General features: G+C 42.1%; 3 protein-coding genes and 1 pseudogene across 4 annotated transcripts; 2 read left to right on the top strand and 2 right to left on the bottom strand.

Annotated features, from left to right (window-relative positions):
* The first annotated feature begins 10,117 nt into the window (after positions 1–10,117).
* On the top strand, positions 10,118–16,206 carry LOC111962432 (zinc finger protein 710). Of its 2 annotated transcripts, none has more exons than XM_070443061.1 (5): positions 10,118–10,173; positions 12,141–13,622; positions 14,507–14,698; positions 14,787–14,961; positions 15,387–16,206. In XM_070443061.1, the coding sequence occupies exons 1-5, from the start codon at positions 10,132–10,134 to the stop codon at positions 15,551–15,553; spliced, it is 2,058 nt and encodes a 685-aa protein (XP_070299162.1). In that variant the 5' UTR covers positions 10,118–10,131; the 3' UTR covers positions 15,554–16,206. The 2 variants fall into 2 exon arrangements, with proteins under 2 accessions (XP_070299162.1, XP_023841285.2); XM_023985517.2 differs by having other exon boundaries at positions 12,141–13,652.
* A 900-nt stretch (positions 16,207–17,106) lies between these two features.
* Positions 17,107–26,945, bottom strand: LOC111962433 (isocitrate dehydrogenase [NADP], mitochondrial). The gene is made up of 11 exons (XM_023985518.2): positions 26,738–26,945; positions 22,343–22,434; positions 20,993–21,158; positions 20,629–20,789; positions 20,404–20,547; positions 19,910–20,046; positions 18,659–18,810; positions 18,433–18,545; positions 18,021–18,118; positions 17,663–17,755; positions 17,107–17,471 (listed from the first exon to the last, which is right to left on the bottom strand). The coding sequence occupies exons 1-11, from the start codon at positions 26,850–26,852 to the stop codon at positions 17,387–17,389; spliced, it is 1,356 nt and encodes a 451-aa protein (XP_023841286.2). The 5' UTR covers positions 26,853–26,945; the 3' UTR covers positions 17,107–17,386.
* A 5,654-nt stretch (positions 26,946–32,599) lies between these two features.
* On the top strand, positions 32,600–45,469 carry LOC111962431 (retinol dehydrogenase 11-like; annotated as a pseudogene).
* A 622-nt stretch (positions 45,470–46,091) lies between these two features.
* On the bottom strand, positions 46,092–48,999 carry ankrd34c (ankyrin repeat domain 34C). The gene has a single exon (XM_023985515.2). The coding sequence runs from the start codon at positions 48,939–48,941 to the stop codon at positions 47,376–47,378; it is 1,566 nt and encodes a 521-aa protein (XP_023841283.1). The 5' UTR covers positions 48,942–48,999; the 3' UTR covers positions 46,092–47,375.
* Positions 49,000–127,924: the final 78,925 nt, after the last annotated feature.

Below are 127,924 nucleotides of genomic sequence, written 5' to 3'. Positions count from 1 at the left end.
CTATAATTTCCACCTTTTGTCTATTCCATTTGCACAACAGCATGTGAAATTTATTGTCAATCAGTGTTGCTTCCTAAGTGGACAGTTTGATTTCATATAAGTGTGATTGACTTGGAGTTACATTGTGTTGTTTAAGTGTTCCCTTTATTTTTTTGAGCAGTGTATATGACAAAACACACCACACATCACGACAAGAGACAACACTACATAAAGAGAGACCTAAGACAACAACATAGCAAGGCAGCAACACATGACAACACAGGTAGGTGTGTCCAAACTTTTGACTGGTACTGTTATATAGTGACCAACTAAGAGAAAATGCATGTGGTGAACAAACAAAGGGTTTTGAAAGTAAGTCGAAGTGCAGGGAGGCACTTTCTGAAAGATGGGGGTAGTGTGGTTGTTGAAAGGTATTCCCTTTTCTGTCCAGTGATGTACAATTGTGGGTACCCTTTTTTACTCATGAGTGCCCCTAGAGCAAAATTATGCAAAGTGCACTTTTAAAAAGCCTCTTTATCTCAATTAACATAATAATTCATAATAAACTAGACCCTGTGATGTCCTGGGTTGAACCCTAGTCCAGACATGTGTATTCCTGAGTATAGTATATCGTCTATCCCACTCAGACCAAAGGTAGACAGGATATTTCAGGATCTGTTTGGAGAGTATAATAGGCATTTTGTAATATTAACAATAGATGTCAACCAGCATCGCTAAGGTCTCAAAACAACTGAAGGAAGAGATTACTAGCAGCTGCTTTTGATTTGATTTGTTATATTTTTTTTAGACCATTGACTGTGCCCTCCAGTTTGATCTGTGGGGCTTTAGAGTATCTAAATACCTAAGTCAGGAACTGTAGCCCTCATGTTGTCTTTCCCTTTTTCAGTCTCAGTCGCATTTTCAGTCTCATGAAGCCTACTGTATGCCTGTAATGAAGGATAAGACATTTCAGATAGCATGTATCAGGAGGCTGCATCACACTAGGGTTCAGTACTGAACTAGCCTGTTTGGCTTGTGGACAACACTCATTTTATGTTACAGCTTTGGTCTTTGTGAGTTTAAAAAAGAGTATTGTTGACAACACGACCAACATCAAGAGGTGTCTGTGTAGTAGACCCACAACTCCAGACTATGATCTCTCTATCTCTGATTCAGTCCTAAGTATGATATTTTTGGGAACGAATTGGTGATATTACAGGAGGAGTGGATGTGGATGGACGCTTTGTTTAAATCACAAGTGTAGCTCAGCCCTCTCGTCAACACAATCCTTCATATTGGCCAACACTGTTATTATTGTTCATCATGTGCAACTTTGCCAGAGTAGAGCTGGAAGGTCAGTCTTTTCAATTACAGATTGTGTTGCTGATATCCGGTATCAGATTTTTGATCATGACATCATTTGGGTCTGTGGGTAGAGTTAACCTCATGAAGGCCACACACAGACAGAAAAAATGAATAGTGTTACTATCACTGTCAGATGGAAAGAGGATGGATCGATGTGGTCACTCACATGATTATCCATCAGACATAGCCTAATGTTCCCCTTTCAATGGGTGATTGGAATTTCAGGCACCATCTTTTCTAGATAAGTCATTTTGTGAATGTACTCTTTGGATTTGATTTTGTCAGTCACAGATGGTTGTAATTCTTAAAAATAATAATCTTATCATGGGAAAAGCACATCCTTCTTTCCCAACAGTTGTTTTTCAATATATTATTATATTCATAACTCTGTTATCGTGTTAGGAGACCTTTTACATATGAACATAGTTTTGATTATTCAAGGCAAGCTACATCATTTTTTTCACAGAGAAATTGAGAGAATGTATAGGCCTATTAGGCTGATGGTGTTACAGTAAAATGTAGAAATACAGTATATTAGTTGAGTTTCCTTGTATTTTTTATATATATATATAAAGTGTGACTGCTGAAGTTATTTAGCCTAAACTAAGATGGTGATGTTCAAGTTTTCTAGAATAGAACAAGGCAATGAAGTCCCATCTTTACTAGCAACCTGCTGCCCATAAACCTGTATTGCTCTCTGTTCAATATGATCTGCGGCATATCAGAAACATTGATGTTGCACCTTACTTGTGTTTTTAGAATGGGCTAATACAATATGTTCTATCCAATGTATCCAATGTGTATGCCATTGGTGACTAGTGGTCTTATACCATAGTGCTAAAAACACTCTATTGGCAGATGTAATGTTGAAAGCATTTCTATTGTGAATAAGCAGACTATTTTAACATTGTATATAATCTGTAAGAAAGCCTTTAATGTGTTCCTCCCTTGTTTTTCTCCTTCAAAATGCATTTCCACTGAAACGTCTTTCTATTCGAACATTCAATACTTTTTCTTTTTCGCTATGCTTTTCTCTCTCTTTTTCTGTCTCCCCTCCTTCTCTCTGTCCTTCTTTTCTTTCTTTCTCTTTGGCTTCCTTTCATTCCTATTTTCTTTCATTGTTTTTCTTTTTTCCCTCGCCTTGGGACCCCATTTTTTTCTCTTCCTCTATTCAGGTTTTCTTTATTCTCTTTTCTGAATAGTTGTGGTACTTTGAGGGGAAGGAGAGGGAGAGGGGAGGGAGGTTAGTTTCAGTCAAAGCTGCAGCACAAAACTTCCTCCCACACCACATGCAGTGTCTCTTGGAATGAGTTTGTCACTGACTAGCAGGCAGCACACTCCCCCTCTTATGTATACCACCATGACTGACAGACCTCCAGTATGGTGCCATGGCACTTATCCCTACACAGTTTCAACTATTTTTATATACGAAATGTATTGGTGAGTGTTCTCTCCAGCATCGACATAGCATGTTGCAAAGAGCCATAGTGTTCCATTCCCTGGCCCTGGCTGAATGGTGTGTTGGGTTCAGTGTCACCTGGTGACCTTGATGGGGTGGTGTGTTAAACTGACACGGCTATGTGTGAATGTGTTTATCTCGCAACAGAGCAATGGACAGGGAGGGAGGCATTTGTGCTACACAAGAACATCTTCATCACTGCAGAGAGATGACAGGCTACGTAGAGGAGGGGCTGCCATGTAGAGTAGCATGACTTACTCTCAGGCCTCAGTCTCAATGGGGATATACTCAGATAAGCACATTGGGCTGCACTACTACATAAATGTGTTGCTTAAACAGTTTCGGTTTAGTAACATAATTTAAAGGAGGTCAGGTGGATCGAGCAACCTCAGTCAATGATTAATACTCAGAATAAATCATTTCAAAACAACCAGTTAATCACAGGATATCTGGATAGAAATCATTGTTTTTTTATGATAAAATAGTAGCCTAAGCACCTGTGGTCACTATCTTAGTCACGCATTCTTTCTTGGACAATAATTGAAAGCATAAAAAAACCCTAATGGCAATGGAAAGTGGGTTGGATAAATTGGAAATGATTACAAATGCAGAATTGACAGGGAAACCGATAAAACTTTCTCTCCATAAGTAAGAACCAAAAGCATGGATGATGGAATGGCAGGCTTGAAGGGGAGAAAAAGGTGAAAGACAGATGAAAGTGAAAAGAGATAAAAGTCGGAGAGAGGAGGGTGTGGGATAAAGCAGGAGGAAGGGAYGCAGAGATGAAAGCAAAATGAGAAAGATAAGAACAGAGTGAGAGAGACAGAGAGGGAAACGGAGGAAGAGATAGATAGTGTACAGAGCAGAGGGGTAACCATGGAAACAGGAGGAAGGTACAAAAGAAGAGATAGACAAAGGGTTTTGAATTAAAAGAATGAAACTTGGATGAAGGAAAAGTAATTCGGACTGAAATTTGTTTCCAGGAGGTGAAGGAATAATACAAAACAGTAAGTAAACAATAGAGGGACAACAACAGCTCTGTCCTGCTGTCTGTTTATGAGTCCATGTGAATAAGGTGGGCTCTGCCCAAAACTAGGCACTCCAGAGACCTCTAGTGTTAATAGGTTTCACTGGCTCATTGTGGGCCTCACCTTGAGTAAATCTGGAGACATGGGAGTAGTGTAGGACACTGGCCTCATGCTACCTCTCTGAATGGTGTGCAAAGTGTCAGGGCCTGTCCACACATAATGACTGGACGGAACTTGATGAGCCTTTACCTCGGTTGAGCGATACCTTTACATGTGCTGCATGGCGTAAAGCATCTTGAGGCTCAAAGTCCTTGGGATGAGATATCTGGGTAGATCTATCACAAACCTCATCTTAAAATGAAGCGGTAGGCTATATTTGATAGGAAAATATATGACTCTTTCCTCCATGGTGCCACTTTGTGTTTAGTGACTGATTCAATTAATTTGAGGTCCATGATATATGCTGTACTGTGTTCTTCTACTCTGTCATAGATACATACAGAGAATATCTATATATTCATATTTGTATATCTATATAGTTACAGGCAAACAGAGGCTTTTTATTCTGTGGTTTTTGAGTCTCTTGTGGCTCTCTTTCTTTCTCCCTTCCCCCTCTCTGTTTTTCTCTTCTCTCTGTCTTTCTCTCTCGTCCTCTGTCTCTGCTTCTCTCTCACTCACTCCCCCTCCCTCCCCCCTCTCTCTCTTGATCTCTCTCTCCTCACTCACTCTCCACTCCTGCTCTCTCTCTCTCGCTCTCCCATGCCCCCCTCTTTTCTCTCACTCTCTTATGCTCTCTCTCTTTCACTCTCCTTTTTCTCTCTTTCCTTCCATAGCTCTCTGTCTCACTCCCTCGCCCCCCTCTCTGTTCCTTTTATATCCTCCTTGCTGAATGCTCTTCTCCTCTCCTCCCTCAACTCTGTCTTTTCTCTTTTATATTCAGTCTTTTTTTCCAGCTCTCCCACACTCCTTTCTCCAATGTTGTCTCCTAGCAGAGCTATTTCATTCCTAATATTCTGTCTTTCCATTTAGTAGCCCTGTGCAGAATGAGGGGAGTAATCTTTTATTTAGGATTTTGTCTGCCCATCTCTGCATCCTGTCTCTGTGTCTGTGAAACTGATTTGTTAGAAGAATCTAACAGTAGCAACGGTTATCAAAATTAAGGTTTTAAAAACAATTCTAATAAATGCAACAGTTGGGCAATGGATGAAGATACTCCAAACTTTTAGAATTAAAAAATTCCATCAGGTATTGACACATGAAACATTTTACTGGCACGGACAAATATGAATGGAGTTCAGGGATGTTGGTGGGAAATCACGTATTCAATTTATTGTCAAATAAAAAAAATGATGCACTCATCTATGCATTTTCTAATTGTATCAGGTATTTTTTATATTTTGTGTTCAAATAAAGGAAATTATATGTGCCTAATTTGCATAAAGACACTGGTGTATTTGCATATATGAACATAAAGGGGTGGAACAGGGCTACAACCACCACAACGTCCTGTCTACCCTACCTGCACTCACCTGAGTTGTCTAGACTCCTCATTAATTACCTTCTCTTTCTTGTGATGTAAGTGTCGAGATGATATGTTAAATCCCAGACAAAGCTTTAGCGTTCAAGTGTCGAGATGATATGTTAAATCCCAGACAAAGCTTTAGCGTTCTTATAGATGCAACGGAAAGACAATGTATTCCATTGAGCCCATTTCAGCCATTACTGTGGTGTGTTTGACAGGTCATTACAAACATTTCGCAGTCGTAAAGTTAACTGGAAAAAACGACCAGCACAAGCAGGAGTATGAAAGAGTCGCAGGAGTAAAATGAAAGCAATCAACCCAGAGAGACTTAAGTGACAAGTGGATTTTGCATCCCTCAAACACAGGAAATAGATGACTGAAAAAGACAGATCCTCAGGTGGGTGGCACATGCTAGTTGCTAGTTACTAAAAGTGAAGAAAAAAAATACTTCAGAAATCTGTATTGTTCAATCAGTAATGCTGCAGATGTGTGTTTGTTTGCTTCAGTAAGTGTTGTCTGTGTAAGTCATTTACAGGCCAACTTAGCAGAGAGCTGGACAGATGCAGGCAGGATGGGGCAGCTTTTATACCCATTGCAATATTCCATCTGCGACACTTACATTCAAATTGTGCAATTGTCTGTGCTTATGAAAAAGCCTGCTGTTTTTTGGGGAGAAGCTTAATTACACTGGCTAATCATGCTTGAGGCACACCATTATATCAGTGTGCCATGCAGAGGTGAGGTGAGGCTGGTGTGGCTTTGACTCTGGGCCTGGCTGCTTCCTGATACATGTCTGAGATGGGAGGTCAGATAGGCTACTAGACCACAAACAACATGAACCCACAGGACTGATCACAAGCCCAGGTTCAAAACCAGAGAGGGAAGTGATTTCTTTGTAAGTTTTTTTTCACGTCGTTGTTTCCCAGGGCGTAGAGAATGTGAGGGGGTTAACTGGAAAGACACTGGTCAGAGACACTTTCTCTACCCCACTTGAAATGTGAATATACACCAAGTGTACAAAACATGCTGCTCGTTCCATGACAGACTGACCAGGTGAATCCAGGGGAAAGTTATGATCCCTTATTGATGTCACTTAAATCCACTTCAATCAGTGTAGATGAAGGGCAGGAGACAGGTTAAATAAGGAGTTTAAGCCTTGAGACAATTGAGACATGGATTGTGTATGTGTGCCACTCAGAGGGTGAATGGGCAAGACAAAATATTTAAGTGCCTTTGAACGGGTTATGGTACTAGATGCCAGGCGCACCGGTTTGAGTCTGTTAAGAACTACAACTCTGCTGTGTTTTTCACACTCAAAAGTTTCCCATGTGTATCAAGAATGGTCCACCTCCCAAAGGACATCCAGCCAACTTAACACAACTGTGGGAAGCATTGGAGTCAACATGGACCAGTATCTTTGTGGATGCTTTCGACACCTTGTAGAGTCCATGCCCCGACGAATTGAGGCTGTTATGAGGGCAAAGGGGGGTGCAACTCAATATTAGGACGCTCCTAATGTTTTGTACACTCAGTGTATATCTTGAAGTCTTTAGTTGTTTTTTGCAAATGGTTACTAGTAGGTCTAATGGAGGTGCAGACTCAATGTCCAAAGCTTAGCGTTACCCTGAGTTACCATAAGATCTGATGCCATTCTCCCCACTCTGTCACTATGATGAATGAAGATGTCTCTGAAGCACTGGCTATGTGAGCTCAATGCACAAGGGAGTCAGGGGAACATATGGAGAAGGAGGGTGGGGGTGTGTGTGTGTTTGTTTGTGTGTTTTAACAAAGACACACAGTAAGATATTTTGTATGTACAATCAATACGTGTCCCACGGTATAATTCCATGTCACTATTAGTAGAAGTCCCTCTTCACAGGGTAAGGCTAACCTCTGGCAGCTGAGTCTCTCTCTCTCTCTCTCTCTCTCTCTCTCTCTCTCTCTCTCTCTCTCTCTCTCTCTCTCTCTCTCTTGAGCGAAACTGTTTCAAATCTGACTCACTGAGATATGTTACGTTGGATATTATGGGGTTCTCTCTTCCAGATCATAGCATGTAAAGAACCAGTCTGTGAGATGTAAGAGAAACTTATTACAGTACACACGACAACCATTTCATAAGTGTGTGTTGTTTAGAGCTCAGGGCGGGAGGGAACTGAAAGTGTGTGTTGGTGTCAGTGTGTTGCCTGTTCCACTTCCAGGCATACTCACACACACAGTGGAAACACTATTAGTGATACACTAGTGAGAGCTGGGCATGGCTTCACTTCCTCTGTTTTCTCAGTAGGAATCCATGTGGCAACTGTGGAACACCTACAGAGCGGTGACATGAGGGCTCTCATTATTCATTGTTGTTTCTCTCTCTCTCTCTATCATATTAGTGCTGGTTCCAGCACAGCCCAGATGTATAGCAGATGGGCAACTGGACAGGTTCTGTGTTGTTGAAGATGTGGGCCTGGAACGGAGCCAGTGTGTTCCTTCCCAAACTTTTGTTGTCTAGTCTTTTTCATTTTCCCCATAGGCTAGTTCTGTGTTGTTTAATGTACGTGGCCCTTGTTGTTTCTCATGTGGTTTCTTTGTCTTTCAGCTCTTATTCTTTGTTTCTTCCTTGCTCCTTCTATTTTCTTTCCCTATTCTCTCGACTTCCTGCTATCTCTCCCCTCACGCACACCCTCACATCATCTCTCTCTCCTCGCTCTCACTCCCTATCTTCTTCTCCCTCCTCTCTCTATCTCTCTCTCATTCTCACAGCATTCCCAACTGCTGATGATTGATCAAGGTTTTCAAAGGTTTCCTTTCCTGTTATTTAGGGGAGAATATTATGCTCTATACAATTAGGATTGGCACGTGTTCATATAGTGTGTGTGTGTGTGTGTGTGTGTGTGTGTGTGTGTGTGTGTGTGTGTGTGTGTGTGTGTGGTGTGTGTGTGTGTGTGTGTGTGTGTGTGGTGTGTGTGTGGTGTGTGTGTGTGTGGTGGTGTGTGTGTGTGTGTACAGTCAGTGCTTATCACAGCATAACTTCCATGTCACTACTAGTAGAAGTCCTCCTCACGGATAAAGTTGACCCTGGTAGCTGAGTCTCTCTCTCACTGAGGATGTTATCAAATCAGTCTATCACTGATCTATCCATAGTGTGGTTGTGGACAGTAGTACTCTGTCAGGGATATTGATCTGTTGTTTGACTTAAAGAGAAGCCATGGTCATATAAAGCGTACTGGCTCATTATAAGATCATCCGAGTTGGACCATGACTACCTAGTACACACCTAAGCACACACTGATCCTAAGCTCAGCCGCAGGTACTTTGCGCACTGTTTTCTGAAACAGCCTGAAATATTTCTGGAAGTTCAATAGTTAATGTTTCTTGCTTGTTTTCCTTTTCCTCTCTCTCTCTCTTTTCTCTCTCTCTCTTCTCTCTCTCCTCTCTCTCTCGCTCCCTCTCTCTCTCTCCCTATCTTTTCTCTTTCTCTTTCATTCCCTCGCTCTCACCCCTCGTCTCTCTTATTCTGCACCCCCCCTCTCTCTTTTGCTGAAGGACTCTTCTTTTTTATTTTCACACTCCCATCCTTTTTTCTTATTTTTTCTCTTCTTCTTTCCTCTAGCCCTCCTCCCCTTCTCTTTCTTTCACTGCATTTTCTTTCAGCCTCCTCTCTTCTATCTCTCCCATCCCCACCCTCTCGAACTCCCCCTCCTCTTCTATTTTTTCTCTTTTCATTCTTTCTTTCTCTTTCTTTTACCACATCTTTTTCTTATGCTTTGCTCTCCCTCCCCAGTCTCTCCTATCCTTCTTCCTCCTTTTTTGCTGCATTCTGTTCTTCTCCCCCTCCCCTTCTCTTCTTTCTCTTCTTTTTTCTTCTGTTCTCTAACCCCCTTCCTCTCCTCTTGCCTCATCCTCTCCCTCTTTCTTCCTTATCTCTCTCCCCATGTCTGTCTCACTCCCTCCTCTCTTTCTGCCTGCTTTTCTCGTCTTTCTCCTCTTTCATTTGTCATCATTTTTCTACTGAGATGTCAGACAGTGGTACACTTAACTGGTCTCACTTTTAATACATTTAATTTAAGAAATAAAGCAAACAACTACATATTCTTAGAAAGTAAATATTTTTTGCATATCTTCAGTCCACTATTTTTGTGACAATTAGCCCTGACAGCACACTACACCCATACTCTGTGTGTGTGTGTTGTGTGTGTGTGTGTGTGTGGTGTTGTGTGTGGCGCGACACACGAGGAGCAACTGATTAGATGTTTATAATTGTTTGTGTGTTGGAGTATGCTTGCAAAAGGAATGCAAGTATGAGTGTGATAAGAGAGCTAGGGTTTCTGTGTGCCTTAAAGACAAATGTGTGTTGAAGGGTCATGCTGAATTGTGTGTGGTGAGAAAGAGAGAGGAAATGTGTGTGCTGTATGTATGTGTGTTTGTCTTTGTGAGTGAGTGAGTGAGGGGGGAGGAGAGAGAGGGAGAGAATGAAAAAGGAGAGGGGAGAGAGAGAGAAGTGAGATGTAGGAAGGAAGGGGTAGGGAGGGAGAGAAAGAAAGAAAGAAATGGGTGATTGTGGTGTGTGTGTGTGTGTGTGTGTGTGTGTGTGTGGTGTGGTGTGTGTTGTGTGGTGTGTGTGTGTGTGTGTGTGTGTGTGTGTGTGTGAGAAGGGGGCAGGGGAGGCGGGGCCGGCACAGTCAGTTCCTGATAACAGCAACAGTAGGAGGAGGATGAGTCGTGGGACGCCAACTCTCCCACAGATATAAATAGGAGCTGGATTTTTTTACTCCACTCAGTTCTCCTGAAGGATGAGATCCCTGAAACACCTGAAACATCAACCAGAACATGTGGTGAGTTGTTAGCCTATCCTCTGAGACGTGATTACAATACTAGTTCAGATAGTGGGGTTGTTTTAAAGGTGGTTACACTGTGTCTCTCAAGTCAAAGGAGATGACTTTTCTACATAGAGTAACTGCAGCAAGAACATATTTTACAGATAAGACTAGACTACTAACTATTCTCTGTCTCTCCACAATTTGCTAGGCTATTGTTAATATTGGTTTCATTGTTTGACATTTTGTCTTAAACTTACTACAACTTAAATGTTTAACTATGGATTCTTGCAATTACTATCTTGCTTTCTGTTTCTCTGTATTTTGTTTTCATTTTCCTGCCTTTCATTTTGTCGTGTTTTTTCTCCTTCCTTCCCTCTCTATCCCTCCCTCCTTTTCTCTTTCTCTCAACTCACTCTGTCTCTATCTGTCTCTTCACTCCCAACCCCTCCCTCTCCTTTTCCTTTCTCTCCCTCTTCCCTTCTCTCTCACATGCTCACTCAATCTCTCCCTTCCCTCCTCCTCTTCCTCCTCCCTTCTCTTTCTTTATCTTCAGCCCCTCCATCTCATTTTCTCTCCCCTCCTCCCGCATCCTCCGCCAATCTCCTCTCTCTTCCTCCTCTCCTTCTTTCTCTAATCACAGGCCACACACACAAACACACACAGATAGAGAGAGAGAGAGATACACACCTACTCACTCTGTTCTCTATCAAACACACAGTTTGTCCTTGTTGACTACTTTAAAGCAGTAATTATAAATGACGTGGTTATCAGGGCATCCAGGTCTACACAACTCTTTCCTTCCTTCCTTCCTCTCTTCTCTCTCTCTCTCTCTCTTCTCTCTCTCATCTTCTCTCTCTCCTTCTCTCTCTCCTCTCTCTCTCTCTCTCTCTTCTCTCTCTCTCTCGTCTCTCCGTCTCTCTCTCTTTCCCCATCTCTCCATCCTCTGTCTTTTCTTCAGTATGTATTATGAAAGGTAGCAGCTCACGATGTGTGGTAGTGTATGACCTAGACTAAGGTGTAGGCCTATAAAGAGACAGGTCATTAATTTTCCCATCACTACACCAGGTTTGTAGGAAACAACTGAACGTATCGGGGTACTACTGACGTGTCATGTATCATGGAGCTGAGGCTTGGTCATGCCAGCATTCAGCTTTCTTCTAGTTCCACTCTGTTTTACCTTTTGAAACATCTAGAGGGCAAACACAATCATTTGTAGTTTATCATGCTGCATATCAGTTTAAACCACAACATTACTCTTATGTATAAGTCTTGAATACAGAAAGATTTGAGAGTTCACCTCTCAATCCTATTTCTGTCATGGTTATAACTGAGTCTGTCATGTGTGCAAGGCAGACAGCTAGGCTTGCTCCTCATGAATGGGACTGATAGATAGCCCCAACCTTCAGCCCAGTGATGATGAACCCAGCATGTTCAGCCTGGCCAGGGCCACTCTGGACTCTACAGGAAGCTCTGTGGACAGGCCACGGAAGTCCACTTCCTGGTTGGACCTGCATCCCATTTCTGTTCCTTATTATTTTAAAGGATGTCAAGGAAGGAAGCGGGGCTCAGGCACAGATCGGCCTTATCTCCTCCATCTAATGTTCTCTACTGGATTCAGAGCAAAGAAGCCCGGCGTTGTCAGAATGCGGCTGACTGTCTCTAGCAGGCTAACACTGTCTGGAAAACATTCTTGTAACAGTGGAGTTGTAGGGAAGGAGGGTTGCATAACAAACAAATGTCAGACCACTTCAGAGATCTTAAGGGCTATCCTTAATCATTATTCCCACCACACACACCTACCATTGATTTCTTAGGAATCCATATCACTTAGAGAGATCTGTTGGTCAGTCCTTGTAGTTAAGCAATATGTGTAAGCAACGTGTCTTATGTTATAAAGCAATCTCACTGCTGAATACATGTCCTTGTGTGATGTGGGCTGCTGCTGTGTGCTGACCTGATCAGTGCTGTGTGTGTGTTCTCAGGAGGAGGAGAGTGGCCGTCTGGTGCGGTGCTACCCCAAGGTGATGGAAGGCCAGGTGGATGCAGGAACACAGACAGATCCCGTGGTGGTGCTGTCTCTAGCCCAGGCTGCTGTCCTGGGCCTCATCTCCCAGAATGAGATCTTTGGAGCCACCATTGCCCCCAATGGCTTCTACATGGGTGAGCCCAGGGAGTATGGCAGGACCCCTCCTCCTCCAGAGGGCATGGAGTATGAGTACGCTGACCAGCTGATTGGGGCCAACGGAGACTACCTGGCTGAGCCTGTAGGGGGGTCAGAGCCCCACAGGAATGAGAGGAGGCGCCCCGGGCCCAGAGGGAGAACCAGGGGGCCCAGGAATGAAGCGGGAGCGCCAGGGGAGCCTCACAAAGTCCCCAGCGTACAGACTCAGGTCAAAGGGGAGAGGGGAGAGTCTGAAACCCTTCCGTCCTGCATCCACATGGCGAAGAGCCCTAGCAGCCCAGGCAAGATGGAGGAGCCAGCCACTCACAGAGGGCCTCTGAAGGAGGAGCAGAGCTGTGGTAACTGTGCTGTGTGTGTGAGAGAGACGTCCAGTCAGACCAAGAAAGACACTCGGCCAGAGGAGAGGAGAGGGAGAGGAGGAGAGGGGCAAGAAGAGGAGTTAGCTGAGGACGGAGTGTTGAACCTCAAGACAGGAGGAGACAGGGGAGACAGTCCCAATCCCATCATGAACCACTACTTTGAGTCCAGCGAGGTGGCCTATGAGTCTGCTGACGTGGCCGTGGGGGACTATGACGAGAGCAGCCAGGGCATGCTGTGGGCTGCAGACGCTGAGGGGATAGCCAGGCGCATGCAGATCGACCGGCTGGACATCAACGTCCAGATAGATGAGTCCTACTGCGTGGATGTGGGAGAGGGCCTGAAGAGATGGAAGTGCCGCATGTGTGAGAAGTCGTACACCTCCAAGTACAACCTGGTCACCCACATCCTGGGCCACAACGGCATCAAGCCCCATGAGTGCCTGCACTGTGGCAAGCTGTTCAAGCAGCCCAGCCACCTCCAGACCCACCTGCTCACCCACCAGGGCACCCGGCCACACAAGTGCACCGTGTGTAAGAAGGCCTTCACCCAGACCAGCCACCTGAAGAGGCACATGCTGCAGCACTCCGACATCAAGCCTTACAGCTGCCGCTTCTGTGGCCGAGGCTTCGCCTACCCCAGCGAGCTCCGGTCCCACGAGAACAAGCACGAGAACGGCCACTGCCACTTGTGTTCCCAGTGTGGTATGGAGTTCCCCACCCACGCCCACCTGAAGCGCCACCAGACCAGCCACCAGGGCCCCACCACTTACCAGTGCACCGAGTGCAACAAGTCCTTTGCCTACCGCAGCCAGCTGCAGAACCACCTCATGAAGCACCAGAACGTAAGGCCCTACGTCTGCCCAGAGTGTGGCATGGAGTTTGTCCAGATCCATCACCTCAAGCAGCATGCCCTCACTCATAAGGTACTAATACCGCAAGCCCTCACCGACCAGGTACTGAAACTCCACTGACTTTTGATGGTCCATATATTACATGATGCTCTAGGTCATCAAGTAGTCTGCTTCTAATGAGTCACAAACCCCTTGATTAATGTGATAAACACTAAGATAAGGGCTGTAGTGTGTTGCTCAATATTCCCATAAATTCAGACTTTAAGAGGCAGAGACAGATGGGGTTAGGTGAACTCAGAGGTATATCAAAATATCTAAAGGCTGTTATTCCTATTGCCCCAACCAGTTGCAGTGTAAACATAGCCTTCAAAGTGCTTGGTTCATTGTATTTGGCCTGACCTCTTCCTGTATGTGCTTTGTGCTGTGAGGTGTGTCATACCAACTCATACCTTTTTTATGCCTGATCCTACAGTCTATGCTCTGATCTCAACCATGATTCATCCTAGACCCTCGCTCTTAGTAATTATAGTGTCACATTAACAAAGTATTTACTCAAATATTGGCTTACAAATACTGTTACGAATAATTACACTTATTTTTAGTGTTCATCAAAATCTAGGCGTATCCAAACATTCATGTTAACGTTTTAACACGCTTTTCAATACTAAACATGCACCTTTCCATATTGTGAGAGCATCACAGGCTCAGAGCCAACACTTGGTGGAGCTAATGTGTATGCATCAAGTTGCGCCATTAAGCAAGGATTTCACGTCTACCGTACAGCAATTACACATCCTGCGCTGACCTATGATTTCTCTGTGTTTGTGTGTGTATGCTTCTCTATAATAACAACCAATATTTGTTAATTTCAATGTCTCTGTGAAACCATAGCTTGCTGTTTATCAACAAGAAAATTATCTAATTCATTAAATTGCCAACCCTCGTTATTTTCCCAGGGTATGAAGGAATTCAAATGTGAGGTGTGTGCCCGGGAGTTCACCCTCTCTGCTAACCTCAAGAGACACATGCTGATCCATGCCAGCATCAGGCCCTTCCAGTGTCACGTCTGCTTCAAGACCTTCATCCAGAAACAGACCCTCAAAACACACATGATCGTCCACCTGCCTGTCAAGCCTTTCAAGTGCAAGGTAAGAAGAGTAGGTCTCAATAGACAGCATGGGTTGAGTTCCACTGTTTCCAGAGTGTTGAGAGTATTGTTATTCTATTGTGTTCCAGGTGTGTGGCAAATCTTTCAACAGAATGTACAACCTCCTGGGCCACATGCACCTCCACGCTGGCAGCAAGCCCTTCAAGTGTCCTTACTGCTCCAGCAAGTTCAACCTGAAGGGCAATCTGAGCCGACACATGAAGGTCAAACACGGCATCCTGGATGCTTCACCAGATGGACAAGGTGACTAACATCAGTACCATCCATCAGTTTGTACCTTATGTCAGTTATGATTTGGTCATGGATTAATGCAATACCATGTAAAAAATAAAATAATGTTAACATAATGTTAATTTCTCAGATACACTTCAGATTTCAATGGGCGTCATGTTGCGTTGTTGTCAGTCAGTCTGCCCTTAATGCACTTTGACTCAGCATGTACTGTAATCTACTGGCCAAGTGTTTTGGTGCTTTTCTGCCGCTCTTCTCCCTCTGTGTTTTGTAAATATAGAAGTTCTTGGATTAGACATTCCTGTCTCTATCAGTGGAGAGTGATAGGGAGGCAGGGGAAGGGGAGGACTGTATTGTCCTCTGAGGCTGGGAGTTGCTGTGTGTGTGTGAGAGGACAAGATGGGCTCATGAGTGTGTCTGTGCATTTCCTTCCTCAGAAGCCCCGCCTGACATAGAGAACCAGGAGGACTACGATGAAGAGAACCTTGAATTCAGCGAACGAGAGAACCTGGCCAGTATCAACACACCAGACATCGCTAAACTGTCTGAATTGGAGTATTATAGCAGCTACACCAAGGGTGCAGGGCGCTACAACACAGCATGAATGATGACAAAAGACCCCATATTGAGTTAAAGTGTAAACTAATAAAGGGAGGTAGTGCCGCTAGCAGTTTGAAGTGGTGGAATCTGCCCATTCATATGCACTGGAATCTCGGTTTTCTTGCTGATATTCATTGGGAGTGAGAGACAGGTCATTTTGGATTGTACATTTCTCATCGGCACCTTGTTTTGTATTGAAACGTGACTTCACCTCTAGGTGCCACAACATTGTGATTGATGTGTTCATGTGAAAAAGGTCATATCTGAAAATAAATAATCTAACCTCCTGGGAGAGTCCTACTCAACATACATCCCAGAGGTCTGGGGATGTCTGTAAGCACACTTTTTAGGGAAACAAATGTGATAGTGAAATGCACTTACACAAGACAATCCCTAGCAAGTGTGTGGATAAGTCAGAATACAGCTGAGTATTATTGCTTTTACTAACATGTATAGAAATGAATACAGGCCAGTCAATGTCCTCTGTTCATGTCCCTTACCAAAGCTGATACCATTCAAGCAGTTCATGTGAACCAACCATTTATTTTTTTTTTTTACTTCCCAGGTTAACATTTTATACTGTGAGTAGTTTCAACTAGTTCTAGGATTTTAATTTCATTGTTATTTGCAATGTGCAGAAATAAATAATTCGCCCAGTGTCAGACTCCACTGATATTGCTCATGCCATCAATTTATAGCCCCATGTGACCAGCTTGATTTGAACTTCTTGCATTGTCACTTTTGTCCCCAGTCAAATAATTCTATTGATGCAGACCACATCTTAGTGTGCTAAAAGCTAAATAAATGATATTGCTCTTCCGATGTAGCCACCATTTACCAAAGAATCTGACCAATTCTGGGCCATATTGCCAAACACAATAGCAGTCTAGTGACACCCTTTCTCTGCATAGTAGAGCTTGATTTCATGTTGCCCAATAGACTTTGGGCTTTATCCTCCCCAAAGTATGTTTAAAAAGATTACCATGAAGACACAAGTGCAGTTTCATTTTTCATGATACATCACAATTTATGCCCCATGCAAGCCTTTATGGGACAGATCTCAAAAGCAAATGCAGCCCCTGAATACGCATGGTGGTTTTGGTTCAGGGCGGAGTCTCAACAGGAACGGTCCTAAAACTTTGGACAGCAATTAAGTGCCCTGGAGTGTGCTATCCATCATGCTGCACACTGGTCTAAAGTGATGAACGACAACTCCCAACATCACAGGGCCACAGACCCAGCTGACAATTTGGGAAATTCACTATATTTCTTTCCCTGCTTAATTTTACAGACATCACCTGCAAACTAGGTATCAATACACAATGTTGATGTGCGTTTAATAAACAAAATGCAAATTTGAGAGAACTATTTAGAGGGGGGAAAAAATATCTGGAACTTGAATGGCTTTCTGTGTTACACATTGGTGTGGAAATATCCTGTTGCTAGAACTATGTAAAATGTGTACCAGACAATACTGTAAAATAATAAATTTATTTACCTTTAAAATCAGTGTGCTCCTTTTATCATAGAATATTAAAATGAGGCAGAACACAAGCATAGGATCAAACGAGATGTATTAGCAAATATTCTTGACATGGCCATGTTTCTTTGAAGGCATAATACAGTATCGGAATACAGTACTTCATTACAAAAATAGAACCCTGGAAATAGGGACAGGAGTGCTAGATGGAACAGATCAAAAGTACGATCACAATCTGACACACTACATATTACTTCTTTCTTCAGACAATATGCATGTGGCTATCTGACCCAAGTTAAAAATGAGGTACAAAAACAGGACAATGTCACTTTCAGGCTAGCTGCACTCTTCAGTCCTTCACTTGCCCAGAGCTTTGTCCAGGTTATTCTTGATGGCGTCCAGGAAGTCCTCAGTGTTGACGTAGTGCTCATTCAGCTTGCATCTGCAATGAAAGGACACAAGTTACTCAGTCAAGGCCCTGTCCCTAAGAGTCATGCACACTTCAATAACAGGTAAAAATCCAATGATTCTCTCCCCCCATGATTATAATACAAAAACAAGACAATGATCCAAGCATTAATAAACATGTTAGGCAGATCAATAATTTAGTAAATGCAATAGTAATGAGCTCACTTGGAAAGGCCGTGAATGCAGCCGGCAAGGTCCTTAGTCATAACGCCACTCTCAACGGTCTCCACACACACCCGCTCCAGAGTCAGAGCGAACCTGCAGGTCAAACAGACAAGACTTCAGTAATAGTCACAACAGCTGACCTGTGAATCTAAAACACTGCCATTTGTCTGGCAAACACTAATGGAATAGGACAGTGGGACTTTTACAGCACAGCTGCTTGTTGTATGATAATTAATTCACTTCATGGTACAGTATATGAAGACTTAAGTTAAAGCCAAATGTGATCAGTAAATGATCATATCTAGTGACAATCTGTTTAAAAAAATCATTTAAAAGACTAGCTCAATTAATTTCTTACTTGATCAGGTCAGGGTTGCCATCAAGTTTACCCCGGTGCTCAAGGCCTCTGGTCCAAGCAAAGATGCTGGCAATGGGGTTGGTGCTTGTTGGGTTTCCCTAAAGGTGGACAAAGGTCACAGTTTAACTATGGAAATACTGATACTTTACGGATCATGTAAAAGCAGGTACAAAATAGGACTACAACAATCCCATGGTGATGGATAATTTCTTTCAGCCTATGAAGTCATTTTGGCAGCATAGTTCCCACCACAAGACGGCACTGTTCATACACAAATCAACCAGGCAGACATTAAAACAGAGAGACACTAATTTGACTCCTCCCATACCACTGTTGCATGCGCCATGATTTATGCTTCTCTAAATATAGACCTAGGGTTGTAATGGAGGCAGTTAGTACTAGAGTGACTAACCTTTTGGTGCTCGCGGTAGTGCCTGGTCACTGTGCCATGGGCTGCCTCTGCCTCAATGGTCTTGCCATCGGGACACACCAGCACTGACGTCATCAGACCCAGAGAGCCGAAACCTGTGAAGAACCCATACAGTATGTCAGTCACCCATAGTCAAACCTGTTACAAGGACTATTTTCATCCAAACTCATTTCATTTGAAGTGAGGTGTAAATTTCCTAATTCCTCACCCTGAGCCAAGATGTCAGACTGTACATCTCCATCGTAGTTCTTGCAGGCCCACACGAAGGCACCATCGGACTTCAGCACCTGGGCAACCATGTCATCAATGAGCCTGTGCTCGTACCAGATCTTCAGCTTGTCAAACTCTGGCTTGTAATTCCTATGGACACAAACAATATGGTAGTGAGTGCAGCAGGGGTGTGAAAGTTTAAACGACATTGGGATCGATAACATTTAGAACAATCCCTAACCGAAAACCCTTTTTTAATTATTTTTACAAAATTATAGTCACAGTGCAGTTCACAAAACTACCACTAACAGACCCCAATAGTTTTTTTTATTACAAATACCTTATGCAACAATGCTGTAACGTTAGGAGATATGTATCTTTCAAATTATTTGACACGGATATAAAGTGACAGGAGCGAAGTCCTGTATGGCAATATTTTGAGACGTTAAGAGGTGATGAAATGCAAACTTTGTGATGCGGAATTGAGCTACAGTTGCAGTACAGGTGCAATGCTGAAAGGGACAACCCAACCAGTTTCTGGTAGCAGTGCGATAAGAGACAGTGAGAAAATCACAGCGCTGATTACAGAAATGATTGCAGTTGATATGCAGCCATTGTCCATGGTAGAGGATGTCGCCTTCAATACTCTAACAGCATATCTAAAATAAAAGACTACAAATGCCATGTCTAAAAACCGTGATGGCCCTGATGAAGAAATTGTACAATGATTGCTCTGCAAGTACAAGTAGGGTTTTCACTAGTTACCACTGCCACAGTCAAACTCTCCACTGTAAAAATTAATTCAATTTTTTTTAATTCTCTTTTTGGCCTTAATTTAAAGGTCAGGCATAAGGTTAGCAGTGTAGTTGAAGTTAGGATTAAAATAACGTTAAGAAGAGAAATTGTAGAAATAGGTCGGCTTTATGACTTTGGTACCTAGTGACGACCGGTATGTAGGTAGCCAGGACTGTGGTAGAGTGAAGTGCATTGCCCCCCCCAGCGGTCATACACAGAACCATATCTGAATTGTGAATTTGCTTCATTTTATGATTTAACAAGGTTTAAAATGATTTTTAAAAAGTGCAGTTTAAACGTTAAGAGAAATGGTACATTTCTCACAACCCTAGAGTGCAGTGCATTACACCATATAAACTATACAAGGAACCCCATGAACCAGGAAGAAACAACCAATATTTTACTCCCTAACAGGTTAAGGTTAAAGAGGTCATAAAAAGCAACAAATACTAACGCCTGGTAGATTTCCTCAAAGATGTCCTTGAATCTACCATCGTAGGCTTTGAGAATGGTGTTCTTGGTACTCAGGTAGAGGGGCCACTTCTTGCCAATGGCGTACTGAAAGCAGCTGTGCGCAAAGCCTGAAATAGACTGTGGTGGAATAGAAAGAGAACATGGGTCACCCCAAGTGTAGGTCATAAGCAGCAGTACAGAGGTTACATCCTTCTGGCTATTAACCCCCCGATTAGTTCGCACTTCACACTTCCATTTCCACTAGACAAGTTGAAAGTCTGCCACATGACCTCTGATATTGTCAAATCAAACACTCCTGCTCATGATGGTAAACAAACATGGTAAGGCAGGTTTACAGGAGGTGAACTCACTCAATGAACTACCACTTGAATCTCGTAGGGGAAAAAAAATAGGACAAAATAATGTCAGGTTTTTTGGGGGATCTAGTTGACAAAATAAAGTAATCTTAAGAAGTGAATGACGTGCTGAACTCGCCTCATCTGTGTTGTACATGCCCATTCCACAGCCACCTCCAGGAAACTTGTAGACCTCCCACTCCTGGCCTTTGCTCCCATCAGTAGGGGAGAAGACCATCTTGAACGTGCCTGGCTGGCTGATAACAAAGTCTGTAGCTCTGTACTGTAAAAACAATGGATAGGTTACAATCACATATACTGAAAACAAAAATAATACAATTTCTTTCATTTAGAAGGAACTTACCTGGTCACCAAAGGCATGTCTGCCAATGGTGATGGGCTGTGTCCAACCTGGAACGAGCCTGGGAATGTTCTTGCAGATGATTGGCTCACGGAAGACTGTGCCACCCAGGATGTTCCTGATGGTTCCGTTGGGGCTCTTCCACATCTTCTTCAGTTTGAACTCTGATGGAAAACAACAGTTCTCACATAACAGCAATATGGAAACATTTAAACCATCAACCGTAAGTTCCCATTAGTGACAAATAAATAAATATGTAAAGCAGTGTGTGAAGTTGAGTGACCCTTGGGGGGAGGGGGGGGGCATTTGGAGAAGGGATGAAACCTTAACAGTAAAACTATAAAATACTTAAATGCTATTCAAATACCTTCTACTCTTTGTTCATCGGGAGTGATGGTGGCACATTTAACAGCAACATGGTACTTCTGAGTGGCGATGGCAGAGTCGATGGTGACCTGGTCGTCAGTCTGATCACGGTATGGCAGACCCAGGTCGTAGTACTTCAGCTCCACATCCACGTTGGAGAGGATAAGCTGGAGTAGAACACATTGACAGGGGATTCAGAACTCAAACTGTCCAGCTGCAGGCTGTCACAGACAAAGATAGTTGACCTTACGTATAAACAGAAAGGAAGAGGCAAAGCGAGAGGATTTACGGCGCCCATAATCTGTCCAGGTGAGAGTCCGAGATTTGTGAAAAAGTGTTGAATTACATGAGGCGTATTTGATAAAATAGAAGTTTGGTAATGTTTAGGCTGTTAAAAATGTACGGATCCAAGTGGCATTCCGGGAACTGAGAAGAACAACTTAGTTGTGCCAGTCACACATATCTGGCCTCATTGCTAGAATGGTCCCATCGGACTTGGAGGAAATGTATTTCCATTGTTGGAGTAGTCACTCGACCATCTTGTCAATATAATAGATCTTTGGTATAATCTATTCAGAGGACAAGAGGATTCCAGACATTGTCTCAACAGTGAGCTATGACTGATGGTATGGATGTGCTTTAATCAATGTCCACAACACAGTCCAAGCACATAAGGGTCAAAATAACAGTAAGATAGTCAATTCAATATTGACATGAAATCTTTAAAAAATACAATGAATGCCATTTAGATACCACTCATTGTTTTTTATTTAACTAGGCAAGTCAGTTAAGAACAAATTCTTATTTACAATGACTGCCTACCAAAAGGCCTCCTGCAGGGGCTTGGATAAATATAAATACAAAATATAGGACGAAAACACACATCACGACAAGAGACACTACATAAAGAGAGACCTAAGACAACAGCATAGCATGGAAGCAACATGAAAACACAGCATGGTAGCAACACAACATGACAACATGGTAGATATAATAATTGTATCCTCATTCATGTGGTGTGATCCCATATCGTTTTACGTGGAACAATACGCATTAAACATGTTTAGTCAGAAAACGGGTCATGTTTTTCTTCCATTAATATTTATGTGCAGACTAATCCAATACACCATCTGCTATCTCCAGGAGGCGAGCAGCCAATGCAAGAGAGAAACCTTATAAAAACCCTCCCCCACAGCATACAGGCAATCTCCCAACACTCAGACACATAAACACTCTCAATCTGTGGGTCAGTCAGTTGTGTAAAAATAGACTAGTCAGAGAGCAATCCTCCCCTGGGTCTGAGACACCAGTGTCATCCCTCTACCCTCCTCCAATGGTCCCAGTTCAGCACCTTCTCTTTGATGAACTCCCAGATGATCCTGGTCATCTCATCTCCGTCCATCTCCACCACAGGCTGGGACACCTTGATACGTTTGTCCCCATCTGTCCAAAATAGAAGAGTGCATTAATGGCAACTGGCAGCCTGTGTCCCAATCTTGACCTACACCTAGTAGTGAAGAGCACCTATGTTGGCCTAGTTTAAATACAAAAGCTGCACAGCAACCAAAGTCTGTCATTATAGCTCATTACCATACACACACATTTATTATTATTATATATTTTTTTTATGATTACTTCATCTGTTTGACTGCAACATGCCCACCCAAAAACCAATGACAACCAATACTACAATATGCACTGGAATATTTTCTTTGAAAGTCTGAATATTCTAAAAGTCTCAGAAAAGATTTCATGAGCAGGCTCATGCTGCTTGGGAGGGTTCTAGAAACAGCTGATTCTCAATTAGGAGAGTTGTGAGATCAAAGTCACCTCATCCTACAAGACACTGCACTGTCATTTGCACTTCATGGTTTCATATCTCCATGAACAATTAGATATTCAGCTCTCTTAATGCCCATAACTAAAGAATGTTGACAGCTAGACATTTCTATTTTCCTTCATCTGTAGCTGCAATGCATCTTGCCCTCTGATTCACCCAGACAAGTAGTCCAATTATCTATTAGAAAACATGGCTCTGCTCCCACACAACTCTGCCTTTTAAAAGGCCCTGGCAGAAGGCAGGCCCTCACCCACTCTTCCAGATAGACCATGCAGTGGAGAGGGAGTGGAAAGGGGGAGGTGCAGGGAATCAAGTGACTTTCTGATGTTCCTGCCAAGTCTACGTTTCTACTGCTCCCCAGGACATCCAAGAAGTGTAGAGAAACAAAATGGCGGTATTCAGTAGAATGATCAAATAAGACCGCCACATGGACCTATGCTGTACGACAACCTTTATATTAAGTATACACAACATGTGACCTTTAGTGCGACTATGCACCTCTCAAAACAGCCTACTCCAGAAACTCTGTTGGACATTCACAAACCCTCTAAACAAGGTGTAAAATAAGGCCCATAACTTTGCCCGCCAGCAAAGAGATATTTTGTTTTATGTGTAATGTAAGTGCCTTAATGTGTTTGGACCCCAGGAAGAGTAGCTGCTGCCTTGGCAACAACTAATGACGATCCCTAATAAATACGGTAAGATATATATGGACTGCTTCGCTTACTCATCTCTGCCGCAAGTCTTCATTTAGGTCTACATTCCTTGGCCATGACCCAATAAAGATGTTCGGCAGTAGTCGCATACAGTAAAAGGGAGATTGAGTTATCTAGTTTACTGCATGCAATCAAAGGAAGACTCATTCAGTCATAAAGGACTTAATCCTTTGAGAGCCAATAGTTGACTTTGGTAGACATGCCATCACAACTGGCAACAATTAGGCCATCCTTCACTTTTGAATACTGTAGAGAACAGTTAGCAGAAATCAGATGTGTTTTGAGCAAAAATGTTGCCAGGTGTAAAAAGCTTACTGACACTGGGGTGAACTCTGAATGAAAGATTCATCACCCCCCTCCAAACATTTGTAAAGAAAAAAAGAAAAAAAAGAAAAGCTAAATCTGCAATACTCTTGTAACGTAAGATGTGCAAGGACAAGTTGAGAACGTGATCCGCAATGACAACTTGATGAAATTGTTTACCCAGAATGTGTACTTGAGCAGGAGCGATGACTACTATACTGAACAAAAATATAAAAAAGACAATGTAAAGTGTTGGTCATGTTTCATGAGCTGAATAAAAGATCCAATATTTTCCATAGGCAAAAAAGCTTCTCATTTTGCGCACAAATTTGTTTACATCCCTGTTAGTGACCATTTCTCCTTCGCCAAGATAATCCATCCACATGACAGGTGTGGCATATCAAGAAGCGGATTAAACAGCTTGATCATTACACGGGTCCTGGGTCAATAAAAGGCCACTAAAATGTGCAGTTGTCACATCTCAAGTTGAGGGAGTGTGCAATTGGAATGCTGATTGCAGGAATGGCCACCAGAGCTGTTTAAAGACGTTCATGTTAATTTCTCTACCATAAGCCACCTCCGTTTTAGAGAATTTGACAGTACGTCCACCAGCCTCACAACCGTAGACAACGTGTAACCACGCCAGCCTAGGACCTCCACATCCGGCTTCTAAGCTTTCACAAAACATGTTTATACATTAGTCATTAACATATGCAAAATATCAGTAGGAGGCCAACAGGGACACATGAGCAAACAGTCACTTGCAACTGGAGGGCTTATCTGAAAGATAGCTTGTCTTGTGTGATACAGGCCTTTTATATTCATATGACATGCACCTATTTGAGTAGTCAAGGACAATGCAAACCAAAATATCTTCATGCGCTTAACTCTTGAAGGTCAGATCATGGCTATGCTTATTCTGCTAACAAAATCTCAGTCAAGTGTGTTTAAGGTTATTTTTAAAAACATACATAAGGTCTAGGCTACATTTCAGGTCATCCATTTAAAACTGAACTTGGCTACTCTTCAAGAAGCATGAGATGAGCAAATTAAAGTAGTAATTTGTTTCTGCATACGCATTGAACGAAGTGTTTGTGTATGGTACAGATGACCAAAACATTTGTGGGTTATAACGTGGATTTATAGAACTCCATTTTCTGTATATCACTTTACCTTAAGTATGTTATACCAAATAAAATGACAAAAGTAGACCACTGAATTTTGACATATACTTGAAGGGTAGGGCAGTGGGAAGGCAAGTGTGTCATTGACAGAACAAATTGCTATATTTTGGAAATAGCACATGGTACCATACCCATTCATGCCTGTATTTAGAAATTCTTCCACTCAGCAAAATTCAAAGCTCCAGTTACAAGCAATAAAATGCTCCTGGCAGACAAAGTCCATCTTGTGACTGTAATAATAAAAATGGAACAATTTGACAATACCTTTATGAACATGTCAATTTAATCAAAGCAATACAAACTCAGATTAATGATATTTTTTTGGTTAAGAAAAGGTCAAATGTCACACCAAAACCATCCACCATGGATGGAAACTTTCAAACAATGATCATTGTAATACTTTAACAGAAGTGTTGCCTGTGATTGCTTTAAAAATCAGCCTAATCTTTTTACGTCTGTCCTTACAACCACAACAAGGGTATGACTGGATGGATAGTGGGTTGTTTTAACATGACCAAGGCCTTTAATCTATCTAGAGCCCCTTCATTGGAGTCAATCCTCACAAAACCCCATTCTAGACAAACACATCAGTGGCAGCAAGCTAGGTCACTTCTTCCAACACATAAATATCAGGATTAGGATTCAGAGACAACTTAGTGTAAAGCCTACATGTGTGCAGATAGAGGGGGAAACAAGCTACCCTTCAACTGACCTGCTACTTTATACAGTGCTTCAAAGTCAAAGAATAGAAGCGGCAGGACATTACAGCTAGCTACTAACAAAATAATACCATCTTAAATACCATCCATATTTTGGATTTTCTAATTTGAAAGTTAATCTGGAAGGTTATAGGGCATCTGTAAAATTATTAGGGAGGTCAAGATGATTTTTTAATCAGTGCCCGTCAAACAGCTTTCTTGATAGACTCCACAGTTGCGACATGGTTCAGTTATGCTGCTGGTTGGACGTAAAACTTCTGGCAGCCATTTCTCTGTTGCAGAGCCTTGTCCCACAATAGGCTGACCTTGGTAAAGGTTTCTTAGCAACAAAAAAAAAAAAGTGGCTAGAGCCAAACAATGGAGGTGTAAACATTGACAGTTATTAAAAATAATTGTATTAATGTATATTCTGTATTTCATACTGACACTATACATTTTTCCCACACCTAAAATAAATAAATACATTCACAAACGTTGCTCGCATGGTAAATGGTAATGGTCAGATTTGATATTTCAATATTTAGAATACATTAATCTAATATCGAGAACTTCATTTAGCCTAATTCGTTGTGATGCACTCTACTTTAGGCCAAAGGTGAAATGCATTTTTAAAATTTGTTTTTATAGACAACAAAGTGACAGACAAATATCCCTCGTCCCTCTTCCCCTCGCTACCGGTTTCTAGGTCAGGCAGATGACTCGCCTTGTAAACAAGTCAATTTTATGCACTGACAGCTAACGTTAGCCATTCACCGAGCAAATGTTGTACTATGTGCATTCGTGGAATAAATTGGCTAATTGAAGAATTTTTCATTTTAGTAGTAACAGTTACTTACCCATCAACCAAAATAAACAAACATCTAAAACTGCCCAAATGGGGCGCAAGAGACAGCTGCTACCTTAGCTAGCTAAAGTAACGGCGAGAAAGCTACACTGGATAGACTAACGTTACTTTGCCGGGCCACTATTTGGCTCAAAACTCACAATTCCTCTGTTGCAAACTCTGGGAGGTTGCAGCTGGCGCGAGCACAGCGGGGTTTTTGGAGAGAGTGGTCGCCGACCTAGAGAGAGAGCGGAGGACCTTCAAGTATCCAGCCATTATTTGCCCAAATTACTTGCAGATAATAACCGAGAAACTCCGAGCAAAGAAGGGCCGAAATGAACACCCGCTCACTGCAATATAGTCAGCACCTCCCCACCCACGCTTGACGCTACGTCACACAGTCAAAGACAATAGAGCAGGGAGGGACTTCTAACTAACCGTCCCAATCCGCATTGGGTATTTATGATTTTCATTCTGGGAGACTGGGTTGTCTGTGCAGCCATCCGTTCCTGTCTAGACTCTAGACAAGAGCCAGTTAACTTTCAGTTTTATTCATGACCGCGGGAAGTAGGGGTGCACCCCCTGAAAAATCTGACCAGATTATACTTTAAAAAAAAATACAATTAAAAAAATATATATATATTTTTTTTTATCACAAATTGTGCACTGGGCCTTTACCAGTCCTGTTTTAGCCTTCGATATAAGAAAGTACACTTAAAGCATTCCAATCCCGATTAAAATGCTATAGCTCCATTCCGTATTATCTGGCTCTAGGACCATGCAAAGCATTGCTCGGAGAGCAGATGCCAGCCTTTTCTGTCTCTTTTAGAAAGCAGATGGCAGACTGCCATTTGCTTTACCAGTCAGTCAGCTTTTAAGGCAGTGCGCTGATTGCTTTGAATTTGAATTCGTAAACAATGTGCCCTCAAATTTTTGGGGGGCACTGAACACATTTTAGGTCTTGTGAAAGGAAACTTGTACACTGAGGCTGTACTCTTACAGTTTTTGACAGTAGCCAATAGGGGTTTGTGGCTATTAGAGCCTAATGCAGGCCTACCAACAAAACCATCTCATGACATTTTCACATGTAAATAGCTTTTGATTTATATGATATAACCTACAGTAGCCTATATGTGTTCAATGCAGGCCTACATTGCATTAGAGTTTTTAAATTGTTTTTACATTATGAAAGGCTGACATTAGTTCATTATTTTTTACTTGGTCTGTAACACCATGGGCCAAATAGCTGACTGTAAAGTGCATTGTATTATGTTGTATGATGCAAGAAACCCCTTTATAAAATAAAATGTATTATTATTACCATACAGAGAATTAGACAATGTTGGCTACCCCTCTGACTGTTGGCTAATTTGCATATTCAAGCCTGTTTCAAAATACAACACTGCCCCTTTAATGAAGACATAAGCTTTTTACCTGACTCCTTTCAAAGACAGCTTGAAAGTAGCCTACATGTTTTGCGCTCTTGTAGGAAGCAGTAATTCCCCATTGCTGACCTATACTTATCTATAACTGGGCTAATAATGTTCTAACTAGCAAAGGATATCAACAAATGTTCCCACTTTTGGCTCTGATCTGAAAAGCGCATTCATTCACTCTGGGGTGATTGAAAGACCCCTCCTGGGCTACCTACCAATATAAATCTACACTGTTGCGCTCTGGCTCTGTCTACAACACAATTACAGATTCAATAATGCAAAACTAGATTTGTTTTGGTTTGTTGCATTGAAAAGGGGCTGATACACTGTAATGTTGATTCGATCACAGAAAAAACGTTGATCTATATAGTGAAAACTAATGGGGTGAACTCAGTGAAGTTCAGTCTCTTGCGTCTCTGTGTGGCCTGGTGTGGCAGTGCTGGAGGAGCTGTGCAGCTTATGTCTTGAACACACCAATAGGGTTATTATGCAAAATGGTACACAACATCATCTGGTTAAGTGTGCAACAAAAGTTCAACATTCACCTTCTGCTACCATTTCTGTCAAGCCGTCTACACATACCCTACAGTTTGATGCATACATTCGCTCCCGTGTGGTGCAGCAGTCTAAGGCACTACATCTCAGTGCTAGAGGTGTCACTACAGACCCTGGTTCAATCCTGGGCTGTATCACAACTGGCCGTGATCGGGAGTCCCATAGGACGGCGCACAATTGGCTCAGCGTTGTCCGGGTTAGGGGAGAGTTTGGCCGGGGTAGGCCATTGTAAATAAGAATTTGTTCTTAACTGACTTGCCTAATTAAATAAAGGTTTAAAAAAAAAATACGAATAAATTCCAATGTACGCACCACACAGAACGCACTGCAACTGCCTCAACAATGCAATGGTGCAAGGCAAACACAGCGTTCCATTGGAAAATAATGTACTTCTGGTGTACCAAATAAAAACACTGTTGGTGTGATCGAGGCGTTAGAGAGAACATTGCTTGTTAACGTTGTTGTAGTCTGATAGCCAAGGGTTAATTTAATTGGGAGGTGTGGATCCCTCCTTTTCGGTGACCATTCAAAACCAAAAGCTATTTTATCGATATTAAAATATAGGTTGTGATAGCTGTAAGCCTAATTGTTACTTTAATTTATTCGCCCAGTAGGCTAGTGCAAGTTTGGTTTCATGTAGGCCTATTGGTATGAAAAGAAACAACTAAACAACTTGCTATTTAGAGCATTTCCCCAAAAGACATGTCTTGTTTTTGGCTTCAAAGATAAAAAGCAATTGTAGACTATAACAAATGTGCATTGTCATGCAGTGACATAATGATAATTAAGATAATGCAAATAATTAATGATTACCTAGTTGGGCTAATTCTTGCTTTAGGCCTACATCATCATCCTCTGCCTGCATCCCTACCTGTAGCCTACCTGCCTCTTCCCTCTCTTACTCTATCAGTCTTGCTTGTCCATCTTCCTGAATTTGAATGAGATATTCTAACAGATAAATATTAATGGAAAAACGTCATTAAATATTACTAAGTTATTTAGCTATAGTGTGGATGTAGGGCTGTTCTTTTGTATATAATGAGCAAACAGATGCTGCATAGGCAACACAATGATTTCAGATAGAGACAAACTGTTTTTCGGGGCCGCCTCCTCATCGGCTACTATTTTGCAATATTAATATTCTCTGAGTAGTCTTGCTGATACAAAATGTTTTACACAAGGATGGTTTCATATAGCCTATAGCAGGGGGTCTGCAGCCTTTTTCATATAAGTGACAATTTACAATTGATCCTGCAATTTCAAAAAATCTGCGTGCCAGTTATGACTTTCATATAAGCATTGTAGGCTACTCAACTGTCCCCAGAAAATGTCTAACTGCCTACAAACTGAACAGCCTAATTCTAGCTGGCTACTAGACAGAGACGCGGTCCATTCAGCAACACCACACAGAGCTCAACTATGCCTACCTGTACCAGGCGGGCAACGGTGCTATATCATGGGTGCGGACTTAATGTGTAGATTTTTTTCCTTTTTTTTCATTCCTTGGTCGAGTTTGTTTGTCTTTATGCATCCTTGTCGATTGTGGCCTTAAGCGATTCCATTGAAGTATTCCTTTTATTTCAATGCACATGTAGGATTTATCTGGCATAGTTTGCATTCGCATTCGCATTCGCAGTCAGCTATTTTATGCTCCGGCTACTTTCACATTGATGTCGGTATTTGAAGTCAGACTTGATAGTGTGCATTATGCATCTATTTCATGTTGCACTGCATGCACTGTTCCACAAGTAGCCTAAATAAGTCAATGTAGCCTATGTATGAGGTTGAGCAGTACATTGTACACACCATTCTACAGACCTATAAACCTAATATTGAGGTGATAATGTCTGGGGGACAGCGAAAAAAACTCAGCATGCCCACCCCCAAACTACTTCCCGCAGCTACGATGATATACACAGAATGAGACGCAGCCATGATTCATTTGAATATAATGTTTTAGGTAGGCATAATTGACTCTCAGCAGTTAGAGTAAAGATATTCTATGCTGGTTGTCCAAACTCACAGTGTAGTTAATATATTCTATGGTTTGATAGGCCCAGATGGGTTGTGTATGGACTGGGACATGGAGCCAACACAATCCTCTCACATTCCGTCTCCTCTGTGAAGGGCTCTAATTTTAGCTGTGGAGGGTTACCATACTGGGAGAAAGAATGGGAAGTGCTAAGTCATGTGAGAGTCAAAGCTTGGAGGTGAGCCAGTCCCTCAGTTCAGACCAGGCAGGTCACCTCCCAAGTTCATAAAGTCAGAGGGAATGCATTAAAGGACAAAGACACTCTGAGAGAACATTTTAATCAAATTATGTGTTTGAACATGTTTTACACACATGCCACAAATTAACTACTTATTTTCCTCCACAATTTTTTTTTTGTTGATTTGTCCATTTATATGACATTAGTAATTCTTTGGAACTCAGAACACAAATATATGTGGTTGGTTATCCTCTAGATCCCTTGACAAGATGTTTTCATCTAATTTATTTTCACTCCTACAGTGATCTAGATGAAAGGTCAATCAGAAGAGAGACAGTGCTATGACATATGACTCGAGTGGGAACCTACTCTTTTGACCATTTGAATGGATTTGTTCTTCCAGGCAGTCTGGAATGCAGTTCAACCTATTAGTAACATATCAAATACTACCCAACAAACTGAAAAGGCCCTAAGGTACAAATGTTATGTACATATCTTTAGGGCACCTTCCATTCTGGATGTCACACACAGTAGTCTATCGTCTTGTGACAGATTGCCAGTCCACACAAGATTATGTTCTGGTTTCAGAGAACACAATGTCCAGTTTACTCACATCTCTTTAGTGCACCTTACCCTAGTGATCTAAGTCTGGCATAACATACTGTATCTATCATGACACAAGGCGAGACCCAGATGCAGATGGTTGGAGTCTTACAATATTTATTAATCCAATAGGGTAAGGCAAGAGAATGGTCGTGGACATGCAAAAGGGTCAAAACCAGTTCAGAGTACAAAAGGTACCGAGGGGCAGGCAGAATCAATGTCAGGGCAGGTAGGATAGTAGTCCAGAGTCAGACAGGTCAAAACCAGGAAGACCAGCAAAAAGAGGATAGCCAAAAAAAAAAAAAAAAAAAGGCATATGGTGAAACCACACTGGTTGACTTGACTAACATACAAGGCGAACTAGCACAAAGAGACAGGAAACACAGGGATAAATACACTGGGGAAAATAAGCGACACCTGGAGGGGGAGGAGACAATCACAGGAACAGGTGAAACAGATCAGGGTGTGACAGTATCACTTAGAAACCAGTGAGAGAGAACAAATCTGGACATTTAGGAACAGTTTCTCCATATCAAAGAGGTATAAGTCCCCCAGTATAAGTCACACAATAGGCATTATATAATTAATTGCATTTATTTTTTTATTGTATTTATTTTACCAGGTAAGTTGACTGAGAACACGTTCTCATTTACAGCAACGACCTGGGGAATAGTTACAGAGGAGAGGGGGGGATGAATCAACCAATTGTAAGCTGGGGATGATTAGGTGGCCGTGATGGTACAGTATGAAGACCAGATTGGGAATTTAGCCAGGACACCGGGGTTAACACCCCGACTCCTACGATAAGTGCCATGGGATCTTTAGTGACCACAGAGAGTCAGGACACCCGTTTAACGTCCCATCCGAAAGATAGCACCCTACACAGGGCAATGTCCCCAATCACTGGCATTGGCATTGCTTAAATGTGGCCCAAGAAAGATGTTATCTTCTCAGTGGTGTTTTGTATACAGTCTATGGTTTGATTGACTTCCTGCACTGGTTATCAGCCTATGAACAATAATTTGACACTGCTTGTTCTATCAGCTTCACCTGCTGGAATAATGTTAATGATTTTGTATATTGTAAGTGGGCGTAGAGTGACCTCTGCTGGAGGAATATTGTAGATGAAACAATTGGCAACCCAGCATATGATTGGTCCAATGGATGTACCAATAGGATTCCCCCGTTCTGTAACACGTTGCTTCTTTGACCTTCCAGTACTTCCTGATTGCACATTACGTCACATTGATAAACAGTTTTATTTCGACAAAGTTGATATGTATGAGATTATGATATATTTGAGTTGAATTAACTAGAGGTTCTCCTGGTTCTTTTCGCGGAATAGCAATATTGAATGAGAGGTTACTTCTACAGTCAGTAGCAGTTAAAGAACTGATAACATGCAGAACTACGGTAAAGCAATAAATACTTATTTTCTACAATATCCGACGGGGATCGCTCTTATCACAGTCACAGGTAAAAAAAAATACATTATTGTTTTAATTATCACAGGTCCTTTATGAAATGTAACAACAACGTAGGTAACGTAGCAAAGTCATTCCACCTAATTTTAACATTCTGTCAAAAAGCACATGTTCAACTTAATAAAAAACGATTTTACCTTTTTCAAGAGGTTTATATTTATATAGATATATAGATATATAAAATGACTATAGTAAGAGCCTATTAAATGCCAAATAAAGTAGCAAGGTTGACCATAACAATATTGACGATTTCATCTTTAAATAAGCCATAAATCAGCTTGTGACAGGGGGAATGGAAGCTTGGGAAAATGGCCAAAAATAGTAAAAACAGTTAACCTGCTTTTACACTATGATTGACTATTAGTTTTCTTTTGGGGATAAAAATATATATAAATTAATAGTTTCACCATTTTAAAACAATGAATATAACATACTTTGAAAATGCAATATTGGTCCACAATTTATACTGTCAAATCTACCATTCCAGTGTTTTAATTGCTATATTGTATTTACTTCGCCACCATGGCCTATTTATTGCCTTTACCTCCCGTATCTCACCTCATTTGCTCACATTGTATATAGACTTATTTTCTACTGTATTATTGACTGTATGTTTGTTTTACTCCATGTGTAACTCTGTGTTGTTATATGTGTCGAACTGCTTTGCTTTATCTTGGCCAGGTCGCAGTTGTAAATGAGAACTCTCAACTTGCCTACCTGGTTAAATTAAAAGAATTATAAAAAATACTTAAAAATGTAAAGGGATGCAAAAGGCACTCTTTTCATGGAACTGTAAGGACTGACGCTGGAGAAGAGAAGCAGGTACAGGGAGTCAACATTTAATTGGAACGGACATGAAAACAGGACAGGAACAGCGTCAGACAATTAATGCAGACGTAAGACAATTAATGCAGAACTGGGGAACGGAGCTGGGGAACAGACACATATAGGGGAGGTAATAAACAGGTGATCAAATCAAATTTATTTATATAGCCCTTCTTAGATCAGCTGATATCTCAAAGTGCTGTACAGAAACCCAGATTGAGTCCAGGTGACTCCAATGAATCGCTGATGCGCATGACGAGGGAACGCAGGTTTGCGTAATCATGGTGGCAGTAGTGCATAATGCAGGGCAGTCTGGCACCCTCTTGCCCTATTCTGATGTCATCACATCAGATTCCATCGAAATATGAATGTCAGATTCTGTCTGGCCCTATTCTAATGTCATCAAATCAGATTTCTGTCTCACCTTATTCTGATGTCATCCCATCAGATTCCATCTGGCCCTATTGTGATGACATCAAATCAGAATCTGTCTGGCCTTGTGATGTCATCACATCAGAGGTTTTAACATAGAGGTCCTATGAAACTGAGTTTAAAATTCTACCCCTAGAAATGATGTCTAGCGTTATTGTGTTGTGATGTCATCACATCATATTCCCTCTGGCCCTGTGATGTCAACGTTTCGTCTGACTAGATACTGGATGTATTTTGTTCACCTGGTGTGCTAAGAGGGCGGATGTTGCATCTTTAGAATGGGACTTCTGAAACCTAACATCAAGATCGCCAATTGTGTCAGATTGAGCTTTTAAAGCTTAATTTGATATGAAAAATTAATTTAAAATCTTGGATAAATGTTTTATATGCTATTGTATTACCACAATATTGTGACAGGAGTGGGGCTCTTTGCTCTGCGTAAATGGCTGGCTGGAGGGGTGTGTACGAGCACAGCCCGGCTAGACGGGAAGACTGTCCTTATCACCGGAGCCAACACTGGGATTGGGAAAGAGACTGCAGTTGACATGGCTAGCAGGGGTGAGCAACAAGTATTCAACTTCTTCTCTGTTCATTGTAGTTGGGCAGTTGATTTTTATGAGCTCACAGTGTAATGTCTGTTCTGTGTTTGGCCACAGGGGCGAGGGTTATTCTGGCCTGCAGGGACATGACAAGAGCCAATCAAGCTGCAGAGGGCATCAGGAAGAGGAGTGGCAATGGGAATGTGATTGTCAAAAAGTTGGACTTGGCATCCCTACAGTCGGTGCGACAGCTAGCCAAAGAGATCCTGGAAAGTGAAGAGAGACTGGACATCCTTATTAATAATGCAGGTAGAGGGACACTTTTCAGCTAGCACATAACGTTATGAGCACCATATGTTTATTATAGCTTGGTGAGAGCGTGGTTGTCCTATAGTTATTTTGCATACAACCTTCCCACAACTTTCTGGGAATGGTGCAGAATAGTTGCTTAAACCTCTACAGGATCGGTGGGTCCCCTGCGGGACGGTCGAGCTAACGATTATTTCTGTGGAAGGATTTAATCATTTGCAATTATGTCTACTTATGATAAGGTAAAAGGTTTATGTTTCTCTCAGCATATGATATGGTAAATATATCCAATGCAAAAAACATCTACATTTAAATGGTATTAATATTCATTTGGATATATTTCCATTAATTCCCATATATTCCCGTTAATTCCCATATATTCCTGTTAATTCCCACGGAAAGTCTCCACCTCTGAATATTCCCCAAAATGTGCAACCCTAGTCCCCAGCAAAGCACCATCACACCTCCTCCTCCATGCTTCACGGTGGGAACCACACATGCGGATATGATCCGTTCACCTACTCTGTGTCTCACAAAGTCACCCCGGTTGGATCCAAAAATCTCAAATTTGTACTCATCAGACCAAAGGACAGATTTCCACCGGTCTAATGTCCATTGCTTGTGTTTCTTGGCCCAAGCAAGCATCTTATCTTATTGGTGTCTTTTAGTAGTGGTTTCTTGCAGCAATTCAACCATGAGGCCTGATTTACGCAGTCTCCTCTGAACAGTTGATGTTGAGATGTGTGCGATACTTAAACTCTGTGAAGCATTTATTTGAGCTGCAATCTGAGGTGCAGTTAACTCTAATGAACTTATCCTCTGCAGAGGTAACTCTTGGTCTTCCTTTCCTATGGCGGTCCTCATGAGAGCCAGTTTCTTCATAGCGCTCGATGGATATGCGACTGCACTTGAAGAAACTTTCCCAAAGTTCTTGACATTTTCCAGATTGACTGACCTTCATGTCTTCAAGTAATGATGGACTGTCATTTCTCTTTGCTTATTTGAGTTGTTCTTGTCATAATATGGACTTGGTCTTTTAACAAATAGGGCTATCTTCTGTATACGCCCCCTACCTTGTCACAACACAACTGATTGGCTCAAACGCATTTAGAAGGAAAAATAATTCACAAATTTACTTTTAACAATGCACACCTGTTAATTGAAATGCATTCCAGGCGACTACATAATGAAGCTGGTTGAGAGAATGCCAAGAGTGTGCAAAGCTGTCATCAAGGCAAAGGGTGGCTACTTTGAAGAAACTCAAATCTCAAATATATTATGATTTGTTTAACACTCTTCTGGTTACTACATGATTCCAAATATTTTATTTAATAGTTTTGATGTCTTCACTATTATTCTACAATGTAGAAAATAGTAAAAATAAAGAAAAACGCTTGAATGATTACGTGTGTCCAAACTTTTGCATGGTACTGTATATGCAACAAATTTTCAACCAACAGGTTTCTGTGCCAAATCGCCACACAACAATAAACAAAACATACCGACATGGTTTGCGTTTTCAACACCACAGTAAATAGACTGTCAATCCCGACAGAAAACACATCCCTCCCTACCTTGTAGGCTTACCCAGTATAAAATGCGCTTGTTGCAGATTAAAGTCTGCATAAATACATAGCACACATAAAAATACCTTCTGAGGTTAAATTCCCATGTGCCGAATAAAAAATGTAAGTTAAATGGGTTTCCATTGCATTTTCAACTATGGACATACATGGTTTTGTCACAAAAAATGTTGCATAGGTACAGGTATAGCGAATGTGCCCGCTATGGTATTGGCACGTGAGCTCTAGCAAACAGATACAGTGCAGGTATAGCTTACTACATGATGAGATTATTATGGACAGTAGTGTGCGATTATTATTTGTCAAATGGCAAGCATCGATCATCATGTCACCAGAATAAGACCCTCGATATTTATTGGAAGGAGCATCGACCTCATCACTGTGTACTTTTACACCACCCTGTGAAGTTCATCATAATTAATTTAATCTGTAGCCTAATAAACTGCATGCTTTCCCAGAATGTGGAGAAATGTTTTATCAAACATGTAGACTACTTTACTCCTATATAAAGGTTGGATGGAAACCTGGTTAATGTCAAGGATGCTAGAATTATATTTTGGATGATGCCCATGCCTACAGGAGAATTTTTGAAGTAGCCTAATCAGATTAAAACATTGTGCCACATATAAAAAGTAATACATTACACGCGTTAGCTTCTAGGTGCGTGAGGAATAGCCACTCGGATTAGAGAGGAGGCAGAGCATGTGTTAAGCTTTCCTGAATAACTGGGCCTGCCGGTAGCGTATGTGTTCACATTATTATAGGATGACTTGGGAGCATGATGATTAAAAACAGACAGCGTGTTCAGTATCAAAAGTAGAAATACAGCCAGACTGGCCTGCTACTGTGGCTTTCTATTAACTGTTGAGAGTAGATCCACAACTGATCCAAATCAAATGAAACATTCAAATCACAGGGCTTTTGCGCCGTTATTTTATTTACAAAGGACATTTTCACTGCAGCCTAGAGTAGTCTAGAATGTTGTACTCACTTGAAAATAATAATGCAATTATTCGGCTAGGCTAGTCTAGGTAGGATAATTGTATTGTCCATTAACAAGATCATGAGAGGAGATTTTTTAAATCTGTGTGTGTCATGTCTTCACTGTTCAGTCATGCGCAATGATGCAACTGTCCTCTTCACTGCCTATCAGCTATTCCTATTTGTTTTGGTTGATTCATATAAAACGTTGATGCAGCTTTGAATGTTTTTATATGTGGTATGATTGCTAGTTAGCCTATTGCAGATCTGGACAAACAATCCCCTTACCACTGTTGTCACTATGAATGGTGGATCGAGGGCAGGATAGAAGGTTAGACTGGTAGACTATACTGACCTGTGGTATAGTAAAGTTAGCACACAGAAAAGCGTAGAGCATACGGGAAATACCAAAACATCTTGAAATCTGGCTAGGATGGAAGAAATTATATAGTAAAACCTGCAACTAGCAGATGTAAACCAGGGGAAAAATCGCACTGCACTCCCCTGTGCCCAATAAAAAAACACACAACCCTCCCAAAGCAACAAATACAAGTTTAACAACCCTTCCCTATTTTGGACCCCCCCCCCCCCACAGTAAATTACGATCTGTCCCTTAACAAGCGTAGTAAAGTTGCACTATTCAGCTGTGCTCATTGGCAATAGGGTAATAGGTGACTGACATTCTGCACGTGGCTTATTTATAGTAAAGGAGGAGGAGTGACATGATGCTGTGCTGTTGATGAGAAGATTGTAAACATTAGATACAAATTCCCTCTGTGCCCATAGAAGAGGAAGCAATGTGAATTATATTGTGCTTACTAAATTAAGTTAAGTGCGCTATCCATTCAGACCAGCCTTACTGATTGAACCTATGTTATCAACTACATTTCAGGGAGTAGACTAACTTTTCTTCTCTATGTCTGTTGATTAGGTATCATGAGCTGTCCAAAATGGCAGACTGAAGATGGCTTTGAGATGCAGTTTGGTACCAACCACTTAGGCCACTTTTTATTGACAAATTGCCTTTTGGATCTCCTTAAGAAATCAGTCCCAAGCCGTATTGTCAACGTCTCCAGTTTAGCTCATGAAGAAGGTATAACGTTGTCTTTGTCATTTACCATATAAAACAATGATTCAGTGTTTATAGGATTTATGATTGATTGCACAAACAAAATCCATGATTTAGCCTGTAATTGTTGTGTCACATTTTGTTGTGTTACAGCCTGAATTCAAAATGGATTAAATAGATTTCTCTCACACATTTACACACAATACCCCATAATGACAAATTGAAAACATGTTTTAAGTTTAGCAAATGTATTGAAAAGGAAATACAGAAATATGTCATTTACAAAAGTATTCACACACCTGAGTCAATACCTTGTAGAAGCACCTTTGGCAGCGATTACAGCTGTGAGTCTTTCTGGGTACGTCTGTAAGACCTTTTCACTCCAGGATTGTGAAACATTTGCCCATTATTCTTTTCAAAATTCTTCAAGCTCTGTCAAATTGGTTGTTGATAATTTCTAGACAATCATTTTCAGGTCTTACCATAGATTTTCAAGCAGATTTAAGTAAACACTGTAACTTGGCCACTCAGAAACATTCACTGTCTTCTTGGTAAGCAACTCCAGTGTAGATTTGGCCTTGTGTGTTAGGTTATTGTCCTGCTGTAAGGTGAATTCATCTCCCAGTGTCTAGTGGAAAGCAGAACTGAATCAGGTTTTCCTCTAGCATTTTGCCTGTGCTTAGTTCCATTCCGTTACATTTTTATCCTGGAAACCTCCCCAGTCCTTGATGATGTCCATAACATGATGCAGCCACCACTATGCTTGAAAATATAGAGAGTGGTACTCAGTAATGGGTTGTATTGGATTTGCCCCAAACATAACACTTTGTATTCAGGACTAAAAGTTAATTACTTTAGTGCCTTGTTGCAAACAGTATGCATGTTTTGGAATATTTTTATTCTGTAAAGGTTTTCTTCTTTTCACTCTGTCAATTAGGTTAGTGTTGTGGAGTAACTACAATGTTGTTGATCCATCCTCAGTTTTCTCCTGTAACTGTTTTAAAGTCACCATTGGCCTCATGGTCACATCCCTGAGCGGTTTCCTTCCTCTCCAGCAACTGTGTTATGAAGGATACCTGCATCTTTGTAGTGACTGGGTGTATTGATACACCATCCAAAGTGTAATTAACTTCACCATGCTCGAACGGATATTCAATGTCTACTTTTTTCATTTTTACCCATCTAACAATAGGTGCCCGTCTTTGGGAAGCATCGGAAAACCTCCTTGGTCTTTGTGGTATAATCTGTTTTTGAAATTCACTGCTCAACTGAGGGACCTTACAGATAATTGTATGTGTGGGTTATAGAGATGAGGTAGTCATTCAAAAATCATGTTTAAAACTATTATTGCACACAGTCCATGCAACTTATTATGTGACATGTTCAGCAATTTTTTACTCCTGAACTTATTTAGGCTTGCGATAACAAAGGGGTTGAATACTTATTGACTCATTTCAGCTTTTGATTTTTAATTAATTTTTAATAATTAAAAAAAACATATTTCCATTTTGACATTATGGGGTATTGTGTGTAAACCAGTGACAACAAATCTAAATTTAAACCATTTTAAATTCAGGCTGTAACACAACAACATTTGGAAAAAGTCAAGTGGTATGAATACTTTCTGAAGGCACTGTAGCTTTCATTGCTTAGTGTTAGACATGTTTTGACATTATATCTATATGTGACTTACTATGTTCCACTTTTAATAATAATACTTTTTTTCAACAGGCAAGATCTATTTTGATGACATAAACTTAGATAAAGATTACAGTCCATGGAAAAGCTACCGGCAAAGTAAGCTAGCTAATGTGCTCTTTACTAGGGAGCTGGCAACACGACTACAAGGTAATTCAACTCCGCTGCACAACATCTTTTCATTTTACAGCATGCATTTGGACGTATGTTAGTAACATTGTTTGGCATAACAAAGGCACGAAGTACATGGTGTGTTGCATCTCTCTTCAATAGAGTCTCTGCAGACTCACTGCATTGAATTAGGCTGATAGAAGACATTACCTGTGTTTGTGTGTGTTTCTCTGTGACTGTAGGAACTGGAGTAACTACATATAGCCTCCATCCTGGAGTCATCTGGACTGAGCTTGGTCGGCACATCTGGCCCACCATGCCCCTGTGGAAAAGAGCCATCTACAAGACTCTTGGTTTTTGGCTCAAGTCCCCTAGAGAGGGAGCCCAGACCACCATCCACTGTGCTGTAGAAGAAAGCCTGGCAGATGTCAGTGGACTCTACTACAGGTCAGATACCACTAGAGTAATTGTCGAGGTTACCTAGCCAGTTAGAGGTTACCTAGCCAGCTACACTTTCAAACAAAGTCAACAACGCAGCCACTGCTAGCTAGCCTATTTCACCAGCCAGCAGTACTATATCATTTTAGTCAATAAGATTTTTTGCAACGTAAGCTTAACTTTCTGAACATTCGAGACGTGTAGTCCACTTGTCATTCCAATCTCCTTTGCATTAGCGTAGCCTCTTCTGTAGCCTGTCAACTATGTGTCTGTCTATCCTTGTCTCTCCCTTCTGCAACAGACCATAACAACGCTTCAACAACGCGTGGCCGCTGCTACTCTAACCTGGTGGTCCAGCCGCACGACCCACGTGGAGTTCCAGGTCTCGGCAGCTCTGGAACTGCCGATCTGCGGCCAACAAGGCAGAGTTTCATCTCAGCCTATGCTTCCCTCCAGTCCCTCGACCTTCTTGGCACTGACGGAAACATGGATCTACACTGATAACACTGCTACTCCTACTGCTCTCTTCGTCTGCCCACGTGTTTCTCGCACACCCGAGAGCTTCTGGTCAGCGGGTGGGTGGCACTGGGATCCTCATCTCTCCCAAGTGGACATTCTCTCTTTCTCCCCTGACCCATCTGTCTATCGCCTCCTTTGAATTCCATGCTGTCACAGTTACCAGCCCTTTCAAGCTTAACATCCTTATCATTTATCGCCCTCCAGGTTTCCCTTGGAGAGTTTCATAATGAGCTTGACGCCCTGATAAGTTCCTTTTCCTGAGGATGGCTCACTCTCTACAGTTCGGGTGACTTTAACCTCCCCACGTCTACCTTTGACTCATTCCCTCTCTGCCTCCTTCTTTCCCACTCCTCTCCTCTTTTGACCTCACCCTCTCACCTTCCCCCCTACTCACAAGGCAGGCATACGCTTGACCTCATCTTTACTAGATGCTTGTTCTTCCACTAATCTCATTGCAACTCCCTCCAAGTCTCCGCCACTACCTTGTATCCTTTTCCCTCTCGCTCTCATCCAACACTTCCACACTGCCCCTACTCGGATGGTATCGCGCCGCCCAACCTTCGCTTCTCTCCCCCGCTACTCTCTCCTCTTCCATCCTATCATCTTCCCTCTGCTCAAACCTTCTCCAACCTAATCTCCTGATTCTGCCTCCTCAACCCTCCTCTCCTCCCTTTCTGCATCCTTTGACTCTCTATGTCCCCTATCCTCCAGGCCGGCTCGGTCCTCCCCTCCTGCTCCGTGGCTCGACGACTCATTGCGAGCTCACAGAACAGGGCTCCGGGCAGCCGAGCGGAATGGAGGAAAAACTCGCCTCCCTGCGGACCTGGCATCCCTTTCACTCCCTCCTCTCTACATTCTCCTCTTCTGTCTCTGCTGCTAAAGCCAATTTCTACCACTCTAAATTCCAAGCATCTGCCTCTAACCCTAGGAGCCTTTGCCACCTTCTCCTCCCTCTGAATCCTCCTCCCCCTCCTCCCCCCTCCTCCCTCCTCTGCTGATGACTTCGTCAACCATTTTGAAAAGAAGGTCGACGACATCGATCCTCGTTTGCTAAGTCAAACGACACCTGCTGGTTCTGCTCACACTGCCCTACCCTGTGCTTTGACCTCTTTCTCCCCTCTCTCTCCAGATGAAATCTCGCGTCTTTGTGACGGCCCGGCGCCCAACACCTGCCCGCTTGACCCTATCCCCTCCTCTCTTCTCCAGACCATTTCCGGAGACCTTCTCCCTTACCTCACCTCGCTCATCAACTCATCCTTGACCGCTGGCTACGTCCCTTCCGTCTTCAAAGAGAGCGAGAGTTGCACCCCTTCTGAAAAAAACCTACACTCGATCCCTCCGATGTCAACAACTACAGACCAGTATCCCTTCTTTCTTTTCTCTCCAAAACTCTTGAACGTGCGTCCTTGGCCAGCTCTCCTGCTATTCTCTCTCAAGATGACCTTCTTGAATCCAAATCAGTCAGGTTTCAAGACTAGTCATTCAACTGAGACTGCTCTTCTCTGTGTCACGGAGGCGCTCCGCACTGCTAAAGCTAACTCTCTCTCCTCTGCTCTCATCCTTCTAGACCTATCGGCTGCCTTTGATACTGTGAACCATCATATCCTCCTCTCCACCCTCTCCGAGCTGGGCATTCTCTCCGGCGCGGCCCACGCTTGGATTGCGTCCTACCTGACAGGTCGCTCCTACCAGGTGGCGTGGCGAGAATCTGTCTCCGCACCACGTGCTCTCACCACTGGTGTCCCCCAGGGCTCTGTTCTAGGCCCTCTCCTATTCTCGCTATACACCAAGTCACTTGGCTCTGTCATATCCTCACATGGTCTCTCCTATCATTGCTATGCAGACGACACACAATTAATCTTCTCCTTTCCCCCCTCTGATAACCAGGTGGTGAATCGCATCTCTGCATGTCTGGCAGACATATCAGTGTGGATGACGGATCACACCTCAAGCTGAACCTCGGAAGACGGAGCTGCTCTTCCTCCCGGGGAAGGACTGCCCCCGTTCCATGATCTCGCCATCACGGTTGACAACTCCATTGTGTCCTCCTCCCGGAGTGCTAAGAACCTTGGCGTGATCCTGGACAACACCCTGTCGTTCTCAACTAACATCAAGGCGGTGACCCGTTCCTGTAGGTTCATGCTCTACAACATTCGCAGAGTACGACCCTGCCTCACGCAGGAAGCGGCGAGGTCCTAATCCAGGCACTTGTCATCTCCCGTCTGGATTACTGCAACTCGCTGTTGGCTGGGCTCCCTGCCTGTGCCATTAAACCCCTACAACTCATCCAGAACGCCGCAGCCCGTCTGGTGTTCAACTTTCCCAAGTTCTCTCACGTCACCCGCTCTCCGCTCTCTCCACTGGCTTCCAGTTGAAGCTCGCATCCGCTACAAGACCATGGTGCTTGCCTACGGAGCTGTGAGGGGAACGGCACCTCCGTACCTTCAGGCTCTGATCAGGCCCTACACCCAAACAAGGGCACTGCGTTCATCCACCTCTGGCCTGCTCGCCTCCCTACCTCTGAGGAAGTACAGTTCCGCTCAGCCAGTCAAAACTGTTCGCTGCTCTGGCACCCCAATGGTGGAACAAACTCCCTCACGACGCCAGGTCAGCGGAGTCAATCACCACCTTCCGGAGACACCTGAAACCCCACCTCTTTAAGGAATACCTAGGATAGGATAAAGTAATCTTCTAACCCCCCCCCTTAAAAGAGTTAGATGCACTATTGTAAAGTGGTTGTTCCACTGGATATCATAAGGTGAATGCACCAATTTGTAAGTCGCTCTGGATAAGAGCGTCTGCTAAATGACTTAAAATGTAAATGTAAATACCATTAGAGCTTGTTTTTGTCCAACCTTAACTCTTTTCACGGTGGGTGTTACATTGCATGCTTACAGAATATGGATCTAGGTAAGATTAATGCTAGGACATATTCGTTGTGTGTCATTAACTTTGTGTGTGTGTTTGGAATCTTGTTTTCTGTCCTGGCTACAGTGACTGCGCCCCAAAAACTGTGGCCCTTCAGGGCCAGGATGATGCAGCTGCCAAGAGCTGTGGGACCTGAGTGCCTCCATGGTTGGTCTGGCATGATGGACCTGGTTACCACTAGGACTGGCCTAGCCTTTAGAATGTTGACATACAGTTGAAGTCAGAAGTTTACATACACTTAGGTTGGAGTCATTAAAACTCGTTTTTCAACCACTCCACAAATGTCTTGTTAACAAACTATAGTTTGGCAAGTCGGTTAGGACATCTACTTTGTGCATGCACAAATAATTTTTCCAACAATTGTTTACAGACAGATTATTTCACTTATAATGCACTGTATCACAATTCCAGTGGGTCAGAGTTTACATGCACTAAGTTGACTGTGCCTTTAAACAGCTTGGAAAATTCCGAAAAGTATGTCATGGCTTTAGAAGCTTCTGACAGGCTAATTGACATAATTTGAGTCAATTGGAGGTGTACCTGTGGATGTATTTCAAGGCCTACCTTCAAACTCAGTGCTCTTTGCTTGACATCATGGGAAAATCAAAAAGAAATCAGCCAAGACCTCAGAAAAATAATTGTAGACCTCTACAAGTCTGGTTCATCCTTGGGAGCAATTTCCAAACTCCTGAAGGACCACGTTCATCTGTACAAACAATAGTACGCAAATATAAACACCATGGGACCACGCAGCCATCATACCGCTCAGGAAGGAGACGTTTTCTGTCTCCTAGAGATGAATGTACTTTGGTGCAAAAAGTGCAAATCAATCCCAGAACAACAGCAAAGGACCTTGTGAAGATGCTGGAGGAAAGAGGCACAAAAGTATCTATACCCACAGTAACAACGAGTCCTATATATCGACATAACCTGAAGGGCAGCTCAGCAAGGAAGAAGCCACTGCTCCAAAACCGCCATAAAAAAAAGCCAGACTACGGTTTGCAACTGCACATAGGGACAAAGATCGTACTTTTTGGAGAAATGTCCTCTGGTCTGATGAAACAAAAATAGACTGTTTGGCCATAATGACCATTGTTATGTTTGGAAGAAAAAGGAGGAGGCTTGCAGCCGAAGAACACTATCTCAACCGTAGAGCACGGGGTGGCATCATGTTGTGGGGTGCTTTGCCTGGCAGGCAGGGACTGGTGCACTTCACAAAATAGATGGCATCATGAGGGAGAAAAATTATGTGGATATATTGAAGCAACATCTCAAGACATCAGTCAGGAAGTTAAAGCTTGGTCGCAAATTGGTCTTCCAAATGGACAATGACCTCAAGCATACTTCCAAAGTTGTGGCAAAATGGCTTAAGGACAACAAAGTCAAGGTATTGCAGTGGCCATCACAAAGCCCTGACCTCAATCCTATAGAAAATGTGTGTGCAGAACTGAAAAAACGTGTGCGAGCAAGGAAGCTTACAAACCTGACTCAGTTACTCCAGCTCTGTCAGGAGGAATGTGCCAAAATTCACCCAACTTATTGTGGGAAGCTTGTGGAAGGCTACCCGAAACGTTTGACCCAAGTTAAACAATTTAAAGGCAATGCTACCAAATACTAATTGAGTGTATGTAAACTTCTGACCCACTGGGAATGTGATGAAAGAAATAAAAGCTGAAAGAAATAGTTCTCTCTACTATTATTCTGACATTTCACATTCTTAAAATAAAGTGGTGATCCTAACTGACCTAAGACAGGGGATTTCTACTAGCATTAAATGTCAGGAATTGTGAAAAACTGAGTTTAAATGTATTTGGCTAAGGTGTATGTAAACCGACTTCAACTGTATTACCATCTGATGATGAACTGTGAAATGCATCCAAACCTCATTGCATTCAGTAAGAAACTGTTGAATAACATTTGCTTTAGAGACATTTATTTAGAATACACAGCAAACTACATACAAAAATACTATGCATCGAAATATGTTAACGTGAGCCTTTTAAACAGAATGAATGTCTCATAGTTAAGTTACATGGAAGCTGTATGAACATTTACTTCAATTGCCATAAGTGTAAATTCTATTCTAGGGGAACAAGGTTCACTAAGTCTGTATTTACGTACGTTTGTAGTATACACACATTATGTTGTCTTGTCCTGGAACTGATGTATGAAAATACATGTGCTATATCTACAAACATTTAGAGAAACAACATACATTTTTCTCTTGGGTAATTTAAAACCTACGATAATAAAGTGCTGATTTACGTAATCTCTTAAATTGTACTTAGCTAAGGCATATAAGTCATACATGGTTTGTTTATACTCTGAGCCTTTCATATTGGGCATTAAACCAACGGCACTAAAACAAAACATCTTGTGGTTGCATTATGAACGATAAATTACTTTTTGATCCACCCTCTTTTCCGATAATTTGTCTGGAAGGCACTGTGTACAAGTTTGCTACAAAACAATCAACCTCAATTTAATACTAAAGCTACAACATACCCCCCATCTGCATGTTGCACTAATAACAACATTCTATACAACCAGATGACTTGTTGGCTATACATGTACCTCCTACATGTACCTCCTATGTTTTCTTAGGATTGCACATCTAAGGGATTTGATGTGCCAACCAAGATTATTTTTCATATACTTAAAGTCAAATAATTGTTATGATTTTCAAATACGTTTTTATCTCTCAGCCAACCCTGTTCCTGGAGGGCTACCGTCATTTTTGCTCTAACTCTAATTTAGCGCACCTGATTCTAATAATTAGCTGGTTGATACACAGAATCAGTTTAGCGAAACCCTACAGGAGGGTAGCTCTTCAGGAACACGGTTAGAGGAGCCATGCTTTAGATGTTGCTAGTGTCTAACCTGTAACGTTTAATAGGTGGTGCTAATATTCTAAGAGCATCCATAACATTTACAACTTTATACTGGTAAGCGAGTTATATCCATGTTCCACTGGTTTTCTAAGAGGAAAAGTTGAAATTCCATTTAACAAAATTTCCTTTAGAAATGTTAGCCTTATTTTATGTTGTGAACATTGCTACATCTACAAACAATGAGTCCACTACAGCTCCTCAAAAGCAGAGAGCTGCTTCATTTGCTCCACTTGCATAGAGTGCCTCCTTACAAGTTTTTTTTTTGACTTGAGCTGGCCTCTCTTTGGTGAGTTTGGTGCTACTGGAGCTATTGATATGAAACCTGAGGCAAGAGGGGACGAGGGCTTGCTGCTGGCTCCAATGTCTGGGATAGGAGGGTTGGGGTTGACGTTCAGTGGGGGTAGATGGCCAGGCCGGGTATGGGAAATGTAGTCCAGCAGCAGAGTCCCCGAGCCTCGCCTCTCCAAGAGGCCTGGTGCGCGGCGACGTGCTGTGCTAGGAGATGACGTGCTGGCATTGCTGTCTAGGGACTCCCTGGAGCTGGTCAGCATGGCTAACGGAGATGTGTTGAGTTTCCTTCTCTCTAGAGGAACCTTAGGAGAGTCGAGCATGCCAGAGTCTGAGTACAGCTGGGAGTCTGAGTCATAGTGGTCAGTGCCCAGCCGTCTCCTGTAGACCGGGTCTCTCAAGCTGGCTGGCACACTGTTGCTGCTACTGTCCTGGTCTGCAGGGACGGTGCTACGCCGGGCCAGGGGCTGGTGCTGACACAGAGACCTCTCATAGGCCGATTTGGAAGTTAGAGGGACAGACAATGAGGATGACATTTGTGGGAACAACACATCCTTGCCATCCACACTGTTTTGTCGAGACATGGTCGATCTCTTGGACAGAGCAAGTCCATTGACGCCTGTGACAACCTCATCAGAGGTGGCTCTCTTACTCTCCTCGTGAGCCGCAGCTGCAGCCAGGACGGAGGGAGCGATCAGCCCCCACGGCTCTGACTGCAGACGCTTCAGCTGGGGTAAACGAGCACGCTTGGGGTTGGCTGGTCGCCGTGTGGGAGAGGTTGGCCCATTGGGAAGCTTTGCTGCTGTGCTGGATGATGTTTTCAACTTTGTCTGGAAACTGAAGATAGTGTTGTGCTGCTCTGCTGAGTTAGGTGAGGGGGAAGTGTTCAGCTCAATGTCAGAGGGAGTGGTGCAGAATGCAGGGGAGCACCTATCCTCTAGCTCTGGGGAAGGGGGGACATTAAGGTACTGCTTGGTGGTTTTGGTGCCAGAGGGTGACTTGTCTGTGGTGATAATGATTACTTCTTTGCCCTTGGCTTTACATGCATCTAGGATAACCTTTAGGGTCTCCTTATCATCTGCATTGACTGCATAGACCAAAGCAGAAGCCCCGCTCCTGTCTTCGAGACTTGGGTCAGCCCCGTTGGTCAACAGGTGGGACACCACCTCATGCCCCGCCCTCTGGCTGCAGGCGTGCATCAGGGCTGTCCGTCCTGCTTTGTCCTGGATGTTGGGGTCAGCCTTATTATCCAGCAGGTACTTGACCAGCTTTGCCTTGCTGACACTCTGCGGGTCGCTGTGTTTGGACATGCAGGCCACCATGAGCGGTGTCTCTCCTCGCTCGTTGCTCTCATTAATATAGGCACCCCCCTCAAGCAGGAGCCTGGTGAGCCGCAGGCGTCGGAGCCATACCGCCTTCAGGAGAGAGTTCCCGTCTGTCCGCAGCTCCAGTATGTCTGCCATCATCGCCAAGACAACCACAGATAGCGCCCTCCCTCAGTGGTGAAAGGCAGTCACAACCTGCAACCCTTCAAACAAAGTATTGATTTATTGCATTATATTTTGTTCAATCTATAGGTCTGCTTAATGATTCATCTAGTATTATCACACACGGAGTCATCACAATGGATAATTTCCAAGCCTCTCAAGACTACCACCAGGAGGCAGTCTGTGTTCAGCAAAAATCACTTTTGAAGACATGGACAGGTATGGCAGTTGTGGACGAAACTTTAAACCTATTTAGGTAGCGTTATTGTCCAAACATGAAACTGATTGTAGCAATGAAAAAAATATAATTTCATGAATCGGATCCTAACCTTTATATATAGCCTGATGAAGACGGCTTGGCTGTCGGGAACGTTGGTTATACAATTATTGCATCTGAGCTCCTAGAGTGTGCGGCTTTCCTTTTCTTTTTCTAGGGGCCTAATCTTGTCACGTCTTCTGTAAACTTCCATCTCCCTGTGTAAAACATAAGTTAGATGGAAGAATGTGCGTTATAGGCTATATGTAGGCTAAACGTTCTGTATTTAAATCAAGCCATTTATCTTGAACGTATTGCTTGCTAGATGGAGATGGACAACATTAGCCTAGTATTTTAACTTTTTTTGTTGTTGCTCTGTAATTGACCAATTAATCCCAGAACCAAGACTATAAATGAATTAGTTCTAGCTTTAGATAATAAAATACCGAAAATATAGAACATGACATATGGAGATAATCATATGGTTGTAGAAGAAAACAGCCTCACCATGAACGTTAACATCCTATGCATAGCATAAAAGACTATGCCTACAGCAAAAACATCTACTTTGCTATTTTTTTCTTACAAGGCTCGATGACAAGTAAGATGCGTCTTAGTGTAGGCTACCTCATGTGCATGATCGAATGAATAGGTATTACCATCATCCTCGCGCGATCGCTTAGAATAGTCTATAGCGCGTCGCTGTCCATGGTCCTCATTTTAGATAACTTGTTAGAGACGCGCGTCTGGTAGAAAACGTTTTAACTACACAATTCATAATCTGTTGCACAATGTAGCCTACATTTTTTTATACACTTGTAATCTACTATGATCCCTGTGTGTCATTACAATAAAGTATTATCAACAGAAGTAGCCTAAAAAGGACTTAAATTTAAGGTGTTGGCTATATGCTCCTCACGTTTCATATTAGCTAAACTATCTTAAATGATCGAATCATAGTAGGCTTCTCAAAAAGTGTGTGGTCTATACGATGTTAGTATGAAATTACATGAATGGTATATTAATGTTGATTATGTATGTTTTTAGCAAGAAACAATCTGCATTCATCCACATGGTTTTATACAAAATATCAAGAAGGTTTAACTGTCATTCAACCATGTATCTTACCTGATCCAGGCTTGTCATAATCAAAGGTGCCCCCAATGTTTTGTCATTACCTACCCTGAAACATAATGAAAATAAAAGTTTTCAAATGGTTCTTCGTTATAGTCCCTGAATTTATTCGGAGGTTCTCAAATACTGTCCTAGTTTAGGTTAAGAGCTCTTGCACCATAGCGCATTATGCTGGTCGCTTTTGTTATGGAAACGCAATAGATCAGTCCAATAGGCGGCATTCCTTTCACTGCGCAAGAATCACAACCTCAAGCTACTGGATGTATAAATAACTTTGTTTTGCCTGGTGAATGAAACGTGCATTTTCTTGACGTCAGAGTCGACAAAAATAAAGATTGCTTCTGGTGAGAACCTGTCACATTTTTCATGTCTACAGCACACAAACAAACCAGTTCTACCTTCCAATAAAATGGAACGGTTCACAGTTTCATAACATGTTTATAATGACATTTTTTAATGGCTTAGCCTATATCCCACTCCCACAAGATAGGGAGAATCAAGATTCAGTATATATAAAGGTCATCAAAGTATAAGTTAATATTTTTGTACACTGGAAGTATATAGCCTACAGTTTCAAATGATCATTCACATTAACATGACAGATGTTGCTCCAGAGAGGTGGCTGTCACCTGTCTCTGTCCTACTTTTCTTTATATTCTCAGGTGCCCAGAAAACGTTTTTGTACACTTACAACTACAGTGCATTTTAAACACTGTTTCAAGAACATGTCTTAGCTATACCTCTCCAAATGGACAGAAGCAGAAATCGTGTGCTGATGTTGGGTTCAGTACACACAAAAATGAGGGTTCCACAAGGGTTCTTTGGGAAGGGTGTTGGTTCTGTGTGGAACCATACTGATCCAAAGGTCCCTTTGATCACTTCAATGGTTCTTTGCAGTTCAATAAAGGGTTCTTTCTTTTAGTGATAATTAAAATGTAGGGGCAGTGGCTCATTCAAATATTTGCGGGTGTGGTTTGTTCACAGCTCTTTTTGTGCAACCATGCAGTGAGTGTCATTCCAGTTTATCTAATCTGTTATGTTATTATATGTTATGACTATGGCCAGTGATGGTGTCTTGTGTAAGTCTCACGAATGGCCTTGTGTCAATTGTGAACTGTTGACTGAGTCTGTAGTTCTCAATTCTCTCCTCAGGGACCCCCAGCCATTCTAGACGTAGCAAACCTGATTCAACTTGTTAATAAACACAATCATAAAACCTATGGAATTTTAACAAAAGAATATGGCTATTAAACCAGAATTAAAAACCCTGTATGGTTCTTCAAAGAACCTTTTGAGATAAAGGTTCTTTATAGATCCATTTACCATAAAGGGTTCTATATAGCCCCAAAAAGTTTGCAACCATAGCGTAACCCTTTTTTGGTGCTATATACACTACATAACCAAAAGTATGTGGACACCTGCTCGTCAAACATCTCCTTCAAAAATCATGGGCATTCATATGGAGTTGGTCCCCCCTTTGCTGCTATAACAGCCTCCACTTTTCCACGAGATGTTGGAATTTTGCTGGGGGGACTCGCTTCCATTCAGCCACGAGCATTCGTGAGGTCGGGCACTGATGTTGGGCAATTAGGCCCACAGTCATCGTTCCAATTCATCCCAAAGGTATTCAATGGGGTTGAGGTAAGGGCTCTGTGCAGGCCAGTCAAGTTCTTCCACATCGATCTTGACAAACCATTAATGTATGGACTTCGCTTTGTGCATGGGGGCATTGTCATGCTGAAACAAAAAATATAGCACCACCTAAAAGGGTTCCTCTATGGTTACAAGCCAAAGAACCCTTATTTGGCACTATATAGAACCATTTGTTTTTAGTGTGTAGCCTAATCATATGAGGGTGCCCGTATGCCCAAGACATCAAAATTGTCAATTGGTTGCAATATTTAGCCCTCCTGAACTCGAGAACAAATGTATTCTATTGCAAAATCTTGAAAACAGGACATGTTTACAGCACAATTAAAGAGGGCAAAACTTGTTCCAGCCATCACAGCCATACCACCTAATAGGGACATTTCTATTTGTAGGTTGCTATGAGACAGCAGAGAGCGATGGAGTTCTCAGCTTTGCAAGGAACAGGTAATCAGAACAATAACATTGCACCAAGAAACAGGAGGGCTCTTCAGTCATTTAACCAAATGTATTTGTTGATGATGTTTTCCATTTGCACAAAGAATCCCAAAGCGCATTGATCATTAGCCCGTATGACCCGAGCAGCTCTCCTCAAAGGAGATGGACTAATCACTTTAATACCCACCCAAACACTACTCTGCTGTTGCAGGACTTCAACAGTCAAGGACGCCAGTGACACCCCCCCCCCCAACTAGTGATTATTTGGCAGACTCCTGGGAAATGTTGTTATTTACCAGGAAGGCACAAGGGAGAGGTGGTTTATGGAACAGCAGGGAGTCCCCTACTTCCTTCCATGTTTTGTGTTCATCCCAGGAACTAACAGAAAGTCATTATGACTGTCTGGCTTTTCTGTATAGGAACATTCCACATGGTTTTTGGTACATACACCACTTAAACAGAGAGAGGTAATCCAAGGGAAGGGCATTGTCTCGATGTCTCTGAGAAGTAAACATTTGGTAAAATATAATGGATTGCAACCCTGTGTTGTCAAGCAACAAGAAATGAGCTTTGTTGGTGGGTGTAAACAGGGATGCTGTAAGAAATGCATTGTCTTATTCCATATTTCTATTTAAAATTCTGATAAGGTGTTATCTCAGTTTATTTGAGCAAGTGGCCTGGGATATGATATTGTGCAACATACTGTATTTCAATTATAAATTGTTGTTATATTTACAATTATTGGATGGATTGCAGTTACACTGAATGCTTCAGTTTGATTAAGAATAGGCATATGACATGTCATGATGTTGGGAATAATGTAGATGCTGAAATCACAGGAGGCTGCTGAGGGGAGAATGGATGGAAACCATGTGTTTGATGTACGTATTTGATTCCATTCAACTGATTCCGCTCTAGTCATTACCACAAGTCCGTTCTACCGAATTAAGGTGCCACTAACCTCCTGTGGCTGAAATAAGACAGTCTGTATCATTGTGAGGCTAGTCCAGGGGTAGACAACCCTGGTCCGGGAGTGCCGAAGACCAGGTGTGTTGAATTTAATCAATCACTGAACTGATCAATTAGCTAATTTGGTCAGGTGTGGTGCCTAGTTTGAACAAATCATGTAGTACCTGCGGCACTCCAGGAACGGGGTTGCCAACCCCTGGGCTAGGCCTATCCACACTGTGCCACTCCAGAAGGGGGTTCTCTGCTGCTAACCCCTTGACGCTTGTGCTAGTCTATCCACACTGTGTTCCACCCAGGAAAGGGTTGCCAACCCTGGGCTAGTCTATCCACACTGTGCACTCCAGGAACGGGTTGCAACCCCTGGGCTAGTCTATCCACACTGTGCCACTCCAGGAACGGGGTTGCCAACCCCTGGGCTAGTCTATCCACACTGGTGCCACTCCAGGAACGGGGTTGCCAACCCTGGGCTAGTCTATCCACACTGGTCCACTCAGGAAGGGGGTTGCTAACCCCTGGGCTAGTCTATCCACACTGGTGCCACTCCAGGAACGGGGTTGCCAACCCCTGGGCTAGTCTATCCACACTGGTGCCACTCCAGGAACGGGTTGCCAACCCTGGGCTAGTCTATCCACACTGGTGCCACTCCGGGAACGGGGTTGCCAACCCCTGGGCTAGTCTATCCACACTGGTGCCACCCAGGAACGGGGTTGCCAACCCCATCTGGCTAGATCTATCCACACTGGTGCCACTCCAGGAACGGGGTTGCCAACCCTGGCTAGTCTATCCACACTGGTGCCACTCCAGGAACGGGGTTGCCAACCCCTGGCTAGTCTACCACCACTGGTGCCACTCCAGGAACGGGGTTGCCAACCCCTGGGCTAGTCTATCCACACTGGTGCCACTCCAGGAACGGGGTTGCCAACCCCTGGGCTAGTCTATCCACACTGGTGCCACTCCAGGAAGGGAGATTATGGAGTGGGGATCAGAACACAGGGCAAAGCCATATTCCCCAAGCTTACCGGTCGATGCACATTCATTAACATGGGAACTACAATGACATAAGCAGTCTCCATATGATCTTTGCCCCAACGCTGCTGTCGTCAGCAGAATATTAAAGGGGAAATAAATAATAAAAGCAGAGAGAATAAGCGCTGTCCCCCATGGAGGCAGTTTCCATTTTCAGATATCTTACACCGCACCTGCTGCACTGGCTCCTTCTAAATATAACCTTTTTTCTCTCGTCTCTGACACTGTGTGATGCTTCACGGTGGGCTAAAATAATAGAGGGTCTATTAATGGATGATATCTATGAAAAGTTCAAGCTGGATATAAATGGAACAGCATTTTTCAAAATGAAGACATTTGAGAGTTTATTTTGTTTTAATTAGACAAGACACAACATGCAGTATGAAATCCCAAGACATATGGAGGGTCCCTCAAGATGCAGTCTTATGGAGTGGAATCTCATCTAATGCTAGGAGACAGTGAGGCTTATCCCAAAGTCAAAATGTACAGGTTAGATCTCTCTACTACTTTAGCTTGGCCCTTTTCATAATAAACCAAGATCAACATGAGTGAAACTGAGTGAGACCGTTGAAATTGTAATTCTGCTCAGATGCCATCTTATGACATAGAGACAGATCTTTCTATTAAAGTAAATGTGCTGATCTGCCTCTAAACAGAGGGGGTGTAACGACTTTCCTCTTCTTCTGACGAGGAGTAAGAGATATCGGACCAATGTGCAGCGTGGTAAGTGTCCATTTTAATATATAAAACTGAACACTACAAAAATACAAAATAACAACGTGAATGCACAAACGAAAATCGAAACAGTTCCGTATGGTACAGACACAGGAAACAACCACCCACAAAACATAAAGGAAAACAGGCTACCTAAATATGGCTCCCAATCAGAGACAACGACTGACACCTGCCTCTGATTGAGAACCATACTAGGCCAAACACATAGAAATAGAACAACAGAACAAAACATAGAAAAACAACATAGAATGCCCACCCCAACTCACGCCCTGACCAAACTAAAATAAAGACATAAAAAAGGAACTAAGGTCAGAACGTGACAGGGGGGCTTGATACAGGAGATTGGTGGCTCCTTAATTGGGGAGAATGGGCTCATGGTAATGACTGGAGCGGAATCAGTGTAATTGTGTCAAATATATCAACCACATGGTTTCCAGGTGTTTGATGCCATTCCATTGTCACACCCTGACCTTAGAGATCCTTTTTATGTCTCTATTTGGTTTGGTCAGGGTGTGATTTGCGGTGGGTATTCTATGTTCTTTAGTTCTATTATTTGTATTTCTATGTTTTGGCCGGGTAGGGTTCTCAATCAGGGACAGCTGTCTATCGTTGATTGAGAACCATACTTAGTTAGCCCTTTTTCCCACCTGTCTTTGAGGGAAGTTAACTTTGTTTGTGGCACATAGCCCTTAATAAGCTTCACGGTTGTTTTGGATTGAATATTGTTTTTGTCGGCCGTCATATAAATAAAGGAATATGTACGCTCACAACGCTGCGCTTTGGTCTACTTCTGTTGACGGCCGTGACATCCATTTGCTCTGTTCCGTACATTATTATGAGCCGTTCTCCCCTCAGCAGCTTCCTATGGGCTTGAAAGGTTTACAGAACGTCTTTTGAAAAAGGAACTGTTTATATGCAACTCATTATAAACTCAGCAAAAAAAGAAACGTCCTCTCACTGTCAACTGCGTTTATTTTCAGCAAACTTAACATGTGTAAATATTTGTACGACCACAACAACATTCAACAACTGAGACATAAACTGAAGAAGTTCCACAGACATGTGACATAACAGAAATTGAATAATGTGTCCCTGAACAAAGGGGGGGTCAAAATCAAAAGTAACAGTCAGTATCTGGTCTGGCCACCAGTTGCATTAACTATTGCAGTGCATCTCCTCCTCATGGACTGCACCACATTTGTCAGTTCTTGCTGTGAGATGTTACTCCACTCTTCCACCAAGGCACCTGCAAGTTCCCAGACATTTCTGGGGGGGAATGGACCTAACCCTCACCCTCCAATCCAACAGGTCCCAGACATGCTCAATGGGATTGACGAGCAGTATGGCTGGTGGCATTGTCATGCTGGAGGGTCATGTCAGGATGAGCCTGCAGGAAGGGTACCACATGAGGGAGGAGGATGTCTTCCCTGTAACGCACAGCGTTGAGATTGCCTGCAATGACGACAAGCTCAGTCCGATGATGCTGTGACACACCGCCTAAGACCATGACGGTCACTCCAACTCCAAATCGATCCCGCTCCAGAGTACAGGTCTCGGTGTAACGCTCATTCCTTCAACGATAAACGCGAATCCGACCATCACCCCTGGTGAGACAAAACCGCGACTCATCAGTGAAGATCACTTTTTGCCAGTCCTGTCTGGTCCAGCGACGGTGGATTTGTGCCCATAGGCGACATTGTTGCCGGTGATGTCTGGTGAGGACCTGCCTTACAACAGGCCTACAAGCCCTCAGTCCAGCCTCTCTCACCCTATTGCGGACAGTCTGAGCACTGATGGAGGGATTGTACATTCCTGGTCTAACTCGGGAAGTTGTTGTTGCCATCCTGTACCTGTCCTGCAGGTGTGATGTTCGGATGTACCGATCCTGTGCATGTGTTGTTACACGTGGTCTGCCACTGCGAGAACAATCAGCTGTCCGTCCTGTGTCCCTTTAGCGCTGTCTTAGGCATCTCACAGTACAGACATTGCAATTTATTGCCCTGGCCACATCTGCAGTCCTCATGCCTCCTTGCAGCATGACTAAGGCACGTTCACGCAGATGGGCAGGGACCCTGGGCATCTTTCTTTTGGTGTTTTTCAGAGTCAGTAGAAAGGCCTCTTTAGTGTCCTAAGTTTTCATAACTGTGACCTTAATTGCCTACTGTCTGTAAGCTGTTAGTGTCTTAACAACCGTCCCACAGGTGCATGTTCATTAATTGTTTATGGTTCATTGAACAAGCATGGGAAACAGTGTTTAAACCCTTTACAATGAAGATCTGTGAAGTTATTTGGATTTTTACGAATTATCTTTGAAAGACAGGGTCCTGAAAAAGGGACTTTTCTTTTTTTTGCTGAGTTTAGTATATGGCAAGCTGCCAGGTTGTTTACAAACACTACAAGAACAAGATCATCCACATGTATTGATCACATTTTTACTAATACAGTAGACCTTTCTTCTAAAGCTGTATCTGTACCCATTGGATGCAGTGATCACAATATAGTGGCTATATCCAGGAAAGCCAATGTTCCAAAGGCTGGGCCTTAAATAGTGTATAAGAGATCATACAAAATATTTTGCTGTGACTCTTATTTGGATGATGTTACAAATATTTGTTGATCTGGTTTGTTTTAATAAGGATCATCCAGACACTGCACTTCATGAATTTATGAAATCGCTTCTTCCTATTATTTATAAACATGCACCTGTTAAGAAACTCACTGTTAGAACTGTTATAAGGCTCCATGGATTGATGAGGAATTGAAAAACAGTATGGTTGAAAGAGATGGTGCAAAAGTATTGGCTAATAAGTCTGGCTGCACATCTGACTGGCTGATTTACTGCAAATTGGCTAAACTCAACAAAAATAAGAAACTATATTATGAAGCCAAGATCAATGATATATAGAAAGATGGAAAAACACTTTGGAGTACTTTAAATAAAATTATGGGCAGAAAGACATTCAACTCCATCTTTCATCGAATCAGTTGGGTTATTCATCACAAAACCATTTGATGTTGCCAATTATTTAAATAATTACTTCATTGGCAAAGTGGGCAAACTTAGGCAGGAAATGGCAACAATGAACAGTGAGCCATCGTATTCAAGCATAAAAAAAAACATATGAAAGAAAATAATTGTAAGTTTGAATTTTGTAAAGTAAGTGTGGTAGAAGACGAAAAAATATTGTTGAAGATCAATAATGACAAACCTCCTGGCATTGATAACTTAAATGGAAAGCTACTGAGGATGGTAGCTGACTCTATTGCATCTCCTATCTGTCATATCTTTAATCTGAGACTAGAGGAAAGTTTTTGTCCTCAGGCCTGGAGGGAAGCCAAAGTCTTTCCGTTACCCAAGAGTGGTAAAGCGGCCTTTACTGGTTCTAACAGCAGACCTATCAGCTTGCTGCCAGCTCTTAGCAAACTGTTGGAAAAAGCTGTGTTTGGCCAAATACAATGCTATTTCTCTGTAAACAAATTAACAACAGACTTTCAGCATACTTACAAAGAAGGGCCGTCGACATGTACTGCATTGACACAAATGACTGATGATTGGTTGAAAGAAATTGATAATAAGAAGATTGTGGGAGCTGTACTGTTAGATTTTAGTACAGCCTTTGATCTTATTGACCATAACCTGTTGTTGAGAACTTCTGTGTTATGGCTCTGCCATATCATGGATTCAGGGCTATCTATATAATATAACTCAGAGGGTTTTCTTTAATGGAAGCTTCTCTAATATCAAAACATGTAAAGTGTGGCATACCGCAGGGCAGCTCTCTGGGCCCTTTACTTTTTTATTTTTACCATTAACCTGCCACTGGCATTGAACAAAGCATGTGTATCCATGTATACTGATTATTCAGCCATATATGCATCAGCAACCACAGCTACTGAAGTCACTGAAACCCTTAAAGAGTTGCAAGAGCATTGTATTCGGTACAAATCATTCCCTGATATCTACACCTCAGCAAAATCTGGTAATGAACATGTTGAGGAGACTAAATTACCTCGTGTTACCTTAGACTGTAAAAGTTCATGGTCAAACATATACAGTACCAGTCAAAAGTTTGGACACACCTACTCATTCAAGGGTTTTTCTGTAATTTTACTATTTTTGACATTGTAGAATAATAGTGAGGACATCAAAACTATGAAATAACACATATGGAATCATGTAGTAACCAAAAAAGTGTTATAAAAATCTAAATATATTTTAGATTTTAGATTCTTCAAATAGCCACCCTTTGCCTTGATGACAGCTTTTCACACTCTTGGCATTCTCTCAACCAGCTTCATCAGGAATGCTTTTCCAACAGTCTTGAAGGAGTTCCCACATATGTGTTGGAAATTCCAAATTGTTTGCATAGTCAACTTACACACAGCACTGACTCACACACTTACCCCACAAGACATGCCACCAGGGGTCTTTTTCAGTCCCTAGTTCCAGAACAAATTCAAGGAATTTGAATAAGGCTGTAATGTAACAAAATGTTGAGAATGTCTGAATACTTTCCGAAGGCACTGTACAGAGCCATGAGTGCATGGAATTCCCTTCCATCTTATATAGCGCAAGTGAACAGCAAACCTGGTTTCAAAAAATAAATAAAGCAACGCCTCACACCACAACTCCTTACCTCCATGTGACCTATTTGTTGTGTGTATGTACTGACATGTATGTGAACTGATAGATGCACACACTCACACACACTACAGTCTTTTTTTTGTCTGTAATGTATTTTTGGTTATGTGTTGGACCCCAGTAAGACTAGCTGTACCATTGGTGTCGGCTAATGGAGATGCTAATAAATCAAATCAAACTTATCAATAGAGCCTGCTATTTTGTTTCTCTTGATGCATTCTCTCTAATACTGGTCTTTCTCTAGACCTTGCCAGCATTTATGAATGTATTTTCCCGTAATAGGTAGAGATATCCCATATTTTATGTGCTGTTGCAGAGATGGATGTTGGTTGTGGCTCTGAGCCAGTTGTCTCTTTAAAAAGTGAGTCTGACATTCTCATGGCATTTGGTGTCTCAGCGATTGTATCAACTGAATGTGTGGGTTGTGACAGCAATAAACTGGCACGAACTCTGCTGCTTGGTCCTGGCTCTACATATCCCCAGATTTGGGAAACATTTCCTGTATAATTTATAAATACGTTATCCTCTGCTTATGTTATTGGGATATAAACAGACGATAATATTGGGATTTCTGCTTCCATTTATTAGATGATGTATCTTGAAGTGTGAGCCATTTACAGTCATCTTCCCTATTGTATTTTGATATTGATATGTGCTGTGCTGTGCTGTCACACCGGAAGCCTAGAAATGGTTCCACTCTTCCTTCACTCTGCCGGTGTCCTCTCACAGCACAGGCCAATACTTGCCCTGCTCCTGGCTAACAGTAATTTTGTAAGAAGAGCATTATTCAAGAGCATTATACAAGCAATAATTTAGCTGGGTTGTTATTGTGTGTGTCGGCTGTATCCTAGGAGATTGGTGAATATCTAATAAGGAGTTTGTTACTCATTTTGCAGAGTGGGTGCTTTGATGTCCTCTGTGTTGAATTTTCAGTTTCTCTTCAATATCCCTCTTCAGCAGCAGGCCTGAAGCTTTAACATTGGTTGCTTGTTAACAGTAAATTCCACCTATCGGGAGGTGCTGTTGAGCCTTTAATTGAATATTGGAATGGATAACCTCTCACTGGCCTGCATTAATCAAACCGTCATATGCTAAAACTAGGACCAATGCCATAGATTACAACGATACCAGGCAGCAATGTCCAACAATACTGTCCAGCAAAACCATCCTCTATAAGGCATAGTGTTTTTAGGTATTCTACCCTCAGATTGTTATGCTGTGTGTTTATGGTTAGACCACATTGTTTCTGTTTCTCTTGGCATCAGATTCTCAGATTCTCCGCTGTAGCACAATTAACTGCAGTTTTAGTACACCCTGTCATTCCCCTGTTCACACTACCAAATCACTGCCTTTCAACCTGTCTGCACCCTGTTGAGTAGAATAGCCCTTGGACTCTGAGGATTTTCCTCTCATGCTTTTGAACCGCTAGTTCCTTAATTCACATCAAAACAGGATCTAGTTGCACTGCATGAAGAGAACCAGAGATAATGTTAAATTCTAAATACTGTGTATGGATACTCCTGAATAACTTCATTAGCATATTGTTATAGACAGTTCAATTATTAAACTTGATGAATAAGGTGAGATCTAGGTATTCATGGTAAAACATACAGTTTATTTAATTGATTGATCGATTTTCTGTAACATGATCTCACAACGAGTATAATATTTAGGCATGCTAGTGAGTGGTTAGGGTAAGGTCAGGGCTAGAGTTAAGTAAGGGCAATGTTAGAAAACAAAAACACACCCAAAACACGCCTGAATTCGTACTGTTGCCAGCGTCACCAAACTACCACAAAATCACCACCAAACAATTGTTCTATTGTTAAGAATCTCGCAATAAAACAGGCAGATATTTGGAATGAAAGATAACACATGAAAGCATTATACAGCACTTATTTCCAATGTGGTCCTCAACGTTAACCACAGACAAGACTAATAAAAACAAATATGAAATAAACAAATAAATTACATTACATTACAATACATTTAATTGTAACGAATACACACTGGGAACTAGAATTAACATCCATCTTTTTGGGATGGAGAGACAAATGGTTTGTTAAAGGGGGCTCTATCACAACCTTTAGGAAATACCTGAATTATGTATTGCATCTTTCTTTGTACATAATTATTTAGCTATTTAGTTTTTTATTGTATTGTATTGGGGCGAACCCATTCAAAGGCATTGATAATGACATAGCATTGAAAGCTAAAACAAAGCACAAATTACTACGGGTAAAATGCAGATTGGAGCGGATGTCTTACGATGGTGATGATTTAGAAGCTCTCTGGTGGGTGGAGATAATTTCTTCCAAAATTACACAATTGATTCTGTTCCAACTTCTGCCCTCAGTACCCTATATGCTGATGTTTTGGAAACAATATATATTGAGTTTCTCATGGTATTGCCTATAATCTCAAGGTCTAGAATACAGATTTGAAACATTACTGACATTAAGTAAATCAATCATAGCACTGTAGTTTTATGTTGCTTGGCATGATCAAAGCGGTTGATCAGAGCAGTTGAGGAGCCGTGTCTGTCTGAAGCGTTAGAACGTGTGTGTGTGTCCGTGTGTTTTTCTGACAGCTAGTTAGAGAGCTTATCTCTGCCTGCTGTTCACACCCCTGGGACCGTGACGTCTTCAACACCATGAGGCACTCTGACCAAAATACACCTCCTCTGCAGATAAGTGGGAAATGAGAGTATTTTTTCTGATTCAGTTGTTGTTGGTGATGTCAGGTCGATCAGTCACGTCTGTCCTTGTGAATGTCAGGGCTCGTCTGCAGAATAGGACAAGACAGGACCAGGCACAGGGGGGCTCTGCAGAGTGAACCCTCTGGAGGTATCGGCAACAGACAATAGATCCAAAGACCAACCCGGCAGTACCTGAATGTCATAGTAGGTTAGGACTGAGGAAACCTGTAGTGTAGTACATTACATCACAAACTAAACCCCATTTGATATCAACCCAGATGCCATCTTCTACTGCTCATACATGTTTTAAGTTTCTTCAGGAGGTATATAATCAGCCTTTATTCCTGTTCAGACAATTGGGGACCATTGAATGGGTCTTTTGTGGTGTGAGATGATTGTTCATTGGCTTCCAGAGATAAGAGGGTGTGGAAGTGGAGTGGAGGAAAGCAGCGTACTGCAGCTGTGTCTAATCAGCTGTGTTAGGGGGTGGGAAGCGCTGGCAGGTACCAGAGGGGAATGAAAAGTCAGTAATTATTGCTCTGTGCTGTAAGAAAGAGGCCGTGGGGCCACACAATGAAAGCCACCAAACTGCATAGGCCTACAACTCCTGTAGGAGGATCCCCATCTCACACGCAGCTTGTAGTTTGCCCTCCTCATTCAATAGAAGGGATTGTCATGCCAAAGGAAGGGACTATGACAACTGAAACATTTCTGAATTAATGGTATGAAATGACCAATCAATCAGCCCCCTCACTCCTCCCACTGAGAAAGCATGAATCTCCATTGACCTTTGGGAATATTACATCCGTCCTTGACGAGATGTTCTCAAATTATTTTACACAGCCAACCCTGGGGTGATGCACAGTACTGGGAAATGGGAATTCTGTAAAATTGTCTTTGTGGTTTTGGTTGTTATTGAAAACATAGCATGGCACCTCTTTTAATCTGAGGGATTGGAGCAAATTGATTGGCTGAGCTGTTTGTGTCCTGCTGTGCCCCCAGCAGACATAAACTTGCCTGTGAGAGATTGCTTTCTCAGCTTTAACGTGAAAACTCCCCGTTTTGATCCATCTAAGTTTAACTGTGGTAAATAAAGAAAATGGGGGATTTATCCACCACCAAGGTCATTGATTGCTGACTTGTTTGACAAGAGACCAGCATACTAATTGAACCATAGTTCATTTCATAAAATGGAAGGAATAATCAGACTTCCAGGCTTGCCACGAATTCACCTTGTGACACAGGGAGTTAAATCTCGGTGAGCGTTGACTTGAGCTAGGAGCACGTCTACCTGGCTGAGTAGATAGAGATATAGAGATAATAACAGGTTCTCCTCCCAGCATTCTACACCCCAGAGGAAGAACAGTACCAGTAAGGAGACACTATGTGGATGGCACTGCTAAAATCATAGAGTTGTCACTTTATTTGTTGTAATATTTTATTGGGAGAACCATAAATGCACAAAAGTATTCGGTAGTAATTCATTCATTTAAACTCTTCTAGCATTTATATTGCAATTTGAAAGGGAAATTAACTTAATTTTCTTCTCAGCTTATGGCACATTCAAATCCTATTTTTATGTCATAAGCTCTTTTATATGTATCACTAGAACAGTCTATGGGCTCTATTTCATCTGCACAAATGACCACATGCAAAGACAATCCCCTATTGGATCACAGGAACATCATCACACATATTGTGTTTGCTCATTTATAATGGAAAGCTTTCCAAAGAGGTGGGGACATGCCGGGTAAACACAGCCCAGGAATATTTTGTGTGGCACGATTGTTGTGTATGTATCACAAAGAGATGAGTCACCATCATTGCCAGAATGTCCCTTGTGATGCCCCTTCTAAATATGGGCTTTGAAAAACATCTCTATGGCTAAATAAGCTTCACCATCTCACTTATACATTTGTGGGATTTCGATTCATAGACTTTTGTTTGAACTCAAGGGATTGTGTCATGCATGATGATGTGTGACGTGTGTTGGTGCAGATGTAGGATGGTGATTCCTTGGCTGAAGGAAATGGAACCACCAACAGCCATCTATAAAAAACAGCAAAGCTTTATTTTGTCATTTTATTAGACCTGAGATCAACACATTCCTGTAAATATAAGACAAATATAAAATACGTATTTTGGGCATTATACTGTAAAAAGATTGTTGTTATTTTATAATAAAGGGCTCTCTTTTGATCCAGGAAATGTTTCCTAGATTAGTTTATTTATGCTAGCTTGGTTGTTAGTGTCTTTGATGTGCTCAGCGTTACGATCCCTGATGAAGTGTGCTCTATTGAATAGGATTTATGCTCTGGAGAGGGATGCTGATTTCATTAGCACTAATCAAAGGTTTTACCATGCAAGAGCTGGTCCAAGTGCTCCTTGATTCAATGATGGCAAAACATGATCTGTGGTGGTTGTACAACTAGAAATTAGTACAGGAGGTTTGTGACATCCTTCTATAATAGTACGGTTATGAAGGAGGTATTGAAAAGGGCTAAGAAGGCACATTTATCATTTACCAATGATTTTAGTTTAGTGCCCCCATCAGCTCTCCATGCTGAATGGATGTCATAAATATTCATATTAATTCATGGTTATTTGGCTGAACTTGGTGCTTTGACACTGATGTAGGTGCATGGTTGAAACTTTTGACAGCTACTGTACTGACAATTCAATGATCATCAAATCCATCTGAAACAGTTTCACGTTACTGCAATTTGTCTGTTTATCCCCCACTCCAGACCAAGAACACCCCAGAACTCTCTGTGATAGACAGAGACCCAAGGGGGAGAGGGTTTGTTTTGTGAACAAACATTTAATCACCTGGGTAGGATCACTGTCAAATCAATAGGTTGTACATGTATGGTAAAGTCCTCACATTAATGCATTGCGTCATTACTTGTCAATCATCATGGATTATATTCATGATGATGGCCATGGTGTCATGGCTGATTTGTACTCAGCAGTAAGGATAACGCTTCTGTGCCAGGCGGGCGGGATGATGCGTGTGTGCCTGTTTCAGTGTTTCAGTGCCCCCCTCATGGCAGCCCAGATGGAGGGGATGTGTCCTGGTTGTGTCCTAAATAAATAAACTGTCCATGATGAGCTCCGGTTATCCTGCTGCTCCTCCTGATGTTGGGGATTTTACTGCTCTTTTAAAGCCCAGTTGCTTCGTGGGAAAGTGTCCTGTTTAAGCTACATAGGAGAAGCAGCAGGTTACTGTTTACAATAACTTCTGTCAACGGCTGATGCCTCACTCATTGGAATATTCAGATTCACAGTTCTTATGTTCAACCTTTCTTCCAGTTGCTTACCATATTTGGCAATGTCTCTATCGACCAGTGATGCTTTGTCCTTGCCATTGTAAAGAAAGATTACTGTGATTCCCCAAACCAGGACAACACACTAGAGAGCAGCTCCAATGGTGGACTGTTGATTTTTCAAGTGTCATAGAATGAGGTCATATTTAAAAAAGGAATTTGGAATTGCTGAACCTGCAGAAAATGTGCAGATGGCTGGCTGGTTTAGCCTTTATGTTAGTTCTCACTACAGTATGTCACCTCCTTTGAACTTCTACATGATTTCGCTTTTCACTGTTTTTCATCTCAGTTGAATGGCGCCTTGTTGTCGGTTTAGTATATCGTACACTATGGCTGGCTCAATGATGTATTGAGATGTCCTTATTTGTAATTTAAACATAACAAAGAAAAATTATCATTGAATACTGATTTATTGATTATGTTTTTTGGTGTTTTTGTTAAGTTTGTGTACTAGTGAATGTTTGTGGTCTAGTCAGGCTCAATTGTTGTTATGCGTCCAACCTGCACATCCAGTGTGTAGAAAAGCTCATTGAGGCACAGGGACAGGATTTATAAATAGACCAAAGGAAGGAAGGTGCCATCACTGACCCTTGAGATGTAGCTTTAGAGGGACAGAGTCAAAAAGGCAGACGTTTATCCTGAAGAAACTAATGAAGCTCTGTCTGTCAGCCTTGGAGGTGAGTTAGCTAAGAGCAGCATCATTAGAGACAGCCAGCGCTCTGATCATCTGGGTGGCCAACCAGGAAACAACCATTACACAACCACACCTGTGATGTCACTACAATCACTGGACAAACAGTAGGCTCAAGGAAGAGCTGCAGACAAAATGGAAAAGCAAACCAGGACTTTGGTTCATTGTCATGGTGATTTATCTTTCTGTGTATGATTAACAGCTGAACATAATCACCCTTCTCACCAGTTAAACCATATTTGGCTGGAGAATTGTGTTTTGTTCTGAAGCTCTTAGTCTTTGTTGTTTACAGACAAAATCCTACAGATAACAATATCCATCAACGTTTCAGATGAGACAGTTGATAGACATGTAGGCTATGACGGTACATGTTAACTTACAAATATCTCTCAGACATGCAGACGCACAAACCTCACATGTAGTCTTTAATATCATCAGCAGTACTACTTACTGTATGTTCATTGATGACACCTTGTCTCAGCTAATTCTTGCTGCAATGTTCACTATTTTGTGTATATGTTCATGTTACTGTCTACATGTTCCCTTCTCTGCACAAAAATCTTCTACGATATGCCAAGTCTCAGTTCATTTTCCTTTCAAAATAAAATGTAGAAGTAGTCCTCTGAGCTGAAGAGTGTCTGCAACCCCAGGCATAACCAGAAGTGAATGATGACACATACTGCCTTGTTCATTGCACCTCTAACATCTTACAGAGGAGCTGTTTACTGAGATCATGATGCTAATTTCAATTACATGGACGTCATCTAAGCATTCTTGATGAAACCCATCAGACTTGTTTCATTGAAGAAGATGCGTCAGTTCCTTAATACAAGATGAAAAGAATTGCGATCATCAGCACTATCTATATTTATAGCCGGTTAATGTGAAGAGGGAAGAGAGAGGGAGGCGATCCATCCCTCCATCCATCCATCCATCCATCCTCATGTTTACACTCCTCCCACAGAGCTACTCAACACCTCTGATCTGCAATTTACAAAATGACCTCAGACTTCATACATTTTCATCTCAAACTTAGTAGTCAGGGAGAGTTTGTTTGCAACCTCATGTATCCTCTTCAACCCACACTGCAGTGTGTAACATGGAACAGCAACACAAGACATGGCATAAAAGATTCCTATCCCCTGTTCAAAATGTCCCATAATGGTAGGATCCAGTAGCCTCAAGACATAAGATAAGGATTATATATACGGATTGCTCTGAGTTGTCTGACATTCTGATACAATCTATATGGGAACATGCGGTACTGTACTGGTCATTCTGATACAATCTATATGGGAACATGCGGTACTGGTACTGGGTATTCTGCAATACAATCTATATGGGAACATGCGGTACTGTACTGACATTCTGATACAATCTATATGGGAACATGCGGTACTGTACTGGCATTCTGATACAATTATTTATTGAATTTGACTCAAAGCAATTTCTCCTGTTTCGAATTACAGTGATGGTCAACCAAAATAATCAAATAACCTGTTATTATCCTATTTCCCTATAAACTGTCTGTATAATATCTTCCCAGATCAGTGTCATTAGCATGACAAGCCATTGGACTCAGAGTAGCCATGCACATAGGTTATGTTGTTATGATAATGTCAGATTCTTGTGTTCTTGAAGCTCAGTTATTACTTCAAATGGTCATGGAGCGTTGACATCTATTAGGCACACTGCTGTTAGAATCTACCGTAGGTTGGAGTTTATCTGTACATTTGACATCTATCAGGCACACTGCTGTTAGAATCTACCATAGGTTGGAGCTGATCTGTACATTTGACATCTATCAGGCACACTGCTGTTAGAATCTACCGTAGGTTGGAGTTTATCTGTACACCATTTCATTTCAAATCTGTTGTCCCCGCTCTACTTTACTACCTCTGCCTTTTATATAAATTCCACCTTTTTAAATATTCTCCTCACTACCGTGATTCTTACATAGTTGGAAAGGTCCATTGATTTGTGCTTTGGGGTAAAAGGTCTTGTCTATAAAATGCAGGGAGGATGCACTTTGGTTACTGAAGTACTGGGCCCGTTTATAAAATAAATATTTCAAATACTGAGCTAAATTGTATGCAAACATTTTGGGGGGAAATTATATCATTTTATACTATTACAATTGCGCAGAGAAAGTAAGAATAGAATATGTAAATAAGAATATAATATGTTTCTTAACATTTCTACATTAATGTGATTACGTATAATCCTGAATGAATTGGGAATAATGATGAGTAAGAAAGTTACACCGGGTCAAAAATCATACCCCCAAGACATGCTAACCTCCCCTGCTATTGGTAATGACCCTCTGAAGGACCCCCTTTCTCACTCATCATTATTCACGATTCATTCAGGATTATCCGTAATCATTGTAGCATCCACATTCATGTAGAAGTGTTTAGAAATATATTCTATTCTTATTTATAATAAAAGTGACTCCAAAATGACACTATACATTATTTACCATGAATTTCTATTTGGCACAACATAATATGAAACACTAACAAGGTATTGTAAGGTATTGAAAACAGGGCTGCCGATAATTTTGACCCCTATCTTTTTGATTTTTATTATTACTTAGATCAGTGTTAGTTTTATTTATTTTATACAGTCTTTTTTGCTCATCTTTATCAAGGGTGCCAATCATTTTGGACCTGACTGTATATACTGTAACTGCCTATGTAACTATGCATTTACTGATGGATGAATGGCAAGATAGTATACAGGCACTCTGTGGGAAGAAGATATATGCCTGTCTTGCTTGAAAGAGAAAACATTTGATGTGAAAAGGTTTATACAGAGATGAACCTGTCCCTTTCCCTCACCGCCTGCCTTGTTTAGCTTATCTGGTTTGGGACAGATTAACATAAGGAGCTAGGAAGTTTAGCGAGGAAATCAGCGTGGCAGAACATCTCTCATTAGCATGTGTGGTTTGCCAGGCTTCCTGTCTGCGTGGAAAAATAGAAGCATGAAGATGTCACCAGCAGACTACTCATGATCCGATTCCGAGTGCTTGTCAGCACCCTTTGGAGTACAGAGAGGGAACATACACACTGTCATAAAAACAGCTGGAGACGAGGGACCGACCGCACTCAGAAAAATTGTAATTAGAGGAGAGAAAACAAGCCCTGGAATGAAGATTTATGACAGTTACATGGTAATTGTGTAAGCACCGTGTAGTGTAATTATTTTATTCATCAATTGAGGACCCTTTATTTTGTGTGTTCTCCTGAAATATAATGAAGTAAAGAAAGCATGCGTTTCTTCTGTTATTTTCCTCCTCTCTACACTGGGAGTGCTGACCTCTTGTCATTTGTGTGATTGAGTCTGACGTCAGAGCTTAAGGTAATTAGAGCCACCAGTGGTCCAATTATGTGACAAATCATAGTAACTGTTAGCTAGGCACCACAAAACTTTTGATACAGCCAGCTCCAACAAATCACATCAAATAAAGCTTTATTTATACAGCACATTTCAGAAATGGTGCTTTACTGAAGAAATTAAAATAAAAAACAATGAAAATAAAAACTGAAATATTTACGACACAACAAACATAAGAGGATAAAAAACTAAAGAATAACAAGAACTGAACGACTAAAAAGCACCCTAAAAAGGTGTTTTAAGATCTCTTTTAAATATGTCCACAGTTTCGGCCCCCCTCAGGTTCTCTGGCAGGCTATTCCTGAGGCTGGGGGCATAATAACAACAACAAAAAAGCTGCCTCTCCATGCCTCTTGGTCCTAGGCTTTGGGATAGTTAAATGACCCATGCCAGAGGACCTGAGGGATTTACTGGGTACATCACTTAAAAGCATGTCTGACATGTATTGGGGTGCACAATTGTGGATTAGAATAATCTTAAAATGTATTCTAAAACTTACATGCAGCCAGTGCAGAGACCTGAAAACCGGTGTAGTGTGTGCTCTCCTTCTGGTCATGCTCAGTACTCATGTTGCAGCATTCTGTATGTTTTGCAGTTGACCAATGGCTTTCTTGTGTAGATCAGACAGGAGAGCATTAGAGTAGTCAAACCTATTTGTAATAAAAGCATGGCTGAGTCTCTCTGTATCAGCCTGAAAGTGAAATGGCCGCACCTTGGTAATGTTCCTCATGTGGTAAAAGCTATTTTGGTCACATTCCTAATGTGTGATTTGGAATTGAGTTCAGAATCTAAAATAACACCTAGGTTTTTACCTGGTGTTTTATCTTTATTGCCCGTGAATTAAAATGTGCGGCCAGATTCTCTCTCTGTGCTTTGGCTCCAACAATAAATACTTCTGTCTTGTCTTGATTTAGCTGGAGAAAGTTGGGAGCCATCCAAGTATTTAAGTAAATCACTAATACACTAATACTAATAATTTATCCATTGACCTAAAATCCTCCGGTGAAATAGGTAAAGTTGTGTATCGTCTGCATAGCAGTGAAAATAAATGCTGTGCTTTCTGATAACGCTGCCAAGTGGTAACATATACTGTATCAACTGAACAGTACCGGACCCAAAATCAAACCTTGTGGAATGCCACATGTGATATGCATTTTCTCTGAGTTATGTTCACCAATAGTGACAAACTCTTGACCGGTTAAATAGGTCCTAAACCAGTAAATACAGTTGGCACTTAAAAGATAATTGAGCTGTTTGAAAACCAATTTATCCAGAATTTTGCTTAAGAATGAAAGGTTGGAGATTGGCCAAAATTTGCTATGAGCTGAAGAATCTAGATTACTTACAGTTTCCTCACTCAACCAAGGGGCTCACCATTTAAATGTGGCCTTTTTACACTTTACTGGAGCTATGGCATCAATGGTTGCCCTTCATTTGCTATTAAAGTTATCAACTAAATCATCACAAGAGGAAGCAGAATAGGTGATGGAGTATTGTTCTGTAAAATCTGTAGCAACTTCAGAGGTGAGATAGTGTTTCTTAATAATGCGTTCAGTATTACCCTGTGCTATGGGCAACCAGGTAGTAGAAAATACGCAGTGGTGATCAGATAAAGCAATATCAACAATAGATGATATGTCAATAGAAAGCCCCAGGTCCAGAGTATGGCTGCAGTTATGGGTGGGCCCAGTAACATGTTGGATAGTCCATAGAGCTTAAAAGATTCATACGTTCAATGGCTTTGGAGTGAATTTCTTTGTCCACATGAATATTAAAATCACCCAACACAATGATTTTATCATAGTTCTCAAGGACAATAGACAATATTTCAGAGAAATCATTAAGAAAGTGGGGCAGTGGCCTCCCGGGGGGCGCAGTGGTCTAGGGCACTGCATCGCAGCACTAGCTGCGCCACCAGAGACTCTGGGTTCGCGCCCAGGCTCTGTCACAGCCGGCCGCGACCGGGAGGTCCGTGGGACAACGCACAATTGGCCTAGCGTCGTCCGGATTAGGGAGGGTTTGGCCGGTAGGGATATCCTTGTCTCATCGCGCACCAGCGACTCCTGTGGCGGGCCGGGCGCAGTGCGCGCTAACCAAGGGAGCCAGGTGCACGGTGTTTCCTCCGACGCATTAGTGCGGCTGGCTTCCGGGTTGGAGGCGCGCTGTGTTAAGAAGCAGTGCGGCTTGGTTGGGTTGTGTTTCGGAGGACGCATGGCTTTCGACCTTCGTCTCTCCCGAGCCCGTACAGGAGTTGTAGCGATGAGACAAGATAGTAATTACTAACAATTGGATACCACGAAATTGGGGAGAAAAGGGGGTCAACATTTTTTTTTTAAGAAAAAAGAAAGTGGGGCAGTGCTTTGGTGGCCTATACAGGGTTATGGCCAGCATATACTGTAGTAGGCTACATGTTAAAGGCCAACTCCGCCACTTTTCAACCTCATATTCATTATCTCCAGCACCAAACCAGTGTCTACGTATGTGAAAACAGCATGTTTCTATGATCTGTGGTTAAAAAGATAATAAGAAAGGCCCTAAAAAATGCTTCTCTGTGACATCACAAGTTAGGATTAAAAGTAAAAATAAACAGTGATTTTCTAAATCTGCAACAAGTTTCTAGCCAGAGGGAGGGTATTTTGTTGCTCCCCACATCACCACGAATCTCATATTGTTTAAAAATTACTGTTTTAACTTTTGATGATCTCATCAAGAGACGGTGGAGCGATTTTTTGACGGGGTGCGGGATTTCTTTTTTTCGTATATATTTTAATCTCACTTTCCATCTACGAACTAATTATACTTTCCGGAAACCCGCCGCACCCAATGTGGTACGGATCTGCTATTTTTTATACCTTATAACTGGAACCTCCATCAGGAAGCTAGCCAGCAACTAGCTACTAGCTACTAGTCATTGTTAGCCACTGCTAGCGATCTTCACCTTTAGCTCATACACCAGCCAGCTTTAGCTCGGACAATTACCTGCCAGTCTGCACAGCGCGATATCAACCCAAAGCATATCGGACTGCTTTTCTCTACCACATAACCGGATTCCTGCCGCAAGCTCTGGACCATTACACCGGATCGTCGCAGCTAGCTAGCTGCAACAGAGTGGCTATTGTGTGCTAAAGCCTCATGTCCCGAAGCAAGCACCAGTTAGCCTTGAGCTAGCCTCAAGCTAGGCCGATCTCTCGGCCAACCGATGGAGTATACCAGCTAATTCTTGGGCTACAATACCTCTTTTGCCAATTGGCCTGGACCCTTTATTGTCGACACGGAGCCCCGCCGAACCATCACGACTGGTCTGCCGACGTAATCGTCCGATGTGGTTTCAACAGGCTTTTCAGTTGTGATGTTGCCGAAGACCCATCTGCTAGCCCCGACCCACTAGCTTTCTGTACATCGTGTCTCCCGCTCGCCTAGCGCAGTAGCGACCACCGAACAGCTCCCTGACTCACCTATTGCTGCTCATTGGATCCTATGATCACTCGGCTACACAACTGATGCCTGCTGGACTGTTCATTAACACTGTACCTTGTTTTGTTTATCTGTTGCCCCCAGCCTCAAACTCAGGTCCTGTCTGTACCTAACTGACCCTCTCTGCCCATTCATCACCATTTACCTGTTGTTGTCTTAGCTCTCCTGACCAATCGCCAATCACCGCAAACTCTGATGTCCTAACCTTGTCTGAATCCTGGCTTTTTGGCCTCCAAAAAGTCTGAAATTATCATCCCCAACTTCAACATTTTCAGTCAAGATAGAACTGCCAAAGGAGGCAGAGTTGCAATCTACTGCAGAGATAGCCTGCAGAGTTCTGTCTTACTATCCAGGTCTGTGCCCAAACAGTTCGAGCTTCTACTTTTAAAAATCCACCTTTCCAGAAATAAGTCTCTCACTGTTGCCGTTTGTTATAGACCCCCCTCAGTCCCCAGCTGTGCCCTGGACACCATATGTGAATTGATTGCCCCCGTATATCTTCAGAGTTCGTACTGTTAGGTGACCTAAACGGGGATATGCTTAACACCCCGGCCGTCCTACAATCTAAACTAGATGCCCTCAGTCTCACTCAAATTATCAAGGAACCTACCAGGTACAACCCTAAATCTGTAAACATGGGCACCCTCATAGATATCATCCTGACCAACTTGCCCTCCAAATACACCTCTGCTGTCTTCAACCAGGATCTCAGCGATCAGTGCCTCATTGCCTGCGTCCGTTATGGGTCCGCGGTCAAACGACCACCCGTCATCACTGTCAAACGCTCCCTAAAATACTTCTGCGAGCAAGCCTTTCTAATAGACCTGGCCCGGGTATCCTGGAAGGATATTGACCTCATCCCGTCAGCAGAGGATGCCTGGTTATTCTTTAAAAGTGCTTTCCTCACCATCTTAAATAAGCATGCCCCTTTCAAAAAATGTAGAACTAAGAACAGATATAGCCCTTGGTTCACTCCTGACTTGACTGCCCTTGACCAGCACAAAAACATCCTGTGGCGTATTGCAATAGCATCGAATAGCCCCCTCGATATGCAACTTTTCAGGGAAGTCAGGAACCAATATACACAGTCAGTTAGGAAAGCAAAGGCTAGCTTTTTCAAACAGAAATTTGAATCCTGTAGCACAAATTCCAAAAAGATTCGGGACACTGTAAAGTCCTTGGAGATTAATAGCACCTCCTTCCAGCTGCCCACTGCACTGAGTTTAGGAAACACTGTCACCACTGATAAATCTACAATAATCGAGAATTTCAATAAGCATTTTTCTACGGCTGGCCATGCTTTCCACCTGGCTATCCCTACCCCGGCCAACAGCTCTGCACCTCCCGCAGCAACTTGCCCAAGCCCCCCCTCCCCCGCTTCTCATTCACCCAAATCCAGATAGCTGATGTTCTGAAAGAGATACAAAATCTGGATCCCTACAAATCAGCTGGGCTAGACAATCTGGAGCCTATCTTTTTGCCGCAATTGTTGCAACCCCTGTTACTAGCCTGTTCAACCTCTCTTCCGTATAGTCTGAGATCCGTAAAGATTGGAAAGCTGCCGCGGTCATCCCCCTCTTCAAAGGGGGAGACACTCTAGACCCAAACTGTTACAGACCTATATCCATCCTGCCCTGCCTTTCTAAAGTCTTCGAAAGCCAAGTGAACAAACAGATCACCGACCATTTCGAATCCCACCGTACCTTCTCCACTATGCAATCTGGTTTCCGAGCTGGTCATGGGTGCACCTCAGCCACACTCAAGCTCCTAAACGATACAATAACCGCCATCGATAAAAGACAGTACTTTGCAGCCGTCTTCATCAACCTGGCCAAAGCTTTCGACTCTGTCAATCACCGCATTCTTATCGGCAGACTCAACAGCCTTGGTTTCTCAAATGACTGCCTCGCCTGATTCACCAACTACTTCTCAGAAAGATTTCAGTGTGTCAAATCGGAGGGCCTGTTGTCCGGACCTCTGACAGTCTCTGTGGGGGTGCCACAGGGTTAAATTCTCGGGCCGACTCTTTTCTCTGTATATATCAAGTGATTCTCTGATCCACCTCTACGCAGACGACACCATTCTGTATACATCTGGCCCTTCTTTGGACACTGTGTTAACAAACCTCCAAACAAGCTTCAATGCCATACAACACTCCTTCCGTTACTTACCTCCAACTACTCTTTAATGCTAGTAAAACTAAATGCATGCTCTTCAACCGATTGCTGCCTGCACCCGCCCGCCCAACTAGCATCACTACTCTGGACGATTCTGACTTAGAATATGTGGACAACTACAAATATCTAGGTGTCTGGTTAGACTGTAAACTCTACTTCCAGACTCACATTAAGCATCTCCAATCCAAAATGAAATCTAGAATTGGCTTCCTATTTCGCAACAAAGCCTCCTTCACTCATGCTGCCAAACATACCCTCGTAAAACTGACTATTCTACTAATCCTTGACTTTGGATGTCATTTACAAAATAGCCTCCAACACTCTACTCAGCAAATTGGATGCAGTCTATCACAGTGCCATCCGTTCTGTCACTAAAGCCCCATATACTACCCACCACTGTGACCTGTATGCTCTCGTTGGCTGGCCCTAGCTACATATCCGTCGCAAAACCCACTGGCTCCAGGTCATCTATAAGTCTTTGCTAGGTAAAGCCCCACCTTATCTCAGCTCACTGGTTGCCATAACAACTCCCACCCATAGCACGCACTCCAGCAGGTATATTTCACTGGTCATCCCCAAGCCAACACCTCCTTTTGTCGCCTTTCCTTCCAATTCTCTGCTGCCAATGACTGGAACGAATTGCAAAAGTCACTGAAGCTGGAGACTTATATCTCCCTCACTAACAATAAGCATCAGCTGTCAGAGCAGCTTACAGACCACTGCACCTGTACACAGCCCATCTGTAAATAGCCCAACTACCTCGTCCCCATATTGTTATTTTTTTGCTCTTTTACACCCCAGTATCTCTACTTGCACACTCATCATCTGCACATCTATCACTCCAGTGTTAATGCTAAATTGTCATTATTTTGCCAATATGGCTTACTTATTGCCTTACCTCCCTAATCTTACCTCATTTGCACACACTGTATATAGATTTTTCTATTGTGTTATTGACTGTTTGTTTATCCCATGTGTAAATCTGTGTTGTTGTTTTTGTCGCACTGCTTTGCTTTATCATTGCCAGGTCGCAGTTGTAAATGAGAACTTGTTCTCAACTGGCCTACCTGGTTAAATAAAGGTGAAATTCAAAATAAAAAAATCTGGTCGACATTTTTTACGTTATGTATTTTTTCTGCAAGTCGTGGAAAAGTGCCATTTTCTCATGTGTACACATTAGTTTGGTGCTGGAGATAATGAATATGAGGTTGAAAAGTGGAAGAGCTGTCCTTTAATAGATGTTTTGGTAAGTTGACAGAGTCCCTCCCAAACTACATCTTGTGGCTAGTGAAGCCAATAACCCCTGAACCAGATCTGGGTTCTAATAGTACTTTACACTGACTAGTTGACTAAGTCAGCCGCTTGAGTGCCAGATGAGCAGGGTTTTCACTTTTAGGACTATTCCACTATTCCAGGCAAGTTCAATCAAGTGCAGCCTATGTATCTGAAAGAAAACAAGTAGTATTTCACCCAGGTCTGATCCTTCACATGATGCACCTGTTCTGGGATCTCTTCAGTGGAGCCAGTGAATCAGTGTCTCAGCCAGAGGCCCTGTAATGTGGTGGTTGGTATTAGGATGCATGATAAGGGTCTGAGCAGCCTGCTGCTAGGTGTGGCGTGCTGTGTGAAGGAGTGGGCGCCCTGGCTGCTGAACGCTTACCATGGGAGCAGATGGTGGTGGGGTGCTCCAAACACCAGTGGGTGGTCTGCTCTTAGCTAATATGGATAGAGAGGTGTTTCACCCATTCGATTTAAGGTGCTTGTTCTCTCTCTGTTCTCTTTCATACTTAAACGTAATACGTTTATTTCACATCCTTGAACTTCTTTGATTTTAATCATGTTATCATCAGTGTTTTGTATTATAATTGCTACATATGTAGGATCTTCATTTGATGACCCTGTTGTTGAAGGGAATTTCCTGAACAGCAGGAAATGTAAACTTGTTGTGTATTAAAGGTTTTAAAAAGCTTCTAAAGTTAGTAATTTAAACATTTCTGATTTATTTGCCCTAACTAAAAATGTATCAACTACTACAAAAAATGTCCATTAATTATTATACACACGATAATTCACATTTCCTGTTGCTGCAGGATTATTTTCCTGCTGTGAGAAACTGTTCAAATTAAAACCCTACACTTGTAATTATAGCTATTTTAGACTGGGTGCAGATTATTTCACTCCAAGATGCAAACTGCATCAACAGAGGAGGGGATTGTGGCTGATTATGTCAACACAAATCAATGGAAATGTCAACTGAAATACTTGGGGCTGCATTTTACAGATTTGTCTCATCCAAAAATGTATGTGATATAATACCAAGCGGTGTGTCCTTATAGTTCTTTCAAGAGACATCCACTCACCCATCTTCCTTTTTCCTTTATCTTTTCATTGTGTCGTCATGGTGATGGGTTTTCATCCTTGCATCTCTAATTAAAGAGAGAACGGTGTGGCTGTCTGGCCTATCAGATTACATTCCAAAATCCACCACATGATATCACAGCCTCCTCAGAATTTAGCAACTTGGCCTCCTACGATTTGGTATGTAAATCTGTTTTCCTCCATTTAGTATGATACATTATGTTATGTTACGTTACATTATGAATCAAATAGTGGTCATACAATAAAATATGAATTAGAGGACGTATAGTATCATAAGTCTTATCTGGTTGTACAATAGCATACGAATTGGATTATACATTTATCATACATCTTGGCTTAAGTATAGTATTATATGTCTTGTATTATACGTCTTTCTCTCATACCAGGTTGCTTGTTGGGTTGTAACGACAAAGGTTAGGATGATTTACGTAAAATGGTAAGAGAAGTAAAACGACAAAGGTTCCGTGAATTGGGTTAAGATTAGAATAAGGGTTAGGGGATGGGTTAGCTACAGTACAATGCTACAGTTGTCCCCGACGCAACTCGAACACGCAACTTTCAAATTGCTAGTCTGTCTGTAAACACCACATTCTCCCCGACCAACCTCTCTCAACCGTTTCAGTCTTAAGAAACCTTCTGTCGTTAGTAACCATATCAAACCAGAGGAGGCTGGTGGAAGGAGCTATAGGAACACAGGCTCATTGTAATGGTTGGAATGGAATAATGAAACGGAGTCAAACGTGGTTTCCATATGTTCGATGTGTTTGATACCGTTCCATTTACTCCATTTCAGCCATTATAATGAGCCCGTCCTCCTATAGCTCCTCCCAACAGCCTCCTATGTATCAAACATAACATATCTTACTTATTGGAGGTGCAAAGATTTACGTAAAATACCAAACGTCTGTCCAGTCTAGTCTGAATGTAGACACCCCTCACTGTCTTACTAAATCTCTCATCATTTGGCCCATGGACAGATCCATATAGTGGAATCGGCATCATATAGACTAAATAGACTGGAGGGGTTATAATTTCATCTATCCAACAACAACTCTTTACTCTAACAATACTGTACATATAGCAGTCCTAAAAAGTATACTTTGTTGTAATTGGATGACTATATTTCAGATGTTCTTAATCACCTCATCTGGTAAAGGATATTACCATATTCATTCAGGGAGACTTACATAAAGATCACCATGCTCTCCCCTGGATAAGTATCAACCCTGAAAAACTGTGATAGACATCTGTTAGGGCAATCATAACAGAGTGCACATGTTTGTTTTCATAAATACCCTTTCTCCACAGGTGCAACATTTCAATTGCAATATGTGCAGCAAAATCAAACTCTAAATTAGGAGACTGTCACCTCTTGATATGGTTCCCATGGTTACCATGGGAAAAATAAGAAAGGATGTACAGACAGTTCCAATTAAAGCATGTCTTTTTCACATCATGCTTTTTATTGCGTAGGCCTGTGTGAGCAGGTGCTTTGTAAAACAGTATAAGACTGTTGCGTAATGAGGTTTTCAATAATGTTGGAGTACAGGTGTGAATATTACAGAACTCCCTTTCATGACCATTTTCCATGGTATTTTGAGGGTCTGTGCATTTGTTTTTCTATTAAATATCTTGTCAGTTACCTGTAATAAAACCACAAGATAAAACCTTGCAGTTGAAAAGGAGTTCATCCTTCTTCAGTGAAGACAACTGTGTGTTTTTTAAAATCAGTAGGCTATATAATACCTTCTGCATGTGTCCTGATGTATGGCGTATGTAATTTAATTCTAATACCTGGCCCTACCTAGGCCCTCAAGGGAAGAAATCAGCAATTGCACAGGTAAAGACCCTTCACTTGACAATTGACAATGCTTGAAGTAATGTTTATTTCTAAAAAGCTGTCCACCTAGTGGCATTGACTGACCTTGTGTGTTTCAGATGCTTGATAATTATGTTACATATTGCTAATCTAAGATGAAAAAACCTGAACCAGCAGTTGCACTTGACCCCCCCCCCCCCCCCCCCCCCCCCCCACACACACACACACACTTTCCAGCTCTGACTCTACCAAGCTACTTCATTAAGGATTGTTGGATGTCCCACGTAGTTATCTTAAGATGAACGCACTAACTGTAAGTCGCTCTGCATAAGAGTGTTTGCTAAGTGACAAAAATTGTAATGTAATGACTGCATTCATTATCATTAAAGGATAATTGTTGTAGTAAGTGTATTATTATTATATGTACTGCACGTGTATCACTTTGTACTGTACCTGTTTGACTCCCATTGAAAATGAAAGGAAAATCCATATAGGTTGTGGAACAATACCCTCTTGTGTTTACAGACGTAGCTGCAGTCTAGTACTGGACAAAACCGCTCTTTGTTCTTATCTGTCACACTAAATCTAAATAGAAAATGCATATGTTTTTGGAAAGTGTTGTATAAACATTTATTTAATATCAATAGTGTGTGTATTCAGCCATTGGCCAATTCAACCTGTTTGCATGATACTGACAAATTGATGCTGTAACTAATATAACTACAGGTGATTTGGGGTGGCAGTAGCCTAGTGGTTAGAGCATTGGGCCAGTAAGCAAAAGGTTACTAGATTGAATCCCTGAGCTGACAAGGTAAACATCTGTGGTTCTGCCCCTGAACAAGGCAGTTAACCCACTGTTCCTAGGCTGTCATTGTAAGTAAGAATGTGTTTTTAACTGACTTGCCTAGTTAAATAAAGGTTAAATAAAAAAATTCAGAGATTAAAATATAAAATGTGTAATTGAATGTAGTATCAAATTACAGTACATTTTGATTCACACAGTTTATATATTTACACAGAGATTAAGGAGTAAACAAACACAGCAATTAGGTTTTTATTGTCATCATTTTCAGCAGGATATCTATCATGTTTACCTGAAAACTACATAGCATCTTGTCATCTTTTATTAATTTGTTTCGACATCATGACGCTCATGCATCATTGAAATATTACATCAACCTTGACACCATGATTTGAAGGGTGCTTTGGGTTTTTGAGAAAACCCTTTCATGTGTGCCCTGGGGCCTTTATGTATGCCAAACCAGATTGTCTGCGCTGCTGCTCTGAAATAATGCCTGCCACCACAGTCTCAGGAATGCTCTCTCTCTCACAGGACCCATCTCCAGTTCAGTCTCCCCTGTGTGTGGCAGGCAATCTATTCATGCAGTGAACTTTGAATTAGAGGCCCATGTTGTCTCCAACTCTAGGTCCTGCCTGGATCCAACAGGCTGAATCCAGCCTTCTGGATTACATTACAATATAAAACAGATGCACAATCTGGTTTCTGAATGAGCAAATTAGGCACCTTTACTCACGTTTATCATGTTTATAATTATGTATCAGCAATGATTATGTGATCATATAAGACAATATACAATAACAATCCACGTCCTCCAGACACATAAAAGGTTAAGATTAGTAAAGATGGCTAATTTGCTCATTCAGATACCAGATTGTGCATCTGTTTTATGTTTATCCTAGCTAATCTTCAACTTTCATGTGGCTGGAGGACTTGGATTGTTATTGACTTTGTAAAGCATAGTGATAGAAGACTTACCTCTATATAGAATGAAGTTGCTGTCAATGCTAGTATGAGTCAACACGTTTTTTCAAACAAGAGAAAAGAAGGGATACACAAAATACATCCATTCAGAGAATTGCTTCCAGGATTTTTTTTCTGACAAAATTATTATGAGTTTTCTGAGAAAAATAAGCAAACAAGTGTTATGAATAGGTTGAAGCACGTTGAAACTGGAGTAGACATAACTTCCGTTGCCCAGATGACCCAGTTAGAGATACAGGTAGTGTAGTAAAGCTGCTGCTGGACAGGAGAGAGTTTTCCGTTGTGGTACCATATTGTCCAGCTCTCTCTCTATCATTGGCGGAAAGTGTCAGACACATGCCCTTATCAGTTCTCCGTCCAACGGATACAGAATAGATAGCTGGGCTGGAAAAGTGATAAGGAGATGTGGTCGACAGCATTACAGTCTAACAACACATTTTGCAATGGAGAAAGATACTGTACTGAGAACACATCCAATATGCAACCCAAAACACATCTGACCTTAACCTCTTTGGATATCTCACACACTCAGTTTTACCACTCTTTGTCTTCACATCACCTTCACAGTGGTGGCCATTCAGGTCAGGTCCAGGACATCCAGCCAGCTCTGACAAACAGCTGGAAAGTAGTTGTAGAGAGAGTGAAGCCGTCGTTCATGAGAGTTTCACCATTGACAATTCTCCAGAAGGCAATCATCTATATTAGTATTAAGTCTGTAAGAGGAAACTCTTTGTGGTCTTGACCAGTCATGGACGTATCCACTAAGTACTCATCCACATCCCAAAGGCAGAGCAACTTTAGGAAACCCCACAGTGAAGAGTTTTATTTCACCATGACCCCACCTAACTCCTGGTGCTATGCTCTCTCCTATTGGCTCTCAGTCAGGCCTCAATATATCTGCAGTCACTGATCTCTGTTTGTCTGTCACTGGGAGATTGGCCAATGGGGTAAAAGGGGCTTGGCCAGGTCCCAGGAATGGCTTGAGATGATTCCCACAGGTGTGGCTCAGCTGTGCATTCCAATACACACTACCTGTCAACTCTCCCTCCGCTCTGCTTCACTAGACAGCAAACTGATTGTGTAAGGGCTTACCTGTTTGAACATGGATGTTGCAAAATGATTTAATATGTAGGAAAATGTGCATTGACAGTTGGCTAAATAGGATATCATGACTATTCTATCAATGCACAACGGTGCACTTATTTTACATTTATTTTGCTTTCACAAAGCAGGGGCCCAAGCAGTGCTTAAAGGCCTGTTGTCAATGTTATATTACCATGGAATGGTGTGCTCCTCATACAAAATGAGTCTTTCCTATAGCATAATTTGTATGAACTCTGTGTTGATAGTGGTGAATGATTGAGTTGCTATTAATGTAATGAATGACGTAGAGTAGATAACAAAATGCATCCATGCATTTACATTGTTTGAGAGACAAAAGGTAAAAGCAGTAAATACAGGGCTAATATCAAAACAGTAGGGGGGGTATTCTTTACTCTCAAAATGTATTTGTATCATTAATGCCCCGCAAGCTATCCCATGGGTCACATTATTACCAGGGTTCAATGTGGAATACATCAGACAAGATATGACTTCCTCAGGTTGGTGGACACAAACAAACATAATTGTGAATGTATGTACAATGACTGTACAAAACATTGGGAACACGTGCTCTTTCCATGACATAGACTGGCCAGGTGAATCCAGGTGAAAGCAATGATCCCTTATGGATGTCACTTGTTAAATCCACTTCAATCAGTGTAGGGTGTAGTTAAATAATAATTTTTAAGCCTTGAGACAATTGAGACATGGATTGTGTATATGTGCCATTCAGAGCGTGAATGGTCAAAATAAAATATTTAAGTGCCTTTGAAATGGGAATGGAACAGTGGGTTAACTGCCTTGTTCAGGGGCAAAATGGCAGATTTTTTTACCTTGTCAGCTCAGGGATTTGATCTTGCAACCTTTCGATGACTAGTCCAACGCTCTAACCACTAGGCTACCTGCCACCTGACTACTTGTGGAGTCCATGCCCTGACGAATTGAGGCTGTTCTGAGGGCAAAAGGGGGTGCAACTCAATATTAGGAAAGTGTTCTGTGAGCTCTGAAAGTATTGGCAGAGTGACACATTTTGTTGTTGTTTAGGCTCTGTACTACAGCACTTTGGATTTGAAGTGATACAATGACTATGAGGTTAATTTGAGGGTATTTTCATCAAAAGAAATTACAACACTTTTTGTACATAGTCCCCCCATTTTAGGGGACCAAATTAGCTCAACATTAATGTAGAAGTGTTTAGAAACATATTTTATTCTTATTTACAATAAAAGTGACTCCAAAATGACACAATACATTATTTATCATTGTCGCACCCTTATCTATTTCACCTGTCTTGTGCTTGTCTCCACCCCCCAACAGGTGTCTCCCATTTTTCCCCATTATCTCCTGTGTATTTATACCTGCATTTTCTGTTTGTCTGTTGCCAGTTCGTCTTGTTTTGTCAGGTCTTACCAGCATGTTTTCCGATTATCCTGTTCTTAAGTTTTTGTTTTCTAGTCTTCCCAGTTCTGACCTTTCTGCCTGTCCTGAACCCGAGTCTCTGTTTGACACGCTCCTTCATGGATTATCGGACGTGGTTAAAGACGAGCTCGCAGCCCGGTAGCTTCCTATGGACCTCGACTCTCTCATAGCTTTGAACATATGGATCGATGGGCGGCTGCGAGAACATAGGAGGTCTGTTCCCGGTCACACTCGCTCGTCTACGGCTCCTACCTTGCCTCAGAGGAATCCCGGAATGCGATGTCACCTGAGTTCCCTCGGGAATCACAGAGGGCTGTCGACTCACCTTCTCCGGAGCCCATGCAACTGGGCAGGGCTAGATTGTCTCCTGCTGAACGCTTACGCAGACTGAGCACCAAGAGCTGTCTGTATTGTGGAACTACAGGACATGTCATATCTACCTGTCCATTAAAAGATCAGACTCATCAGTAGGTACGAGTACGCTGGTGAGACGTACAGCGAGTTTCCAATCCTCCATTACTCGTACCCCTCTCCATGCCATCCTGTTGTGGGGTGATCAGTCCACAAATCTCTCCAGGTGCTCATTGACTCTGGGGCCGACGAGAGCATTATGGACGCTACCCTGGTGTCAGAGCTGGGAATCTCCACACAACCTCTCTCCATTCCCATGGACGTCAGAGCTCTGGATGGGCGCTCTATAGGCAGAGTCACTCACAATATGGTTCCTATTAACCTGCGAGTGTCAAGTAATCACAGTGAGTCGATGCAGTTCCTGCTCATTAAATCTCTGTGGTTTTGGGGTTTTCGTGGCTTCAGAGGCACTCCCCCCTGATCGACTGGGCTACTGGTTCTATCCTGGGTTGGAGCCCGTTCTGCTTCGTGCATTGTCTGAAGTCAGCGCAACCTGCCCCGGGATGTCTTCTTGTGGGCTTGGGAGAAGCTTTGGCCCTCTCCACCATTCCCACCGAGTGCCAGGACCTCTGGGAGGTTTTCAACAAGGCCCGTGCTACTTCTCTCCCTCCGCATCGACCCTACGACTGTGCTATCAACTTTCTCCCAGGAACTACACCGCCTCGGGGGCGGCTTTATTCCCTGATGGGTCCGGAGACCAAGACTATGGAAAGGTACATTGAGAACTTTCTTGCCACCGGCACTGGGTTCTTCTTTGTGGAGAAGAAGGACAAAACTCTGCACCTGTGTATTGACTATCCGGGCCTGAATGACATCACGGTTACCCTCTAACACTTTTGAGCCTCTCCAGGGGGCGAAGATCTTCTCGAAGTTGGACCTTCGGAACGCCTACCATCTTGTTCAGATACGGGAAGGAGACGAATGGAAGACAGCCTTTAACATGGCTAACGGGCACTATGAGTACAATTTTATGCCATTCGGACTGACCAATGCACCCGCAATGTTCAACGATGTGCTCGGTGACATGTTGAACTGGTTCGTGTTTGTCTACCTTGACAACATCCTTGTTTTTTCCCGTTCAGCTCAAGAGCACGTCCTCTACGTCCAACAGGTCCTTTAGCTTCTCCTGGAGAACCATCTTTTTGTTAAAGTGGAGAAATGTGAGTTCCATCGCTACACCATCTCTTTCCGAGGATACGTCATCGCTGCAGGAAATATTCAGATGGATTCTGACAAGGTGAGAGCGGTGGTGGATTGGCCTCAACCCACATCCAGAGTGCAGCTGCAATGTTTCCTGGGGTCTGCTAATTTCTACCGCCGTTTCATCCGGGGTTACAGCACCCTGGCTTCCCGCCTCTTAGCACTCACCTCTCCCAAGGTTCCGTTCACGTGGTCTCCAGCAGCTGACCGGGCGTTCTCGGACCTCAAGCGTCGATTCACTCCAGCTCCCATCTTTTTTTATTTTTTTCCATGGTATCCAATTGGTAGTTACAGTCTTGTCTCATCGCTGCAACTCCTGTATTGACTCGGGAGAGGCGAAGGTCGAGAGCCATGCATCCTCCAAAACACGACACAACCAAGCCACGCTGCTTCTTGACACAATGCCCGCTTAACCCAGACACACCAATGTTTCGGAGGAAACACCGTACACCTGGTGACCGTGTCAGCGTGCATTGCGCCCAGGCCCGCTACAGGAGTGGCAAAAGCGTGATGGGACAAGGACATCCCTGCCAGTTAAACCCTCTCCTAACCTGGATGACGCTGGGCCAATTGTGCGCCACCCCATGGGTCTCCCGGTTGCGACCGGCTGTGACAGAGCCTTACCTCGAACCAGGATTTCTAGTGACACAGCTAGCAACTGCGATGCAGCGCCTTAGACCACTGCGCCACTCAGGAGGCCTAGCTCTCGTCTTAATCCATCTGGACCCGTCCTGTCAGATCGTGGTGGACGTTGACACCTCGGATGTCGGAGTGGGGGCCGTCCTGTCCCAGCGTTCTGTCCATCGTCTTAACCCTGCTGAGAGGAACTATGACGTGGGAAATTGAGAAATTCTCCCGGTCAAGATGGAGTTGGAGGAGTGAAGGCACTGGTTAGAGGGGGAGGAACATCCATTCTTAGTGTGGACTGACCATAAGAACCTGGAATATCTCCATACCGCTAAGCGCCTCAACTCAAGGCAGGCTCGATGGGCCCTGTTATTCACTCGGTTCAATTTTACTATCTCCTACCGCCCTGGGTTCAAGAATGCCTGACGCATACTCACGCCTGTATAGCCCCGTTGCTACACGTCTGACCCCGAGACCATCCTCCCTATCTCCTGTCTAGCGGCTACAGTCATCTGGGGTATAGAGAGCCTGGTGCATAGAATAAGACTCCGCAAAAAGCTCTGACTGTCCTCCTTCAACCACTCCCTGTTCCTCACCGTCCTGGTCTCAAATATCCCTGGACTCTGTCACTGGTCTCCCTCCGACAAATGGCAACACTGCTATCCTTACTGTGGTGGATAGATTTTCCAAGGCCACCTATTTCATTCCCCTTCTCAAGTCACCCTCTGCCAAGGAGACGAATCAGCTCATGGTGCAGCACGTCATCCGGATCCATGGACTTCCGGTCTACATGGTCTCCAATCGCGGTCCTCAGTTCTCGTCGCGGTTCTGGAAGGCGTTCTGCACCCTCATTGGGTTGTCCTATGGATTTCATCCCCAGTCTAACGGCCAGTCGGAGCGAGACAATCAGGACCTGGAGACAGCTCTTCGTTGCCTCGTCTCCGCCAACCCCACCACCTGGAGCCAGCAACTCGTGTGGGTGGAATACGCCCGCAACGCGCTTCCCTGCTCGGCCACTGGTCTCTCACCCTTCGAGTGTTCCTTGGGTTATCAGCCCCCACTCTTCCCTGAACAAGAGGAAGAAGTCAGCATTCCCTCTGCCCAGTTGTTTGTCCTCCGCTTTCACCGTAGCCTGGTCTGCTCTTCTCAAGACTGCCACCGTACCCCTGCTCCCCGCTATCGTCTCGGACAGAGGGTATGGCTTTCCACTCAGGATCTGCCCCTCCGGGTGGAATCCCTAAAACTTTCCCCCCGCTTTGTTGACACTTTCCCTCTCTAAAATCCTTAGCCCCACTGCTGTTTGTCTTCACCCTCCGTATACATTCCACTTTTTATGTGTCTAGGATTAAACCTCTGTCTCACAGCCATTTGTCTCTTGTTCCCATTATCCCCTGTGTATTTAAACCTGCATTTTCTGTTTGTCTTTTGCCAGTTCAACTTGTTTTGTCAGGTCTTACCAGCATGTTTCCCATTTCCACTGTTCTCCAGTTTTAGTTTTCTAATCTTCCCGGTTCTGACCTTTCTGCCTGTCTTGACCCTGAGCCTGCCTGTCATCCTGTGCCTGCCTGCCATCCTGTACCTGCCTGACTGATTTACAAACCTCTGCCTGCCCTCAACCTGCCTTTTGCCTGCCCCTTTGTCATATTAAATATTCTGGGAATCAAACTATCCTCCTCCTGTGTCTGCATCTGGGTCATATCCTGAGTCGTGATAACCATTCATTTCTATTGGGCACAAAATAATCTGAAACACACCCAAAACAAACAGCAAATGCATCCAACAAATTTGTAGCGTTGCAAGCTTAATATAGTCATTGCGTGCTAGGAATATGGGACAAAATACTTTTACTACTTTAATAAACATATGTGAATTTGTCCTTATTCTTTTGGTCCCCTAAAATGGGGGGATATTCAAAAAGTGCTGTAATTTCTAAAAGGTTCACCCGATATAGATGAAAATGCCCTCAAATGAAAGCCGACAGTCTGCACTTTTACCTCCACAGTATCATTTAAACTTAAAGTGCTGGAGTACAGAGGCAAAACAATAAATGTGTTACTGTCCCAATACTTTTGGAGCTCACTGTAACTACATTGTTTTGGAATAGTTGTATAAAACATGATGGAAACTCTTTAATAACATATTGAAACTATCTAAGGGTATGCCAGAGCCACTCTGAACCCTTCTGCCTTGTCTGGCGATTTGTCCCCTGATATCTAGTGAAGCCTTAGCCTGCAATTGTCAGAGGAAGGACAGCAGCCGTCTCTGTATGCTTTGTTGCTGGTTATCTTAGCTGAGTTCCTCCCCTCTGTGTGAAAATCCTCAGCTAAATCAACATGGCTGGCTCACTCTTTATCCAGTAGCGGATTTCTTCTCCACACCAGCCGCCAGCGGCACTCACACGGATGAGGGGAGATCTGCTAAAGCATCTCCTCTGCAGTGCAGCGCTCTCCACTGGGATTAGCCAGGCTGCATTCCCACCGTCAGCACCACTGAGTTCTCAGTCCACACACTGAACACAGGGGTTAGGGGGTCTACACACACACACGCACACACACACACACACACACATACACACACACACACACACACGCAAACACACACGCACACACAGATAGGGGATCTGCTACCCTATCCACTCCTATTTATTGATTATAGTCTCCTTTTTCCTTTTATCTAGAAACAGAGCATTATTGTTTTAATTTGTATGACTGATAAGGGTAGTGCAATGTAAGGGGTCAGGGCGTTGTATGACTCCCTGATCACTGTAACTCATTATCAAGCGCATCTAGCTACAGTCATGAGCACATCAGATAGAGAGAACCCTTCATGTAGCCTTAAAGGGAAATTCTGTCACTTTTCAACCTCATATTTATTACCTCCAGCATCATACCAGTGTCTACATATGTGGAAATTGCGCGTGTCTGTGGTCTGTGGTTTAAAAGATAGGAAGAAAGGTCCAAATAAAATGTTTCTCTGTTACATCACACGGTAGGATTAAATGTAAGAAAAACTGGGATTTTCAAAACCTGCAAGGAGGGTATTTTCTTGCTCCCCATGTCAGCTCGAATTTCATAGTGTTAGGAAATCACTGTTTTTAAAATGTCTTAACTTTTGATGATGTCATCGTGTAGAACTTTTGAACTTTATATTTTTTTCTACAAAACATAGAAATGCGCCGTTTTCACACATCATGACACTGTTATTGTGCTGGAGATAATGAAAATGAGGTTGAAAAGTGGTGGAGTTGCCGTTTAACTAGTGGCTGAAGAACAACTTTGCCTTCGATTATCATCCCTTCATTTCAGACAATTTAGAAAGGTAGTGGTAAATTTAAGCAATAAGGCCCAAGGGTGTGTGGTTTATGGCCAATATACGGCCAATATATGGCCAATATATGGGCAAAATACAATAGCTAAGGACTGTTCTTAGGCACGACGTAACGCAGAGTGCTAGGACACAGCCCTTAGCCGTGGTGTATTGGCCATATATCACAAACCCCTGAGGTGCCTTATTGCTATTATAAACTGGTTACCAACGTAATTAGTAAAAAATAAATGTTTTGTCATACCCATGGTATATGGTCTGATATACCACGGTTTTCAGCCAATCAGCATTCAGAGCTCGAACCACCCAGTTTATAAAAAGTAATACTACACAGAGGAAAACTTTGGATTGGATTCCTTTTTATGTTCATGTTTATGTGTTACATACAGCTACTTAAAGTCCACTTAGACATGGGAATGTGCAGTATGTCCTCATTTTAGTTATAAACTAGAATAAATATATGGTTTGATTAGATCATGAAAGTATCACTGCCGTTTCACTCACCCCTTTTTGAAGAGGATGGAAATCCCTTCCTCTTCACGCATGCCAAAGCATTAAGGGTTCAATTGTATGGGCAGGGGTCAGTGCACACCTTTCCAGAGTATAGAAAAAGCCTGTGAGCAATGATTCTTTACATTCCACTGAGTGCAGCATTTCAGGGTAACAACTAGAATTTCTCCCCCAACACAAGACAACTGCCTTTGGAGAGATGCAGTGATGCAGTATATGCTGCAGAGGTCCGACAGAAAGTAAAACCACTGTCATGTTGTGAATTACTGCCAATCAGTGATTGTAAATATTTGTTGACATGCCTATTTAAAAGTGTATAGTCTTCAATGAATAATGCATCACACATATTATATGTAATTCATCTTCTAAATGCCTTTTAAGTTACCTGTGGACATTACCTGTGGACATTTTAAGTTACCTGGGATAGTCCCCAGAGGTAACTATCTGCTCCACTGCCTTATCCAGAGGACTATTATGACCTCTCCACAACCAATAGCCTTTTCCCCTGAGCTGTGCTCTGCTGTCTGGTAACAGCCAGCCAGCTAGCCTGGCCTCCAGAGAAAAAGCCCCAGGGAAAGGGCCTGAAACAACCAACACACAGACCTCACTATAGACCCCTCTGACTCCCAGTTCACTTTCTCTAATTGTTGAATAAATTGAGAGATGATTGTCTTTAGATAGGGAGGATTTTCAGTCCACTCTTTTGTCTGCAAATGAAGAGGCGCTCATTCAAGTGGAGGCTTGATCAGGCTTTCCTGGGGAGCCCAGGTAATTCTCTCTAATGATGCCCTAAGAGAGAGAGAAAGATTTGAAGAAGAATGCAGCTGAGAGAGAGAGAGAGCATTTTTTAGGTTAAAGTAATCTAAATTATCTGCCAATGATCTAAGATAACTTGTCTTGGTAAGACGTCTTATTAACACTCATACTACCAACATATTTTACATACATGGACTACCAGCTGGAGTAATATTGGAAAAAGCAACAATCACACCAAAATATAAACTTAATTCTTCTCAAAACTTTGTTAGACATGTAAATAATGTTATCTAATATAAAATAAAATACCAAAAGAGACTGTTATTTTAGCAAAATTACAGTTCATTTGCATATTCTGTAAAGTGAAAATATAAATGTTTTCCTTAGATAATGTGCAACTTTTTTCCAAAGGACAATCCACATTAGCACTAAAAACCTGATTTACCATCATTTGATTGTAGTATCATTTAGTTTTTAGAATTTTGAACTAAATATAAATTTTGCCATTTATGTGGGAAAACCGGCATTTAAAGGGGTGGTACACCAAAATTTGAAATATACTTAATTTTATTGACAAAAGATTATTCATCCATTGATCCTGAGAGACAATGACCAAAAATATGGCCTAGTTTTCTTTATTTACTTAACCCACATCCAGCATTAGCATCACTGCTACTGAAACAAGGGGAGTGGTAGGGCCTATGCTTCAAAAAGCATGCCCAAATCCTCAATCTCACTTCAAACCAAATGTTATATCAACCTAAATACCATAACAAGTTGCACATATAGAATATTGGAGGATATTATAGGAATTCTGGTATTAATTGAACAATTCCCGTAGAATAACTATTTTAGGGAGAATATACACCAATAGAGAAGTACGTAGCAGAGGGTCGCTGGTATCCGCATTACAGTTCTACCAAGTATTCATACGACTGACAGACTTGTATGAGCATTTTTGACTGCAACTAAGCGTATACAATACGTAATGTAATTAAGATTTTGTACAGTTATAACCATAGGTGAGTACATAAGGTGCTCCATATCTGCAGGCAATCTGTCTATCTGGTCAAAATCACTGATACAGCTCCCCATCCACCCTCTGAGGATATGTATAAATTACTATTATGTCTCCAGATTAACCTGGATTCAAATAAAGGATTTTTTATATTTGCTGTAGAATAACTACTTTTTGGAGAATACACACCAGTACAGCTATGTGTAGATTCAGAGTGTATCTGAGGTCTGTATTGCAGTAGTATTTATACCATTGGCAGACTTTGAAATGGAAAAAAATAAGGTAATTTGGGTTTTGTACACAGACATACAATACGTTGTATAGAAAAGTATAATCTTGGGCGAGTACATGCAGATAATCTGTGTATCTGATACAAGTCCCCCTCCACCCTCTGGAGGTATTGATAACTTGTTATTATTTCTCCAGAGAAACCTAGATTCAAGTAAAGGTTCTATCTATCAAATTACTATAGTCGGAATTAGGTGTTTTTGACCCCAAATGACTTTATTGATACAGAAACACTAAACAATTATTTAGATTTATTAAGAACAAGTTGATTGACAAAGTCATGGAAAATTGGAAGAATTGAATAAACCGCCTTTGGGCTAGGATTTCTTTTTAAATGACAAAATGAGCCCAGTTGGTAGTATGAGGGCTAAGATCAAATATCTTGAAATAAGATAATTTATCTTACCCCACTTGTATCAAGCATTTTTTTCTTAAAATAAGTAAGAATTTACCTTAGTAAGACGTCAAGTCAATGTATTCTAATGGTAAGAGATATACTAGGTAAGATCAAAAAAAATTGCAGTGTGGCTGGGGTATGGTTCTGGAGGCCGTGGGGATTGTCCAAGTGGTTAAACAATTGAAACATCTACAGTACGTCTATAGCAGAAAATAATCAAAAGTCAAACAATACTGGCCTAAAGTTGCTGCTGGCACTTTGATGGTGTCTTGGAGACAGCAATATACGTTCACATTTCACCATATGCTGATGGTGAAATGCTGATTCCCAAATTTACGGCATAATGAAGGAAACATATTAAAGATGCTGAGCAAGCAAAAGTAAGGGTATAGCATCGTGTCATGTCAACAATTTTTTAGGAAAGAACACAATTGCTTTAAAGGACTAGGTCAATTGTAACACTAGATAAAATATAGTAAATATTCTGTCTTTATGATTTTCCCAGTATATCCCCCTCAATTGTTTAACCTACATAGCCTCATACTCAGCTGTGCAGCATGCACTTCAGTGATTTCAAGTATCTTCCAGTAGAGGGCATCATGGATGGTTTCTATTTATAGCAATTGACTATTATTTCAAAAGGGAATTAGAGGCTTCTTAAGGATGTCTTGGCCTGTTTTCTTGAGAAAGGGCCCATTTTCCCCTTCCCTGCTCTAACAAGAGTCTGAGGCAATCATTCATCAATTTGGAATGTTTGCCAAATCAACGTACAAGCAATCAACAACATGCAAATAAGTGTATTGTACTATATATACAGAATGTAGCTACAATATATAATGTAAGTGTTTGGTTTGCTAGTTAGCTTAAAGCCAGTGTGGAAATGTTACCGTGTAAAAGCTTGTATGAGTCTGTGAGGACCTTTGGTGTGGTATTGTTCAATCTAACTATTTTGCCATGACTCTGACATTGTGTCTCACAGGCTTTTTACTTATTTCTTTGTGTGGCTCATAAGGCACTCATGGGCCGTTTATCGTTTATGGGCCTTTGAATCAGGCATCTAACTTTCATTGATTGACAGAATAATGACACATATGCACATATGCATCTAACATATCACACTGCTCTTTAAGACCTTTTCCTAAACCATTTTTGGCAGCACTGATATGCACTCAGTTGCTATGGACACAGATCATGTGTTTTCTTTCTCTTTTTTTCATAAAAAAAAAACAGTGGCCATGACAACAAAGTGTCTGTTAAAGAAAACCTACAATGATATGCATTTTAAGAGGCCACGAGAAGATGAGGAAAAAACCCTTATCAATTATGACAGTTTGATTCAATAGTGCTTTTATCCATTTTCCATCATGTGGCCTATATACTGTTCGCTCCCATTCTAAGAAGTAGAATGCATGGCATTGATGAAAACAATCAATATGTGTAGTTACTGATAAAATATCTTAATTTGAACCAGTTTGCTACAGCAGGAAAATAATCCTGCAGCAACAGGAAATGTTCATTATTATGTGTATTATAATTAATGGACATTTTTGCAGGGGTTGCTTTTTTTAAGTGTAAATTGTGTAAAGTGTAAATTGTGTAAATTACACTATAAGTTTTACATTTCCTGCATTGCAGGACAGTTCTCCCGCAAAAGGGTGATCAAATTAAGATCCTACATCTGTATAATGGCCCAATCAAAGAAAAGTGACATGGAAATAATGGCGCTCATTACCACTCTTTACTATAACTGTACTGTGTCTGTCAATTCCATGCAAATAATTTCTATTAGGATTACATTAATTAATTATCGATTCCATTTTGCCAGTGAATTATACTGTATTACCCACAATGCAACATTAGTGCCCCTGCATGTATGGTGTGTAACACGTGCACTGTGTTTAATTGCTTAAGAGAGTGAGTAGAATGTGGTTTGGGTGTGAAGGTAAAATAAAGAGGCTTTAATGATGTATGGAGTACATTTCAGTAGCTATTATCCTCCATTCAGTGACAAAGTAAACACTATTTGGCACATTGGATGAATACAGTGAAGAATGCTCTGTTTATTACTATCAATTAGTTCTTCTCTCATTGCATATGTGTCATTATTTTGTCAATCAATGAAAGTTAGATGTCTGATTCAAAGGCCCATAAATGTATCACCAACACTGTATTCCAGACCCCAAATTACCCAAATATCAAGAAAAGGGGAGTACGTGCCCCATGGCCCCACGTGTATTAGATGAAAAGGAGAATGTTACAGGCACACAGACAGAGCGGACAGAGAGTGCCAGCATACAGTAGTTCCTTATATTCTTGGTCACAAACCATCAACCTCAAATTACTCATAATGACAACAAACCTTGGGGGGGGTCTACTGATAACTGTGTTTGGATGGAGGGGAGAGGAGGGGGGCCACTGATCCTTGGGGCTCTCCCAGGTTAATATCATAGTTACCACATATACACAGTGTGTCTCTTTGACCCCTTCTGGACAAGGTGGCGCTGATATACTAGAGGTTATAATGAGTCACAATTGCTGCCAGCAGTTATAAGTGGTGTCCATTGAATTCACAGTGAAGTAGTCTGTAGAGCATCACGGGGGATCGTCTCTCCATAATGTGTAGGACATGTACCTCCTACACCAGTCATGTTACTGAATGGACACATTAGCATGATGATGACGTGCACAGTTGAGTAGTGACATTGACACCAGAGGAGGCTGGTGGGAGGAGCTATAGGAAGATGGGATCATTGTAATGGCTGGAATGGAAGAAATGGAATGTATCAAACACATGATACATATGGAAACCACGTTTGACTCCGTTCCATTTACTCCATTTCAGCCATTACAATAAGCCCGCCCTCCTATAGCTCCACCAACCAGCATCCTCTGATTGACACGTGTGATTCTAAACATTACATAATTTCACAACTGGAAAAATTTAGATTTTTTTTCATTTAAGTGTTTTTCCTGTGACTGTGAATATGAATTTCAACCATCTTTACTTTTGGAAAGCTTTGTCCCTCTTCTGTATCCACTAGATGGCAACCTGATGTAAACCATGGCTGAGACTTCTAACTGTGTGGTCATCAGGCTCATTATTAACGCATATGATGAGGCTGCACTTCCTATAAAATGCAGCTGACTTGGCCCGCAACATGACAGACTGCCACAAATGGTGGTTTCCTGGAGGGGTTTGCCTACACCATGTGATCTGAGACCCTTTGCTGGAGCTAAGACCACATCAGGCTCTGATTAAATGGATTTTAAAACATCGTACTGTATGTGGACTTCATAAAAATTATTTGCAGGACATGTTTGCATGTCTTACTATAGCTTTCATTTAGTATTCTTTTGTTGGCTGCTTTGCTATTCTCTATACTCAGTTCAAAAAAAAGGTTTGCTCAATCACCTTGGATTGCAGGTGCTTGGAGAAGATTCACAGCAACCTATAGCCCAAGAAATCATTCTACAAAGGCTTACTCGTATTTGTTCAGTTATGAACAGCTTGCCTTCTCAAAGCCTTACATTATCTACTTTCCTAGTGGTATTGTTACTCTAACACAAGGACAGGAAAGCTGGAAAAAAGGCACTGCATTTCCAAGTAACTCTGCAGTAAAAAGGAGAGAAAGAGGGTGTTAAAGATCACAACCTCAAATATCAGCTCTGCACAATGTTGCCAAGTCTTGTTGCTATGGAGATTGCATCCTACTGCAGGTGTGAGTAATGACAGAGGAAGTCAACTGTGCTTCCCCACTCTGTTTGTCTCTCTTATCACTCTCTTAACTCTCTCTCTGTTATCCAAAAAACAAGTCTTAAATCAAAAGCTGCAAAAGACAGGAAATTCAAATGAGCACCACAAGCCCTAACTTCACCTATTCACTAAAAATATTTTCCAGCACACAGGTTTGTGTTTCTCTTACCCAAGCAGCCCAAGAAAAAGACTGTCCTAGTGAAGAGCCATGCAGCTGAGCTAAGCTGACGGCACCGCTGTTGTGGGATGAAGATGCAGGAGGTTTGAGCATTATCATAGTGTGACATGATGATGGTCATGTACATTTCTAACTATTCACTACACATGTTATTTTACATACAAGTGTGGCAATCGTGTCTGAGATGAAGATGAAGAGGAGGCTGCTTCCAGATGTCTACCATCCTCAACCTCTAAGCTCAACAAGCTGATTCCGCCTAACCAGTGGACAGAGCCAGCTTCTCCAAAGGCTACAATAACAGACTCCTGGACTGTGCAAATGTAACACAGACTGAAATGAATAGATGCAAGCTCCCAAATACCGGCCAGATAAGTCCAGTGAACCGGGATGGCTTTTCTTTGCGTCAATGCTATTTGAAGATACCCTAGCTGAAAAGCCAAAGATCTGACCCGGCAATGACTGTAGCCATGAACTGCATTCATCAAATTAACTAACACTGAACCCTCTATTTACTGTAAATGTTTTTGAAATGTGAAAACCAGGTTGAAACCTGCAGTAAGGGATGTAAATACTATGTTTATTTACATGATGAAAAGAAATGTAGCCAGGGATCATATTGGAAATGGGATTGATGGGCCTTTCTCTCTCTCTCTCTCTCTCTCTGAATTAGATGTATGCAAAACAATTGCATAGCTAACATTCCAACCACTGTCTGCAATCTTCTCTGGTACATGGCGGCATGTCTGTCTAATTTTGGCCTGCAGTGAGTCACTTTGCATTAAGGAATATTGGCTTCAACCACTTGTGTCACTCATTCTGGAAGCATGCAGAGTCCCAGAGGTTGCTATTCATTTTCCATCCTCTATTTTCTTCAGATGCTTTTGCAGGAAAAGCATCCCCTTTAGAAAGCGTTGGTTCTGACTGCACCCTAACACCAGTGGAGGCTGCTGAGGGGAGGACGGCTAATAATAATGTCTGGAACGGCACAAATGGAATGGCATTAAACACATGGAAACCATGTGTTTGATGTATTTGATAATATTCCACTCCAGCCATAGCTCCTGAGTGGCACAGTGGTCTAAGACACTGCATCTCAATGCAAGAGGCATCACTGCAGTACCTGATTCAAATCCAGGCTGCATCTCATCTGACCATGATTGGGAGTCCCTGGGTTTGGCTGGGGTAGGCTGTCATTGTAAATAAGAATTTGTTCTTAACTGACTTGCCTAGTTTAAAAAATTAACATTTTTCAGAGTTGTATGCTCATATTTACAAATGTACAAGATGTTATGAATGCAGCATTTATATGGGAAGAGGGTGTGTCAGGAAGGGGGGAGCCATTTTTGAATGCATGCAGAGAAATGTTTGGGACTAGGAAACTGTTGATAGTTTTATGCTGTGTTAATAACCAAGTGGGAAAGTAGTAATTACCAGTTGTGTACATTACATTTTTTATTGAACCTTTATTTAACTAAGCAAGTGAGTTAAGAGCAAATTCTTATTTACAATGACAGCCTACACCGGCCCAACTCAGATGAAGCTGGGCCAATTGTGCCTCGCCCTATGGGACTCCCAATCACGGCCGGTTGTGATACAGTCTGGATTCGAACCAGGTTGTGTGTAGGGACGCCTCTAGCACTGAGATGGAATGTCTTAGACCACCCCACCACTTGGATGCCCCAAATACCAGTTGGATGCATTCACGTGCTTTGAACTTGTTGAGAAACACGGATTGGGTAATGCCAACATATAAGGGCACAAGGCGAGACACAAATGCAGTCACAGGAGGCAGATGGTTGAGCTCCGATATTTATCATACCAAAAGGAGTAGGCAAAAGGCAGGTCGGGGACAGGCGAGAGTTCATAAACCAGGTCAGAGTCCAAACAGAACCAGGCGATAGGCAGGCGAGAGGTCAGGACAGGCAGAGTGGTCAGGCGGGCGGATACGGCGTCAGGACAGGCAAGGGTCAAAACCAGGAGGGCTAGGAAAAAACAGAGACTGGAAAAATAGGAGCTAGGAGAACCGCTGGTTGACTTGGCAAAACAAGACAAACTGGCACAGAAAGACAGGAAACAGGGATAAATACACCGGGGACTAATGGGGAAAACAGGAGACACCTGGAGGTGGGTAGAGACAATCACAAAGACAGGTGAAAAAGATCAGGGTGTGACACAACAAGCTGTGCCAACCATAAACTAAAAGTACAGCTATCATGCTTGTAAACAAACTATAGTTTTGAAAAACAATTGTCGTGGAAATTCTTACACAGGGACACTCGAAGTTAATCTTAAATTAATCGTTCTTTATTTGTCAGCGTGCTGGAGAGGTTTCAACCAACTCAATGCACCATAGTACACCTGTCAATCAGGAGCTCTACCTGGGCAGACCCAGCAGTTGTCTTATATACGGCTCTACACAGACAAGTTATATTTGCATGATTTAGCATAATTCATTAATCATTACCATTTTGTTTCATTGATGTGACCGACCAATACTGTTTCATAACATGTGACAGACCAACACCTCACGAGGCTTCTTCTCTCTAAGCTGAGACCTTGAAACTGAGATATCTTTCGTTCGTTCTCAAAACAAGGACTGGGCGTACTGCCAAATTACAGCTACTGATAGTGAGGATTTGTACAGTCAACCATATTACATGAACACATAATTTATTTATTGGTTTATAGAACAGCACATGAATAGAACACAGAAATGTGTTATAAGAAAAGCACAAACATTAACATTTAATTATAGCATTTTAATATATTGCTTTTTATAAATAATGTTTTTTTGTTGTATTTAACGGTCGAAAATTGTGTTATTGTGGTAATTTCCTTAGTAGGTGACATCAGAGGTCAGCATTTGGGAGAAGTTGGAGCTCAGGGATGATAGATGAGCGTCCCACTAGTAATCACCAGTTGGATGGGCATTCAAATTGATTTTTTCCCAGTTTGGAAGGCTATTTCTAAGACTTACTTATATATTTTAAGGGTTTTGCTCTGTGGACTATTTTCCTTTGGAATATTATACTGGACTGTGCAACTGAACCTTTAAGATCAATCCTATTTTGGAACTGAACTGAATTGAACATTTACTTTCATTGAAGAACAAATATATAGTTGCTAAACTAAAACAGAGACCTGATTTTGCATTTCTTATTTGTGTTTCAGAGACTGAGCCTATACATTTGAGCAGATTTTGGTGAATGTTGGTTTAATTCTGTATACCATCTGATTTATTTGTGAATGAACATTATTTACATGCCATTTGTGCCCTCCGTTGTATTTCTATTAGCGGCGTTGGTTTAGTGCTAACCGATCGTTATACTCTGCAAATTGTTTGGAATTGTTCTTTGCACTTAGTTTCACATCTACAGGTGTGTCTACCTCTACTAATCTTTGCATGGTCAGAATCACTGCCGACTGGGCACAAACTGGTAGAATTAGCATTGTTTCAACCTAATTGGTCAAAGTTTCGTGAAAAATACATTAGATATGGAAAAAAAGTCATCAATGTAAACTGTTTTTCAGAGGGGTGAAATTTCAACCACAGTATTATGTCATCATGGTAACCAAATTTCAACAGACAAACCAACAGACAAATTTGTACCTTTAAAACAACATCAGATCTTCAACGTTATATACAATATCAGAAAACAGGCTGGGCAGCACCTCATAATGGAGAATAAATCTATCCACTACAGTGCCCCTTTGGTCTCCCATCCAGGGTTTAAACCAAGCCCAGCCCTGCTGAGCTATGATATTGGTTACTCCCATGTCCTCTGTGGACATGGGAAAAACTTCCAGAAGGGCAACCATCTCTGCAGCACTCCACCAATCAGGCCTTTATGGTAGAGTGGCCAGACGGAAGCCACTCCTCAGTAAAAGGCATATGACAGCATGCTTTTTCAGCGGCAGGGACTGGGAGACTAGTCAGGATCGAGAGAAAGATGAACGGAGCAAAGTATAGAGAGATCCTTGATGAAAACCTGCTCCAGAGTGTTCAGGACCGGAGACTGGGGTGAAGGTTCACCTTCCAACAGGACAACAACCATAAGCACACAGCAAAGACAACGCAGGAGTGGCTTCGGGACAAGTCTCTGAATGTCCTTGAGTGGCTCAACCAGAGCCCAGACTTGAACTCGATCTAACATCTCTGGAGAGACCTGAAAATAGCTGTACAGCGATGCTCCCCATCCAACCTGACAGAGCTTGAGAGGGTCTGCAGAGAAGAATGGGAGAAACTCCCCAAATACAGGTGTGCCAAGCTTGTAGTATCATACCGAAGAAGACTCAATGCTGCAATCGCTGCCTAAGGTGCTTCAACAAAGTATTAAGTAAAGGATCTGAATACTTATGTAAATGTTTTTTTTAGATATATATACAGTTGAAGTCGGAAGTTTACATACACGTAAGCCAAATACATTTAAACTCAGTTTTTCACAATTCCTGACATTTAATCCAAGTAAAAACTCCCTGTCATAGGTCAGTTAGGATCACCACTTTATTTTAAGAATGTGAAATGTCAGTATAATAGTAGAGAGAATGATTTATTTCAGCTTTTATTTCTTTCATCACATTCCCAGTGGGTCAGAAGTTTACATACACTCAATTCGTATTTGGTAGCATTGCCTTTAAATTGTTTAACCTGGGTCAAATGTTTCGGGTAGCCTTCCACAAGCTTCCCACAATATGTTGGGTGAATTTTGGCGCCTTCCTCCTCACAGAGCTGGTGTAACTGAGTCAGGTTTGTAGGCTTCTTGCTCACACACGCTTTTTCAGTTCTGGCCACAGATTTTCTATAGGATTGAGGTCAGGGCTTTGTGATGGCCACCGCAATACCTTGACTTTGTTGTCCTTAAGCCATTTTGCCACAACTTTGGAAGTATGCTTGGGGTCATTGTCCATTTGGAAGACCCATTTGCGACCAAGCTTTAACTTCCTGACTGATGTCTTGAGATGTTGCTTCAATATATCCACATAATTTTTCTCCCTCATGATGCCATCTATTTTGTGAAGTGCACTAGGCCCTCCTGCAGCAAAACACCCCCACAACATGATGCTGCCACCCCCGTGCTTCACGGTTGGGATGGTGTTTTTCAGCTTGCAAGCCTCCCCCTTTTTCCTCCAAACATAACGATGGTCATTATGGCCAAACAGTTCTATTTTTGTTTCATCAGACCAGAGGACATTTCTCCAAAAAGTACGATCTTTGTCCCCATGTGCAGTTGCAAACCATAGTCTGGCTTTTTTATGGACGTTTTGGAGCAGTGGCTTCTTCCTTGCTGAGTGGCCTTTCAGGTTATGTCGATATATGACTTGTTTTACTGTGGATATAAATACTTTTCAACCTGTTTCCTCCAGCATCTTCACAAGGTCCTTTGCTGTTGTTCTGGGATTGATTTGCACTGTTCGCACCAAAGTACGTTCATCTCTAGGAGACAGAACGTGTCTCCTTCTTGAGCGGTATGACGGCTGCATGGTCCCATGGTGTTTATACTTGCGTACTATTGTTTGTACAGATGAACGTGGTACTTTCAGGTGTTTGGAAATTGCTCCCAAGGATGAACCAGACTTGTGGATGTAACGATCGTCGTATCGAGGAGAAGGAGAAGACTAAGGTGCAGCGTGGTAAGTACTCATAATTACTTTTAATGAATACTAACAAAACAATAAACGAACAGTTCTGCCAGGTGAACATACACTAAACGGAAAACAACCACCCACAACACACAATGGAAAATAGGCTACCTAAGTATAGCTCCCAATCAGAAACAACGATAGACAGCTGCCTCTGATTGGGAACCACACCAGGCCAAACACAGAAATAGACAACCTAGACATACAACATAGAATGCCCACCCACATCACACCCTGACCAAACAAAACATAGAAACATACAAAGCAATCTATAGTCAGGGCGTGACAGTGGAGGTCTACACTTTTTTTCTGAGGTCTTGGTTGATTTCTTTAGATTTTCCCATGATGTCAAGCAAAGAGGCACTGAGTTTGAAGGTAGGCCTTGAAATACATCCACAGGTACACCTCCAATTGACTCAAATTATGTCAATTAGCCTATCAGAAGCTTCGAAAGCCATGACATAATTTTCTGGATTTTTCCAAGCTGTTTAAAGGCACAGTCAACTTAATGTATGTAAACTTCTGACCCACTGGAATTGTGATACAGTGAATTAGTAATCTGTCTGTAAACAATTGTTTGAAAAATGTCTTGTGTCATGCACAAAGTAGATGTCCTAACCGACTTCCAAAAACTATAGTTTGTTAACAAGTCATTTCTAGAGTGGGTGAAAAACGAGTTTTAATGACTCCAACCTAAGTGTTTGTAAACTTCCGACTTCAACTGTATTAGCAATAATTTCTAAAAACCTGTTTTTGCTTTGTCATTATAGGGTATTGTGTGTAGATTCATGAGGGAAAAAACTAGGTAACACATTTTAGAATAAAGTTCTAACATAGCTAAATGTGAAAAAAGTCATGGGGTCTGAATATTTTCCGAAGTCACTGTATGTTAGATTCACGTCTCCAACTCAACCAAAAATAAAAGTTGAAGAATGGGATTTAACCAATGGTTCAGATGGAACTATCCAAGCAGCAGATACATCTCCTTTACATGTTCACATTTGGTTGTGTTGTCATCCAAACAATTCAATATTACTTTGTAATACAGTAAATAGCCTAAAGTTAAGGCTATCTTACAAACTAATGTAACATTCAACCTTACAATGTATAACACATCCATAGCCACATTTGTTTGCAGTATTACTTTAGTGCCTTGTTGCAAACATAATTCATGTTTTGGAATATTTTTATTCCCTACCGGCATTCTTTTTTTCACTCCGTCCTTTAGGTTAGTATTGTGGAGTAACTATCATATTGTTGATCCATCCTCAGTTTTCTCCTATCACAGCCATTGAACTCTGTAACTATTTTAAAGTTACCACGGGCCTCATCACTCTGGCACTCAACGAACTGGCCTCATGGTGAGATCCCTGAGTGGTTTCCTTCTTCTCCGGGAACTGAACAGGACGCCTGTATCTTTGTAGTGACTGGGTGTATTGATACACCATCCAAAGTGTAATTAATAACATCACCATGCTCAAAGGGATATTCAATGTCTGCTTAAAAAAAAATAAGTACCTATATGTGCCCTTCTTAGCGAGGTATTGGAAAACCTACCTGGTCTTTGTGGTTGAATCTGTGTTTGAAATTCACTGCTCGACTGAGGGACCTTACAGATAATTGTACTGTACTGTATGTGTGGGGTACAGAGATGAGGTAGTCATTAAAAAATCATGTTAAACACTATTATTGCACACAGAGTAAGTCCATGCAATTTATGTGACTTGTTAAGCACATTTCTACTCCTGAACTTATTTAGGCTTACCATAATAAACTGGTTGAATACTTATTGACTTAAGACGTTTCAGTTTAAAAAAAAATATGAATTAGAAAAATGTCTAAAAATGTCATTTCACTTTGAGATTATGGGATAATAAAAATCTAAATGTATCCCATTTTAAATTCAGGCTGTAACACAACAAAATGTGGAAAAAGTCATGGGGTGTGAATACTTTCTTAAGGCACTGTATGTACTCATGGTTATGCAAAATCAAGTGGCCTCCAATTTACTGGATATAATATAAGTTAATTCCTCCATAATCATAATGCCTTGAATCTCACAAGGGGAAAGCATGGAAAAGTCAAGGACAATCTGGGATTCGAAAAGCAACAAATCGGTTATCCTGCCACTTTTTGGTGAACGGGTGGGATGTGGCTAGAGCAATGTAACAACTCACAAATTCATAGACAGAGAATCAATGGCTATATATCATTAATTTAAAAGTTTAAAAAAATGAATAGATATACCAATCCCAGACTGCCCCTTTAAATGAAAAACAATTCATTTTTTCCGATGACTTGTCCAATTCCATCAGTTTTGGAGCAGTTGTTATGCACTGCAGGCGGCTGCTGTTTGGGTTTCCTGTGGCTTTGAGACTAACCAAGGCAGACTGAGAAAGCCTTATTAAAAATGCCTGCACGGCACCGCAGATCCATTCTCAAGGCCACGACCGGGGAAAATGCATCGAGCCACAAATAGAATCCTACATGTAGATGATCTAAATCAAGTATTCCCAAACTGGGGTGCAATGCCGTCGGCGGTACGCCAAATAAATGTGATTCACATTTATATTTTCCAACGGGGCGATACATTTGGGTGAGGTTTCTTTCTCACCTGAGTAGCCTCGTTTCACTGCCAAAAATAAAATTAAACCATCTAGCAGAGGTGTGGACTCGAGTCACATGAGTTATACTCGAGTCACAAATATGATGACTTGCAACTCGACTTTGACTTCAACGCCAATGACTCGTGACTTGACTTGGACTTGAGCCTTATGACTCGACCTGACTTGATATCCTCCCCAAGCCCAAATATTAAAAATGATGCTATTAAAAAAATTGTGCAGCGCATCAACTCTTAATTTAATGGATTACAGTTTGAATCGGACAGCAGCCAATCAAATTGTGCCAGCTGAGAAAAAGTTGTGCGTGGCAGTGCAGAGGAACGTCGGCGGGTGAATTCAGATGGAGCCCTTGGAAAGATGATACCCAAAATTATTATTTTCGGATATAAAGATGACACTGTATCAACACAAAACGGATTGCAACTTGCAAAACATGCTGGAAGAAAATTACAGACGGAGGCGCAACAATTTGCAACTTTGTTCAACATTTGAAGCTGCACATTCATGATTTGTGTAAATGTAATATACTAACTATTACTCTTGTTAAAAATATGAAATGCTATTAGATTTGGTGAAGAGCACATTATGACTTGTTTAGGAGTGGAGACTTAACTTGATACTTGACAGTCTTGACTTGAGACTTGACTCGGACTTGCCTGTCTTGACTTAGGACTTGACTTGGGACTTGACTTGGGACTTGAGTGTTAAGACTTGAGACTTACTTGTGACTTGTTAAACAATGACTTGCTCCCACCTCTACCATCTATTGTTCAGCGAAATAACAACACAATGTCAAATACAGGTAGCCTAGTCAAATAATTAACATCCAATCACTTTAACTGTTACTCTGTCGCGGGAATTCTACTAACGGTCCGTATGTAGCCAAACGTAGCTGCTGCTCATTCCGTTTGCGCGAAAATTGATAAATGGTTGAAAAAAAGTAAGGCCGCGTCCATAGAGACACTACTGGTAGTACTGCTACTGCCAGCAGTACTACACCTGCAACTGTCAACGACACAAGTTGTTCTGCTTCCACGAGCACATCCAATGATAGCATCAGTAATTCTGCATTTGTTGTTAGCCCAGCTAGCATGGACACTGACAGTTGTGAATCTGATGCAGCCGAAGAGCTACTGTCCCCTTACCCGGGAAAGCACCGAACAACAGACAGGGACGTTGGACCATCGAAGAGGCGCAAATATGATGAGATCTACATTGATTTGGGGTTCACTTATATTGGGAGTAGTGCCTTTCCTCAGCCACAGTGTGTTATATGTGCAAAAGTACAACTCGATGAAATCTTCACTCATGCACAGACATTTAGAAACAAAACATGCCAATTTGAAAAATAAGCCACAGGAGTTTTTTGAATGAGAATTAAGATGACTTTCAAGTAGTAAGACATGTATAAAAGCTATACTGCCAATGCCTTCATCAAACAACACTGTTTCACAATGCATCAGTGACATGGCAGGAGATGTTTTGAAACAATTACTGCTTCGCATACAAGCCAGTGAATTCTATGCACACAGCTCCTGGTATACTGTATGTCCGTTATGTTTATGGTGGGTCAATTAAGGAAGACATCCTCTTCTGCAACCCATTGGAAACCAGAACAACAGGAGAGGATATTTTTAAAGTACTGGACAGCTTTGTGACATCAAATGGACTTTGGTGGTCAAGATGTGTTGGTATCTGTACTGATGGCGCAAAAGCCATGACAGGGAGACATAGTGGAATGGTAACGCGCGTGCAAGCAGTTGCTCCCGACGCCACTTGGGTACACTGCAGCATCCACCAAGAGGCTCTTGTTACCAAGTGAATGCCTGACAGCTTGAAAGACGTTTTGGACAATACAGTGAAAATGGTTAACTTTGTTTTCTGCACTATGCAATGATATGGGCAGCGACCATGTAACGCTTTTGGAAGTGCGCTGGTAATCAAGGGGCAAAGTATTGGCACGTTCTTTTTAATTGAGAGACAAGCTTAAAGTTTTCTTTACTGACCATAATTTTCACTTGTCTGACCGCTTGCATGATGACGAGTTTTTCACATGACTGGCCTATCTGGGTGATATTTTTTCTTGCCTGAATGATCTGAATCTAGGATTACAAGGATTTTCCACTACTCTATTGAATGTGTAAGACAAAAATGAGTCTATGATTAAGAAGTTGGAGCTCTTCTCTGTGTGCATTAACAAGGACAACACACAGGTCTTTATATCATTGTATGATTTTTTGTGTGCAAATGAACTCAAGCTTACGGACAATGTGAAATGTGATATAGCGAAGCACCTGAGTGAGTTGGGTGCGCAATGACGCAGGTACTGTCCCGAAACGGATGACACAAACAACTGGATTCGTTATCCCTTTCATGCCCTGCCTCCAGTCCACWTACCGATATCTGAACAAGAGAGCCTCATCGAAATTGCAACAAGCGGTTCTGTGAAAATGTGATTGAATCAGAAGCCACTGCCAGATTTCTGGATTGGGCTGCGCTCAGAGTATCCTGCCTTGGCAAATCGCGCTGTTAAGACACTGATGCCCTTTGCAACCATGTACCTATGCTAGAGTGGATTCTCGGCCCTTAATAGCATGAAAACTAAATACATGCACAGACTGTGTGTGGAAAATGATTTAAGACTGAGACTCTCCAATACACCCCAACATTGCAGAGTTATGTGCATCCTTTCAAGCACACCCTTCTCATTAACCTGTGGTGAGTTATTCACAATTTTCGATTAACAAATAAAGTTTTATATTGTAAGATGGCTAAATAAAGAGCAAAATTATTGATTATTATTATATCTGAAATATATATACACCTGAAACCCCACCTCTTTAAGGAATACCTAGGATAGGATAAAGTAATCCTTCTAACCCCCCCCCCCCCTGATGCAAAGGGCATCAGTGTCTTAACAGCGCGACTGATCTAAATGTACAAAGTGCAGACATAAATATCCACTGCACTATGTTGTTTCCTGAAGGGAGAAGGAATTCAACATTACTGAGAGCTGACATTTTCGTAGTTCATTGCTCCATTTCAATATAAGCATGAGAGCAGGCCTGATGTGTTTTTCTTGTGTAATGGACCCAAATTGTGAAGTGTCATACTTTACACATCTTTGTGTACATCCTGATAGAGGAATAATAAAACACAGGGGAAGGATAAGCAAAAACTAAATGTTATACAATGGTATGACAATCAGCTTCCTAGATACCTCAGAAACAACTGACTGTAAACGTGTTGAATTGAACATCCAATGATCTGGAGCCCATTCCCAGTCGCAGGCTAAAATTGCATGAACTTGATGAACAAATTTGAATCCGTAGGGGAAAGGGAATGACTGAGGGAGAAGCAATTTCAACTTTGTGAATTTTGGTGGCACAAGGTCCTCAGTTTTGCAACTGGCCGCTAAATCACTATGGCTGGCCATAACCATGACTCGTCATTTAGGAACAATAGATCCGACATGAAAAATATCCCCAGGATTTATGGTGTAGCACACAAAAGCTGTAAAATGAACAGCATTTGCTCTACAGCTGATCTAAATGTCACACAGACAAGTAAGAAGAGCAATGACTTGGGGAGGCTCATGTTGGGGGGGATTGTTGATGTTCTGCATCAGCTGAGATAATAGCATTTTTATTGAGAGTGGTCGTCAACAGCGGCGTAACCTTGCCTGGGCCTGGCAGGCTCTGAGCTGTAGTGTAAGTGATGGGTCTCTGCCAGGATCTGACCATTAAGACTCATTAGTCCCCATTGATAGCCCTGATGCACTGATAGGTACTCTGAAAAGAAGCGGCTAAGGAAAAGGTCAGCGTATGGATCTTGATTTGACCTCACTAACCCATCCCTGATTGGCAGCATCTGTCATCCATAGATTTAATTTAGCGGTGATTGAGTGCTGGAGAGGACAGATGGGTAAAAACCCCTGGAGGCTGTCTCATTGCCCTGCTGGCTCTTCCAGATGGAATCTGTGTCTGCCAACCTTAATGGCACATTGTCCTCTGTTCTCACTTCATCTATGCTGCAAATACAGGGGGTGTGCAGTGTGGTGCCAAGACAACAACCTCTCCCTCAATGTGGGCAAGACAAAGGAGCTTATCGTGGATTACAGGAAACGGAGGGCCGAACACAACCCCATTCATATTGACGGGGCTGTAGTGGATCGGGTCGAGAGCTTAAAGTTTCTCAGTGTCCACATTGCTAAGGACCTATCATGGTCCAAACACACCAACACAGGAGACTGAAAAGATTTGTCATGGGCCCTCAAATCCTCAAAAAGTTCAACAGCTGCACCATTGAGAGCATTTTGAGCTGCATTATCGCTTGGTTTGGCAACTGCTCGGCATCCGACCACAAGGCGCTACAGAGGGTAGTGTGTACTGCCCAGTACATCACTCCCTGCCATCCAGGACCTCTATACCAGGCGGTGTCGGAGGAAGGAGCTAAAAATTGGCAAAGACTCCAGCCACCCAAGTCATAGACTGTTCTCTCTGCTACTGCACGGCAAGCGGTAGCAGAGAGTCTGAGATCAAAAGGCTCCTAACAGCTTCTACCCCCAAGCCACAAGACTGCTAAATAGATAACCAAATAGCTATCTGCATTGACCATTTTTGCACTAACTCTTTTTGACTATGCACACACACACTGGACTCTGCCCACACACTCACCCATACTTACAACCCACACAATCACACAAATTTATGCTGACACTCCAACCAGTGGTGTTTTGGGGTATCTGTACTTTACTTCACTAATTATATGTTTTACAACTTTTACTGCTAAAGAAAATAATTTACTTTTTACTCCATACATTTTTCCTGACACCCAAAAGTACTCATGACATTTAGAATGCTTAGCAGGACAGAAAAAGTTCAAATTCACACACTTATCAATAGAACACCCCTGGTCATCCCTACTGCCTCTGATCTGGCAGATTCACTAAACACTAATAGTTTGTTTGTAAATTATGTGTTAGTGTGCCCCTGGCTATCCGTATCCGTAAATAAAAAATAAAATGTTTTCTATGAAGGTATCTTTACTTTTACTAAAGTATGACAATTGCATACTTTTCCTATCACTGACTCCACCACATACACACACTCACTCACACACACATACCATGTACACACAGGCACACATTCGCCACACACACACTTTCACACTTCTGAGCTCATCATATACACTGCTGCTACTGTCTATTTTCTATCCTGATGCCTAGTCACTTTACCCCTACCTATAGTATATGTACATATCTACAGTACCAGTCAAAAGTTTGGACACACCTACTCATTCAAGAGTTGTACTTAATTTTTTCCTATTTTCTACAATGTAGAATAATAGTGAAGAGATCAAAACTATGAAATAACACATATGGAATCATGTAGTAACCCATAAAGTGTTAAACAAATGAAAATAGATTTTAGATTTTAGATTCTTCAAAGTAGCCACCCTTTGCCTTGATGACAGCTTTGCACACTCTTGGCATTCTCTCAACCATCTTCACCTGGAATGCTTTTCCAACAGTCTTGACGGAGTTCCCACATATGCTGAGCACTTATTGGCTTATTTTCCTTCACTCTGCAGTTTAACTCATCCCAAACCATCTCAATTGGGTTGAGGTCGGGTGATTGCAGAGACCAGGTCATCTGATGCAGCACTCCATCACTCTCCTTCTTGGTCAAATAGCCCTTACACAGCCTGGAGGTGTGTTGGGTCATTGTCCTGTTGAAAAACAAATGATAGTCCCACTAAGCGCAAACCAGATGGGTTGGCGTATCACTGCAGAATGCTGTGGTAGCCATGCTGGTTAAGTGTGCCATGAATTCTAAAAAAATCACTGACAATGTTACCTGAAAGCACCCCCACACCCTCACACCTCCTCCTCCATGCTTCACAGTTGGAACTACACATGCGAGATCATCCATTCACCTACTCTGCGTCTCACAAATACACAGGTGTTTGGAACCAAAAATCTCTAATTTGGACTCATCAGAACAAAGGACAGATTTCCACCGATCTAATGTCCATTGCTCGTGTTTCTTGCCCCAAGCAAGTCTCTTCTTCTTATTGATGTCCCAGTAGTGGTTTCTTTGCAGCAATTCGACAATGAAGGCCTGATATTCATGCAGTCTCCTCTGAACAGTTTATGTTGAGATGTGTCTGTCCCTTGAACTCTGTGAAGCATTTATTTGGCCTGCAATTTCTGAGGTTGGTAACGCTAATGAACTTATCCTCTGCAGCAGAAGTAACTCTGGGTCTTCCTTTCCTGTGGCGGTCCTCATGAGAACCAGTTTCATCATAGGCTTGATGGTTTTTGCGACTGCACTTGAAGAAACTTTCAAAGTTCTTTACATTTTCTAGATTGACTGACTTCATGTCTTAAAGTAATTATGGTCTGTCGTTTCTCTTTGCTTATTTGAGCTGTTCTTGCCATAATATGGACTTGGTCTTTTACCAAATAGGGCTATCTTCTGTATACCACCCCTACCTTGTCACAACACAACTGATTGGCTCAAATGCAATAAGAAGGAAAGAAATTTCACAAATTAACTTTTAACAAGGCACACCTGTTAATTGAAATGCATTCCAGGTGACTACAGTACCTCATGAAGCTGGTTGAGAGAATGCCAAGAGTGTGCAAAGCTGTCATCAAGGCAAAGGGTGGCTACTTTGAAAAATCTCAAATATAAAATATTGCTTACTACATGACTCTATATGTGTTATTTCATAGTGTTGATGTCTTCACTATTATTCTACAATGTAAAACAAATTAAAAATAAAGAAAAACCCTCGAATGAGTAGGTGTGTCCAAACTTTGACTGGTACTGTACCTCAATTTCCTCGTATCCCTGCACATCGACTTGGTACTGGTACCCCATGTGCAGTTGAAGTCAGAAGTTTACATACACTTAGGTTGGAGTCATTAAAACTCGTTTTTCAACCACCCGTGGTAACTTTAACATACAGTGACTTCGGAAAATATTCAGACCCCATTACTTTTTTCACATTTAGTTATGTTAGAGCTTTATTCTAAAATCGTTGTTCCCTTAATGAATCTACACACAATACCCTATAATGACAAAGCAAAAACAGGTTTTTAGAAATTATTGCTAATACAGTTGAAGTCGGAAGTTTACATACACTTAGGTTGGAGTCATTAAAACTCGTTTTTCAACCACTCCACAAATTTCTTGTTAACAAACTATAGTTTTTGGAAGTCGGTTGGGACATCTACTTTGTGCATGACACAAGACATTTTTCCAACAATTGTTTACAGACAGATTATTTCACTTACAATTCACTGTATCACAATTCCAGTGGGTCAGAAGTTTACATACACTAAGGTGACGCTGCCTTAAAACATTTGAAAATTCCAAAGAATATGTCATGGCTTTCGAAGCTTCTGATAGGCTAATTGACATAATTTGAGTCAATTGGAGGTGTACCTGTGGATGTATTTCAAGGCCTACCTCAAACTCAGTGCCTCTTTGCTTGACATCATAGGAAAATCAAAAGAAATCAGCCAAGACTTCAGAGTTTTTTTTTTAAACCTCCACAAGTCTGGTTCATCCTTGGAGCAATTTCCAAACACCTGAAAGTACCACGTTCATCTGTACAAACAATAGTACGCAAGTATAAACACCATGGGACCACGCAGCCGTCATACCGCTCAGAAAGGAGACGCGTTCTGTCTCCTAGAGATGAACTTACTTTGGTGAGAAAAGTGCAAATCATTCCCAGAACAACAGCAAAGGACCTAGTGACGATGCTGGAGGAAACCGTACAAAAGTATCTATATCCACAGTAAACAAAGTCCTATATCGACATAACCTGAAAGGCCGCTCAGCAAGGAAGAAGCCACTGCTCCAAAACCGCCATAAAAAAGCCAGACACGGTTTGCAACTGCACATGGGGACAAAGATCATACCTTTTGGAGAATAATCCTCTGGTCTGATGAAACAAAAATAGAACTGTTTGGCCATAATGACCATCGTTATGTTTGGAGGAAAAAGGGGAGGCTTGCAAGCCGAAGAACACCATCCCAACCGTGAAGCACGGGGGTGGCAGCATCATGTTGTGGGGTGCTTTGCTGCAGGAGGAACTGGTGCACTTCACAAAATAGATGGCATCACAAGGATAGAAAATTATGTGGATATATTGAAGCTTCATCTCAAGACATCAGTCAGGAAGTTAAAGCTTGGTCGCAAATGGGTCTTCCAAATGGACAATGACCCCAAGCATACTTCCAAAGTTGTGGCAAAATGGCTTAAGGACAACAAAGTCAAGGTATTGGAGTGGCCATCACAAAGCCTTGACCTCAATCCTATAGAAAATCTGTGGGCAGAACTGAAAAAGCGTGTGCGAGCAAGGAGGCCTACAAATCTGACTCAGTTACACCAGCTCTGTCAGGAGGAATGGGCCAAAATTCACCCAACTTATTGAGGAAGCTTGTGGAAGGCTACCCGAAACGTTTACCCAAGTTAAACAATTTAAAGGCAATGCTACCAAATACTAATTGAGTGTATGTAAACTTCTGACCCACTGGGAATGTGATGAAAGAAATAAAAACTGAAAGAAATCATTCTCTCTACTATTATTCTGACATTTCACATTCTTTAAAATAAAGTGGTGATCCTAACTGACCTATGACAGGGAGTTTTTACTTGGATTAAATGTCAGGAATTGTGAAAAACTGAGTTTAAATGTATTTGGCTAAGCTGTATGTAAACTTCCGACTTCAACTGTATATAGCAATCTATCATTGCTCATTGTGTATTTATTCCTTGTGTTACTATTTTTTTCCATTATTTTTCTTTCTTTCTTGTTTTCTGCATTCTTGAGAAGAACCCGTAAGTAAGCATTTCACTGTTAGTCTACACCTGTTGTTTACGAAGCATGTGACTAGTTGATTTATGTTGCCAATGCCCTATTCCAGACTGGTATTTACAGTAGATTTTGCTCTCTTTTCCTATATCAATTTTCCACTTATCATGATGACGATACACTTCATTTCAGACACCAGATGTAAATAATACTGGAATGTCAAGGTGTGATATATTCCTAGCTATCGCACTTAAAACCAGCCAGCTGTTGTAGTTCAAATGAAGGAAAATTAATACCTAGCACACTTCAAATGTTCAGTTACAGTATAAGCACAGTGACAACCAACACCTGCCTTTAAAGAGCCCAACTTTCAACTGTGGAACCCCATCAGCACATCACAACATTGTTTGTGTTCTTGATACTCTTGAATAGATAAAGGAAGACCAGGGACCATTTGTTCTTGAGGGATTGCATAGTTGTTCTTAAGTCGCTGATCAAAATCTCATTTTACATTTATGAGATGTCTTGACACTTCAGTGAACAAATGTGCACGGTGGTAGACGGCTATTTTAATGTCCCTGGACATTATATGTTACATTATTCAGCTATGGGATGCACTGGACATATTTTTTGTTGATCAAAGCAAGATCTGCTGGTGAATCCAATGCCAATTTTGTAGGGAATATGGGAGGAGAAGACTTCCATGTACAATGGAACATGTCCAACTATCACACATTCCCAGGAGGGAGGAGAGCAAGTGTGAGCCAACCGACATCAAGCATTCCATCTCCTCCCACTCCACTCCTCTCCAGCCATCCTCCAGAGCAGATAGAAGACATAAACAGGGATGTAGAGGATGCAGGGAGGAGGATGGACCTGGTTACATAATGGAGGGATGTGTTTGCATGTCCCCTCTGAGTTCACATTAGCTGATGGAGGAGGGAAGCTTGAAAACACCCTGCCTGTCCTTACTTGGGCTCTGCCACACTGCATTAATGTATCCATTCACAGTCACTGATAATTGGCTTACTTTGAGGTGTTTGTATCTATCTACTGTAGAATTGTGCATCATAAAGCTACAGTGTGCAACATTTAGACTGCTTTCTCCAATCCTCAGCCTAGTAAAGGTACAGAAGCAGAGAGAGTTAGAATGCAGTGTAATAAAATTAAAAATGAACAAAATACAGTACATAGCTAAACTGCTACTGGAGGATAGATTATTGCATGCATCAGAAATTGTTCTACATTTGGTCCCTGAATCATGGTGCATATTCTCATTGATAAACCATTGCAGACAATATTAAATATCTAGAATAAGAATAAAACATTTATACAGTATTCAGATTTAAATTGTTTGCATGGTTGTAATGTGTATTTTATCCCTGGATAAGATACGTTTATGCTAAAGTACTGTACAAAATAACTGGTGTTTCCTTGTGCACCATTGACAATTTAATGTGTTCGTTCTTAACTTTAGCGAACATGGAAGAGGATAAGTGTTCAGGATATCAGATCCTTAAAATTGAACTGTTTAGGCAAAATAAGACATCAGCCAAAAGAGGCGATGACAATCCTTCCAAATAGCAAACATGTTTCCCTAGAAGCTTGCCGCACACACTGTACTGCATGTCTGGGACGTTGCTTTGAAGGTTTTCTTTTCCACTGTGTGTCGTGCCATCCCAAATAACACACTGTTTCAGCTGTGGGATGAATGAGACAAATAGTAGAGAATCAAAGGACCTTGACAGCTTAGAAGGGAGGAGCTTTTAATGTTGCATTTCTAGTTAAACTACTTTTGTCTACTTGAGGCTATACATGTAAAATAGAGGTTGAAAGACTTTTGTAAGCACATTAATGGATATACAGATATATGTGCTTATGATTCTATGATACAAAATGCCAGGACGATTATTGAACAAACATACATATGACTATAATTTCATAACACATCAAAAAGTTACAGTACATTTAGCATTTACCCATTGTAATAACTCATATCACTGAGGATTTTTGCAGAAGAAACCTTGCAGACTGAACAGTTAAGTGGACTGTGTGGAATGTGTGAATTTCAATTACAGACCCGCTGTGGAGGCACTCTGTGCAACACTGGCTGATTGGAGGAATCACCAGCCAGGTGGCGACCCTGCAGGCAGTATCTAGCACACAACACAATGCCCTGTGCCACGGCCAAGAGCTGGGGCTCTGCCACCTCCCAGCCCACCAAGAAACTCACCACTCCACATTGAAACACTAGGACATGGACACGGTCACTAGTTACAGACATGCAGTCTCCACAGATGGCTCTAGCTGCCTTTCTGCACTCAGGTCACTGGGAAGGGAAAGTACATTACATTGTTGGGCACTTTCCTCTATAATTCATGCCCTGCTACTGAAATAGCACGTTCTGATAGCGCTCATGATTTCATCACCACACACTTACAAAGTAGAACCACTGCATATGTAGGATTTTAGAGGAAAAACAAGTGTAGGATTGTGTTTGTGGTTAGAAAAACACACAAGTACCGAACATTATGGTGACATATAGAGTATCCTAAATATCCAAATGTAGGATCTTAATTTGATCACCCTGTTGCAGAATAACTGTTTTATTCCAAAGGGTAGGTTTAACAGAGCAAGTGAAATGTGGCCATACTTTATCACTCATATATCATCAATGATGCTATTTAGGCCTATACAGATGTAGGATCTTAATTTTATAATTCTTTTTTTGCTGAGAATTTTCCTGTACAGCAGGAAACGCAAACTTGTAGTATATTTGAGGTTTTAAAAGGCCTCTGAACTCCCTTACAAAAATGCATCAACCGCTACAAAAATGTCCATCAATTAGAATCCACATTATAATTCACATTTCCTGTGGCTGCAGGGTTATTTTCATGCTGCAGCAAACTGACTCAAATTAAGATCCTACATCTGTAATGTAATCATTTGGAGTTTGAGCTGGTAAAGTGTTTGTTTATGATGTTGAATTCATGGTCACCTCCAAATAATAAAAAATGTTAATGAACAAAAAAGACTGTATAACATAAATAATAGAAATACTGAGATATATTGTATGCTCAAATTTTGTCAAATATGATTTCATACCATTACAATTGCTCAGAGAAATATATTAATACTATTTTTCTCTAAATTAGGCACCCCTAAAGCTTCTCATGAATAAAATCAAAATGTAATTCCCATTAACATTCCACTTTTTAAATGAATCCTAATTTAAGGAACTGCATTGTGGCCTTTCATGGCTTCCTGTTTCACTGTGGTATAACAATGAGGTAACATGCATGTAAAATCCCTTTGTCATCCGTCACAATGTGAAAAGGCAAAGAACTCACAAATTAAATAGACAAATTGTTGTTAACCTTCATAAATCAGACAATGGGTACAAAACAATAGCTGTGGTGGGTTTGGCATTGAAAGAAGGATGCATATGCAGAAAATAACCTCATACCTACTGTAAAATATGGTGGTGGACCTTTGATGTTATGGGGCTGCTTTGTTTCCACTGGTCCTGGGGCCCTTGTTAAGGTCAACGGCATTATGAACATTTACAAGTTCCAGGACATTTTAGCCAAAAGCCTGGTTGCCTCCACCAGGAGGTGGATCTTCCAGTGGATCATCCAGCAAGAAAAGAAACCCAAGCACACATCAAAATCTTTTTACAAATGAATAAAAAATGCAAAACTGAAATATCTTGAGTCAATAAGTATTCAACCCCTTCATTATGGCAAGCCTAAATAAGTTGAGGAGTACATATTTTTTCTAAACAAGTCATATAATAAGTTGCATGGACTTACTCTGTGTGTAATAATAGTGTTTATCGTGATTTTTGAATGACTACCTCATCTCTCTACCCCACACATATTGTACAATTATCTGGAAGGTCCATCAGTCGAGCAGTGAATTTCAAATCAAGTCAAATCTAATTTGATTTATCACATGCGCCGAATACAACTTGTGTAGACTTTACAGTGAACTGCTTGCTTACGAACCTTTCCCAATGATGCAGTTTAAAAACTAATAATACAAAATGTAATGGTAACTAGCACAAGGAATAAAATAAAATACACAAGAATGGAGCTACAGTATATACAGGGAGTACCAGTACTAGATCAATGTGCAGAGGTACGAGGTACTTGAGGCAGATATGTACTGTACATGAAGGCAGGGTATTATCAGATTATCAGTGTAAAAGTGTGTGTGTGTGTGTGTATGTTTGTTTGTTTGTGTTGTGTCGGTATGCGTGTGTGTGTGTGTATGTATTGTTTGAATGTGTGAGGGATTTGTGTGAGAGTAACAGTGTAGTGTGTGTGAGTGAGCGTGGTATATAAAGTCTAGTGTGGTGTGTATATAAAGTCTAGTGAGTGTGCATAGGGTCAGTGCAAGATAGAGTCATTAATTGGCTATTTAGCAGTCTGGCTATGTTGGTCCGAGAGCTGATGCTCTGGTACCATTTGCTGGATGGTAGCAGGGTGAACAGTCTATGGCTTAGGTGGCTGGAATCTTTGGCAATTTTTCGGGCCTTTCTCTGACACTGCCTGAAATAGAGGTCCTAGATGGCAGGAAGCTCGGCCCCAGTGATGTACTGGGCTGTCCGCACCACCCTTTATAGCACTTTACAGTCAAGGGCGGTGCAATTGCCATACCAAGCTGTGATACAGCCAGTCGAGATGCTCTCGATGGTGCAGCTATAGAACTTTTTGAGGATCTGAGGGCCCATGCCAAATCTTTTCAGAACTTAAAGCTCTTGACGCGCTCCACAACAGCCCTGTCAATGTGGATGGGGGCGTGCTCTCCCCTCTTTCTCCTATAGTCCACGATTAGTTCCTTGGTCTTACTGACGTTGAAGGAGAGGTTGTTGTCCTAGCACCACACTGTTAAGTTTCTGACCTCCTCCCTGTAGGCTGACTCATCGCCATCGGTGATCAGGCCTACCACTGTTGTGTCATCCGCAAACTTTATGATGGTGTTGGAGACGTGCGCGGCCACGCAGTCGTGGGTGAAAAGGGAGTACGGGAGGGGACTAAGCACAGACCCCTGAGGGGCCCCCGTGTTGAGGGTCAGGGGAGGTGTTGTTGCCTACCCTCACCACCGGGGGCTGACCTGTCAGGAAGTCCAGGATCCAGTTGCAGAGGGATGGGTTCAGTACCAGGGTCCCTAGCTTGGTGATGAGCTTGGAGGGGACTATGGTGTTGAATGCTGAGATGTAGTCTATGAATAGCATTCTCACATAGTTATTTCCCCTCTTATCCAGGTGGGACAGGGCAGTCTGAAGTGCAACTTAAATTGCTTCATCTGTGGATCTGTTGGGGCGGTATGCAAATTGAATTGGATCTAGGGTATCTGGGATGATGGTGTTGATGTGTGTCATGCCCAGCCTTTCAAAGCACTTCATTATTACCGATGTGAGTGCTACAGGGCGATAGTCAATTTGGGCAGGTTACCTTGGAGCACTTGGAAACAGGGACAATGGTGGTCAGCTTGAAACATGTTGGGATTACAGACTGGGTCAAGGAGAGATTGAAAATGTCTGTGAAGACATCTGCCAGCTGATCTGCGCATACTTTTAGAATGTGCCGTGGTATTCCGTCTGGCCTTTTGATTGTAAACATGTTTAAACGTTTTGCTCAAATCAGTCATAGAGAACGACATCACACAGTCATTCGGAAAAGCAGGGGCTTTTACGAAAGGCACAGTGTTATATTCCTTGAAGCGACCATAAAAGGCATTTAGCTCGTTTGGGAGTTCTGCGTCGCTGGGCATCTCATGGCTACATTTCCCTTTGTAATCCATTATCGTCTGCAAGCCCTGCCACATATGACGAGTGTCGTAGCCGGTGCAATATGATTCCACCTTCCTCCTATTGCATGTTTGATATCTTGTCGGAGGTAGTAGAGGGATTCAACCCAGCATGTATGCTGCCTGTAATGCAGGGTTTTTGATTTGGATACGTTCTTATAGTCACTGTGGGGACAACATTGTCTATGTACTTATTGATGAAGCCTGTGACTGTTGTGGTAAACTCCTCAATGTTATCTGATGAATCCTAGAAAATATCTCAGGCTGTACTAGCAAAACAGTCTTGTAGCCACGTGTCTGCGTCATCCACCCACTTCCGTATTGAGCGCATCACTGGTACTTCCTGTTTGAGCTTTTGTTTGTAAACAGGAAGCAGGAGAATGCAGTCATGGTCAGATTTGTCGAAGGGAGGAAGAGAGAGGGCGTTTTTGTGGGTAGAATAAAAATGGTCTAGAGTTTTAGCGCCCCTAGTGGCGCAGGAGATGTGTTGGTAGAAGTGAGGTAGGAAGGTTTTAAGTCACCCTGCGTTAAAGTCTCCGCCCACCAGAAACGCTGCTTCTGGGTGAGCGGTTTCTTGTTTGTTTATGGCCCCATACTGTTCGTTGAGTGCCAGAGTGATGAGGCCCATGGTAACTTTAAAACAGTTACAGAGTTTAATGGCTGTGATAGGAGAAAACTGAGGATGGATCAACAACATTGTAGTTACTCCACAATACTAACCCCAATTTTTTAAAAACCTTTATTTAACTAGGCAATTCACAGAGTGAAGAGAAGGAACCCTGTACAGAATACAAATATGACAAAATATGCATCCTGTTTGCAACAAAATATTCATCCTGTTTGTAATACTGCAAAAAAATGTGGCAAAGCAATTAACCTTTTTACCTGAACACAAAGTACTATGTTTGGGGCAAGTCCAATACAACACATTACTGAGTACCACTCTCCATATTTTCAAGCATAGTGCTGGCTGCATCATGTTATCGGTATGCTTGTAATCGTTAAGGACTGGGGAGTTTTTCAGGACAAAAATGGAATGGAGCTAAGCACAGGCAAAATCCTAGAGGAAAACCGGTTTCAGTCTGCTTTCCACAAGACACTGCGATATGAATTCACCTTTAAGCAGGACAAAAACCTAAAACATAAGGACAAATCTACGCTGGAGTTTCTTACCAAGAAGACAGTGATTGTTCTTGAGTAGCCGAGTTACAGTCTTGGCTTAAATCTACTTGAAAATCTAAGACAATCCAAGATGGCGTAGCAGTCAGATGTCCTTTGTCCTCGTCCTGTCCCGTGTATATATTTTTTATATATTTTTCTTCGCATTTCTTTTTATATATATATTTTTTCTTCTTAAAAACTCAACTTCAAAACACTCTCCTGCAACCTACCTCACCAAATGTGGTGCGGATCTGCTTTTTTTCTCCTCAAAGGTATTATTCACCTCGTATCCGAAATCTACAACAGAAGCTAGCCAGTAGTTAGCCAGCTCACAAGCTAACGTGAGTAGTTCAGCTAACCACAGCTAGCGCTTATCAGCTATCCTTTAGCTCTGAAAACTATTGCCAGTTTTGTACAACGCGACTCAGACCAGAGCATACCAGACCTATTTTCTCTCCATATCCCCGGATTTTTACCGCAAMCTCTGGACATTTACACCTGGATCTTGCAGCTAACTAGRTGCTATCCGAGTGACTATTGGCTAACATCAATTCCGGAGCAAACACCAATTATCCCGGAGCTAGCCAGCTGAAGAGTTCCATCAGCCACTCCTGGGCTACWATCACCTATCCYGACCCGTTTTACTGCCGATGCGGAGCCCCYCCGGGCCTTCACGACTGGGATACCGACGTTATCTGCCCGAGGGAGTTATTAATCTAGCCAGAAGTTAGCCAGCTCACAAGCTAACGTGAGTAGTTCAGCTAACCACAGCTAGCGCTTATCAGCTATCCTTTAGCTCTGAAACTATTGGCCAGTTTTGTACAACGCGACTCAGACCAGAGCATACCAGACCTATTTTTCTCCATATCCCCGGATTTTTACCGCAATCTCTGGACATTTACACCTGGATCTTGCAGCTAACTAGCTGCTATCCGAGTGACTATTGGCTAACATCAATTCCGGAGCAAACACCAATTATCCCGGAGCTAGCCAGCTGAAGAGTTCCATCAGCCACTCCTGGGCTACAATTACCTATCCGGACCCGTTTTACTGCCGATGCGGACCCCACCGGGCCTTCACGACTGGGATACCGACGTTATCTGCCCGAGGGAGTTTTATTCAACTGGCCCCTCCATCGCGCGTAACCTGAACGCCCATATGCTAACTGCGGCCCGCTAATCGTTAGCTGTCTTGAGCATATCGGTGCTATCTGAACAGGTCTATCGAACAATCTTACGCCGCGGGCTAGCTTAGTGGAGGCCTCACTACTCCATCTACGGCTGCCCCTGGACACTATGATCACTTGGCTACATAGCTGATGCTTGCTTGACTGTCCATTAATTCACGGTACTCCATTCCGTTTATTTGTGTTTTATCTGTCGGCTCTGTGCTTTAACTCAGGATCTGTGTGTAGTTATCCGACCCTCTCTGCCTAGCCGTCGCCATTTTTACCTGCTGCTGCTGTGTTAACTGACTAGCTGCTGTTATCTCACCTGTTGTTTAGCTAGCTCTCCCAATCAAGACCTGCAATCACTTTATGCCTTATTGTATGTCTCCCTCAAATATCAATATGCCTTGCATACTGTTGTTCAGGCTAGCTATCATTGTTTTGGTTTGCAATGGACCCCGTAGTTCCACTCTCCGTACCTCTGATACCCCTTCGTCCCACCCCCCACACATGCGGTGACCTCACCCATTGAGACCAGCATGTCCAGAGATACAACCTCTCTTATCATCACCCAGTGCCTGGGCTTGCCTCCGCTGTACCCACGCCCCACCATACCCCTGTCTGCACATTATGCCCAGAATCTATTCTACCACGCCCATAAATCTGCTCCTTTTATTCTTTGTCCCCAACGCTCTAGGCGACCAGTTTTGATAGCCTTTAGCCGCACCCTCATCCTACTACTCCTCTGTTCCTCGGGTGATGTGGGGTAAACCCAGGCCCTGCATGTCCCCAGTCACCCTCATTTGTTGACTTCTGTGATCGAAAAAGCCTTGGCCTCATGCATGTCAACATCAGAAGCCTCCTCCCTAAGTTTGCCTTACTCACCGCTTTAGCACACTCTGCCAACCCTGATGTCCTTGCCGTGTCCGAATCCTGGCTTAGGAAGGCCAAAAAATTCTGAGATTTCCATACCCAACTATAACACTTTCCGTCAAGATAGAACTGCCAAAGGGGGAGGAGTTGCAATCTACTGCAGAGATAGCCTGCAAAGTTCTGTCATACTTTCCAGGTCTATGCCCAAACAGTTCGAACTTCTAATTTTAAAAATTAATCTCTCCAGAATAAGTCTCTCACTGTTGCCGCCTGCTACCGACCCCCCTCAGCTCCCAGCTGTGCCCTGGACACCATCTGTGAATTGATCGCTCCCATCTAGCTTCAGAGTTTGTTCTGTTAGGTACGCCTAAACTGGGATATGCTTAACACCCGGCAGTCCTACAATCCAAGCTTGATGCCCTCAATCTCACACAAATCATCAAGGAACCCACCAGGTACAACCCTAAATCCGTAAACATGGGCACCCTAATAGACATTATCCTGACCAACCTGCCCTCCAAATATACCTCTGCTGTCTTCAATCAAGATCTAGTGATCACTGCCTCATTGCCTGTATCCGCCACGGGTCCGCGGTCAAACGACCACCCCTCATCACTGTCAAACGCTCCCTAAAACACTTCTGCGAGCAGGCCTTTCTAATCGACCTGGCCCGGGTTCCCTGGAAGGATATTGACCTCATCCCGTCAGTTGAGGATGCCTGGTCATTCTTTAAATGTTACTTCCTCACCATATTAGACAAGCATGCTCCGTTCAAAAAATGCAGAACCAAGAACAGATATAGCCCTGGTTACTCCAGACCTGACTGCCCTCGACCAGCACAAAAACATCCTGTGGCGAACTGAAATAGCATCGAAGAGCCCCCGCGATATGCAACTGTTCAGGAAGTCAGGAACCAATACACGCAGTCAGTCAGGAAAGCAAAGGCCAGCTTTTTCAAGCAGAAATTTGCATCCTGTAGCTCTAACTCCAAAAAGTTCTGGGATACTGTAAAGTCCATGGAGAACAAGAGCACCTCCTCCCAGCTGCCCACTGCACTGAGGCTAGGTAACACGGTCACCACGATAAATCCGTGATAATCGAAGACTTCAACAAGCATTTCTCAATGGCTGGCCATGCCTTCCTCCTGGCGACTCCAACCTTGGCCAACAGCCCCGTCCCCTCCGCTGCTACTGCCCCAAGCCTCCCCAGCTTCTCCTTTACCCAAATCCAGATAGCAGATGTTCTGAAAGAGCTGGAAAACCTGGACCCATACAAATCAGCTGGGCTTGACAATCTGGACCCCCTATTTCTGAAACTGTCCGCCGCCATTGTCGCACCCCCTATCACCAGCCTGTTCAACCTCTCCTTCGTATCATCTGAGATCCCCAAGGATTGGAAAGCTGCCGCGGTCATCCCCTCTTCAAAGGGGGAGACACCCTGGACCCAAACTGTTACAGACCTATATCCATCCTGCCCTGCCTATCTAAGGTCTTCGAAAGCCAAGTCAACAAACAGATCACTGACCATCTCGAATCCCACCGTACCTTCTCCGCTGTGCAATCCGGTTTCCGAGCCGGTCATGGGTGCACCTCAGCCACGCTCAAGGTACTAAACGATATCATAACCGCCATCGATAAAAATACATTACTGTGCAGCCGTCTTCATCGACCTGGCCAAGGCTTTCGACTCTGTCAATCACCATATTCTTATCGGCAGACTCAGTAGCCTCGGTTTTTCTAATGACTGCCTTGCCTGGTTCACCAACTACTTTGCAGACAGAGTTCAGTGTGTCAAATCGGAGGGCATGTTGTCCGGTCCTCTGGCAGTCTCTATGGGGGTACCACAGGTTCAATTCTCGGGCCGACTCTTTTCTCTGTATACATCAATGATGTTGCTCTTGCTGCGGGCGATTCCCTGATCCACCTCTACGCAGACGACACCATTCTATATACTTCCGGCCCTTCCTTGGACACTGTACTTCTTAACCCCACCACGAGCTTCAATGCCATACAACACTCCTTCCGTGGCCTCCAACTGCTCTTAAACGCTAGTAAAACCAAATGCATGCTTTTCAACCGCTCGCTGCCTGCACCCGCACGCCGACTAGCATCACCACCCTGGACGGTTCCGACCTAGAATATGTGGACATCTATAAGTACCTAGGTGTCTGGCTAGACTGCAAACTCTCCTTCAGACTCATATCAAACATCTCCAATCCAAAATCAAAGCAAGAATCGGCTTTCTATTCCGCAACAAAGCCTCCTTCACTCACGCCGCCAAACTTACCCTAGTAAAACTGACTATCCTACCGATCCTCGACTTCGGCGATGTCATCTACAAAATAGCTTCCAATACTCTACTCAGCAAACTGGATGCAGTTTATCACAGTCCATTCGTTTTTGTTACTAAAGCACCTTATACGACCCACCACTGCGACCTGTATGCCCTAGTCGGCTGGCCCTCGCTACATGTTCGTCGTCAGACCCACTGGCTCCAGGTCATCTACAAGGCTATGCTAGGTAAAGTGCCGACCTTATCTCAGTTCACTGGTCACGATGGCTACACCCACCTGCAACACGCGCTCCAGCAGGTGTATCTCACTGATCATCCCTAAAGCCAAAACCTCATTTGGACGCCTTTCCTTCCAGTTCTCTGCTGCCTGCGACTGGAACGAATTGCAAAAATCTCTGAAGTTGGAGACTTTTATCTCCCTCAACAACTTTAAAAATCTGCTATCCGAGCAGCTAACCGATCGCTGCAGCTGTACATAGTCCATCTGTAAACTACCCACCCAATTTACCTACTCACCCCCCATACTGCTTTTATTTATTTACTTTTCTGCTCTTTTGCACACACAGTATCTCTTCTTGCACATGATCATCTGTGATTTATCACTCCAGTGTTAATCTGCTAAATTGTAATTATTCGATTTATTGCCTACCTCATGCCTTTTGCACACATTGTATATAGATTCTCTTTTTTTTTCTACCATGTTATTGACTTGTTTATTGTTTACTCCATGTGTAACTCTGTGTTGTCTGTTCACACTGCTATGCTTTATCTTGGCCAGGTCGCAGTTGCAAATGAGAACTTGTTCTCAACTAGCCTACCTGGTTAAATAAAGGTGAAATAAATAAATAAAAAAATAAAAAACAAGACCTGAAAATAGTTGTCTAGCAATTATCAACAACCAATTTGACAGAGCTTGGAAATTGTTTAAACAATACTGGACAAATGTTGCACAATCCAGGTGTGGAAAACTCTTAAAGACTTACCCAGAAAGACTCACAGCTGTAAACGCTGCCAAAGGTGCTTCTACAAAGTATTGACTCAATGGTGTGAATACTTGCATGTATATTTAATCCATTTTGAATTCAGGCTGTAGCCTAGTGGGGCGGCAGGTAGCCTAGTGGTTGGAGCGTTGGGCCAGTAACCGAAAGGTTGCTCGAGCTGACAAGGTAAAAATATGTTATTCTGCCCCTGAACAAGGCAGTTAACCCACTGTTCCTAGGCCATCATTGTAAATAATAATTTGTTCTTAACTGACTTGTTTAGTTAAATAAAGGTAAAAACAACAAAATGTGGAATAAGTCAAGGGGTATGAGTACTTTCTGAAGGCACTGTAGCTCAGTAGCTTATTTGTTTAATAAAGTATTTTTTGCTTATCTTTATAAAGGGTGCCAATAATTTTGAAGGTGACTGTCTATATTATGTATTGGGTGAATTGAACAACCTGGTGACTCTGCCTGTCTCTCCCATTGTCAGAGCTGGCTAAGAGACAGTACAGTAAGTGCCAGTGGCTGGGCTGATGTGAGATTGAAGTGGAACTAAATCAGAGGTATTTTTGTTTGCAGAGGGCTCACCCAGGCAGACATGACTTCTGCATTTTGTTCCCAGAGCAAGACTAGGTCCCTTCAGGAAATACTGTACTACAGTGGATGTACAGTAACTAGTGGTAACAGTAAAATAACATACAATTATTATGAAATCAAAACAGTTTTTTCTTACTGTGCCATGGTCATTGGTACAGTAACAGGCAAGAGTAACAACAAAATCAGACCAGCATTTTCTGGGTCTCCACACTCCCCCACCCATCAACATCACCTCTGACTGGCAGGCCAACTAATGTGTCCTGACAGAAGAGAATCATCCTCAGTTGAGAGGGAGCAGCCGTGGGAGCAATGCCTGCCTGCTACATTGTGTTTGGTCATCAGCAATTATGACCAGACTACAATCATACAAGATTCGAAATAGCATCTCTTATTTTACTATACCATCACCCAACCGTTCCGCTTTTCTTAAGCTGATGATACACTAGCAATGTTTTGAGGCAATAGTGACGAGCAACGTTGCCAGAAATGGTTGCTGCCAGGGCCATTGCCAGGGTCTGAGTTTTAGTGAGGTCTGGGGGGGTGTTAAGAAAATGGAAGCTAATTTACTGCATTTCTATTCAATTTAAAAACTCTAAAATGCTATTTGGAGAACAGCAAAAAAAAGCAGCCATTATCACATTGGTTGCTGTAGTCGATCTGAGTCGATATACCTCAGTCGATCTACAAAAACATAGACTATTAGCTATATAATTAGCCGCTACAGTACATATAAACTCACATTAACTCAGCACCAGGATGAATAACTATAACTGAATAGGTATGGAGGGAGAAATCTGTTAGCAGAAAAAATATTTTATTAATTAACAAAAGGTAAACAAATACGTTTGCTTTACACAACTTTTTTTGTTGCAGTTTTACAGCTAATTTCCTGCAATTCTACACATTTTGTCATGACTTATACCATGTTAATATGATATCTGAGGGAGCTTGTCCTAACAAAATCAATGGGGGTGTCACGCCCTGGCTATAGAGAGGTTTTTTATTCTCTATTTTGGTTAGGCCAGGGTGTGACTAGGTTGGGCAGTCTATGTTCTTTTTTCTATGTTGTTGGTTTTCTATGTGTTTGGCCTGGTGTGGTTCCCAATCAGAGGCAGCTGTCTATCGTTGTCTCTGATTGGGAGCCATACTTAGGTAGCCTGTTTTCCATTTTGTGTTGTGGGTGATTAATTTCTGTTTAGTGTGTGTTGCACCTGACGGAGCTGTTTCGGTTGTCACTTTGTTGTTTTTGCTTTTTAGTGTTCAGTTTCTATTAAACATGACGAACACTTACCACGCTGCGTTTTGGTCTTCACCTTCTTCCGACGACAGCCGTTACAGGGGGCCCCTGGGGGACCCTGGGCATGTGCCCTGTGTGCCCGTTCATTAATTCGGCCGTTATTACTAC

This window comes from Salvelinus sp. IW2-2015, linkage group LG4q.1:29, assembly GCF_002910315.2.
Source record: "Salvelinus sp. IW2-2015 linkage group LG4q.1:29, ASM291031v2, whole genome shotgun sequence".
Lineage (NCBI taxonomy): Eukaryota > Metazoa > Chordata > Actinopteri > Salmoniformes > Salmonidae > Salvelinus > Salvelinus sp. IW2-2015.
This window is presented reverse-complemented; position numbering and strand designations above follow the sequence as displayed.

Excerpts from the sequence above, each read along its gene's own strand:
- LOC111962432 (XM_023985517.2), top strand. The coding sequence starts at position 10,132 with ATGAGATCCCTGAAACACCTGAAACATCAACCAGAACATGTG. Across the intron at positions 13,653-14,506 it reads CGCAAGCCCTCACCGACCAG|GGTATGAAGGAATTCAAATG; the intron begins GTACTGAAACTC and ends TTATTTTCCCAG. Across the intron at positions 14,962-15,386 it reads TGCTTCACCAGATGGACAAG|AAGCCCCGCCTGACATAGAG; the intron begins GTGACTAACATC and ends TTCCTTCCTCAG.
- LOC111962433 (XM_023985518.2), bottom strand. The coding sequence starts at position 26,852 with ATGGCTGGATACTTGAAGGTCCTCCGCTCTCTCTCTAGGTCGGCGACC. Across the intron at positions 21,159-22,342 it reads GGGAGTTCATCAAAGAGAAG|CTTATCCTCTCCAACGTGGA; the intron begins GTGCTGAACTGG and ends GTTCTACTCCAG. Across the intron at positions 20,047-20,403 it reads GCATGTACAACACAGATGAG|TCTATTTCAGGCTTTGCGCA; the intron begins GCGAGTTCAGCA and ends ATTCCACCACAG.
- ankrd34c (XM_023985515.2), bottom strand. The coding sequence starts at position 48,941 with ATGATGGCAGACATACTGGAGCTGCGGACAGACGGGAACTCTCTCCTG.